At 39.2% G+C, this 112,269-nt stretch overlaps 11 protein-coding genes, 1 long non-coding RNA gene and 1 pseudogene across 32 annotated transcripts; 9 read left to right on the top strand and 4 right to left on the bottom strand.

The window, feature by feature from the left end:
• The first annotated feature begins 239 nt into the window (after positions 1-239).
• On the top strand, positions 240-5,191 carry LOC103990843 (transcription repressor KAN1-like). 2 transcript variants are annotated; one of them, XM_018828545.2, is made up of 6 exons: positions 240-1,935; positions 2,077-2,153; positions 2,671-2,707; positions 2,797-2,962; positions 4,538-4,604; positions 4,739-5,191. In XM_018828545.2, exons 1-6 carry the CDS (start codon positions 1,089-1,091, stop codon positions 4,850-4,852), a joined length of 1,308 nt encoding a protein of 435 aa, XP_018684090.2. In that variant the 5' UTR covers positions 240-1,088; the 3' UTR covers positions 4,853-5,191. The 2 variants fall into 2 exon arrangements, with proteins under 2 accessions (XP_018684090.2, XP_009408398.2); XM_009410123.3 differs by having other exon boundaries at positions 241-1,935; positions 4,535-4,604.
• A 2,781-nt stretch (positions 5,192-7,972) lies between these two features.
• On the top strand, positions 7,973-12,666 carry LOC135678158 (uncharacterized; annotated as a pseudogene). Its single transcript, XR_010514826.1, has 3 exons — positions 7,973-8,292; positions 10,635-10,872; positions 12,256-12,666. The product of XR_010514826.1 is annotated as an uncharacterized LOC135678158 (transcript).
• A 1,949-nt stretch (positions 12,667-14,615) lies between these two features.
• On the top strand, positions 14,616-16,646 carry LOC135679829 (type IV inositol polyphosphate 5-phosphatase 9-like). 2 transcript variants are annotated; one of them, XM_065193815.1, is made up of 7 exons: positions 14,616-14,898; positions 14,965-15,072; positions 15,145-15,454; positions 15,552-15,736; positions 15,867-15,975; positions 16,055-16,206; positions 16,290-16,646. In XM_065193815.1, the coding sequence occupies exons 1-7, from the start codon at positions 14,846-14,848 to the stop codon at positions 16,498-16,500; spliced, it is 1,128 nt and encodes a 375-aa protein (XP_065049887.1). In that variant the 5' UTR covers positions 14,616-14,845; the 3' UTR covers positions 16,501-16,646. The 2 variants fall into 2 exon arrangements, with proteins under 2 accessions (XP_065049887.1, XP_065049888.1); XM_065193816.1 differs by having other exon boundaries at positions 14,877-14,898; positions 15,153-15,454.
• A 3,013-nt stretch (positions 16,647-19,659) lies between these two features.
• On the bottom strand, positions 19,660-21,464 carry LOC135679828 (putative clathrin assembly protein At1g25240). The gene has a single exon (XM_065193814.1). It carries the CDS (start codon positions 20,947-20,949, stop codon positions 19,699-19,701), a length of 1,251 nt encoding a protein of 416 aa, XP_065049886.1. The 5' UTR covers positions 20,950-21,464; the 3' UTR covers positions 19,660-19,698.
• Positions 21,465-21,997: 533 nt separating this feature from the next.
• On the top strand, positions 21,998-29,424 carry LOC103990845 (E3 ubiquitin-protein ligase RDUF2). 2 transcript variants are annotated; one of them, XR_001979197.2, is made up of 3 exons: positions 21,998-23,219; positions 25,167-25,312; positions 29,229-29,424. XR_001979197.2 is itself a non-coding variant. In XM_009410124.3 (2 exons), exon 1 carries the CDS (start codon positions 22,185-22,187, stop codon positions 23,175-23,177), a length of 993 nt encoding a protein of 330 aa, XP_009408399.2. In that variant the 5' UTR covers positions 21,999-22,184; the 3' UTR covers positions 23,178-23,219; positions 29,229-29,424. The 2 variants fall into 2 exon arrangements, 1 of the variants encoding a protein (XP_009408399.2); XM_009410124.3 differs by lacking the exon at positions 25,167-25,312 and having other exon boundaries at positions 21,999-23,219.
• Positions 29,425-37,713: 8,289 nt separating this feature from the next.
• LOC135678157 (homeobox-leucine zipper protein HOX11-like) lies at positions 37,714-40,891 on the top strand. Its single transcript, XM_065190633.1, has 4 exons — positions 37,714-38,060; positions 38,416-38,720; positions 38,858-38,937; positions 39,085-40,891. The coding sequence occupies exons 1-4, from the start codon at positions 37,796-37,798 to the stop codon at positions 39,419-39,421; spliced, it is 987 nt and encodes a 328-aa protein (XP_065046705.1). The 5' UTR covers positions 37,714-37,795; the 3' UTR covers positions 39,422-40,891.
• Positions 39,782-42,022, bottom strand: LOC135585428 (glutamate decarboxylase-like). The gene is made up of 7 exons (XM_065190632.1): positions 41,849-42,022; positions 41,558-41,762; positions 41,090-41,290; positions 40,812-41,026; positions 40,493-40,746; positions 40,370-40,422; positions 39,782-40,267 (listed from the first exon to the last, which is right to left on the bottom strand). Exons 1-7 carry the CDS (start codon positions 41,932-41,934, stop codon positions 39,782-39,784), a joined length of 1,500 nt encoding a protein of 499 aa, XP_065046704.1. The 5' UTR covers positions 41,935-42,022.
• A 3,434-nt stretch (positions 42,023-45,456) lies between these two features.
• LOC135679827 (uncharacterized) lies at positions 45,457-47,048 on the top strand. 4 transcript variants are annotated; one of them, XR_010515344.1, is made up of 5 exons: positions 45,457-45,563; positions 45,661-45,853; positions 45,939-46,017; positions 46,324-46,503; positions 46,580-47,048. XR_010515344.1 is itself a non-coding variant. In XM_065193813.1 (5 exons), exons 1-5 carry the CDS (start codon positions 45,554-45,556, stop codon positions 46,864-46,866), a joined length of 732 nt encoding a protein of 243 aa, XP_065049885.1. In that variant the 5' UTR covers positions 45,463-45,553; the 3' UTR covers positions 46,867-47,048. The 4 variants fall into 4 exon arrangements, 3 of the variants coding, with proteins under 3 accessions (XP_065049885.1, XP_065049884.1, XP_065049882.1); XM_065193813.1 differs by having other exon boundaries at positions 45,463-45,563; positions 45,661-45,836; XM_065193812.1 differs by having other exon boundaries at positions 45,463-45,563; positions 45,661-45,836; positions 46,324-46,506.
• Positions 47,049-56,785: 9,737 nt separating this feature from the next.
• On the top strand, positions 56,786-59,456 carry LOC135678156 (serine/threonine-protein kinase RIPK-like). Its single transcript, XM_065190631.1, has 5 exons — positions 56,786-57,264; positions 57,391-57,526; positions 58,102-58,238; positions 58,578-58,701; positions 58,788-59,456. The coding sequence occupies exons 1-5, from the start codon at positions 56,890-56,892 to the stop codon at positions 59,330-59,332; spliced, it is 1,317 nt and encodes a 438-aa protein (XP_065046703.1). The 5' UTR covers positions 56,786-56,889; the 3' UTR covers positions 59,333-59,456.
• Positions 59,457-66,037: 6,581 nt separating this feature from the next.
• On the top strand, positions 66,038-69,971 carry LOC103990850 (probable GTP diphosphokinase RSH2, chloroplastic). Its single transcript, XM_009410130.3, has 6 exons — positions 66,038-67,044; positions 67,172-67,357; positions 68,162-68,622; positions 68,765-68,923; positions 68,995-69,349; positions 69,427-69,971. Exons 1-6 carry the CDS (start codon positions 66,307-66,309, stop codon positions 69,703-69,705), a joined length of 2,178 nt encoding a protein of 725 aa, XP_009408405.2. The 5' UTR covers positions 66,038-66,306; the 3' UTR covers positions 69,706-69,971.
• A 3,534-nt stretch (positions 69,972-73,505) lies between these two features.
• On the top strand, positions 73,506-78,575 carry LOC135678155 (uncharacterized). Of its 2 annotated transcripts, none has more exons than XR_010514825.1 (3): positions 73,506-74,291; positions 74,991-75,184; positions 78,090-78,575. It is a non-coding gene; the product is annotated as an uncharacterized LOC135678155 (long non-coding RNA). The 2 variants fall into 2 exon arrangements; XR_010514824.1 differs by having other exon boundaries at positions 74,991-76,849.
• LOC135678154 (growth-regulating factor 1-like) lies at positions 78,299-79,820 on the bottom strand. Its single transcript, XM_065190629.1, has 4 exons — positions 79,507-79,820; positions 79,031-79,418; positions 78,569-78,972; positions 78,299-78,445 (listed from the first exon to the last, which is right to left on the bottom strand). Exons 1-4 carry the CDS (start codon positions 79,784-79,786, stop codon positions 78,435-78,437), a joined length of 1,083 nt encoding a protein of 360 aa, XP_065046701.1. The 5' UTR covers positions 79,787-79,820; the 3' UTR covers positions 78,299-78,434.
• Positions 79,821-82,946: 3,126 nt separating this feature from the next.
• LOC135678153 (uncharacterized) lies at positions 82,947-110,247 on the bottom strand. Of its 13 annotated transcripts, XM_065190619.1 has the most exons (20): positions 110,091-110,199; positions 109,923-109,967; positions 104,653-104,952; positions 100,966-101,151; positions 100,634-100,717; positions 99,303-99,362; positions 99,126-99,170; positions 97,882-98,087; positions 95,448-95,894; positions 94,245-94,371; positions 93,933-94,130; positions 93,711-93,800; positions 92,496-92,558; positions 91,912-91,986; positions 91,773-91,823; positions 90,899-90,976; positions 88,405-88,539; positions 85,778-85,885; positions 83,853-83,918; positions 82,947-83,208 (listed from the first exon to the last, which is right to left on the bottom strand). In XM_065190619.1, the coding sequence occupies exons 3-20, from the start codon at positions 104,950-104,952 to the stop codon at positions 83,140-83,142; spliced, it is 2,388 nt and encodes a 795-aa protein (XP_065046691.1). In that variant the 5' UTR covers positions 109,923-109,967; positions 110,091-110,199; the 3' UTR covers positions 82,947-83,139. The 13 variants fall into 13 exon arrangements, 12 of the variants coding, with proteins under 12 accessions (XP_065046691.1, XP_065046688.1, XP_065046692.1 ...); XM_065190616.1 differs by lacking the exon at positions 109,923-109,967 and having other exon boundaries at positions 110,091-110,247; XM_065190620.1 differs by lacking the exon at positions 109,923-109,967 and having other exon boundaries at positions 97,882-98,081; positions 110,091-110,247.
• Between the last annotated feature and the right edge of the window lie 2,022 nt (positions 110,248-112,269).

The following is a 112,269-nucleotide window of genomic DNA, read 5'->3' as shown; positions in this document are numbered from 1 at the left end:
GTAACATTACATTGTATTCGACCAGCAGACAGCCCATATGTGCAATAAAATCCCCCAACTGGGAATAAGACAATATTTCGGCACTGTTCGCTGAAAGCAGCAGACTGGAAGACACATTGCTGTTTAGCAAATACATGGAACATTGGAACCTACCTCATACTAATCCATTTAATATGAGCGAGAGAGAGAGAGAGAGAGAGAGAGAGAGAGAGAGAGAGAGAGAGAGAGAGAGAGGGAGTTGTCTCTCCCCACCACACTGCCCCCCCTCTCTTTTCTCCGTTAAAGATGGGAGTGAGAAAGGTAGAAGTTATTGCAGTCCACAAGCGGAGTCAGTGGGGGAAAGGAATCCCCCGCACGAGCCTTCTCATTCCCCTCTTTACTTTTCTCCTATTTTCTTTTTGCAACCCTTCTTCTTCTTCTTCTTCTTCTTCTTCTTCCGAATGAAACGTAACAGAAGAGAAGTTTGGATCTTTCTCTTCCAGTAGTCCTTTCTCCAGTGTCATTTTCTCATATATACTCCCCTCAAGGTCACCAAAACACTACAATTTCTCTGTCCCCCCATCATCTACTACCGTCTACATTCATCTCTCTCTCTCTCTCTCTCTCCAAAAGCCCTCATCTCTATCCTAGGAGAGAACTAGGACTGAAACAAATTCGTTCTTCTGTTGCTTCGTTTTCTCTCCTTTGTTCTCTCTAAACTAGCTAAACTGGTCCTTCTTCCTAGACCTAGGAGCACTACATGCTCCTTTGTTCTTTAGCACTCCTCATATCTATCAGCTAAGTAGCGAACAGATACAGCACAGGCTCCAAATCCTCACTGTCCCTCTTAGGTCTGCTTCACCCCTAGGAAAACAAGATCCTTTCTGCACTTGGCCTCCATCTATTAGCTCTTCTGTTAAGCAACAGAAGAGAGAGTTTTTTTCCGCCCCCTTCCTTCCCTCTCTTTCACCCTCTCTTCTTATCTCTGAATCACTTTTAATACATTTACTAGGAAGTGACAGCTAGAGTGGATCTAAATGTGCAATTGCAGTCGGCCATCCAGCAGGAAGTAGTAGAAAAGTAAACAGAAAGGAGGAGAGGCAATAGAAATGCCAGTCGAAGAGGTCCTCATGGAAGCTATCTCCACCTCGTCGCCGGATCTCTCCTTGCACATCAGCCCCCCGAACGCTGCTTCCTCCTCCTACGCCGACGCGGCAATCGGCGCTGACCACGACAAGCTTCACCGGGAGATCCGCGCCGTCGAGTGGCACACAGGCGGCGGAAACGAGGCGTACACCGAGCTCTCGCTCTCCTATCCTTCAGCTGTGTCGGAGGCCGAGAGCCCGTGGCGGCAACAGAGGTTATCGGTGCAAAGGTCGCCGCTGCCATTCGACCACTGCCACAGCAACCAGCGGGCGCTCGAGGGCTTGATGGAGGGCTCGAGGCCGATCAAAGGCATCCCGATCTACAACAACAGTCCCTTCCCTTTCCTCCATGTCGATCCCAAGATTGGGATATACAACCAGGTCTCATCCTATTCTCCTCAATTGCCCTCCTCCCTGTGCTTGTCATCGTCACCCTCTCCACCGACCTGCTCCCCGCCAGCCTCATCGTCCAATTTGGGGACGATCGCGTCGTCCTTCTTCAACCCGGTCGGCGGTGTCTCGGGATACCATCGACTGCCCACTCCGCCGACGAGGCTCAACGGGCTCTCATCACCCGACCTATTGATCAAGAACCAGCAACAGCAGCAGCTCTTCCACCCCCAGCAACAGCACTACCACTACAACAACCAGTATGGCATCGGATCGTTCGAGGCCTCGCACAACATGATGAGGTCCAGGTTCATGCCGAAGCTCCCAGCGAAGCGCAACATTCGCGCACCGCGAATGCGGTGGACCAGCACGCTCCATGCGCGCTTTGTCCATGCCGTGGAGCTCCTCGGCGGCCATGAGAGTATGCCACGGATGTCTTTCTCATTCAATACTACTTTGATGTGTTTTCCTTATATATATACACATATGTTCAGATATATGTAAATCGATCGTAAGAAAATTAGTCTGAGAGATTAATCGTGGTTGACATGTATGTTCTCAGGGGCAACCCCCAAGTCAGTGCTGGAGCTCATGGATGTCAAAGACCTCACTCTCGCTCATGTCAAGAGCCATTTGCAGGTATCATCTGCATAATATTGTTGGTTACTTACGGCTAAGACTGCCCTCTGTCCTCTCTCTTCTCCCTCGTTTCTCCTGTCATCGTTTCTTAGTACGGCCGTTTTCTCTGTGAGAAGCAGACACATCTATTCTCTCATTCACTCATTCATTCAGTCATTCATATCTCTGCGTCCATCGGCTACTGTGCCAAATTCACGAGACAGTGGAGAGAGAAAAAAAAGTTGTCATCATTTCACAATGATGCAAACTCTCCAAACTTAAACCTCACACAAAGCATCAACCTCGTGGTTAAAGGGTGGGGAGAACCCATGAAAAGAAGATCCCTGCAAACAAAGAATAGATCCGGTCACTTGGATTGCAGTTAGGTCTAATTCTTGCATATTTCTTTTCCTTTCCTTTATCCTTTTCCCTCTACTGTCTCGTGAACTCACTTCCTCTTTTCCTCTACGGTGCCACTTACATCCTTCTTTCTCTTTCTCGACTGATCTGTGCAATTGCTCTACCCTTGCCTCTGCAGATGTATAGAACTCTGAAGACCACTGACAAGCCCCCAGGTAATTCATATTGCTTGGCCCTTGTGAGCTCTCTTCCGTTTCTTCTGCTCGGACGCCTTAAACGTAAGGATTATCTGCATTGTTCGAAGGTCAATCGGATGGCTCCGGTGAAGAAGATTTCGCTGCAGGGAACCCCGATCTTAACTTCCGACAACTAATGGAGCAAAGAGCGTCGGATGGGACTAAACCAACTCAAGATTTGGACTTCCCTCCCAGCATTACCAACACCACTTCTCGATGGAGTAACTCATCAAGGCAAGCCTACAGTTTCTCGCTTAGTTCTCTTGATCTTTTGCAGTAGGTGTACTATAGCTCCGCATGATATTGGGGTTTCGTTTACCGGGATCCACTGCCAAGGACATATACCTGAAACAAAAGGGGGAGGGGTCTCATGGCAGCTTTTGCTTTTGTCCCCCCCTCTCCAGTGTTTGAGATCTCACTGGGAGAGAATGGTACTCGTGAACTTGGAGGCCATGTTTGCAAAGACAAAGCAAGACAACAACAAGTTTGGACCTCACGATCAAGTTCTAAGATCATATCAAGTAACATTCTACTTTCATCGTGGCCAATCTTCACGCACGTTAGTGACAAGATTATCCTGACAAGAGACCCTACTCAGGCTATCCCAGGAGCTGATGTATGTTGTCAGATAGGAAAAGAAAACCCTATACATCTTGTCTCCAGCATCCTTCTCTCTTCAGCTTTATTGCGTTATCCTACAGTGGCATGTTAATGGTTCTCGAGCTCTGCTTTGACCTTTTCCTTCTTCTCGATGCATGGCTGTGATTCCAGATACGTGCTTTGACCTGACGTGCCCTAATATCTACAAATAGTTTGTATTCTTCAGGTGTAGGCCAAGCAAACACTCATCCTTTTTCTTCTCTCTTTCTTTGCCAATTCCTATCGGTTTTCCTCCAACCAGCCTTGAATTTGTACAAGAGCTTTTCCTTCACTCTACTGAATAAAGTTTGCGTTCATCAACATAGCTACTGTAGAACTTTACATTATATCTCATCGCTCATTATCACTAACTACTATGAGCTCCTTCATTATTCTTCTCCCCAGTTTGGCTCATCTCTCCTGCTTTCAAGTCTCAGCAACCAGTTACTGGCCTTGTTCTCGCTATCTCTTTCCATTTGAAAATGAAGATTTTTGATCCTATTTAAGCCGAGTTATGAAAATATATATGATCTTATTTTTCTCAACACGATCGTGAAAATGCTTTAAGCCACTTTGTTGTGGCTTCATGGTATGAGTTTTAAGGAGAAGAGAGGCCCATGATGTTAGAAAGGTCATTTGTGTCTTACGGATGATTCCTAAGCACATTTCTTGATGAATTAGCTATTGATCAAAGAGGAAAAATTAAAATCTCAGATAGTTTAGTTTCTACTATTTGCATGTTAAGTTTAGTTTCATATATGTGATTTTGGTGAGAGAGGCAGGAAATTTAGTTTATAATTAACAGCTTCATAGATATACATTTGAGACAGCATAAATATGACACTGAAAACTAATGCTTATATATAATATACATGAAAATTTGGTTAGGCCATGATGGAACATTCGACTCGACATTCTCAAGAATACAGTGCCATGAAAAATGAACGATCATAAGTTACTAATTACTGAGAAAATATATAAACGCTCATAGTTTCATTAGTTATAACTTTGTGAATTGTATTTCTTTCAACAACGAGATGATAAATAATACCAAATACGATCCTCAAAATGACAACAAGCATGCCGTCGTCTATGGTAATTAATTGATTCTTCTTTATGGATGCCAAATTAATGTTTTTTGTTTCTGGAATTTATTATTATCTTCAGCAGAAGTGCATGGGAGCAACCGAGTGCAGGTGATGGAATTCGGCCATCAGAGTTCTCCTCTGATATTGAGGTTTCCTCGCTACCTTTTTATTCCATCACTCGATTATGTACCAACGCATGCAAAACCTCTCTCTCTCTCTCTGGAGATGAAAAGTTAAAGAAGATAGATCGAGTGAGGTGACTGTGGATTCGTGGCTTTTGCAGGATGGAGATACTTATCGATCCAATGCTTCACAAGTAGCTCATCTAGAACACAAAAACCCTAGTTTGGAGTTTACATTAGGGAGACCGGACTGGGATGCGACGGAGCACGTTTGATGCTATGCGATAGGGTGAGTTGATATGTTGGTCCACTGTTACTGCTACAGGGAGACGAAGAGGTACGGAGGTTTACATGGATCAGTAAGCGTGAAGATAGACTGAAGCAATGTAACTCCTGCTGTACTACGAATTCTTCTCTTTTCCTTTCTCTTTTTGTGTGAACACTTTAGTCGTGTGCATGGGATGACTAAAGCTGAAGTAGTTGGTGATGGTAGGAAGCTGTCATTTACATGCACGAGGAAAAGTAAAGCTGTTCTTGTGAGGCAAGAGCATCATATTCTTGCTTTCCTCGTTTCCAGAATGTTGTCAATGGTCGAATGTGAAATCTTTGATCTACGTATGTCATACTCTGATGCCATGGAAATGGAATGGAATGGAAATGGAATGGTTGTGTGATTCAAAAATCATACTATTCACGATGGTATCTACCGAGGCATACTATTGCACCGAATGTTTATATCCATATAGCCCCGAACAGTGGATGATGCCTAAGGTTTTTACATGCTGAGGACTTATTATTGCAGGTGTTTGGATATACTGTTTCCTAATGGCTTGAGCTCTTAAAACTTCTTGTCATCTGCTCGAGTCTTTGATATGATATGAGAGCGCCTAATAATGAGTTCCAAGTCTTGGAGTTGGGCTTCGGTCACGCAGCGCTTAAGATAGAATGGTAGATAGGTGAATAATTGGATAGACAGATAAATACGTAATAAATATTTGGATAATTGAGGCATAGAATATATGGTTGTCCCCCTCATGTGCAAGCCAGATTAGGTTTGGGTGTAAGACATTTAGAGAAAAGGATATTATTTAGGATTTTTTCATTTGTAGCCCCTATTTTGCTATTTACAATCTAAGATTAATATTTGTAACTTTTCTTTTACTATTTATAATCTCATTTTAATTTTTTTTAAAAAAATTAAAGTATTTATTTATAAATGGACACAAATATTCTCTTTTTTTTTTCTTCTCATCCTCTTTTTCTTTTTCTTCCTCCTCGAAAGACAATATTGATAGGGGGACGAGTAGGACGACATCAAAGTGACATTAGTGAGGATGAAATAAAGGGCTATGGAGAAGAAGAAAGAAAGATAAAGATAAAATCAATAATACTAGGGCTATAAATAGTAAAATAATATTTTATTATTTTTTAAAAATGTTATTAGTAGTAAGGAGGTTGTCAATAGTAAAGAGGAGTCTACGATTAGTAAGCTTTCTTTATTTTAGTAAGCAAATAGACATAAATAGCCTCATCATCTTCTCATTTGTTTTTCTTATTTCTTATTTTTCTCCTTGTGAGCGATGAGCGACAAACGATATCAGATGGCATTAAATGGACATAAATACCCTCATCATCATCATCATCATCATCTTGTTGTTATTGTTGTTATCGTCGTCTTGGTCTTCTTCTCCATCTTCTCTTCCTTTTATTGCTTTTTCTTCTTCTTCTTCTTCTATCACTTTATCTTTGCTTACCTAGTGGCGAGTGAGCGATGAGTGACATTAACGATGTTGGTAGATGGAGTAATGGGAAGCAACATCAACATAACTAAGGTTATGATGGATAAAATATGGGTTTGTGAAAGTAAAAATATGATTAATAATTGAGAGGTTGTAAAATTGATTATTTTGGCCAAAACATCTCCTCGGATTTAGTTCATCCTATCTAACTTTTTCCATTACGATCATCTCAATCAAAATATCTCTCATACTATATGGATCCACCTCGAACAACAGTATTTGGAGTATCTATTAACTATTTTGATCCGAGTGAAAATATTTAAGACTCTAACATGGACATTATACACTAACCCAAGAGTTCAATTTATAGCACAATGGAAGAAAAAAAAGATATAACTAAATTTTTTTATCTAATTAGGGATTTGACACATAGAGCGAATTAGATCGACAATACATCACCCAAGCTTACCCAATCAACATCGATATAGTTTTAAAAACTAATGACAATATTGAGGATTATGTTAAGGTTCATTTTAACTCATGTAGTTTTGGTTATAAATTTTTTAAGTCATTATGGTTTACTTGTATCTAAAATAATCCATATATTTAAAAAAACGTAGTATATAAGTCCCTCCCATCAAGTCTAAGTTAATAAATATTAGAGTCTACTTACGTGACATGTTGACTCATTGTGTGAGAGGTAACTTATAAGGTTTGGTGGTACTCATTGGAATCGTGATGGGTGACATGGTGGCATGCACCCTGAAGCTGGAAAGTTAGATCTATCAGATGTCACTTACCAGCTCTAAGTAAGTGGATTCTAAAGTCTGTTAACTCAGATTTGACAGAATAAACTTATATACTGTGTTTTTAAAAATATATGAATTATTTTATATATGAGTAAACCATAACGAAGGTTCATGACGAAAACTACAAGAGTTAAAATGAACCACCAAAACCCTTAAAGATTTGGTCATTAGACTTCCACATGAAAGGACAATTTTAAAAGATAATAAAGAAGATGATTCAAATAATATAAGTAATCAAATATATAATAACCAAAATAATTGATTAGACATCTAAAAATAAATTAACCTAATTAATCTAAGATCGATTTATTGGGTATATCACCATTAGAGTAACTGTGTGGATTAAAAATTATGAATAAGGGGAAATAATTACATTACAATATATAGATACGATGTATAGTGACTCTTCTCTAACATTGTTTATAATAACGGTGTTTTCTTTTTATGTAGACAAAAATAGATCACATATGTTATAAAAAAATCTTTAATTTTAATAAATAATTATTATATTTATATTTTAAAAAAAAGTAAAAAAATAATACTAATTATCTTAGAATCATATTACAATAATTTTGTGAAATTTTGAGTTGGCTTAATAAAAGTTGATCAAGTTACACTCGATCACAAAATTAATCCAAAAAATATTTAATATTGATAATTAATTATTATAAAAAATTTCAGGTAAAAATAAATATGAAAGTGCCGTCCGATTAAAAGCCAATAATAAAGTTTTGTCCCATCAAAATTTCCCAATCAAAAGAGGAGGTAGATAGAACGCGTTGACAGGTCGGAGTGAAAGACCGGTAGAATAATTCATTTCGATAATATCTGCACATTGCAACGTCGATAAAAAAAGCTGCATAATCCGCTTTAATCTCTCGCGCGCGCGCTCTCTCTCTTACACACACACACACACGCGCACAGTTGGAGATGGCGGCCTCCGACGAGGGAACGAAGAGATCCGACGGCGGAGGCGAGACGCTCTGGTCCGTCCTTCTTGACTTCGTCGCCAGCTTCGTGTCGCTTCGGCCCGCCATCCTCCGACGTCGCAGGTCCTCCTCCGCCAAGGCCGCCTCCCGCCGCAGGGAAGATTCCAGAAACCCCGTCCGATATCTCCTTCTGTGGACCCGTGGCCGCGGTCCCCTCCCCGCTCTGTTCGGCATCTCGGTTCGTGGATTTCGTAGATCCTTCTTCGTGTTCGATCACTTTGTTTATCTTCAAAATGGTCGGACTAAATAACCTAAGAAACTGCTCTCTGTTAGGTATTTTGGATCCGAAAGTTAACAACATCTTTGATGAGAAACTGTTTGGAACTATCATACGTTTCGCCCCCGGGGACGATATTGGGTGACTAGTGACTTAATTAACTTGGTCAAGCGGTGTCGAAAGGTATCAGGGCGCTGAAAGGGGATTATGTGTCGAAGAGAACTCAGCTTAATTTCATATAATTTTCGGCATGAGAAGCTCATTACTGTCAAATGACTCCTTGGGAGTTTTTAATTTGAGTAGCTGAATTCTTTCTCATCATGGTCTTATGATCCTTTTCTTTTATTTTTTTGTTCTTCCTCGCCCTTTTGATTGGAACCTCTGTAATTATTTGACTGTCATACTTTAAAGGTACTTTATGGGCATGGCCCAGCCATCTTTTCCATCTTTCATCTCGTATGGTCATTATCTCCAACTTACTAGCTTTTTCCTTGCTTTTTGTGTAAAAGGGCACATCTTCTTTGCAAAAGCTTATAGGAAATTGATTCTTATGCTCAATTCTTGAGGACTAATTCTTAGAGCTATAAGTAGGTGGCACAACGCAGCACTAAGATGGATAAGGAAGGTTGAATGATAAAAGATTGTGGCTACTTACTATATTGTTAAAGTGATATGATGACAATTAGATGTGCCAATCCAATCTTTGCTTGAGATTATAATCAATTGATCTTTTAATGCACTTTTCTCTGACTATTGACAATTTACCTGATGGGAGTGTATCACTTTGATCATTAATTTTCAGTCTCTGTATTATCGTGTCCTCATGGTCTATGTCGGACTTAGTAGTGAGAGGAGTTAGTGACAACAGTGTAGCAGGGATTAGGCAAGATGTATGTGAGGTCTCTTGTCGCTGCACAATGCAGTAAGGACAGTAGTGGCAATTGGCTTCTTCAGAAGTTCAGTGCTATCTTATATCATGTTATCTGTGGTCCTAGGAATGAGGGTGGTGGTGGAGTCTGCACATGGAAGAACTTAACACATCCTCAATTGAAGAGAAAGGTTGCTCACAAGGTAAGTATAGGATTAGTGTCGAATTGTAGCGTATGGTGCTGAAAAGCAACGGTATGTATGTTGTGAAATGTGAATCTTGACGAAAGGTATAGCTTTTTTTAAGGAGATATGATAGGAGCCCTTTTATACTGTAAGATATGAATCTTGACGAAAGGTTGCTCAGTGCTCACAATGCAGTATTTGGTCTTTTGAAGGAGAGGCATTAACATCCATTAACGAAAGGATAGGAGCTCTTTTATCCTGTAAGATGCAGTAAGGACAGTCATGTTATTTGGCTTCTCTAAGAGTCGCTGGCATCGTATTTCATGCTTCTGTTTGTCCTATGAATGAGGGTGCTGTTGGAGACTTAGTTGAAGAAGTTAATTCAAATTCAATAGAATGGAACAGTTGGCAACAAAGTAAAAATGTATACGATGCTGATTAGTAGGTCATGTTATTTGAAAAGAAAATATATGGATGCAGAGGACCTTGCGCTATTTGGTATTTTGGAGTGAGGCGTTGGCAGTCGTCGAAGAATGAAAGAAGTTTAGTGTAGGGGTGATTCCATCATGACTAAGAAGCATACATTTATAAGGCAGTTGGAAATATGCAGGGTTAGAAGCCCCGTCTTACAAAGTCACTCTCAAGTGGGCATTGCTGTGTGAACTTTGCAAAGGCAAGAAGGGAATGCAATTTAGTCAGAAGATGAAGCAGAAAAGATAATTTATCCACACCTGCACTAGAAGAACGAGAGGTCAGGCTCAGAAGTTGAAAATCTGTGTATTGTCTGTTGGGATATGATAGAAGATGAGAAACTGTCAAATGGGTTCCCGTTAACACCTGAGCTGATTTCCAAAGTAAAAAGTTTATATCATATGCTCCAAGTTTCAGATCCTAATTATTCCAAACCATAGGCTTTTGATTGTGCCCGAATGCGAGTTGCAGCACACACTTTCAAATCATCAAATATTTTGATGTTTGTTTATTTAACGATTGCATCTTGTGAGGAATTAAGATTCTGGGCCAGAACTAGTGATCAAAATGTTATCTTATTGTCTTTTCACTACTTTTTTTTTAGTAACTTGCATGCACCAGTCAGTTCAACTGTTTTCTCTCACAAACTTTGGACAATGGCCACTTTTGGTCAGCATGATTGAACATTTCAACATTAGATTGGATGTCTGGAATGTCTGACATTTTGCCATAGGATTGTCAAATGAAAAACACTTATAGTTCTCTTTTCTGTATGGCAGGTGGGGACAATCACTCTTTTGGCATTGGCAGGGTTGCTGATTTCTCTGTTTATATTGGTTGCAGCAACATTAAATGTTATCATTGTCTCCTTTCAAGTGTCCTTAATAGCTGTTGGAGGATTTTTATCAATCTTTTTTGCAAGCATAACAGCAATTTTTATCGGAGCAATACTATCTGCAATATTTGTAATCTCCACCACAACCATTTCGGCAATAATTGCTGTTATGTTAGCCACTGGTATGTAATGATTTCTTATTTTTATTCTCATTCTAGTGTCTTACAGTTTAAGGGAGCTGTATAGGTTCAACATGCTTCCTTTTTCACTCCTGCAATTTATGCAGTCTAAGCTAAATAACAAACATGAGGTGCAAACTCTCCTGATCTGATTCTTTTTGCAGCATATTCTTAATATGCTAAAATTGGCAACTGGTAATACTGGCTTCATCGACCTGAGGATTTGTCACTTTCAGATATAAATTCCATAATGACATGCTTGCTTTGTTATGGCACAACAAAGAGAGTCTTGCCCAAGTTTCATACTTCACATGCTTTCATGGCCTGTGCATTTTTAATGATCATCCACCAAGTTAACTTGCATCTTATTTGATAATGGTTCCTTTAATTCTTCCCATGTACATGACTGATTCCCACTTATTTTCTTCTTTTCTTTGATATTTAACTCCCTCCTTTATTGCACAGTTAATAAGACAGTTATTTAGTGAGAGTTTGCTATCTATGAGTTGTCAAAATGTTACCTTAATATTCTTCATTTTTAAACAACTGATATATAGTCCGTTGGTGTCCAACCTCCTACAAGAGGTTCATTTCTTGAACAGGTTTGTTTCATTTAGTCCTTTTAAGTAGTTGTACAAAAGAGAGAAGATCCAAATAAGGAAAATCTTTTTGGTTTGGTGTCTTTTGAGTTTTGTTGCCCATTTGACTCAAACATGCATCTTTCCTTACAACTTTCTAGTACTTCATCCAGACAACAAAGAAAATTTTCTAACATCTCTCTACATATCAGTTTATGTTGAGTTTATTGTCTCTTTAGAGGCTTGATATTTCTAGCTCGAATATTCATTATTTGTATTTTTTGGTGGTAATTTTCCAAAAGGTAGTTCTTACCAATTTAATACTGCAATAGGATGTATGAAGCTTTTCCTATGGTTTGTTCTATTGGTTCATTGCAGACATGGAAAGAGGGACTTATTACATGTTGTTGCCAAATAATCTTATTCCAGGGTCAATTTGGATTGTTTGATATATCAAATGTTGCCAAGCTAAGAATGAATGACAACAAATTCTTAAACTATCAAAATAGACACACACATATTCTAGATGATGTTAGTATCTTCTGTAATCTTTCTGGTTGCAAGTAATTAGTCAATCATGCTAATTTATGTTACAATTGTTGGAGAATGTAGCTAATTCCTATGTGAAATAAAGGGTCAAAGGATAAAGAAGAAAGAAGGTAGGTGCCAAATGGTAGATATGGAGAACTTTTGATTACAGAACACAGAAACAATTATAAATTTTCCATTAGAAAATCTCTTTTTGTTATTGTTTTTTTGAATTTTCTGTAATTTGACCTGGATAAAATGTTGAAACTTTGTGCTGTAGGATCGATTGGGTTCTTCTGGATTGTTATTGTTGCTGTTAGGAAAAGCATGGACCTTACCAGGCACTCTGTGAGCATCACCAGCTCTGCAATATCAGCATATTCAGCTGCTTGGCAAGCAAGATGGATGAATCTTCAAAGTCTGAAGATGCAAGTTTACTGATTTAACCATCATGCCTATCCAGCGAGTCGACTCTTGTGGATCTTGGACATGTATGACTCCATGGAAGAACTCATGGATCTTGGATATGTATGTCTATACTTGTTTCCGTCTTTGGTGTTCAATTATGCATAGTGTTTATTTATCCAGTCTCAAATAGTTGGAACATTACGAATAATATTGATTTTGCACATAAGCCTTGTAAAAAATCATTGTCAATGCTATGATAAATTAGAGGGTCTTACAATATCAATGCCACTCTTCTAGCTTGACTTTGGCTTTTTATTAGTTCCACACCATTGGAGAGCAAATTGAGACAGCTTATTTAATTGTTTTTGGAATCTCAAGAGTAGTAACCATGGAAATTTTGTTTGCTGACTTGCCAGCAAAGCTGGATCTCTTCATATACTGCTTTAGCACTTGAGATACTCCCTTAGTCTTGACTATCCTAAATTCCATAAATTCAGTATGATATGTACATATTTTATATTAGGTCTGGTGATGCAAACCTATTTAAAATAATGTTGGCTAATCTTGACTCTGTTAAATATAGATAGAATAATGGATGCTATGTCACCATCCATACATCATATATGAAATTGTTAGCACTTAGTCATCAAACACAGAGAGAGAGAGAGAGAGAGAGAGAGAGAGTGAGAGAGAAGAATGAAGAAGAAGCAATTAAACATGAATGTTCAACATAGCAAGTCGGAACAAATAGATTATTTTTAGGGTCATAGAGGAGGAGCTTACATGATTAATATGTCTCCAAGAATCCAACAAACATGGGAACACCAAAAATTTGAATTCCTAAATCCTGTATGTATTTATTCTACAAATACATACAGTATTTATAGAATAAACAAATCGTAAATCGTAAATAATTCTATAAATATTTGAATTCCTAATCCTCCATATAATTAGAACACCAAACAAATAATAAACACATCGATGTGCCATCAATTCTACTACAGTCTCGACAAAGATGACCACAACCCCATTCAACAGAATTTATTCGGCCGACAATTACAATTAACCAAGAATGGATTTCGATCGTCAAAGTCGACGGTGACATTTGTCCGAAAGACTGGAGGGTGATTAGCGTGGATGAATTCTATTTCAACGAGCAATTCCTCCATGATGAGTTGCCCACATCAGCCTGTCTCTCTTAGTGCACGATGGGGTTGAAACGACGCCATGTGTTCCTCAATAATGCTATGATCGGCTGCCCACTTCTAGAGAGTACTAATTGGTTGGGACACCCCTTCAATCATGCATACGAAGAGCATGACTTTGTGGGATGTAATTCCATGATCGCACTAAACCTAACTTTCTTTATGTCCATTATTAGTCCCCATTTATCCCACCTTTTGATGATCGCCTAGAATCTTCTCTACACTTTTTTTTTTTTTTTTTCTCTAATGTTGAATTGGAGGATACAAAATCAAGATTTTCTTTCTCTGCAATTTATTTGTATCGGCATCGATAAGTATTTAAAGATTATTCGTCGAGACTGTATCTTATGAAGATAAGAAATTCTTATAAATATAACAGTATATAAGAAGAACATTGGATGGGTGAGAGTAAAAAATTCAAGGGTTTTATGAATAGAAAGTGTTGAATCACGTTGATTTTACATAATATTCCTGATATATCCTATAATTGCTACTTTTGGAATTGGTTCTTCTGTTCCTCCCCCCATTTTGCACCAACAAACGTTGAGTTGTCAATTCATTCGATACTGTTCGAGTGACGAAGAAATAAAGTCAATGGTGTCGAGTTCTTCAGGTATTCATCCGGAAGAGAATCTCTGGACCTTCGATGAAAACGGTGGTCAGGAGGTGTGCATCTCCTGTGGTTTGGTGTCATGTTTTTGACTTTTTTTTTATTGGGTTGACTTCCGGGATGGTCGACTTGGCACCATTTCTTTGACTGTGGAATCATGTTTTACTTCTCTGCCAAATAAACACATGATCGAATTACTTCAATGCAAACATATTGGTGTTCTTCTCTGATTGATTTAATCCTTGCTGTTAATGACTCGGTCCTGTCAAATCTACAGTTTGTCAAGTTCTATCCGCCACAAATTGTGAGACACTGAACAGGAGAAAAGACTGTAGGAACATTCTCCACTTTGCCTTGGACTGTTATCTCGAGAGTTGACAATCAATCAATGGTTCGGAGAGCACCTTATATGTGACACCAATTTGCTCTCTTCCTCCCCCAACTCGCCAAACTACAACTTGGTCGTGCTCGATTTGTCCCACTCTCTTTCTATTTCTGGAGTACCCTCCCATGTCCTGCTCCTTTCTCCGAGAAGCTTGCCAAAAGAACACAACTTGCAGAAGCACGCCGGTTTCTACATCTCGCTTGGCTTAGGTTGGTGACGGATAAGCTCCTTGCCACTCGTACGACAGCTGCTTCAAGCTCGCATGGCTTTGCTCGATGGTGCAACCTACGGTCAAATGGACACGTTCAAATACAAGTGAGTTCGAGAACACGGCTTTGCCTGCCTTGTATTTTTGCTGATCCTGATCGCTTCTTTCTTCAGAGTGTTTGTCAGCACATGGAACGTGGGAGGGATCTCGCCAACTGATGATCTGAACTTGGAGGACTGGTTGGACACCGATAGAAGCTCTTACGACATCTATGTTCTCGGGTATCTCTCGGACACTTGTCTTTCCCCACGATCACCTCATGCAAAAGATAACGTTGCAGGAACCGGTTGTAGGTTCCAAGAGATAGTACCACTTTGCGCCAGGAACGTCCTCGGTCCCGAGAAGAGTAAGATCTCCACGAAGTGGAATTCGCTGATAGGAACAACCCTAAACAAGTCTGAAACAGCTCGCTACCAGGTGTACCACGTCGAAGAAGGCGGCTATCGTGGGGTGAGCAATCGCCGAAAGTTCAGATGCATTATGAGCAAGCAAATGGTTGGTATTTTTGTCACACTATGGGTGAGGGATGATCTTTGTAACTACATTAGCTACCCGAGCGTCTCTTGCATCGGTTGTGGCATCATGGGATGCCTAAGAAACAAGGTAAACTGTTCCTTCTTTTCTTCCATGGAAGCAGCTAGCTAGCAGTAGTTCGTGTGACGGAGAACTGAAACTTTTCAGCTGTGCGCTATGCATGCAGGGTTCCGTGTCCCTTAGATTTTGTTTGCACGAAACCAGCTTCTGTTTTGTATGCTGCCATTTGGCTTCCGGAGGGAAGCAAGGCGATGAGGTGCATCGCAATGCAGATTTCATGGATATACTGTCGAGGACCCGCTTCGGCAGTGATTCTTCTGTTGATTTGCCTACGAAGATTCTTAATCACGAGTGAGTACATCCCCAATCCTTCTCTCTTTTTTTCTTGGTTCTTTTGGTTTAGAACAATTGCTTTGTAGCTTGTGGATCCATCCATTTGGCATATAGCATTCCGTTAAGAGCGATGTCGCAATTCATGCAGCCGTGTAGTGTTGTTTGGAGATCTGAACTATAGGATCTCGATGACAGATGGCAAGACGAGGTCACTGGTGGAACGAAAGGAGTGGAGCGTCCTGTTAGATAGAGACCAGGTAGTACTTTTACCCAACACATCTACAGCTGACATGACCAGTGCTTCTTAACCAGGGACTCTTGTTTGTTCATCTGCAGCTAAGATTTGAGTTATCTGAGGGACGAGCATTCGATGGTTGGAACGAGGGTGCGATCACATTCTCACCTACTTACAAGTATCTTCCGAACTCTGACGAGTATTGCTGGCATGCTCAGGGAAGGAAAGGCGAAAAGAGTCGTGCTCCTGCATGGTGAGATCAGTGAATCATAATTCCCGCGTCAGATCTCGACAACTGAGTGGAACGAAATGTGACGTGCCTGCTGGTTTTTGCAGGTGCGATCGAATACTGTGGCTGGGCGAGGGACTGAAGCAAAACCGATACGAGCGATGCGAGTCGAAGTTATCAGACCACCGAGCGGTGCGAGCAGTCTTCACCGCGGAAGTCGACGTCCTGAAGCTTATGAACCCTTTGGATGGATTCTTTTTGTCGCATAACTTTGATGATATCGTTGATATAACACGTCGAATGGAAGAACAAATTTGATCACCCGTGCATTCTTCTTCGCCTTTAGATGTATTATACCCAACGGGGAGACTGTTTCATCGACTTTGATCGATGCTAAAATGATTCTAATGTGTTTGGAGCAACCTGCACAAAGAAATATGATCTCTTCTAAAGATTGCAGTCAACACATATCCATTCTGATTCTTTTCGAGATAATATCGGAAGCAGCAGAATCAACAAATTTGATTAAAATATCCAATGCATTTATCAAAGACGTCAAAGTCTTCACCCATTGGTTACGTAATACTTCCAAGAAATTTGAATTGTTTTGAATGATTGCTGGAACTATTGAGTTGAAATTGAGTAGATTCCATTGGAATCCTAACACGAAGGCAAATAAACTTCATCAAGAAGTAATTAAGAAGCATAGCTAATCCATCCTGTTAAGGTTTCTTCACGAGACTTCCAAAAGCATGTAACCGATCCTTTGGCATCATGAACAGTGGACCCACTAAGCTTGTCTGCCGCATCCTTCTCGATCTTCGTTGCAAACGTGTCTTGGACTAGCTCGGTCGAACACCAGCACTCTGAAACTGGAACCAGCGACCTGATCCGTCTTCTTCGATCGACCCACGCCAAGGATAGACATCAGACTTTAATGGCGCTGCTCCAGTCGTTGGAAGAATAAAGATTGTGGCTGGGCATCTCCACAGTCCGCAGCTCGTCAACGTCTTCCACCTCCACAAGCTACCAAAAGCATGAAGAAAACAACGGAAGTTGACATGTCGATGCACCTGCGCTTGGCTTGTTGAAGGAGGAGATCATTTCCTTCCACCTCCATGTTCATGGAATCAAATTTGTGGTGGAGGAAAGGGTCTGAGATTTGCATCTACCTACCGACTTTAAGGTGGGGTTCTCATCCCGCTTACATCTCTTTCCCCGAATTTATTTTGTGGCCATGAATCAGTAGTGCTGGCACCTAAACATGAAAACGATCACTGTGCACGAGACATGATTCACACGGTCATCATGCCTTTTGATTTCTAGGAGGCCACTCAAAGTTGTGGCTGAGGTTGGTCTGTGGGTCAGCAAATAGTCTGACTAATAAAACTCAATTATGCCACAACAACTTTACTGTAGTAAATGAAATTAAAGATGTTAGAAGAATATGTAAACTTGGTTCAACACTTGTCGACGATACGGGGACACGACTTGATGATACATCGTATTCGCTTGAGCGTACGTCATACTCATGTGATCGATACATTACCCAAATCACTGTGCTACAAGCTCAATATTACAATGCCAACAGGGATTTTGACTTTGTGCTAACGAGGGAGCCTACATGATCGAGACAACGTCTAGAAATCTAACCTTATAATCATAGTTTTGATGATTCGAAGACATATGCTCTTATGGTTGAATAATGATTAATCGTTTTCGACATTAATCATGATCTATGTTCAACGATTGACCTAGCACACTATAAGGACCACCAAGTGCATATAATTTTCCTATTATATTCTTCAAACCTAATACTAATTTAGGCATCTAAATGACTTTTGTTGGACATGTTCTCCCTATAGTTTTGCAATATTGTCTGCCAAAACCCTTGTCTTCTCAATACTACGTCTCGTGATAAGTGAGAAAATAGTGTTTTCTAAAGAGTTATGATTAACTAAGTTTACATTAGGTGTCAGTTTTGTTCTTTTGTGATTCTAAAAGAAGAAATGAAGTTTTGTAAGAGATGAGAATGAGTTGTGTTGAAGGTTTAATTTTGATAATGTTTTGTTATGATAAACACATATTCCACCACTTTTGAAGATAAATAAATCATTTTAGCACAAGCTGATAAATGACAATTTTGAAGCAATTGACATTATCCACCATTGGATTCCCAAACTCATTGATATACTAATAGATAAACATATACTAACACTCCCAGTGACCTCAAATGGTCTTGTAAATTGAGGTAAGACTGAGCCTCAGATTACTACCTCTTTTAAGGTCCATTTGAGCCCTCAGTTATTTGTGAATCTTGATCAAAGAATTCCAGTGAACAAAGGGGATTCTGGCATGATTGAGATGGAAGCAATCTTATCAAGCAATTGACAGATAGAAAACTGAGATCATAGCAACTCATTCCTCCGGTGAATGGTTATCTTTATTTACATTGTGATCTAATTAGTGTCCATTTAGCTATAATGTGACAGCCATGAGAAGCTATACTTCATGTGCAGTCTGATTAGTCTTCTGAATTCATCTTCTATGACTTCTCTACTTTCTAAGGAATGCATTTATTAAGTATTTACCGTGTGATTTATGCAAGAAAGAGAGAGATTCATTTGGCTTGGTGGATAGCAATCTTGGCTTGCTTTGAATCTCATTCACTTTTTAATATTGTTAATAACAATTTAGCATATCTAATGCTGGAATTTATGTGATTGTAACATAGCTTCATTTGGGACTATACGTTGTCATCGTAGCAATATCATTATATCTAGACTTGCTGGTATTCTCCAAAACATAGTGGAATTAGAAATGCCTTTGTTTTTTGTGCTTTTGTTAGGGTTAAAAGCTTTTCAATGTGTTGAATGGATATTTAGCTTCAAGATGACATTACTTGAGCAAGAATAACAAAAAAAAATTGTGGATTTTGTCCAGCAATACTTGGCATTCCATCTTCTCTTTTCCACAAATCATTAGTGCACAAGCACTACTGATTGGGATCCACTTTAGACAAAGTTCATGTGAGAAAAATAACAGTGAGACATTGGATTTCCAGTTATTTTTTGAGATCAAACTTGAACCCTTTTTGATTCACAGATTCTTCCTTTTTGTTGCTGTTGCCACTGCAATGTGTCAATTGTCTTCTTTTGCATGGATATCTTTATGTTGTTTAGTTAAAATTAAAATTTAGATAAATATGTTCTTTATATTCTATCGAGACTATATAATTGTCTAATTATGGAGCATTTAAGTTTTTTCATTTTGGATTTTAGGAAGATCAAGTTTTATTACTACACTTTTCATCTTCAACTTCCATGGTTGGGATATTTTAATTTGGAATGAGTGGTTTCTAAGTATCATCGTAATATGATGGCATTATGATATTTTGATTTTGTTAACTGCGGCTCTTTATAGAATTGCTGATTTTTTTAGCGTTGATACTATTGTTATGTCATGCAAAAACCCTTAATGCGCGGGGAATGGTGTACATGTAGTTCCGTGGAAAAATCAGGGGTATATCAGTCCGATCAGCTCGATTGAATCGGCCTTCCCCTTCCTTAGGCCGCCACGTCGGGGTTTGACTACCGAAGCCCACACAGATGCCGGCTCCGGAGAACAACAAAGGTCAGGGTTCCAGAAATGCCCCTCCATCTCCTCTTTCGCGGAATGCGCCTCTCCCTCGTCGAAGACAACCCAGCTTCTGGTGATCACGGTTCCGGAATCGCCCCCTGCTTCCTTGTCTTCTCGTTCTCCTGCCTCCGCCTCCTCTTCTGCCTCTGTAACTGGAAAGTCGTCGACGAGCAGCTGCTCTAGTTCGGCCATGTCCTCCTCGGAGATGGACTGCACCGCAGGGGGCTCCGCCGCGTTGAGGACCCCGAGCGAGCGGCAGAGATCGAAGTAGGCCGCGATCTGCGAGTTTTGCGCCGCCGCCCGCCGCAGCACCCTCAGTCCAAGCGTTCCCCTTCGTTTCCTGTCTTCCGATGCTGGACTCCGAGTGGTCTTGGAGGACTTGGAGCCGACGATCCCCGCGAGGAAGTGAGAGATTCGGTCGCAGATGCTGCTGTAGACCTCGAAGATTTCGATCGCTACCCAGTCCATGGCCTCGAGGATGAGCCTCACGCGCATGCCGTCTGCGTATGGACGGATCTGCAACTGGTGGTCGAGGAGGGCCTGGAGGCGCTCGAGCTCCGAGAGGTCGGCGTCGGGCTCCGTCTCCTCCTCGTCACTTGGTCTGGCAGCAGGGATGGTCGTAAAGGTGGGGCCTTTGACGGGCTTTTGGGCGTAGAAATGGGAGCGGTAATCGAGGAAGCGGAAGTAGGCGCAGACGAAGGCGGAGAAGCCGGAGGAGGAAGACGAGCGGTCGCGGAAGTCCGAGAGGTCGAACGGGAGGCGACCGAGGCGAGCTGTGGGCGGCGCGTCGTCGGAGCACCGGAGAAGGCCGTGGGCAAGGAGGAGCGACTTGAGAGCCACTGCCCAGGAGCGGGTGCGTTCGGCGCGGCGGGCGATAATCCACTTCGTCGGGTTTAGGAACGAGGAGGGGGCGGCGTTCGCCCACCCGAAGACGCGCCGCGCGCTCTTGTAATCCACTGAGCGCTCGTCGTGGGTCGTGGCCCGGATCACCTCTGCCTCCACCTCCGCCCTTCGTGGACCACCGGCGAGGTGGTCGCCGCGGGCCTTGGTCATCGTCGTCAAACAGAGGCTCTTTTTATCCTTAGCGGCCGCCGTCACGCGACGCCACCACTCGCCCGGCGACGTCATGGGGAGTGATCGAGGGCGAGAGCCAAAGGAAAGCTTTTTACGAGGAAAGCCGGACTAACCCAGCTAGAACATAGCTGTAGGTCTCCTCTTTTCTCTGCTGAGCATGCTGGAAGGTGGGAGGAAGGAGAAGAATGGAGAACGGAGGGAATGCGGACGGCAGGAAGAATGGGAGGGTAGAGAAGACGATAGAGAGAGAGAGGAGGAGAAGAAGAATTGATCGGCGGAGGAGAGGGGACGGGCTGTGTCACGGTTGTCATTACATCACGTATCGGCTGGAGTTACCTATTTGATGACCGATTGACTGTCGCTTCCCTAAGCAACATTTAACGGCTCTCAATCTGATGGTGAAAGCCTTAAGCTGGGAGGATTAATCGGCGTTCATCAAAACCATCATTTTGATTCTCTCCCAACTCAAATTGCATGAAGAAATGCTTCAGGAATGTGCTCAGATAGATGTCGTCAATGTTCTTATTTAGCTGGAAGATCTAAGTTACGTTTATTTAGCTGTGGATGATTAGTAACAGCTAACATGCATTTGTATCATAAGATCAGTAGTAGCTAAGATGAGAATGCATCGCATGAATTCTCTGATCAAAGAAGATGGTGATCCATGGGACCTTTGTTGCCACGATCAAACTGATGACAGCCCATTGGGCCCCAAGTAGAAACCAAGTTCATTTGGTCTAATAGATTGGATGATAATTCAGTTGATCGGACTAATTAGTTATATTTAACATTATATTAAGATCTTTATACTTAGAAAAGTGAAACATTTAGTTTGTTATAAAATCATATCTTTATAAAATAAATTTATATTCGTAATATTATATTTTTCACGTGTCAAAAAATGAAACTTAAATTATTCGAAGATAATTTTTTAATATATAAAATAAAATTTGAATGAATTGATTTTTTTTTTTCCTTTGGTGTATCCATACATACGTATCACCAACTTCTCGCTTCTTCTTATACTTAGGAGGCGCGTGCGTGCGTGCGTGCGTGCGTACCTTTACCGAGTCTTACACATGTACACATCTGTTGGGTTACCGGTCGTCTTATTCTTTGCGCCTCCTCTTCTTCTTCTTCTTCTTCTTCTTCTGTTGAATAAGCAAAAGTTGCGGCCGACCTGCCCCCACGAGGGCTCCTCTATTGGCACTCCCTCCGCTGTTTTCTTCTCCTCCATCTTTTTCTTTCTCTTCTCGGGGCGGAGACGACTCAGAGAAGGAAAGGGATCTATGTCTTCCGCCGCCACTCCACCTGCCCAAGCCACCGACGACGGCGGCGCAGTTCCACTTCCTCCTCCGCCTCCTGCACCACCGAACTATTGGTGCCACGAGTGCGACATGAGCGTCGCCCTACTTTCTTATACTTCTTCTTCCTCCTCCGCCGCCCTTTTCTGCCCCAACTGCCATGGCGACTTCCTTGAAGTGATGGACCACCACCACAACAGCCACAGCCAAAACCCTTCCCCCCTTCCTTGCCCTCCTCCTCCGCCTGGCCCCCCATCCCTGTCCCTCACCCTCTCTGACACCGATTCAGATGACATCGATGAGGCCGACGCCGACGACCGCCGCCTCGCCTCTGCTGCCTCCGCCCAGTCCTACCTCCGCCGCATAATGGATCACCTTGCCGCGGCCGATGACCCCCCGCCACCGGTCCCAGCCACCCGCCGTGGCCCTTCTCCAGCCCCGGCCGCCTCCATCTACGCCCTCCCCACCGTCCGCATCTCCGAACCCGCCTCCTCCCTCCCAGCGTGCGCCATCTGCAAGGACGAGTTCCCCCTTGATTCCACTGCCCGACGGCTTCCCTGCTCCCACCTCTACCACTCCGACTGCATCGTCCCTTGGCTCTCCCTCCATAACTCCTGCCCTGTCTGCCGCTCCCGTCTTCCCTCTTCATCGTCCTCATCGGACGGGTCCAACGCCCTGAATCGCCCGACCCAGTTCTCAGCCCAGCTCGAACGCTTGTTGGAGGAGGATGATAGCCCGGCTTTGACACTTTTGCGGCAAATTGGGAGACGGTGGCACATGGCGGCTTCAGATCAGCCTTCGGCCTTGGAGACATCGCCGACACAGATGGCGCAGCTGGGGACTGGACCTGCTAACAGTGGGGAGACTGTGTCGTCGGAGTGGCCTGTGGAACTCAGTGAAGCGTCTGTTGGAGGAAGGGTGGATGATGAAGGGGACACGATGATTTCTGCGAGTAGGGAGAACTACTTTTTTGATTGACTCATTGTGGATTGGCTTCTGCTACTAAGTTCGAAAATTGAGGTATGGTTGACTCTCTATGTTTGTTGCTCTTTGTGGAATTTTACTCTTTTTGGAATTAGGGAATTTTATAGATGATAATACTATGGGAGAGCGTGAGACTACATATCTCGTTTAGTTACACAGAGCTTAGGATAGAAATTGATTTTCTTATCGAATGTGATTTATTCTTTCCCTCCAAAATTGGAGCTTGGTAGAGAAAAGTTATATGTGCTATTTTTTCCTATTTATCCAAATAGGAGATGATAAATTGCTGACTCTTCTTAGCTTTTTGTAGGAGAGGAGAAATAGTCTACCCTTCTTAGCTTTCTATATCATTGCTCTTTTTTCCTTCCCTCTTTAAGTATCAAAGGCGTTAAGGTTAAATAATATGATAAAAATATGTTCATTGTATGTGTTAGTTCCTTAGGATCTCCATGTACCACGTTGGAAGTTAAATTGATAGTAATGTTCGGTAGCCATAGATCAATTATCTGTCTACTCAATTTAGAGTTGGAACAAATGATTATAACTTCTAATGTTTGACTACCGGTACTCCGAGCATTATTCTCTGCCGATCCCAATTATTTTTTTGAGGATATTGATAATCCTATGTGTTTGAATATAAATATGTAACAGATGTTCTTTATGATTTATGCAAATTTACTTGCAAATTGTACCAGTGTTTGTAGCTTCTATGTTAAGAACATGAAAATATTTGGAAAATGGCGATGGTAACGGAAACTCATTGCAAGTACTCTTCATACACCTGATATCAACAGTTGGCCTACCATGGTTCCCTTCAAATTAATCATTTCTAGTCTCCTTGTTTGATGTCATTGCTATTGTTTTACTGGTATGACCGTATATTAAATATCATGAGCAACTGACTTAAGAAAAGATGATTGGAAGGAGTCCAAATGGTCATTAGAGTTACTATTTAACACTTAACCAAGATGCATGCAGGTTAATGGTGAGGAGTTCATTTACTTCCGACATGATAAAGATTTGCAACTTGGCAACAGATTGATGAGAGAGAATATTTTTTATATGAAGGAAAAGATTTGCTTTAAAATGAAAAATTGTGAGACATTGAAGAAATTAACGAAGCTGATTATCCTGAAACATAACTTTTTGCAATATTGAACATTTGTATTTTTTCTAGGAATTGATCATGATGCCTTAAATTGTAAAGGATGGTGGAAGGGTTCCTAGAGTGATACAGTTTTGATGTGAACCTATTAGTCTTATCAGTGATTATATAGGCCTTAAACTTGCAGCCAAAAACATTCTTATTCCCATGTGAGATTGGGTAGTTAGAAGTCCTGCTCAGTTGCTCACAACATGAGCTACTAGGATACCTTGAACTTGGAAATGTCAAGGATTAAGGACCTTGAAACTCCAAGTTAGAAAACACACAAGCATGAAACCCCTAAACCAAACTCAAAAAGTGAAATCTATATTGGAACTTGAAAATCCTAGGTTGGAATTTGATCTCTGTTGGAACTTGGATCGATGCTTCAAGATTTTTAATTCTCTTATGGAACATGACCTTTGAAGACTTGCAACCTTACGACCAACTTCCATGAAGTGTTGGAAGAGATTTGGGAGTAAAGATAGTTTCAATTCCCTCAATATTGACTCTGTAGTTGTCTTTTTTAGAGTTTTTTAATTCGTGGTGTTTGGTTTAGGGTTTTGGAGGGTTAAATTGGTGGTTAAGATAATCCTCTCATCTCCCTTTGCAAGTTATAATCCAATTATTTAGCTATTTTTGCAATCAAATAAAGTATGAGGGTTACAGTAGTTAGTCATGTTGATTATCTTAACCTTAAATCGAGCACAGATCAACAATGGAAATAAGTAAATCATTCAACTTTTGCTTGGCAGCCACTCTATTGTATATTGTTATAGAACAATCTATATAGTCTTCCATTTTATAACATATTAAACTATGGATAATAACACTTGCAGGTTGTCCACATTGGTGGTGCTGAGCAGATGAATTCTCCATTATCCTATAAGTAGTGCATTTTTATGGGGTGTCCTTCTTCAACAACTCCGGAGAGTTACCATAAGATCAATATACTGCACTTTTTATGTACATATGAACTGATTAGGTTTGGAGATCAATGTTGCCAAAACTCTTCTTTTACCATTCTCTTGCCAAGGTGTTTGGTAGAGAATGCCAATTATGAATCCTCATTCTTTCTAGGTCAGCACTTTGAGATGCCTAAGTGCCTAACGATGGCATTGGATTAGGTATAATTAAGTCAGAATATAGCATAAGTCCCTCCTATATGTTGGAGCTTTAGGTTTGTTTGGTATGATGGTATCTCACTAATGAAGCTGATGATCTTATGTGTAATAGGACTAATTTGCTAAAAAAATTTTGCTAAGTTCCTCGGCTTGGGTTTTCCATGACATGCTTCATATCTCATGTTAGGTGGGTATTTCATGCTTATGGAGAGGAGGGAAGGCCTTAAAAAAGTTCCATTCTTTTGCCCTTATACGTGAGGAAAGTGGGACCATTGGTTTCATCCTTATGAGTGGTCTAAATTTTTCAAGGAATCAGACTAATATTTTCACAGTTAGAAGTGAGGAAAATGTAGAATGTTTATGAGATGTTCATTTGAATTTCTGGTCAATTGTATGAAGTAGAGTTTTTGATATCCCTCTGACCATAATAAACCTTATGAGGAAAATTAAAGTTTGAGAGCAATTCTGATAAATATATATGAAAGCAAAACAAGAGAGTAAGCCCAATTAGTTCCTCGCAAGAAGAAGAACTAGAAAAACATCCTAACTCTAAAAATCTATTATTACTCCTGTTGGGGGGCCTAACTATAGATTGACACTATTTAGTTAATGGAGAGAGGAAATACTAGACGTCAACGATTTCTTGTTAGGAGGAAACTAGGAAAAAGATAACAACGCAAAAGGTCATTATTCTCTCATTTTCACATCTGCGAAATGTGAATTTGAAGGCTTAGATTTGGTGATATAATAATTGTGTTTCTAGCCAGTGGAACTGTAGAATATTCTACATTATGATGTTCATCTCTTAATTTGAGCTGGAGACAATCAAATAACATTTGGACTCCTGTTGCTGATTTCGTACAATGGTTGAGGCTCCCCATTGCAGTGGCTAAACCATGCACTTGATATGGTGGTGGCCTGGTGGGACCCATCAGGGTTCTGTAAGGCAAAACCTTGATGTATTTAGCCAAGGGAACACCACTCTTTTAAAATTTATTTTGTACTGTAATGAAAGCTTTACTTTTAACTTTTAAGAATGTGGTTTCTCTATGTTCCAGAATCTTATATAGATGATAAGAAGAAAGGAATACAAATCTTATAGAGATTTGGACTAGTTCACATGCATTTTCTCTAAGGATTTTGCACACAATGGATTTATGTCTATTATGACCATATTTTAACATGCACTCTTCATATATTGCACACAATGGAATTCAATGTGGATCACGATTCACACTGACATAGGTAGGTCTTTTGAAAGAATAAGGATAAAATGAAGAAAAAAAATGAGGGAATGGAGGAAAACCAAGCAGATCTGTACATATTTCTAAAATATGTCTGTTTTTGCTTTCATAAAGACCTCTTCTCTTCCAGCTTGGACTGTATGGAACCACTGCTTGGACTGATTCCAGGATTTCGAGTCATTTGAACCCTAAAGGCTTACAAGTGGTTGTTCTCATAAATTGTTGGAACAATTAAATAATTAAAGAAGTTCAATATTTAAGAAAAAGTCAATATGTGTGCCAAAGCTTATGTATTTTATACCTTGTTTGCATAAAATGACATGCCTAGATAGTAAATACTTGTTTGTAAGCCTGGTATAATGCAAATACACTTTGAATTTTCTATAAATTCTTTACTGAGGTAAATGGTATTGTCTAGTTCAAGTATTATTGTGAAGCTAGAAATGATACAACTTTCTATGTTTATGTGGAAAATGATACAAAATTTGGTCATTTACTCATTGGTTTGTTGCTACTAGTTTTGGACTTACCATTACAAACTAAAAGAGGGCATGTTAACTTTTTCTTTTCAATTGGATAGATAGTGGCATGCATTACTGGAATTGCCTATTTAAGCCAGAAATTTATTCTTTGATCATGTGATTTGATTGGATAAGTGATGATTGGAGCATCTAAAACATTTGTCTAACTTATACTGAATAAGTTCCCTTTCTTTGGATCAAAAGTTCTTAAGACTTGTTACATGTGGTTCTTGCATGAACATTTTGTCAAGTATGGTTAAATGTCTCTATGAGGACTTCCAATCTTAAATCTTGGAGTCATAGTCTTTCTCATGGCTTTTCTGACATGATGTTGACAAATATATGCTAAAAAATAGCAGGACTGGCTTCCTAATCTTGGAGAACATTCATAACTTGAATTTTAGGTAAAAATTATACAGTAACTTTTACTAAAAATAACTCAAGTGGTAGCTTGGTCTGAGTTGTCCCTGAAAGTTGTTATAGATTTCGTCATATACTAGACACAAGTTTCTAGTCTATCCTAGGAGTCCTTAGGGACAGCAAGAATTTGTTCAAATGACCACTTTTGTCCTTTTTTTTCATTTTCTTTTTCGGATATGGTTTTTGGATAATGACTCATTTTGTAAATGCAGTAGTTCATCTTTGTGTTACAGATTAAGTGAGACAATGGCCTACATGCTTTTAAAGAGGACAACTAATGGCTAATCTTAGATTATCTTAGATGAATCCAATTGTTTGCTAGTTTACTGAGGTAATAGAAATTGGGGTATCTTCATGTCTACATTTGGTGTAGAAAGAAGAAAAGCCAGCTCAACGTTTCTTTGGTTTTTTCCCCCTGATTACTATCTTTTTTCTCAGTGATACTCTTTGATGCTGATTAACTATAAGTCTATAACTCTCACCTTATATCTTGCTCCTACTCTGTGCACTATTAAAGGTTAGGCTTAATTGTTTATAAGCTTAGTAATGGAAATTTAACATAAGGTCTGATGAACCAGCTTTTGGATCTTCATCAGTTTGTAAGATTTGTAGGAATTACGACTTCTTAATATTTGGAATTGTGATTTCACCTGTCTTGAACTGCATCACATGTATTAACAAGTATGTCAACAGTTTGTCTCTAACTAATCTTACAGAAATATATTCCATTCACATTATGGATGATCCGCTGATATATATGATGCATTTTTGTTGATTCTGTTAATTTTCTACCAAGTGTTATAGAAAGAAGCTCCAGGTTTTGGAGATAGTGATAGATATAGTATGATACAACACAACCTGTGGAGAACTTGGGTAATTGCCTCATTGAGTAGGTTAACTACCATCCTGGTGAGGAACCAGCAGCATGGTCAATTCTTAGAAAGATGGAAAAGCAATGTAGAAATTGTCTTTTTAACTTTTATTTATTGATTTGTCTTGAAATGAGAGCAAAAACAGCTGATTGTTACAGATTTCATTAATCAATTACACATTTTATCTAAGTACCTAAGATCTATGAAGCCAACTTCAAGAACGGCACTGCCTATTTGATATTTGCGACTCTATCATATGTTATGAATGCTGGGACATTGTTTCATGGCCTAATATATTCTTGGCAAATACTAAGCACACAATTGTGTAGTCTATGTTATCACTTTGCATCTTGTGCTATTAGACCAGCAGCATACAGGCAGCAGATGGCAGCTGACTGCCTGGTTCTGATCAGGATTTTATAATTACAACATTTTTTATGTACAATCATTCCTGAGATCCCAAGTTTAATCTATCCTCATCTTAGTGCTAAAATGAGCTGTGAGAGTTGTGTAATTCTTTATTAGGATTTTCCAGTATCTCATCTTTGTTGCTGAGTGCCTGTTTCTTGCATGCCATGTTTGATGCACTAGCACTTAGATTTGCATTCTTGCGCTTGAAAGTATCATTGAAATAACTTTCCCTGTTATAGCTGAATGGTTCTTGCATAATGGCTGTAAGTCCTAACTCTTTTTTTTTATGCTCTCCCCTTGTTTTTGCAGTTGTAGCTGTTAGAAAAGTCAGCATCGACCATCTATATCTTATCGTAATGGTTGTATAATTATGATTGTTCTGCGTGATGTTCCTAGCGCAAACAAAAGACCGATGTCAATGATTGCCCTGATCATTTGTAGTTTTGTACAATTCTTGGACCTAATGTTTTAATCGACAGTGTACAGGTTATGTTTTTCTCCTCTATTGCGGTGATTGTACTCTGCAGTTTCAGGCATAAAATTGATCGTGGCTTCGAATGTTATGACTTCCAGTTGGGAACTGATGAGGCAAAGGTGTTTGCAATGACCGAGGGCAATTAGAATAAGAACCGTCTCAGGTAACTGCTATGCAGCCTTTGGTCTTTGTGATTACATCGTGTGGAGAATTGGAGTGAGATTGTGATAGATAATAAAACTCGATTTATTTGAGAATTATTTTTGAGGTGCAACAGTGATGGATGGAAAACTGAGACACACAAGTCACGGAGGATGAATTGGTCATCTTGACCATATCATTTGTTACACTTCTGGATGAAATAATTTTGGGTTACTCAAAAGATGTTCTGTAGTTGGATTGGATCGTGTTGTTGTTAAATGATGTTTTATGGTCGGGTTTGATTTCATCGTGATTAAGGGATACTTCATAGTCAAATTTGGTTGTCATTATCGAACGGTGTTTCGTGATAAGGCTTGAGATCGTATTGTGATCGTGGAATGCTTCTTAGTTGAATTTGGTCATGTTATCATGAAAAAAAGCTTCGTGGCTTAATTCATAAGTAGATTTGATCAAATCACTATTGAATCATGCTTCACTATTGGGTTTGGTTACATCATGATCGAGGGACATTTCATAATTAGATTCAACTACATCGTCGTTTGTTAGGGGAATTTGTCGTCGATATTTGAGTCAACTCGACGTGGTCCAATTTCAAGGGTGCAGGAGTGTTCAAGATGGTGACTAAGGAAGTTTTAAGGTGGAAGTATTGAGCTCTCGAAGCGTCACCTGCATTAAGATTGATTTCGAGAGAAAATTTTTGACCTAATCCCTTTGACACTTAAGTTAGTGATCCAGGTCTCTTAGTGGGTGTGAGTTTTTCTTGGAAAGAGAGACCTTGGCATGGGGATTAGCTTTTATACCTGACCTTAGAGGGGATAATTTGTAGCTGTCCCAACATCCCTATTTTGACGTTTTGTTCATATGGGTGACAAGGGGGAGACAAGCTCGAACGACCTACTTTAGACTTTTATTCATGCTAATAGATGAGTGGTGGAGGGTGACCTGGACCATTTCCTTCCATGATAGTTTCTACGTGGTGCTTATGTGTCATGTGATAGTTAGTTGTTAACATATTTCCTATCATTTATCCCTCTCTTGTGCTTCAGGGCTCTTATTAGAGGGGTACAGAGTGCAATGTTTAATTTATCCGATATGCCCATTGCCAACCTATCCTTTTGTGGGGTTAAAAGGACACGTTGGTCATGTGAGGGTCGGGTTTTCCTGACTCATATGCCTCAAGCATATTTCGCCCTATGACACATTAACGTATTTCTCTTGGCATGGATTGAGTTTTCCCGACTCACATGCCCCAAGCACATTTCATCTTGTACCGCCACCGTAGTAGATTTTTTTTAGCACGAGTCAAGTTTTCCTAGCTCATACACCTCAGGCACATTTCGCCTTTGTGCTGCCATGAGGGATTTCTCTTGGCTCGGGTCAAGTTTTCCCAACCCACACGCCTGGGGCACATTTTGCTATACGCCTCCATTGTAGCGGATTTATCTTAGCATAGGTCAAGTTTTCCTGACTCATACACTTCGGACACACTTCGCTCTACACCTCCACCGTAGTGAATTTCTCTCAGCATAGGTGGGGTTTTTCCGATTGATACGTCTCAAGCACGTTTAGCTATGTGCTTTTGTTGTAGTGGATTTCTTTTGGCGCAGGTCAGTTTTTTTCGATTTATATGCTTTGGGCACATTTCACCCTATGCCTACACCATTGTAGATTTCTCTTGGCACGGGTTGGGTTTTCCCGACTCATATGCTTCAGGCACGTTTTGCCCTATGCTTCCACCATAGTTGATTTCTTTTAGAGAAAACTAGGTTTTCCCGACTCACATGCCTCAAGTATGTTTTGCCCTGTGCTTTCGTCGTAGCGAATTTCTCTTAGTGTGAGTCAGGTTTTCCCGACTCACACACCTCGAAAACATTTCGCCTTACGCCTCTATTATAGCATATTTCTCTTGGCATGAGTCGAGTTTTCTTGACTTATATGCCTCAAATACGTTTCACCTTATGCTTTCGCCGTAGCCGATTTCTCTTAGCGTAGGTCAGGTTTTCTTGACTTATACACCTCGAGTATATTTTGCTCTGTGCCTCCAATTATAGTAGATTTCTCTTGGCATAGGTCGAGTTTTTCCAACTCACACGTCTCGTGCACATTTCGCCCTGTGCTTCTACCATAGCGGATTTCTCTTGGTGCAAATTGAATTTTTTCGATTTACACGCCTTGGGCATATTTTGCCCTGCACCTCCGCCATGATAGCTTTCTTTTAATATGGGTTGAGTTTTCCTTACTAACACGTCTTATGCACATTTCGCCCGATGCTTCTACCTTAGTAGATTTCTCTTAGCACGGGTCGGGTTTTCCCAACCCACGTGTCTCTAGCACATTTTACCCTATGGCTCCGTTATGATAGATTTCTCTTAGCATGAGTCGGGTTTTCTCGACTCATATGCCTCAAGCATATTTCTCCCTATGTTTCTGCCATAACGAATTTCTCTTGGCGCAAGTCAGGTTTTCCTCACTCACATGCCTCGATCATATTTCACTCTGCGCCTCTATCATGACGGATTTCTCTTGGCATAGATCGAGTTTTCTCGACTCACACGCCTCATGCACATTTCGCCCTATACTTTCGCCATAGCGAATTTTTCTTAGCACAGGTTAGGTTCGCATCTCTTCTAAGCATTAGTCTAGTTGTCGTAGCTGGATTCTTAGGGAGTCATCTACGAATCCACTGATTAGGTCTCAGATTCAGGTAGAGCAAAGCGGTGGTGTAGCGATGCATTTAATTCTACAATTGGAGAGTGGGGCACTCCCTCGATTGCCAGTTCCATAGGCTTTAGATGATCCTAAGATGTTGGCACTATGTTAAGCAAGGGGATCCCAACTAGCACCGGTGCTAATGGCGATTGAGGTATTGATCATGGTTGAGATGGTGGCATTATTTGTTGGGCTAGCTGAAGCAAGAGCAGGGGGATAGCCTACATCATGCCCATTAGCATCCACACCTACTAGGTGAGGTTCAGGAATACCTTGATAGAAGCAAGTAGGTGGCTCGAGGTTATCCTTCGCAGGAGAAAAGCTTGGGTCATTGAATAGACACTAGTATCGCACTTATGTCGAAATGTCTGCATCCACATGAAGGAAGGATGATAGTTGCCCCCCTTAAGTAAAAGTGTTATGCATCCTTGTTGGAGCGTTTGTTGAGAAGCTTGATGGGCGGATGCTTCTGCAATATCAAGCCCTCCTTCTAGTGCCAAAAATATTAGAAGAAATCATCATTAACATTTGACTCAACCCAACATGGTCCAAACCTAAGAGTGTATGAGTTTATGAGGTAGTGATTAAGGTGGCTTTGAGGTGGAAGTGTCGAGCTCCCAAGGCGCCACCTACACTATGACTAATGTCTAGGCAAATTTTCCTAATCTGATCCCTTTGATGCTAAGTTAGTGATCGAGGTCTCTTTGTGGGTGTAAGTTTTTCTTGAAAAGAGAGCCCCCTAGCATATCGTTCGAGATTAGCTTTTATACTTCGCCTTGGAGGGGACAATCTATAACAGCCCCAATGTCCTCCTCTTGACTTTTATCCATATGGGCGATAGAGAGGAGACATTCCCAAATAACTAGCATTTGACTTTTATCCATACAAGCAAAAGGGTGGAGGGTGATATAGATTTTTTTTCTTTCATGATAGCTTCCAAGTGGTACTTATGTATCAATGATATTTGGTTGTTAATATATTTTCTATCGGTATTAAATAATGCTTCATGGCCAAGTTTGATTGCATCGTGGTCGAGGAATACTTCATAGCTAAATTCAATTATATTATAGCCCATGGATGCTTTACGGTTAGATTCAATCATGTTATTGTTGAGAAATATTGAAGGGTAAGATTCCATTATATACATCTTTTCATTGTGTAGGCCATGCATGTGGTTCGGTATTGTTGCTTTATATTCTAGTTTGTATAACAAGAAAGGGGTGGTTCAAGTTCCCCCGTGTGATTTATCGCTATCATTTTTGTTCTTTGTAGTCATAACTATCGTGAGTTGCCTTGATTATGGTGATTGATCCGATTGATTTGATTTCTAACAATTTATGATAATGGTTGAATGACATGTCATCTTTTCAAGGAGACCATGATCATGGTAATAAATCTTTAGTGCCGATTTATGAATGGCATGCTACCTTTTCAATCAAACTCTTAAGCAAAAGAAGGGTCTAGTGGTGGAACATAAGTGCCACTCGACCAAGTTGATAGGTTAGATTTTGATTATATGATATATCGAAACTTATATCCAATCTATTCAAACTCTTAAGCCTATCAAATTATTAGACATGAGAAGATAATAGATTCAATATATGACTATACAAAAGCCTCTAATGTATGCCCGAGAAAAACTTTTTTGATGTTGAAGTTAGTGGAGTGATTCGATTTTTCTTGCAATATAGACTAATAGAATGGGTTGCAAAAATAAATATGGGTACATCGTAAGATATTTTGATTTTAATTTAATAATAATAATAATAATAATAATAATAATAATAATAATAATAAGATAAAGTTCGAATTCGAAAGCACATAATCATTGTCTTACTACAAAATCTTATCCCTAGATTAATCATAATTTTTATTTTAAGATTCGATCGATATTATTTCACTTACTAGTTTGATTGGGGAGTGATTTGACTATTCTCTTATTAGTAAATCAAACAGTAAAATTAAATAGTAAAAATATAAATAAATAAAATAAATAATTTTATTGAATTTTTGTATATTAATTAAAATTTTAAGACTCAATTTATAGAGCCTAGATTTATCTTTGACGTTTACTAGGATATAGTTCAAGACACATGTCCTTTCATTATATAATCACAAAAAAAAATAACTTAAAAAATATTAAATTTTAAATTTAAATCAAACAACTTCTCGTCAAATCAATGATCAAAGAGGTACAAAGAAAAAAAAAAGATATCCTATATCTTTTGTGGGATCCAAAATTATTGCAAGCCGCATGCCCTCCCCATTGTTATTATTAGTTTCGTGGCACTCGTCATTCCCTTGATGTCGCCATGATAGCTTAACTGGTCCTACCACCACTGTGATGTTGCTGGACGTGCTTCTCCAATTAGATCTCCATGGTGGTGGTATCATTTGAGGCATATGATGACTGCATGGAGAAGGAGATGATTTGGTCGAGTGTTGTGTAGACATGGCATGAGACCAGTGCTTGGCTGCTGCTGTCTTCCTCCTGCTTCCTTTGTCTCCGGTTGTCCCCCCAACATGTTCTCCTCCTCTCGTAATGCTCTTTGAGTGGAAGTCGGTGTATTATCGTCGACGGAAAGTGACGCCTTATCCGATTCACATCTCTCCGAAAACCTTTCCGAGACACGTCTCATGTGTAATGATTCGAGGAAATTAACTCTGCATCAAATCGAATTTATATCTTTTACGAGAATGATGTTGGTAGCTGCAAACTTGGAATGGTTAATCATTCTTTCTTTGAAGTCAATTTCGATCTAATTCACATTAACAATCACTCAGATGCAGAAGCATCACTGAGATGGAAGGGTTAAAAGAAAGGATGCACGACAAGAGGCCAAGTGATAGGACTTGAATGCATTTACCGTACAGTTTTAGTTTGATGCCGATGGATAATTTGATGCAGCGAGAATGAGGATGGATGGTTGAAGAAGAGGCCATGTTCAGTTCATCATCATGAAATCTTATCTCCTTTAATCAGTCAATCCATCCATCCTTGCTTGTTTTCTTCCTTTTGGAACACTGCAGATATACATGTAATATTATCTGAAACTTGACCTCCATCAATCAATCCTGTTGGCTCTACCTGGATAGCTGCTGTGGCCTATGAACCACCACCATTGTGGTCTGCGAGGGAGGTGACGACGATGATGGGCTCTGACAGTGATCTTGGAGAGGTCATGTCTGCTCGCAGCGCTGCTTTGGCTCAGCACTTGCCCGTCATCGCTCGGGCCATGTGCCATGATTGACCACACAGGAGAGAGAGACAGCGATGTCCTCGATGCCTCGCTGCTTGCACTCATCACACCGACAAGATGGCGAGCGGGGATGAAGGCATGTTGATACTTGGAGCAGAGAGCAGGTGGAAGCGAGGGGGACAGGGAGGCTTTGGCCGAGCAGGTAATCATTGCAAGGCTCGAAGGGATCTCCTTCTCCTCCTTCGATATCATACTGTACCACCGGATCACTGCATCCGGTCACACCGACAATAACAATAATAATATTATTATTATTATTATATAATATTAAAAATCTTTTATTTTATTTTATTTTTGACAAACTAATCGAACAAATTCTAAATTCGGATATAATTAATTATATGTATTATTATTATCGAATTAATATTGTAAATAATATTTTTTTTCAACATCTAAACACAAACAATTGGATGTATGGATACTCATGAAATGTTCCGTCAACTACGATGTAACAGCAGAATTAACACCACTAACGGAAACGTCGATGAAACATCATTCGGATAGATATTGGCTGTTCTCCAGTGAGTGCAAAGTCCGGCTGATGATGATGATGATGATGCTTAAAATGCATGAGCGATGTTATAATCATGTCGTTTCTTAACTTAATACATTATATACTATCCATTAAATTATTTACTGTACGTGTCGAGCAGCGGCGCCACCCACGCGAGGATCGGACGCTTGGGAGTGGTCGGCCTGATCGGACCGCCCATCACGAAATGCACGGTGACGATGGGTGCCCACGGTCGTCCTTTGACCCATCCTCACGTGACCGTGACGCGCGTGCCGTGGTTCAGACGCAACAGGGACCGCCGGCGGTGGGCCCGTCGCTGACGTCTTCAGAGTACAGCGATGGGCTGGCGCTGCGGGACCCAGCGGCGATCCGGATCATCTCGGGCGTCGGTTTCCCGCGCGGCCTTGTGCGGTCCGGTCACCGTCCCGGAGGGGAGATAACATTCAGTGGACCCGAGCGCTCCATCAAGGGCAAATGGTTTTGAGGTTCGTCGGTCATTGGGCCCACCTAAACGGACGGCCAAGATGACGAAGGGTGAAAAGGGTGTGGGGGCCGAGTCGGCTGCCGTACCAAATGATTGCCATCCTGCGGCTGTCCCCGGCGAGGCGGACAGCTGTCATAGCTTCGCAGCAGGCCCTCGACCTTGTCGTCGGGCGATTCCCTCCCTCGGATGGAACACCATACACGTACCCCCCCGATGCATCAATCAGATGAATCTTGACCCTCTGATCGTTATCAAGTGGTTTAGACATCGTAACCGGTTCATAGCCGATGTAACGAGGGCATATGATACATATATCTTGGGTTCAACAAAAGGTTGATTCTTAATTAGATTGGCTCTACCTATCATCCATTTGGAGTGTCGCGTATCGTTGGCATCCTTATGTTCCTAAGAGAAACCCCCTTATTTAATTCCAGGTAGTGAATTGGAGAAGTCTCGAACACGTTACCATACTATATACCGGACAAGAATCGATAATTAAACAATGGTAGAGAATTTTACGCATGCAAGCCATGCAACGGAGATATCATTGCCAAAGCAGCCATCATCGCCGTCGCCCACACCATATAGCAGTGGCAATCATAAGCTGTCATTGTGTGCAAGTAGAATAGTAAATAGAATATAACTTTGTAATGATTGATTGATTAATTTAATAAATAATATCTGACCAAGTTTAGATTACTGATAATATATATACATCTAATCATATAAATCTACTCAATTATCCTCAGACTTATTTTTAATTGAAGCATCAATATAATTTAAATTTAAATTACTTTATTTTATTTTAAAAAAATTGATTTAATTTTTTTTTTTCTCTGATGTTAAATAAAATTTTCTTTCCCCCTCTCCAAAAGGGCAAAATGAGGATTTGGCTTTCTCATAGAATTTTGGGCTGTACATGATAGAGGGAAAGAAGCATGGAAACAATGATGATCAACATAATTAGTGTTGCCTGCGTCGGTTGCTGCCGTTGTTTTTTCTCTTGTTGCCGCATTCCTGTATGTGTGTGTTTGTGTGTGTCTGTGGTGTGGTTTCCCTTTCGTGGGTCACGTGTGTTTCGTCAACCTTTGGATTTTGTCGGTCAAACTGTAGCTTGCCCTCTGCCTCCTCTTTCCCCCTCCTCTGCGCCTATAAAGCCACTGCAGCAGAGCCTGCGAACGGTCCTTGCTTGCTTCTCTCTACTCTCTGTCTCTCTTTGGTCCAAGCCCGGGTGTGCTGCAGGGGTTGTGTAAGCTCTGGTTCAGGAGTGAGATGGAGCTTGGACTGAGACTAGGGGAGGCGCCGGAGAAGGGGGGAAGGGGACTGGGGTTGATGCTTGGGATGCGACTGGTGGTTGGGCGTGGCGGAAAGGACGAGGATGAGGAGCGAAGAGTGGAAGAAGAGGAAGAAGAAGAGACGGAAGAGGGAAGGGGCTTGGCGGAGGCGCCGCTGCAGCTTAGCCTCCTTCCCCTCTTGCCTGTCCCTCCGCAGCAGCCTTCTTCCCCACAGCTCCGGTTACCATGGACGACGGAGACCAGTAAGAACCCTGATGAAAGTTAGGCTTTTTTGTGTTTGGAAGACGCTATTTGGAGATGAAGTTTTGAAATCGATGAAGATTCCATATGCTGAATCCGCTGGTTTTTGTTTAGCAGAGAAGAAATCTATTTCGATTAGATTCTTTTTTTATCTTCCAAGTTTTTTGAGGAGATTTAAGATATGGAATTTGGGTTTTCTTGTGTTACATTCGAATTCCTCCGATGAAAAATATGCATGCCATCGGGATTAAAGGAAGCGGTAAAAGAGCAATCTTGAACCCACTTGGAAGAGCATTTACAGCAGGGGTTCGTGAAGGATTCCGCTCCAAGTTTGAATCTTTGTATGTGTTTGTGTAGAAAATTTGGATGCCTCGATGCGGGGGTTCGATATGAATCATGCGCCATCGGCAGTGGCGGCGGACGAAGCGGCGTCGTCGTCGTCATCACCGAAGAGTATTCCGTCCTCCTTCCAGATGGACTTCTCTGCCCAAAGAGGCGGCGACGAGCCGGGTGGAGGAGGAGAAGCGACGGCGGTGGAGATTGGGTCGTTGAGGGTGAGCGACGAAGAGGAGAACGGGCTGGGGAGGAAGAAGCTCCGACTCACCAAGGAGCAGTCCGCCTTCCTCGAGGAGAGCTTCAAGGAGCACAACACCCTCAACCCGGTGAGATCATCATCTTCACCCATATGCACAAATCCTAAATAAAAAAAAAGCGTCAAAAATATCTAAAAATCATCTCAAGTCACCATAAAAATCAAGACTTTTGGTGCAATATTTCATCCTCTGTAACATATTTGCAGAAACAGAAGCTTGCTCTGGCCAAGCAGCTCAACCTGCGGCCACGACAGGTGGAAGTCTGGTTTCAGAACAGAAGAGCCAGGTACTCTTCTTCCTTCTTCATGCATTTTCGACATCTTGGCTCCTCTTCCACCGCAAAGATCGAACCTTCGTCTTCCTACACCCCCATGCTGGGTACCTTTACTCCTCTATACAAGTTCATCACAGCTCGACCTAATAACAATAACAGGACAAAGCTGAAGCAGACGGAGGTGGACTGCGAGTACCTGAGGCGCTGCTGCCAGACGCTGACGGAGGAGAACCGCCGCCTCCAGAAGGAGGTAGCGGAGCTGCGGGCCCTCAAGACCTCCCGTCCTTTCTACATGCACGTCCCAGCTACCACCCTCTCCATGTGCCCCGCCTGCGAGCGCGTCGCTTCCACCACCACCATCCCCACCGCTCCGGCTACGCCCAGCGCAGACCACCGGCCAAACTCCTTCGCCGCCCTCTTCTCGAAACCCGTAGCCCTGCAGTCGGGCTCCCGTACTGCTCCTTCGGCGCCTCGCCTGCCGTCGCCGGCCTCCTGAGGGCTGTGGCTGGCCATTGATATTGTCCTTTTGGCAAATCTTTTTGAGCTTGAAGGGATTTTGTGGTTTCTCTTCATTATTTTTTTAGAGGAAGGAAAATTGATCTTAGTGACGAGTGTTGACAGATTCTGCATAATCTTAATTAGATATTGGTACAGTTTAATCAGCTCCAGATTCCTTTGGTAACTTTAGGCTTTAATGTCTATGGTTATCTTATTGTTCTGTCCATCTTTCGTCGGAACACATAAAGACGCTGTCACAGAGAAGTATGGACGATATAGTGAGGAGCAAGAAAGATCTGTTGCAGACATCATCAAACCAAACTCATCTTCGTACTTCTGCTGCTTGCTGATCCTGAACTCAACAAACTCCGCTGGTCTTCTTCTGATCCACACGGCCCCTCCGGTGTCCGTAGATCTCCTGCTGCTGCGTCGTCTCTCCGACGCTCTTCCTGTAGACAACCACGCCCCCAGGTTTATCCTCAGCCTTGACCTCGGCGACTATTGCCGTCCGCGCCCACCGGCCGTCCAAATCCGCCACGGCCTTCCGGATGTCCGACACAAGCCGCTCGGCGAGGCTCCTGCTGAAGTCCTCCCTGATCACCACCCTGAGCACCGCCATATGTTCCGCGTCGGCCGGCATGGTGTACGCCGGGACGATCCATCCGAACCGCCTTAAGCTTTCCGACACGTCGAAGACGGTGTACCTGCTGCTGTCCCTGAGCGAGAATGCAACGAGCGGCACGCCGACGTCGCCGGACACCATCTCGAACCTTCCGGTCGCCTGGATGCCTTCCTTCAATGCCTTTGCATTCTCCATGCAGTTCTCCATGATGCTCCTGTAACCCTGCACGTCACTTGGTACATGAGATGGTCTCCACCTTTCCACCACGCCCATCAGTAACCTTCATGACATAATGGGAAAGAAAGGCGAAGAGGAAGAAGACACCTCAAAGCCGAGGCGTATGAACTGGTAGTACTGTGCTATTATCTGACTTGAACCTGCAAGCAGAGAGAAGATGAAGCAATTACCATAGCCAGAACTCGCTGCACTGGAAATCTCATTCAATACCTTTAGAGAAGTTGAGAGTGAAGGTGGGTTGGTCTGAGCCAAGATAGTTGACATGGAAGATGAGTTCTTCAGGCAGATCCTCTTTGTTCCTCCACACGATCCAACCTACGCCTGCATAAACCAATCCATATTTGTGGCCACTGACATTTATGCTCTTCACCAATGGCAACCTGAAATCCCACTCCAGATCTGGGTAGAGGAAAGGTGCCACGAATCCACCACTCGCAGCATCAACATGAATGGGGGTGCTCCATCTGCATGCCACAACCATGAAGTTTTTTCGTCGCACTTTGTGACCAGTGAGACCGAGTTCACTTACCCGGTTTCCCTGTTCTTCTCTGTCAGGAGGTGATTTAGAAGCTTAATGTCTTCAAACTCTCCGGTGAGAGTTGAACCCAAGATGGCAGCAACACAAATGGTGTTCTCATCAACCATTTCCACTGCCTTAACAGGGTCCATCACATAGAATCCCTCCCTCAACTTCACTTCTTTTAATTCCACTTCAAAGTACTTGGCAAATTTCTCCCAGCAAACCTGAAGACAATAATCATAAACGATGATATAGTTCGTCAAGATGAGATATAAGGAATACTCGACCTGAACATTTGCACCGGTGACGATGTTGGGTTTGTCATGAGGCTTCCCCTCCGCCTTTCTTTCGTTCTGCCATTTCCTCTTGAATGCCAACCCTGCGAGCATTATAGCTTCGGAAGACCCCACAGTTCCAACTCCAACAGCAATTTCGTCTTCCCCAATTGGGGCATTGAAAAGGTGGGCTATCATATTCACGCAGCGATTCTGCAGACGATTCCACGGGTGGCAAATGAAGATTCCAAAGGAGCAGATGCAATCATGCGTCCAACACCCCGATTTAATCTCTTAAAAAAATAGAACGATTAAGATTGATTTATAGAGATTATAGTATTATTATTATTATTTTTAGTTTAAATATCTATCAAATCGGATGATGCCAATTAATATCAGATATCAGAGTCTTAGGTTGATATCTGTAGTTAGTCTCTGTCTAAGACTCAAGAATGAATACTACTCGAATATAATCATCACCTGGAGCTCGGTGGTGACGGGGTACCCATCCATGTCGACGTAGTTCTTGTTGATGGCGGACATGATGAGGCGGTCGCACTCCGGCTCCATCCACGTCGTCACGAACGACGCCAGGTTCAGCCGCGGGTTCCCGTCCAGCATCTGTTCGTCGTTTATGATCTGGTGCGCCGCCTCCTTTGGTATCGACTGCTCCGGCATCTTGAACCTGTTTCTCGACCAGCACCATCCTCACTCGAACTAAAGCACCACGTAAGACAGGAGGAAGGAAGCGAGGAAGGAGCATGACATGACCTGGGGAGCGAGGCACGGACGTATCTGGAGGCGAACGTGGAGTACAGCGGCTCGCCGGTGTCCACTCTGGTGGTGGTCACGACCATATTCCTCTCGCTCTTGTGACCACAACGTCCCTCTGTCTCCCTCCTTCGTTGGTGCTCCGAATCGGGCAGGAAGCGGAAGAGATGTCGCTGTATGCCTCACGGTCGTCTTTATCGAGCGGTGACGAGGGTTGCTACGAGGCTGTCAGTTGGCTTTCGGGGCGGCGAATGGAACCAAACGTGGTATGTCTCGTGGTGCGCATACGTACGACGTCGACGCGTGGATGGGGTCAGGAGCGGCGGCTGTCGAGACGTGGAGGTGAACGGACCGCTTGGATGAGAACAATGTGACATGACAAGGGATAAGATAACTTCTCGAGTTCACGCAAATTAAGTGAGTTCTTTTCCCTTTTTTTTTTTTTTTCCGGTGAATGAAATTAAAAAATAATAATGTGATATTAAATTCATACATGAATCTAATGAACATAATTTTGTTTTGTAAAGACCTGAGTTTCTCTTTTTAAGTAATATTTTTATATTTTTTATTTGATATTTTTATTTTCCTTTAATACCTAAAATACCTATCATCATTGTCCCTCTCGTGTGTGTTGTTTTCGTCTCATCGCTTTCACCTCATCAACCCCATCACTTAGATCCTATCATGGACGTCTCCTTCCCTTTTATAAGATCTTGTCGTTTTAACCCTATCGTTTTTCTCTATCAGTAACAATAAATTTGTCAATCGAGTCATCGAAATAGAAGAAGGAAAAGAAAAAAAAAATATTCATCATCAACAACAACGAAGATAGTGAGAGGTGAAGTAACAATAGAAAGGGTGATGAAAAAGGTGTTGCTATCGTATGTCTTTGGTTGCACTATGGATGGATCATCCTCAATTTGATAATGATCATCTACAATAAATATGTGCATAGCCTCACGGTGAAACAGAGGTGACAGGCCTCATAATAAATAATGAATGAATGAACAATATAAAAAAATTTAAAAATAGAGATACCAAATGAAAAAAACTAAAAAAAAAAATATCACTCGAAAAAAATAAAATAATTAAAAAACCCATATTTTGATAAAGAAGGGAGTAAGTTCAATATCACTATAGTTATTTGTAACTCTTAAGTGTGTCAAATTTAGATATCGATAATATGGTCATAAATAATAATTCATTTGGAAGCTCGAGTCTCACACATAAAGATATGAGTCTGATTTTCTACTCGATTCGTAACTTTTTTTTCAGAAAAAAATATATTAAATTAAAATTCTAATACAGCCTAATATCAATTCATTAGAACTCAAAACAGAAAGCAAGGTAGGAGACTAATAAGACCTCCAGCAATTATTTACATGATTGTATTTGACAAAATTTGTTAATCAATGTACACATCCGATAGCTTCTCTATATGCATATAAAATTTTGTAAATTTATAAAAAAAAATCAGATTGATAAACTAACAATGTGGATCAAATATTTCATCACTATTTGAATTTTATTGAAGTAATGGAAGGTCTAATCCACATGATCAAATCTGTCCATGTCTCATCATAAATCCTTCGCATTCAAATAGTAATGATGATGTAGAATCAATTTGATTTGATTTAGATTTACATGTATAAAAGGTCTGATATAATTGAGTGAGTGGCTCAAGTGTCTAATAAATAACTAATTGTTAGTGTAAATAATTTTGAGCCGTGGCTTTGGGTCGACTCGGTTTGGTTCGGGTCCGGATGATGGAGATCTTCCCGGGACGACTCTTTAGACTGCTGAGGTGGCCTGTCACGATGGTCCGATCGGAACGGGGTTGCTGTCTCCTCCAGGAGTGAACACCTCGCTTGGGCGTTCAATGGGAGGCCTTCGTCTTCGCACCTGCACACAGGTCGGGTCGGGAGGCTCGACCCGACCCCTTTGATGATCAAATTAGTGAGTAGTCGCAGGGGGTTTCTTTTTTCCCTCCTCACTTTCCTCGGAGCGCGAGGGTTTTTATAGTGAGAGTTATCATCGCCTGATATGCCTGCCTACAGGGAACAGGATCGTACCTTTGGTAGCGTCCGACATCGACGTTGGCGTGGAGTGAGGGATTGAGCCTGAGCAGGATGTTAATGTGCCTCAGTCGACGTTCCGGTCCGAGTTGACCAGGTACTGCCAGGTCAACAGAGGCATAAGGTGTCATCTGGGGCAACTGACGTTACCTGAGTCTTATCGTCATTATTAACCTCATCACTAATATACATAAAGATCAAGATTGAATGGTGCGCGAGAAAGTCCTTCTAATGCTTTGGTTAATTTGAGATAGAAAATAATAGTTTTGAGTAAACAGTAATTAATCTATAATAGTGGTTTGATGATCTTTTATGATATACCCGACAGTTTACTCGCCAAGACCACAACCTTGTACATAAACGGAAGATTAAGCCTTTTTAGATAACCTCTAATGAGAGGTTAATGAAAAGATGGAAAGTTAATCTGCAATGCTACCTTTCCAAAAGAAGGAAGGGTTGAGGGCGAGAGAGAGAGAGAGAGAGAGAGAGAGAGAGAGATGAATGGAAAATTGTGGGTTCCAGTAAAAGGTCTCCGGGAGAGTGTTGTAAACATGGCTTCGCCGGCATAAAGGGTGCTGCTGCTTTGAAGCCTCCTCTATCACGCTTAGTCCTCATTTAGGACTTTGCGCAGCTTAAAGTTGCGGAGTGTCCGAAGAACCACCACGAGGCAAAATGGCTTTTAGCCTCTCACACCCCAGTTTGGATCCTTCGGCCGAATCATTTGATCCTTCAGACGGGCATGTTGCAATCCTTCGTCCTCAGACACACCTCCGACACACCACCGGTACGTACGATCGAACACCTCAAACAGACGTCGAATAGAATGAGGTCACACGCATCACGATGCATGGAGAACACTATCACTGGCGGGTCGCATGTCCTCTTTTCTCGACCGTGCGATCACGTTCCTACGGTGGACAGCGGCCAGGGCATGCAGGTACGCATTGAGAACGGAGAAAGGGAAAGCACGATGAAGTCGTGATGTAGTATGCATTATTTAGTGGCAATTCGATGCTACTTTATGAACATTTCTAAGGCAAAATAAGCAACCAACTTGATATCACTTTTGACACCTTAATCCTGCGTTCATTCCCAAATGCATTATATAAACATTCCACGACACATTCATTGAGGAGTAACATGCCTAGCTAGCAAGAAAAATGATAATAATAATAATAATAATAATAATAAGCCTAGCTAGATTTATTTCTTTCCAATTTAGATTTTGTCCTAATCTTAAGAGGGAGAGATAGTTTGGCTATCATTCTTTCACAACATTGGAGAAAAGCAAAAGAAGAGAGAGAGATAGATATCAACAAAACGAATCACGAGAAAGAGCCGCAATGCACATCTTTTCCTTTGGATGGTCGCTGTTTGAATACAGTGTCTTTCTTTTCCTTTTTACCTTCTCTCTTCCGGCCGCTGATTGAGTCCTTCTTTCTTCCAAAAGCCTCTTATATTTAACTCCTTCGGAGACAGCATTCGCAGGGTGAAACTGTGAGGAGAGCAGCAGCAGCAGACTCGGTCTCGAGACATGATGGCCCTGGAAAACTATTTTCTATTCCCCTACCACTTCTCCTTGGATTGGGATCCACACACCTTTGCGGTTGGAGATCTCCATGAGCAACTCATGCCTTCGGGTAGCTGCAGCCGCGTCGCTCCTGCGCCTCTATTCTTTCTTCTTTGGGTTGTGCATGCAAACGTTGGCCTGAACCCTGCTATGTCTTTTGGTGATAGCTGTGGAGTCGCCGGTGTCATCGCAGGCCTCGACCGGTTACTTGCAGGACGCGGTGGCAAAGTGGAAGGATCCGAGCAAACAGAGACGCCTGGCTTTCCTGCCTGTTCATGATCCGTCACCGACGACGATGACGACGACGAACAAGGCAAAAGAGCTCCAAGATCTTCTTCAACTAGTACTACTCGAATTCTGGTGCTTACTGTAGAAATGTCACCGCCTACTAATTACTGATGTTGTTGATTACTTAGTCTTTGTCTGGCTATCTTTTTCCTCGTAGGGTTTTCGGGATACAGATTGTCATGGACATCCCTTGCGTGATTTGAACTGCATGCTGCAAGATAATGCAGTAAATCCAGGTAAGATTTTCCATTGCTTTTGTGAGTCTCTCATCCCACCGACTCTCTCTCTCTCTCCTGCATCACAAATCTGAAGCTGTCTCACAAACCCACTCAACACACCAACGACATTCTGAAGATATGTAGCTTAAAGAAGGTTTGGTCACTGTGTCCATTTCATGCGCATGGCCATTCGGGGTCCACTGTCTTTTTTTGCATGCCTCGCTTTGCCCCCACAGTGATAAAAGAGTGAGGGCAGACGTGCTTTTGTTTGGTTGTACATTATTTGGATTTGCTCGTTCATAAGCAAATCATCTTCTTTATCAGTTCGATCCCCTTCGAACGCGCTGCTGAAGCCCAAAACTCAGGTCGCTGCGCTGCAACTACTCCCAGTACAAGAGCCACTCGCCTCTTCCTCGTCCTATGAAGAGCCACAGCACATCAGAGAAGGAAACGGAAAGAAGCCTTGCCTCGTTGCCTCCAAAGTAAAAGAACGTGCTTTCCAAGGTAGTTCGTACGACGGCCAGCCACAATGCACTTTCCCTTTGTATTCGCAGAATCCTGATACTTGGGCTCATGGTAGATTGCGAGAGGAGGCGATTCAAGAAGAGCAAGGGCAAGACCGACGTCGTGTACCCCTTCGCCGTGGTGAAGCCCGGGGGCGAAGAGGGAGACGTGACGCTGGACGACATCAACGCAAGGATTCTGATGCGCCCGAGGCGACCGGTCCGCCACCCGGTGGGGGAGTACGCCGACGGCGCCTGTGTTACGCCGGTCGGGCGGGGCCTCTCAGGCAAGGCGGTGGTAAGCCTCACGAGGATCCAAACACAAGGGAGGGGCACAATAACGATCGTAAGGACAAGAGGATGAAGTCACTGCGGCCACTTGTGTCGTGTACATGAAGGTTAACTGGTCTCGAACATGTAGTACAAGCACTGCTGCCCTAATTTAAGGCTCGCATCTTCACGTCTCATGCTCTGTTTCCTGGCTTAACATATCCTGTATCTATTGTATGGTTAGTAGATATAACATGTCAAGAGACCCAAAGTCGAGAGATAGAGCCAGTGGCTGCAGGGAAACTGATACTGTTCAGATACATCTCGCCACAGGATGTGCATCCTATTCATGAAGGACAGTGAGCTTGCTGTGGCTCTTGCCCTTCCTTGTTTGTGACTATGTTTCGTGCATGTGATACAAGTGGTGACAAAATGCAGGGAAGTAGTAGATCTACAGAACATTGTCATCTAGCAACAGCTCCTGAAGTGAACTCTGTTGGATAATTTCCCTTTAGTTCTCCACAAGCAGAAAATAAGAAAAAAACCAGACTGAATACACAGGCCCCGAACAGAGAGAACAAAAGCAGAAAAGCAATTCCAGGAACAAATTGTTTCTGAGTTACTACTCATTTAGAAGAAAGAGATACTTCATCTTAGCTCTTCAAAATCTTCCAGACTTAGTTCACTAATTGGCACAAGTGGGAGTAGACATCAAAAGCTGGATCTCGTCTTCCTCCCAGATGTTGCCAGAGACAAAGATCGACGGGGCGGTAAACGATGTGGACATATCCTCCATCATTTGATGCGCGAAAGGTGTTGGGGAAGGAATGATTAAAGCCTCCCCCACGCTGCATGTGAGCACATGCATGGCCGAGACCACAGCTATGGTGTTCGTAGAGCTGCTGGTGGAGCAGGTGATGATCGCTCTGTAACTGATTTGATGGGCGGAGAGAGGTCCTAGAGCTGCTGGTGGAGCAGGTGATGGTCGCTTGTTGCTGATTCGATGGACGGAGAGTAATATAAGTTGTCTTGTCCAAGTGAAGTGACTCCTCTAAAGATGAATATGTGATCTGTGTGAGTTTCCTGTTGCCTCTCTGATTTGCATATAATTCCTATATTCTTATATAAATTCACAAATCATGATAAGAAAAGGATAGAAGAAATCTTTCTCAAATAACTCCCTTTACACTTCTATAAAATAAAATTTTCATATCTTATTTTATCATAGTATCAAAGCCTCTTACGTAAGATTTTTTCATCTTTATTATCTAATGACAACAATCCAAAGTTCACGTCATGAACATGAAAATCATAAAATCGAAATTCTCAAATAGCACATTAGCGATCCCTTAGCCTTGGGATCTCAGTAGTCACACAAGCACAAGTCAGCTCGACAAGTTCCTTGTTGGCTCTTGTCACCGATATGCATGTTGATCTACTATCATCATTACAGTAATAATAGTCTCGAAGATTTCTTCTTCCTTGTTCTCTAACAACAACAATCCAAAGTTTCTGTCAAGAACATTAAAATCACAAAGTCGAAGTTCTCAAATAGCATATTAGCGACCCCTTAGCCTTGGGATCTCGGTAGTCACGTAACCACAAGTCAGCTCGACAAGTTCCTTGCTGGCTCTTGTCGTCGATATGCATGCTGATCTGCTATCATCATTGCAGTAACAACAGTCCCGAAGATTTCTTCTTCCTTGTTCTCTAGCAACAACAATCCAAAGTTTCTGTCAAGAACATGAAAACTATAATTTTTCGATAAAATCAAAGTTCTCGAAGAGTACATTAGTGACCCCTTAGTCTTGGGATACCGATAATTACGCAACCACAAGTCGGCTCGATAAGTTCCCTACTGGCTCTCGTCGTTGATTTGCATGTTGATCTGCTGTCGTCGTTGCAGCAACAACAGCCATGAAGTGCTCTCTATCGGCAAAGTAAGACCTCCTCACCAATGAAGTCCTCCCTTCCATCTTAACCAGCAATTAAGGACCTAGTCCTGCCATTGCGAGTTCCTCTTAGCGAGGCGTAGTGTCTGAGGAGCCTCCCTACCTAGCGCTTCAGCGGTGCTCCTCCTCTACTGTGATCGGTCTCCCCACTATGGTGCCTCTAGCATTGTGCTCACCGATGAATTACTCCCCCTACTTCCTCACCGATCGCTCTTTACCTCGATCTCCTTATTCTTACTCAATGACTCACTTCAATGACAACCAAATCGCTCTAGAAACAAACTTCCTTCCACCTCTTCCTTCACCGGCAAAACTGCTCCTCCAGGCTGCACCTTCAACCCACCGAGATCTGCTCACCCAAGCACCTCCGTCAACACAGATCCCGGATTTGAGGACCTGAGACCTCTTATAGTCAAGGCCAGAGTGTTCTTCGAGAGAATCCGATTAGAGCGAGACTCGAGTAGAAACCATATTGGCCTAATAGTTCCATGCCTGGTATACAATCTCTAGGATATTGGATGGATGAGGAACTATAGATACATAGTAATTGAGGACAAACATGTCTAATGGATTAGATTCTCCTGTATCGTCTGAGGACTATGGTGTAATGACCTAGTACATCCGCAATCAATGAGTCGAGTAAATTATTACAGAGATAATAATTCACTGAGCCAAAAGAAGTTTTGACATGTATGACTCACGGCCAACTCGATATTGAGCCTAGAGAGTCAACACATATGATAGGTGTTGCGATGAGTAAATGTTCGGATATGAGATATCCACTAGAGCCCATATCTTATTAGATATTCAATAAGCCATTGAATTATTCGATCTTATGGATAAGATCTAATAAGAGCCAATAAGATATTATTGGGTAGAGATCCACTAATCTAAGAGGGTTGGATAGTTGGATGGAGATCTAATACCCAATAGGATATGATCCACTAGGGTTAAGTTGATAAGGAGCCTCTATAAATAAGAAGAAACTAAAGGGTCATGGGTTAGACCCTTTTGGTTGTCACCTCTTATTCTCCTCTCCTCTTCAGCTAGCAACCCCTATTTGGGTATGTGGATCACCGCTAGAGAGGAGGACATTTGATCTCTTTTATCATCTCTCGTAGATCTACATGTTTTCATTGATATACAATTTCCCTATCATGTGGATCACCGCTATGAGAGGAGGACATTTGACCTCTTTTATCATCTCTCGTAGATCTACATGTTTTCATTTATATACAATTTCCCTTGGTAACACACATCCCTTAACACACGTGGTTTCTCGGTTTTGCGGGATTTTACGCACCAAACTTTGCACGATGATGAAACCTTATTTTCTATAAAAAAAATTTAGGATTTTATTTTTTGTTCTTCCACTGCATATGTGATGTCACCCTAGATTTCCATGTAGTACTATTTTATCATATACAAAATATCATTAAGGGTAAGTGGATCTTTCGAATTAAGCAAAACCCAGATGGATCAGTTGCTAGATATAAAATACACATAGTGGCAAAGGGTTTCATTAACAACCAACTATTGACTTCATAGAAATGTTCAGTCTATTTGTTAACCAATAATAATCTGACTTATCTTGAGTTTGACTATTACAAAAGACTAGTATATACGATGATTCGATGTTAATAATACTTTTTTACATGGAACCTAACTGAATATATCTTTATGCAGCAACCTCTTGGTTTCATCTATCCTCAATATCCAAGATATGTTTATAAATTATAAAAAATTATTTATAGACTTCGTAAGCTCTAAGAGCTTAGGACACCAAACTTGGTTTTTTTATGGCATCAAGTGGCTTCATCAACTCTAAGTCTGATGCCTCCTTATTTTTATGATAATAAAATGAAAGTACATTATATCTACTGACATTTGTTGATGACATCATCATCACATGCAATAATCCTATAGAGATCAATGAATTCCTCATGTAGTTGGTCGATTCTCCATTAAGGATCTAAGAACCTTCAGCTACTTTCTGAGAGTGAAAGTAACATACACATCTTCAGGACTCTTTCTATCTCAAAGGAAGTACATTCAAGATTTACTATCGAAGACAAACATATAAAATGCTAAAAAGGTTGTCACTCTACTCTCTGCTATTGAATCACTCAAATTATATAATGACAGCCCTACTACGGATCTCACATAATACCGACAAGTACTTGTGTCCTTATAATACTTATCTCTCAAACATCCAAACATCTCATTTGTATTCAACAAATTATTACAATTCATGCATCGACCCTCTACTCTGTTTTAGTCTACAGTAAAACGAGTTATGTGATATCTCAAAGGGATTTTCAATTATGGACTTCTTATTTGTAAATACTCATCACTTCATTTTCATGCTTTTATCGATACTGATTAGGTAGGGAATATTGACGATAGAACATCTATGTCAAGTTATATTGCCTTCCTTGGAGTAAATCCAATCAGTTAGAGTTTTAATAAATAGAAGATAATCGCAAGATCTATAATTGAAGCTGAATACCGAGCCATAGCCATCACTATTGCAGAACTCAACTAGGTGACCAATTTGCTATATAAACTTAACATAAACTCCACATTCACTCCTATAATATATTATGACAATGTTGATGTCACGACTTATGCACCAATCAAGTGTTCCATTCATATAAGCAATATATTGCTATTGATTTTTACTTAGTTAGAGATCAACTACATATTTTTCAACTATATGTTTCTCACGTATATATTGCTGATCAACTAGTAGACTCTCTCACAAAGCCCCTCACCCACAAAATATTGATATCCTAGATAGAAACTTAATTACGATGGCATGATAGAAGATCGGGATTATGGTAAATTTAGAAAAACTGTCTAATCATGATAAGATAAGAATAGAGGCAATCTCTCTTATAACTCCCTCTAAACCTATATAATTATTGCTCACTTCAATAAGATATACAACTTCTTCACATCTTATTTTATCACCGTGTAAGTAAAACATGCGCAATGTCTATTTTGTGTTTTTCTCTCTTTCAACGTAGTGTGTTTCCCTCAATCCTGAACTTCGATTCTAAAAGAGAAATTGAGATTTTTTTTTTTACAAAGAATAAATAAGTTTTCAGTTCTTTCATAAATAATGAACTCCAGGTACTTTTATACACCATGAATCGGTGTACTGGGGATCAATATACAAAGATGTAAGAGGAGCCATATGTCCATAATATTCTAAACTGGATCAATGTACTAAGAACTAAGGACTGGGATCAGGAATTCTAAGTTCCAAGTCCCATCTGTTGTCATCACAGTGGAATAACCTAATTTTAGCTCTCAGCAGATGCCGAGAGCTGATATATCAACAGAAACACACTCTAGTGAAAACGTTCAAACAACATTTAAGTTCTTCATGATGGTAAATGTTCTTTTTTGCCTTCTTTGATATCTTTCTCAGCTAATTAGAGGTAGGTTAAGAGATCAGATAGAGATTTTTCTTTCACTCATTAACTTCACCCTCTCTTTCCAAGAGAAAATTTAACAGGTTCTCTTTCCATCTCAATCTCCCGCATTGCTGAAAACTAAGACTATTATATGAATGATAAGCATCTCTAGTGCTTGTAATTGATGACTGATTCGGACGAATCAACTGCAACTTTTGTTTGAGACTATCAAATCAAATCAATCGATTCGAAGAAGAAGCAGAGCTGTCAGCTGCCTGGCAGGAGCTATCAAATGCCCATGGCAAGGCATGGGAGTCATTCTGCTTCCACTTCTTTGTCTGGGGGTGGCCATGCAAGAGCATGAGATGGCGGAATGATCAGCTTCTCGCCACTGCCTGTGGTGGCAAATGTTTCCTGGTACGACGTGGAGCTGATGCGGCCACAGGTGTCAGGAAAGCTTCCTGCGGAGGTCTCTTCCTCCCCCCCCCCCGTCAGCTTTATTGGGTCAGAAGAATAAAAGAAGGGCCTCAAGCACGCCTCGCTTTAGCTGCCGCTAAGGCTGAAGGTTTCCATCCGTGTCCTTGACCAGGGAGGCGTGGAGGTCCATTACGACATGAGGTTGACTATACGTGGAATTACAAGAGTTAAGAAATCCTTATTTCGATCAGATACACCGAATCCAGTCAATATAGATATATGTGGAAAGAATTTTTTTGGTGTTGCTATTGGATTACAATCTCAATCCCCCACACTGAGAAGGAGATATTTGACATCATGCAAATGTTATCAATTATAATAATTCTCAAATTATTTAACATTTTAATATTTTTAATAATTAATTTCATCAAGAAATTCCTTGATTTAATATGAGACTGCACAGTTGTGGTCGCCTACTTTGACTACGGCCACACACAGCCCAATACATATGGCGACTTCTCTTGCATAGAACAATTTGCCTACTCTATTAACGTCTAATAATATAGATAATTGTAATGTATTTGAAAGATAGGATAGCTGAGCATCTGCATGCATGATATTAAAATATGAGCATCAGTGAGGTACCGTTGAATAAAGTTTGTTGACCGTTGGATTGGTATTTAGCAGCCATCGCCGGCGCTTAGGTCAACCAATCACAGTCGAGCCTCGCCTTCGGTCGGCCACTGATTAGTTTAGTTAAGGTTGGACTTGAACACACGCGGACGGCTGCAAACACGTCAGACTGTTCCTCGAGGGCTGTTTTACTGTTGAATACATGCAATAAAAATCCATCTTCAAGCAGGAAGAGTACATCTTTCCATTAGCAGATGTCTCCCAAGATCTGCTATCTGGATAAATTGGACTTCTGACGCATTCAGAGTCTAAATACCCAGCTGGAGATGGTGGGGGGGAGTCAACAGAGGAGGTTTTATCGTCTTCCTCATGATATGAAACAATTCTGTGGCGCAAAGCAAGTGATTCAGGAGCTTTTAAGAATTCTTCATCTGCTTTACGACATGCACTCCTGAAACTACTGGATGCTTCTGCTGTATAAAGAAGAACCATACCCAACCACCAGCTTCTGCTTTGACCATTATTTCTCTTACCCAGGTTTTGGTTTCATCACTGCATCCGTAACCTTGGATGACATTGAAGTCAGTCTCGTGCTTCCGATTTGTCCTTCGTTGTACAACTTCAGTTAATGACACTAAGCTGTCTTCTAGATGATGCGTGGATACAGAAGAGAAGCTTTAGGGCAAAAAGACATGTCAAATTGGTGGTCAATTCACATCCACATTTACTCGTATCAAATGCCATGACTAACTACGGCTGACAGCAAAAACTCAGATGATTCTGCAAGTAGAGGGTGGTAGTTAAGGCCGTAACTTATTCCACACGCAATTTGTTCTCGAAGGAGTGTGGAAATCCAAATGGCTGTTGGCTTCTATAGCATTTCATAGCAGTCGTGATCTGAAATGGTCATGTTCCCACGGTAGCAAAGCGGTTTATGCTAGCATCCGGTGACGGTCGTGATTTGCTGCTGTTTCCCTATGAAACAGGTGAGTTTCTTTCAAGGGAAAAGGACGAGGAGATGATTACCTACTGCGACTGTCATGCTGCTGCGATAATACTCCTACAACCTGAAAAAAGACCATAGCAAACAAACACCCAGTTCTGTGAGCAATTTGGTTTTGCTACTTGCTCCAAAACCTCTTTGTCTACACTCACAAGCCTTAATTCGGTACATATTCCTATGAAGCATGTCCTTTTTGGTACATGTCATTGCTGCAAGACAAGAAGGAAGGCCACCGCAAGAGACCCAATTGTTTATCTCCTTTTCAATGTCCGCATCGGATGGATAAAAACAAAAGACGAAAAAATAGCGTGGAGAGTTCAGCTGTCCCACCGGAGAGACAAGGAACAGGTAATCCACACCACTCCTGTCATGCCAAACAGTGGGATTGAGCTCCATGGAACGGGGGAGATGTGAGGAGAACCGTGTTCCTTGTCTCGCCAGACGCAGGAGGAACTGCATGCGCCTCGATGAACACATGCTTGCATAGTATATTATATTCTATGTCCGTGTCAGATGGCGTCCTTTGTCCATGTGTCAAAACTTAAATGCAGAAACTTAACAGCAGCAGCTGACAGCTTGAGATGACACTCGAGCGAATTCCCAATTCGCCGTTGCAATGTAAGTTGCAATCTCTATCTCCCATCCTCACAGATTTGCGTGGCAGCAGCGGCAGCAAGAGGCGAAAGGACAAGCGAGAGCAATAGATCCGCACGAATCCGACGACTGGGATTTGACGTCTTGTACCAGTGTCTCGTGAAGCACCAAACGAGAACCACTGGAACACACGGCACATCCATTTAACCACGTGTGCAAAAATGAATGGCTGCGGGCGGCATTTCTTATCCCTTGCCCAAGAAAGAAGTACGGGCAACTTCCATGAGCTACACGTTGTCTGGTGCACCATCACACGACAAGTGTAGGAATTGGAGGACGTAATATTTGTGTTTCAAAATCGACGTATCCTCATCGATCATTTTGGCGTCCAGTTATGATTGATAGTGAATAAGATACGCTGGGCCAAACACATGTACTCAATAAAATTCAACCGATTGTTATATCTGATTGATCTCGGTTATCATTAAAAAAATATTTATCAACGAGTATCAGCATAGCTCGATCTTATCCTAAAAAGCATAATATCGTCAGGATGACTCTCCTGATAATTAGGGTGAGAAATTCAATACCGATGATGAGTTATTCAAAGTGGTTCCAATGTACTCTTTGAATGTTTGAGGTCGAATATTTGAGGTCGTTTTGAGGCTAAGCTAGGGTAGGTTTCGGTCTCATTGAAATCCTGCACTAAAGGTTGAAGTCGGGGGATATTCTGATTCGATCCCTTCTACGATCAAATTAATTTTGTGAAGTAATAGAAATAGTGAGGATTTGTGGGTCTAGGGTCTAGTTTCTCTTCAAGTATCGAGGACTAATTTTCATACTTAGGAAGTAGAGGGGAGATCATGGTTGATGGGCAACTGATCCATATATCCTTCATTCTATGGCTCCCTTTATGTGGACGATTCATTCGTATGACCTCTTGTGGTATGTTGTTCGCAAAGGATGATAGAAGGGACATCATCTGCCATCTATGATAGTTGACCAGGTTAAATCGAATGGCTCTTTGTAAGCTCTCCCCTGCAGGAGCAGACCAAGGGGCGATATCGATCAATCCAATCGCCCGAGGACCACTGCCCTTGGCTGTTGGCTCGTATCACTTTCCACGGGTTACGATCCATGATGGTCAATAGGTTGTTGCCCTACTATTGATCGTGAGAGATGACTTGGATCTCATGTCATCTACATCAGCTCCTCGATGGTGATCTATTGACGAGTTGTGACTAGCATCAAAATATTCTCCTATCACTAATGTAAATAGGCACAAAACAAATACAAAGTTTTCAATTCTTCCCTTTCTAAATGACAAGAAATCGGTCATATTAGATTTCCTCCTCGATTATGATGACGATGAACGTAATCTAAATCCAAAATTTTTGGCCTCAGCCAAAAGGTGACGAGGACAAAGCCTTAGAATCTCATCATTCTTACGTCCTCGCTGCCGTATGAACAACCAGATAAGGCGACCGGAGGAGGTAAGATTGAGACGGCGACGACTACTGCGTCGGGACGATTCAAATTAAGCATCGCCGAGCGATCACCTCGGATCACATCTTGTAACATTTGTCAAGATGTCATAAGGTCAGACAGTATCTGTAGAAACCGGGCACCTTGAGAAAGTTGAAGCTACATGGTTTTCTTGCTTGCCATCTCAGACATCAGCTTCCCTTTTACTTATAGTATGTTGCCAATCCGAAGTCATGTCAGCATGATTGCTTTACCGGGGGCGATCGACCACCCAAAACCAGAAGCAGAGAGGAAGCCCTGCAAGTACAGGTTCAAACGTGCGCCAATATAAAAAAAAAGGGTAGAGGAAGAGGGCGAGCCCCCCAAAGCATACCATTCCAACCGCTTTCGGAGGTTTCCCTAAGACTTTCCAGACCATTGACCAAATCAAGGGACAGTTTTGTCATTTCACATCATCGATAATGGCCAGAACTGCTCTTTATAATGATACCAAGAGATCCAATGGGGGGGCGGATAGGACTGAACTTTCTCTTCTTCTGCTTCTTCCTTCTTCCCTCTCCGCGTCACTTTCATCTCCTTCATCACGATCCAGCTGAAATCCCTTCTCCAAGATGCCCGAGAACTCGTGGATGTCTTTCTTCTCAAGCTGCTGCGGGAAGGGCAGCGACAGCTCCGCAACGCTGCCCGGGAAGGCACAGTGCAGTTCAGGTTCCCCGGGGGGGTTGTCGTCCTCCGACACAAGCAACTCGTTCTCGCAGGAGGACCTGTCGTTGACGCTCGCGGGGTCGAACCTGCACGCCTTCACCATCGCGGAGCTGAGAGCCGTCACCAGGAACTTCTCCATGACCAACTTCATCGGATCGGGCGGGTTCGGCCCAGTCTACAAGGGATTCATTGACGACAAGCTGCGGCCGGGGCTCAAGGCGCAGCAGGTGGCGGTGAAGTCCCTGGACTTGGACGGCCAGCAGGGCCACAGGGAGTGGCTGGTGAGAGAACAAGCGCCATGGCTTTTGGCCCTCTTTAGTTACACAATTTAGTTCAAGGGTCGATTGGGGTTTTCCGAGGTTCCTCTGTTCCTGACCCTCTTCTTCCCGCTGCTGTTGCGATTGCAGGCGGAGGTGATCTTTCTTGGGCAACTACGCCACCCTCATCTCGTTAAACTGATCGGGTACTGCTGCGAAGACGAACACAGGATGCTCGTTTACGAGTTTGTGCCTCGAGGAAGCTTGGAAAACCATCTCTTCAAGAGTAAGTCCAATTTGCTATTAGCGCGAAGATTAGATGTTTCTTTCCCTTTCTTTCGTGTTTTTAATTGCTAGATTAGTCAACTAATAAGTAGTCATCGGAGGGCAGTACGTGTGAGTTTGGCTTTTGAGATGAGTTGCAGGTAGATTGTCGCTCTAACCAAAGCTTATCCGTATCTCATGCAAATAATGGCTCCCCTAATCCCCTCATATTATATATAATACGTCACAAGCACTACGGCTTCTTCCTTTATTGCCACCTTATTAAATACTTCACTGATCTGATGCCACATCAGTCATGACCGAAGTACTTCGGGACGCATAGTGACTCATAAATCTAACCATACAAATGCTTTCTTGCTACGGTGGTCTCGTAGACAAATGCAAATTTTGCAAGCAATATGAAATTAGTTTCTTAGGTTGAGCATCGACTCTGTCACCGTTTTCGTGCTTGACACTCTTCGCTTGGAGCCATCTGGAATGGTTCCATCGACTTGCAACGCTTTTGACTTTTCTAAACCCAGTTTAGATGATGAAGCGAATGAAAGATTAAGCTGTGTCTGGTCTGCATATGGGCAGGGTTGGTTTCTTCGTTGCCGTGGTCAACACGGTTAAAGATAGCAGTCGGAGCCGCCAAGGGGTTGGCCTTCCTCCATGAAGCGGAGAAGCCGGTCATCTACCGCGATTTCAAAGCGTCAAACATACTCATCGACACGGTAAGTTTCTTCTCCCATCTACGTCACATCATTATGCATTTGAGTCAGTCCGTTGACCACACTCACACGCAGCACAGTCAACTTACCAGCAAAGGTACTTTGACTCTGTACATGCGACCGGCAACCTCTCTAAGTCTGGTCACACTTGATGTTGGAAGTAGAACTACGCTTTGCTTGTGTGAAGCGAATGAGCATGATGAATTCACCACTGCTTGTATCACCGTTGACTACGGCCTTCCCCCTCTGATCTCTTGTCCTTCCTCGTTTGCATTGTCACTTGCAAGCTTGCTTCGTTTGGTTGTTCATGAGCTTGATGGAAGCGTTTACTTCGACCCACAGGATCACACGGCGAAGCTGGCGGATTTTGGGCTCGCAAAGGATGGTCCCCAAGGGGACAACACTCACGTGACCACACGTGTCATGGGTACCCATGGGTACGCGGCGCCCGAGTACGTGTTGACCGGTAAGACTTCCTCCATTTCCAATTCGGTGTCTTAAGGTCGAATGGCACGATGGCAGCTGACTCACCGGCGATTCCATCCAACGCAGGTCATCTCACGGCGAAGAGCGACGTGTACAGCTTCGGGGTGGTGTTGCTGGAACTGCTTGCAGGGAGACGATGCGTCGACAAGAACCGACCCAACAGGCAGAAGAACCTCGTCGACTGGGCTCGGCCTTACCTCACCAACGCCGACAAGCTCCGGCGAGTCATGGACCCCGGCCTCGACGGACTCTACTCCACCAAAGGAGCCCAGAAGGCCGCGGCGATTGCCTACAAATGCTTGAGCCACAACCCCAAGTCGAGGCCGGAGATGAGAACCGTCGTGGAGATGTTGGAGCCGCTTCTCAACCTCAACGACGTCCCCGTCGGTGCCTTCGTGTACGTCGCTCCAAAGGAGGAGGAGGAGGAGAAGGAGAAGGAGAAGGTGGAGATCCAAGAGAAGAATCACAACAATCACGACGAGAGACACAAGCAACGATTCCCCAACTCAGTGATCCATTCCGAGGTCTCCCTGCACAAGGATGGCAAGAGTTTGTACAGGAACTCCCACTTCCGGAAATCGCAGAGGCAGAACCAGGAACGTGGAGCATGATCTGACACATACAACGTTAGTGCAATCATACTGTACATAGTCTACAGTGAACAGATACCGATTTGTGTTTGTTTGTGGAATTATTTCTTCAAATAATGTGAAATTTGAAGGAGGTTTTGATATAGATTCTTCTTTTTCTTTTTCTTTTGTGATGATTATTATTCAGTACGTATACTCGAGAACTAATCATCCATCAGCTTGCAAATTGAATGGCTCCACATTGAACAACTCATGTTGAGCATTTTGTCTCTTTTGCTCAGAAGAACAACAAAAAAACAAGTTTGAGAAGACAGTATAAATCATTAGAACCCTAAGGCAGCAGGAGCGCAGATAAATGCTTGTGGTTTTATTTCCTTGTTCTACAGTCGGTTCACGTTGTTGGATTATGGGATTTACGATTACCAGATCAAAATCTTTATCATGTGTTTGTCACTCTTTATTTTTATCTTATCTTTAATTAAAGGTATTTATGTAACAGTTCTTCTTCTTTCGTACTTACGTCATACACTAAGATTTTTCGTTCAAATGTCAAATCTAAGTCGATCTAGGAATCAATTGGTCACGAGAAAAGTGAGAGGAGGAAGACAGTGGTAGGTGGAGATACTAGCGTTTGCTGTCTCTGCCCACGTTTCCATCGATACATGTACACATATAGAGACTTGCCAAAACTCCTGCACCGGGGAGCATGCGTCAAATTCCAACCTCAGGAACGAGGACCTGTGGTCGATATCTTAGGTGGAGGAAGGATGAAGAAGAAGAAGAAGAAGAAGAAGAAGAAGAAGAAGAAGAAGAAGAAGAAGAAGAAGAAGAAGAAGAAGAAGAAGGTAAGAGAGCAATGCTGTTCCCATGGCAGATTTGAACCTCTGCAAACCAGAATTAGACTTGAGAAAGGTACGTCAGCGTCACGCATGGCCTGCCCCACATATATTTACTGCATCACGTCCGTCGTGGAGAAATGCCTTCGATTAGTGGTCAGTCTAGAGGAATATGATTTGTAGTTGTCACCCATTCAATGGTTTTCTGCCTTATTAGGTAGTACGATTACGTCAAATGAAAGCTCACGTTTCTCTTACCGAATGGTGAGCGAGAGAGAGAGAGAGAGAGAGAGAGAGAGAGAGAGTGAGTTGTAGACCTCCAAGATATCTCATCCTACTTATCCTTTTCCCTCGATGATTTCCAAGGCATGAAAAAGGAGTTTCATATAATTCTTATTATCTTATCCTTTTCCTTAGATGATTTCCGAGGCATGAAAAGGAAGTTTCATATAATTCTTATTATCTTAAGTCCATGCACAATAAGGTTTGATTAGATATCTAACTGCTCTTGTTTTTTCAGCGTGGACTTTGTACCCTAGAGAGACATCTTGTTATTGAGTTGTCTTGATGATTATTCAATTTATCATATATTTGTTGTTGATTTTGTTTATTATTAAGCCCATATGTGTAATCATTCGATTTCTCCTAACTTTAAAAATATTATTCAAAATAATTTTCAAATCTGGTAAGAGATCAAGTCTAAAATCAAAGTGGATGACAAACTTAATTTTTAATGATAAGATGAAGTATTTTTATTATTGTATAAAAAATTAGATGTCAAACTGGAGAATTGATAGATATGTTAAAGAATGGACTTCACACTAAGGGTTTAAATATTACGTCGAAGATTTGAATATCATGAAAAAATTGACATGCTAAAAAATTGGGTGATATAACGAAAGATATGGTGATATATCGAAGGATCAAATGAAATACTAGAAGATCAGATGACATATCGAAAAATTAACAACATGCCAAAAGCTTCGAAGATGTGCCAGATGAGTTATTGATTTTTAAAGTCATGATCGAGGTGATCCATGGACCGACTTAAAGCAAGCTTACAATAGCCTTTGGGCTTAGGTCTAAACTAGAATTAGACCCATTAGAAGGCAAAGCAAGTGGCCTAATAATGACTTGGGTAGTGGCACACTAAGCCCAAGCAATGATATTGCTTGAGTCAGCCGATACCATTATTTCATGTTGTCAATAATGATGATGGCGATATCACCTATGTCGGTGGTAGTATCACTCAAAATTCAAAAATTACGATGCGGGTGAAGATTATCTTTTATGAAATTAGTTTCTTTTATAAAAAGTGAATGTGAAGATTATCTCCTAAAAAAGGAAAAGGTTATAATAATAATAGTAGATATTCACTCATTGGAAAAAAGATTGATTGTGAAAGCTGGTGGCCTTAAGGTAAGATGAATCAAGAGTAGACATAGATCGAAAAATCGAATCACAATAAATCAGTTTGCATTCTTTTTATTGTTTGTGATTGTTTATTTATTAACAACCACTTTACTCGCAACTCTTATTGGCACTCAATATTTGGTATATTATGTTTCCGATATATGCTTTGCTAGAACATAAATTCAAACCCTCCTCTTGGTATCAATAAGATTATAATATAATTCAATCACATGCACATCAACTCAATATAAAAGGTTATAATATGGGAATGCTTTGCCCATATTATAGAATATTCTTCAGGATGAAACCCATAAAGTTACAGTAATCAATGTTAGTTATTGTTTATTCGAAACTATTAATTTTCATCCTAGGATTAACTAAAGTATAAGAGGGATCTCGTCAAAAATCTCATTCGAAATCTTCATATAAATTATTCATCAAGCGAACACTCGATCCTCTCATTCAACCACATCGAATTTTTATGCAAACGAATTCAAATAGAGTTGGAGTAATATGAACTTCATGAGTATCCATCTAATCAGAATTAATTCATTTCTTATATATGCAAAAAAAAATCCAATTACATAAAAAAAATTCTTCAAGGAGAAATTAAAGAAAGATCTTTAGGTGAATTATGATTCTTAAAAGTGGATTTGGAGTTAGAACCATCTTAAGAAGAAATGACAAACTTAATCTTCATGGATGGATCGAGAAGTTACTACTTTAACGAAAAATGATAAAACTAATTATATTATTGTTTTTAATTGAAAGCTACGAATTATTAAATTATATATGTATTAGTTTATAAGACAGACAATGTATTTTTTTCTTAGGAAAAGCAAATTACCACATTGTTTATAAAATGCAAAACCGATAACATGATGCGATTTTATGGCACGAGTTCTCCATCCAAGTGGTGGAGCTCAAATGTTTTCTTTTTCTTAAGCTCCAAGGCAAATAAATTCAATCATAGCATCTCCATCAACCAAACAAAGTATTACAAAACGTCAAATCAATAAGTTAGGAATAGAAAATTAGAAGTCAATTAGAATAACCATTAGCATATTAAGAGGCAACAGCAAGTGGCTTCTGACTCATACGAGAAGGCCATCACCAGAAGCTAAGAAATATTAAGGAATGATCAAAAGTTGTCCTTATCATACTATTAAACTATATATGACGTTTAAGCATGCTTGGGAGCTAAGTATCAATGGAACCTATCTATAAGATAACACACGATGTACTTACAACATATTGTTAGATACCTTGAAGCTACCACATCAGTAAGGACTACAGCGTCCTCTGTGGATATTTTGACCTAGTAATATATATCGATGTTGACTCTGTTGGATATAACGTAGATCGCAAAACCTCAAATGAAATATGCTAATTAATTTCTTATCTTTTCGGTCATCCAACAATCAAAGATGTTTGCTGACTTGTGACACGAACTCTGAAAGGACGCCATGGCGTTGAGGCTTAAGAGGGATATGGCGGGAGGAAGGAGTAAGAAGGACAACATGTCGTGGAGAGGACGACATGAGACATATATTAGAATAAAAAAATCGAATATTAAAAGATGTATCGAATGAGTCATTGATTTTTGAAAATCATGATCGACGTGATTCATGGGCTAATTTACATCATTGTTAAGCTAAATTAGAGCCCAAGCTTATAGTAATCATCAGACATAGGTTTAGGTTACAATTGAGTCCATACCAAGCATGTGGCGTAACGATGTCTTAGGTAGTGGTATCATCAGGTCCAAGCAATGGTATCGTCTAAGTTAATCGATAATACTATTTTGTGTTACTAATAATGACGATAGTAATATCATCTAGAGTGGTGGTAGTATCATCTAAAATTTAAAAATTACGATGTTGGTACCACTAGTGCATAGAATAGTAGCATCAAAAGTTACGATAATAGTATCGTCTAATACTAACAATAGTATCATTCGTATTATAAAATTTTTGAATCAATTTTTGAAGATTTTAGGATATATAAGCTCGTGAGTGAGTTATTGTGAGTGTCATTTTTCATTTTTCATCTTGGAAACTATTATTTTTCATCTTGGGAGGGATTAATGTGAGTGTTAAAGGAATCTCATCGAAAACCCTATCCGACCTAATCTTCATGCAAGTCATTCATCAGCGAACAATTGATCCTCCCATTCGGTCACATCAAACTTTCTATGTAGATAAACTCCAACTAGTTGGAGCAATATGAATTTCATCAATATCCATCTAACCAAAATTAATTCGTAGACAAATACAAAAAAATCCTATTACAAAAAATATGAGTGTTTTGAAGAAATTACGGAGAAATTAAAGGAAAATCTTTAAGTGAATTATGATTCTTAAAGTCAATTTGGAGTTAGAATAATCTATAGTGTAATCCTTAGAAAATGATAAAACTAGTGATATTATTGTTTTCAATTGACAACTACGAATTATTGAATTATATATATATATATATATATATATATATATATATATATATATATATATATATATATAAGCTTATGACAAATGTATTTTTTTTCTTACGACAAGTTAAATACCACATTGTTTATAAAATGCAAAAACGACAACATGATGCGAAGTTCTCCAAGTGGGGGAGTTGAAATGTTTTCTTCTTAGCTCCAAGGCAAATAAATTCAATAATAGCATCTCCTAGAATAACCATTAGCATATTAAGAGGCAACAACAAATGGCTTCTGACTCATGAGAAGGCCATCAAGGAATGATCAAAAGCTTTCCTTATCATACTATTAAACGAGATATGACGTTTAGAGCATGCTTGGGAGCTAAATATCTATCGAATCTATCTATACGATAGCACATGATGTACTTACAACATATTGTTTGATAGCTACCACATCAGTCAGGACTGTAGCGTCTTCTGTGCATATTTTGACCTATAATATATATCAATGTTGACTCTGTTGGATATAACGAAGACCACAAAACCTCAAGCGAAATATGCTAATTAATTTCTTCGTCGTATCTCTTATCTTTTCCATCATCTAATAAGCAAAGATGTGTGTCGACTATGACTCGAACTTATGTATTGTGTCGAGTGCTGATGTGTGCTAAAAGGATGATGCCATGGTCGAGGTTTGAGAGTGAGGTATAGCAAAAGGTGAAAGACGGAGGAAGGAGTAAAAAAGAAGCTTAACTCTATGGCGATGTTTGATGGCGATTCAAAAAGCTAATGAGTTATATTCAAATTCAATTTAGAGAGCATCCGAGTTCTTTTTCATTAATTAATTTTAATTTAAAATCATAATTATTTTAACATATTAGCAATGACTAATATCGAAATTTGTCTAAAGCACCCATGTCGAGTATATATTAATTGATATTGAAGATCCAATTTTTAGAATCCAAAGTTGATTTAAGTACTCTGCGACACATGTCAATAGCAAAATTTGACACTAATAATAATTAATCTAGTTATTTTAGATGTATAATTTTTATTTTTAATAATATATGCGATATAAAAAAAAGTAACTTAACTTACAATATTAATATAATTTTTAAAAATTAATATTTATTCGAGTGGTTTTTTTTATTTTTGAAACAATTAAAATGGGAAAAAAATGTCACCAACCGACGATGTCCGAGGGGGTTTGACCACGAGCGCCGGGGCGGGCGGCACGTGCCGGCCGAGGTGGTCGGCATGGAAGACGGAGCACGTAACTGTGGCTACACGACAGGCTCCACGTGTGCGGACTCCCGTTGCTTGCTTCCGACGCGTGCTCGCTTCTCATGGCTCGTGGGAAACGCCGTCGCCCCGTGCCACCATCCGTCCCCGTTACCCGTTAACCGTTCCGTCTTTGCCGTCCCTTTGACCGATATACCCTTCCTTACATCAACAACGTCCTTCTAATAAACCACCGTCATCGCACGCGCTTATCCAACCATGCTGTCGATATGATCGATCGTGTTAGGCAAATGCCAGCTTTTGTAGATATCCAATCATGTTTCCTAAATTTTTATTCCAAGAAATAGTCAACATCGGGACCCACATAGTTGACAAACTGTCACATCTGACTCCTTTATTTTCTTCCACGAGAAAAATATTATGATATGATTTATTTTCAACAAATATTAAGAAAACAGTCGAATAGATCCCACCGTTGACCCTTACAGAAAGAGGAAAATTGGCTAAAACACTCTATTTATTTAGTTATGATAAATGAGCGAACCACCTTAATTGATCTGTTAACGTGTTTACCGGTTAAACTAATTAATATATATATATATATATATATATATATATATATATATATTCGTGCTGTACTAATTCCTAATTTAGGCGAAGAAGAGGTAACGACGCAACCTTATTATTGCGTTTGAAGGGTAAGTCGGTCATTTTACCGTTCGATGACCAGTGGCGTTTGAACAGTGCTTATCACGGATACCCGCGCGTGACAGATTCTTCTTCTCAGGCACAAGAAATCGACCAATCATCCCCGTCTCTTTTGACTCCTCGGTTATTTCTTTCCTCCTTTCTGCGTCCCTCCGCCTGCAAACCAGGGTATCTTTGATCTCTCTATATTTAGGTCTCCCATTTCGCCCATCTCCCGATCCCAACCCCGCTGCCTCCTTCCCCACCGAAACCCTTATTTCTCCGCCCAATTCTCGCCGGAATTTGGCTTCCCGATCTCCAATTCGAGGCATAGAAAGGCGGAAAGGCAGGGTTTTGGAAAACAGGTATCTTTTTTTATCCAAAGGCTCCATGTCCGTGCCGACTATCGCCCTCTACGCGAGCCCTCCTACCGGCGTCTGCTCGACCGCCCACCACTCCTGCCAGATCGCCGTCTCCCATGGCTCCACCGATTTCGACCTCAACCCCCGGGCGTCCGCCTCCTCCGCCTCCGCTCCCTCTTCCTCCTCCTCCGCTGTCTCCCAGAAGTCGATCGTCGGTGGCCTGTCCCTCATCTTCTCGTCCCCCGCCGCTGCCGCTGCCGCGCGCCACGTCTCATCTTCGTGCTTCGCTGGCGGTGACGAGATTGGATCTTTCCGGCATGATAGGTCGGACGAGCTCGGAAGCTCGTATTCCTATTCGTCATCGCCCTTCAAGTGCCGAGAACACAGCCCCGTCTCGGTGTTCCAGGGCCCGGTGTCGTGCAGCGGGAGCGGCTCTTCCAAAAGCCCGCCTTCGGTGAGAACTTCACGGGAGTGGAGGGGAGGTGATTGGAGGACGGGAAAAGATCGGCTCTTTAAGGGGTTCATTCGGAACGCGCTCAATCCATGCCTGGATTATAATCCCGCGAGCTTACCTATGCCGAGCGGCAGCACATTCTGTGACGAAGTGTTTCCTTTTGGTTTGGATGAGCGTTTGATCGACATGGCGCCTGCCTGTCAGCCGCACTCCAAAGAATTGCTCGTCGGGGCTCAGTCAAGGCACAAAATTTTTTATGAGGACATCGTTGTCAAGGCTTTTCATGAAGCCGAAAAGGCTCACAGGGGGCAGGTGACTATATATTTTCTAGCTTCAGTGAATTGAATTGTCACAACAATAATCCTGATATGTGAGTTTTCTGAGTATAAATTTGAAATAAGTTTTCGGTTGATCTGAATCTTCTTGTTCTTTATGATAGATGAGGGCAAGTGGAGATCCTTATCTTCAGCACTGTGTCGAGACGGCAGTATTGTTGGCGAAGGTCGGAGCCAATGCTACTGTAGTTGCTGCAGGGCTCCTACACGATACATTAGATGATTCTTTCTTTGATTATGATCATATTTTTCATATATTTGGAGCTGGAGTTGCTGATCTAGTTGAAGGGGTATGTTCTTTCTTCTACATTTAGATGACGCTTACCATCTATAATATTTGTTTGCTTATGAAGCTATTTTTAGTTGTAGGTGTATTCTTTTATGTGCCAAATCATCATTATACGAGTCAGGTTGAATTGTTCTTATACATATACTTATTTGTGATGGTGATATCTTTGTTTAATCTGTCATTCAATATCTTCATTAGTCAAATGCTAGTAGAAGTTTATATAAAAAACTTTGCTATGTCAATCTGCTGGCCTTGCATTCCTTCCTGCTTAACTCTATGATGCAGTGTTGATATGTTTGGAATAAGAATTTTCAACGGTATCTTGATTATTAGTCTAGTTATTTGATAGTTAGTCAGTAAAGTTTATTAATCCAACATAAGCATTGCAATTAACCTAGCTCTCAATTTTTTTGTTATTGCAAATATAAGTTTGGTTGAAGCTTGTATGATCTTGTATTGCATTCTATATGAATGTGGTGAGATATTGAAAAAAATTCGACTCCAATCAGAGAGTCAAAATTGTTCATATACATACTGTTGTTGTAGATGAAAAGGATGGCTCAAGTATTAAAAGAGAGGTGAAATTAATACCATATACTGATTATCCATGTATATAGATGTAAAGTGATAAATTGGGGGAAACAAAATGATATGCTGCGGTCATGTTTGTATATTCATAGAACACTGCCTCAATATTTTTTTCATCGAAATATGTTAGCTTGTTGATGACAAACTGAATCATGAGATGGCTTGTACAAGTTGCAACAGAAGGCTAGATAACAAGTGACCTCTTCTATTCTTGCAGGTCTCTAAATTAAGCCACTTGAGCAAGCTTGCTCGTGATAGTAACACTGCTAGCAGAACTGTTGAGGCAGATCGTTTGCACACGATGTTTCTTGCAATGGCAGATGCTAGGGCAGTGCTTGTAAAGCTAGCAGACAGACTTCATAACATGATGACTTTGGAGGCATTACCCATGGTCAAACAACAGAGATTTGCAAAGGAGACCCTGGAGATCTTTTCTCCCCTAGCTAGTAGATTAGGAATCTCAACTTGGAAGGAACAGTTAGAGAACTTGTGCTTCAAACATCTTTATCCAGAACAGCACAAAGATTTGTCTTTGCAGCTTCTAAATTCCTTTGATGAAGCACTGGTTGCTTCTGCCATACAGAAATTAGGAAAAGCTCTGACAGATGAAGGTGTTTCCTATCATTTCCTGTCTGGGAGGCATAAAAGCTTGTACAGCATTTACTCCAAAATGCTAAAGTATGCCATTCAAATCTCTACTTATCATTCTTTTACAAGTAGATTTAGGTATCTACAAAAATTTTGTTGATGTACCAATAGTTTTATGCAACCTCTATATTTAAACATGGATCAAATCTAACTTAGTATTGCATATTTCCAGGAAGAAGTTAAACATGGATCAAATCCACGACATCCATGGTTTACGTTTAATAGTTGAGAACGAGGAAGATTGTTACAGAGCCCTGGACATTGTTCATCGAGTATGGCCCGAAGTTATTGGAAGATTTAAGGACTACATTACTCATCCCAAATTTAATGGGTGAGTTACCGATGATAATAAACTAGTTAGTAATCTTGGTATCTTAACTTGATGCTATGCGTTACTTCCAGGTATCAGTCAATGCACACTGTTGTACTGAGTGAAGGGATGCTTCCTCTGGAGGTCCAAATTCGAACAAAAGAAATGCATTTGCAGGCCGAATATGGTTTTGCTGCCCATTGGAGGTATAAAGAAGGAAACAGTAGGCACTCCTCATTTGTACTTCAAATGGTGGAATGGGCGAGATGGGTTTTGACTTGGCAATGCGAGACAATGAATAATGAACAGTGCAGAACGTCTAGGGACACAAACTTGATCAGGCCACCATGCCCGTTTCCTTCTCATGCCAATGACTGCCCTTATTCCTACACTCAGCAGTGTGGCCATGATGGACCCATTTATGTCATAATGCTGGAAAACGATAAGGTGAGTTTCTCTTTTGGTTCCATCTCCCAAACCAACAGCTTGTTGATAACTAACCCGGTGTTTATGCTTGATTCCAGATGTCCGTGCAGGAGTTCCCCGCGGAGTCCACCGTTTTCGACTTGATGGAAAGTGTCAAAGAAGGTAGCTCAAATGTATCCCCTTTCAGATTCCCTGTAAAGTTAGATTTAAGGCCGAGACTGAACCATGAGCCGGTGAGCGACCCGACTCAAAAGCTCAAGATGGGGGATGTGGTGGAGCTGATGCCGGCCCTCCCGGGCAAGTCACTGACGGAGTATAGGGAAGAAATACAACGGATGTATGAACGAGGACTGACACTCTCTAGCCGGCATGGCTAAGGAAAAAGATCATCCTGAAGCTTAAGGATTCGTTATTACTGCAACCTGTTGTATGATTTGATTTATTTGTTGTAAATATGAACTAATTGAATACAAAGCTTAAGGCCATTGGGGTTGTGGACATGTGGGTCAATGGGGATTGCGTGTGGAGACGCTTACTTGCAAGGGAAGCGATTAGTCGCTTGTGCTCAACATGTAATGCGTTGTGGGTGTTGTTGCGGACCTTTGGCATCACGCAAGTAATTGCATTATAGTATCTTCCTTCACATCCTTTTCATACATGTGGTGTTTTGACTTGTTGGTTTGCTTTAGCAAGTGGTCCTTTGCAAACTTGTGGTGTTTGTATCGTGACGACTTCATTGGAATTTTTGGTGTCTGGAATCTATTTTGTGGTCTGTGTGTCAATGATCGACTCGGTAGTGAATGAGATGTTGATTTGTGCTTCACTACAATCAGCTGAGCTGGACGAGAAAATTGAAGGAAATAAACGTTCCCGTTGATTTTAGATGCTGGATTACAGTGTACCTGTTCTTGGATTGACACAGTCGCAGGGTATGTGGTTTGGTGTCTCGTCTTTGACAAGTGGACGCATCGTTTCCGTGTGTTCAAAGGCATACTAATAGAATATTTGACAGCCGCTTCATTGTCAAAGAACATCTTTAATGGGCATTTGATCGTCAACATTTCGTATCCAAATTGTCTGTGAAGTAGTCACATAACAGGCCATTCCGAATTGTTTACCCTTATCTATCTGTAAAGGTGGTTGTTTTTGCTTTGCGTGTCTTTCCATCTTGATTTGATACATTTTGTGGGTGACTATTAAACTTCCTTTTTTTACTTAGAGGAAAGAAGGTATAGTAAGAGGGATTAGACAAAGAAATTAGAGAGAGAGAGAGAGAGAGAGAGAGAGGACTTTGATATACTGTAACTTTCAAAGATTTAAAAGGAGGATTTGCAGATTTTAGGGTGAAAATAGTACATCAAGTTTTAGTATTGTAATGCATTATACAAAGATTGTACAAGTTATTTCGTTCATTCATTATATAAATTATTTTTCTTTCTTATTCTAGACCAACTTCTTGAACCATATAGTGATTGGTTTTCCCTGAAAAATGCTATGGCCTCTTTTTTTTTTTTTCTGAAATTACTCATATTTTACAAAAGATATTCTTCTTTTGTTTTTTCTTAATTAAAAAAATCTATAACATTCCTCAAAAAAAAATTTTGTCAATTTTTTTTCACCTATGTTTTTACCCTTTTTCACTTATTACAATGTTTCTATATGGTTTGTGTGTAGTGTTTTATTCCGGTACTAGAAACTTTTATTGTTGACGTCATTGAACAATACTATAAGCCATGTCATATTATATATGTTTGGTTGTCATTGCTTGTAGGTCAATATTATATTATATTTTTAGTTAATTTATTTGAGGTTATGAATCTATTTAAATTATTTAAAAGATAATATTTTTGAGTAGGTCTTATAGTATCTTTATTATAATAGTAGATCAAACACATTATAATTGGTCAAAACACTATAGTAGATCAAACACATTATAATAGGTCAAAACATTATAACATGCTGAAAAATATTACGATGACGCTCCTCAAAACTTTACACCTACTAAGATGAGAGGGAGAGGAGAATGGGAGAAGAAGCAAAAGCTCTAGCCTATAAACTATTGAAGCTCTCCTATTTATAGAGGTCCCTTGTCAACTTAACCGTGATGGATCATCCTCTATTGGGTATTGGATCTCTATCTAACTACTCAAGCCTCTTAGATTAGTGGATCTCTATCCAATAATCTCTCATAGGCTCTTATTGGATCTCATCCATAGGATCCAATAATTCATGAGCTTATTGGATATCTAATAAGACAAGGGCTCCGGTTGATATATCATATATGAACCTCTACTTATCGCAATGCCTACCATATGTGTGTGACCCTCTAGGCCCAATATCGAGCTGGCCGTGAGTCATACCTGTCATAACTCATTCTGGCTCAGTGAATTATTATCTCTATAATAATTCACTCGACTCATTGATTGCGAACGTACTAGGTCACTACGTCGTAGTTCCCAAACGATACAGGGAAATCCAATCCATTGGACCTATCTGTCCTCAGTTATTGTGTACCTATAGTCTTTCATCCATCTAATATTTTAAAGACCGTAAACCGTGCTATCAGACCCATATGGTTTTTACTCGAGTCTCGCTCTAATCAGATTCTCCCGGAGAACTCCTTCTCTCTCAATCCGAATGACCTGGCCGGGGATTTGTTTGAGCAAGAACACATGAGACATTCCTCTCATGACACCGAGAGTGCATGATCCTCTATCGACACTCAATAGTCCTCTTAAGGTTGACTACCACAACCGATGACCGGTTGTGCTAGATCTGGGACATCGAAACCTATAAGTCTAATATCAAAAAGTGGATCACTCATACAGGACATCCTTGGTATTTCAAGTATGAGGACCAGATACACCACTAGGACTACGGAATCGATGTTTGACAATAAGGCATAATCAACTATTCAGCATTCCGTAAGCGGATCAATCAGTGAACTCATTCCCCAATGATCACTTGTATTTTATCCCTAGTGTTCTCATACGAGCAGCTATAAGACCAATTGCATCTATCATATGGACGGGTACAACACACCAGTCTATCCGGTTATCTCGATGTCCCTCTCGAGTAACCTATGATCGGTATTATTTAGGATCTGTGTTTAAAGACGAATCGATCTCATTATCGTGATCTCATCATGATCTGATTCTCATTACATAGATATAAGGACATCACTGTATATATATATATATATATATATATATATATATATATATATATATATATATATATATATATAAAGTGATAAATGCTAAATTATAATAAACAAAAGACTGCATGTCAAGTCACACGTGACATCACTCACGTGATTGACTAGCAATTGGTTCTTCCAGCGTGTTCTCTCCTTCGACGTATTGCCCAATTAGCTTGTTGTCTTCTCGTAACATCTTATCTCCTTGGTGTAATGTCCGAACTTCTTGGCATGATGCCCGAATTTAGGGACCGAAGCCTTCTGCCAACACGTCGACCGATCCTCCGGTCCGACGTCCAATCTTCTAACTTTCGGCCCAATGTTTGATTCCTCCTACTTTCAACAATCCAATCGTTGTCTTCTTACGCAGGTGATAAAATGGACTAGATAAAAAAGTAGATTGATAATATAGATAGATTGTTTAAGCATTGTAAATCAAAATAGAATAACATTTTTTCAACTGAATTATGCTAATAAATAAATCTAAAATATTTAATTTAAAATATAACTCCATGTAAGCATAAAATATTTATCAAAGTTAAAACCTTAATGTTAAAAGTTGAAAACAAATAACGATGTATCAAAGTACCTTTGATGATATTCAGAAAATATTTATCACCATCATCTAATTTAAAAATCATAACGATATCAATCTATTAGGAAAATTAAATTCTTTTTTTTCTCTTTTTAATTTTTTAATAATTATAAATTTTTAATAACATCATGGAGAGATAAAAAAATATATGTAATCTCTCAATAATATCACATCACATCATGTATTATATTATATTATATTTATTTATTTATATACCAATGCAAAAAGGTATAAAATAATTAATTAAAAAAGTTTCTCCTATCAAAATTATTTATTAATTTTTTTTATCATAATTAAAAAAATATTAAACAATAACCATAATTAAAATTTAATTCTATATATTATATACTTAGCCACGGAATCTAACAATACTTCCCAGTCACATCTCTGATTCTCTTTAGTTTCTCCGATTGCTCCCATCCCTCTTCATGTGAGTGACACAGAGAGACAGATCGGGGAGCTACTATTCACCTTTGACCGGCGGCGACCTCCACCGATGACCACAAATCTTGACGCTGGCCGGAAACTTCCTATGGAGCTTCGATCTCTGGCCATGGCCCTGCTCCTTGCGTTCCTCCTCCTCTCCCAAGTCGCCTCCGTGGCCGTGTCCTTCACTTCTCCGTCCCCCTCTCCGTCGCCGGCTCCTGCCTCGCACCGTACGCTGCCTAAGCAGTTGGACCGGGACCTCGACGGCGTGCCGCGCCGGCCCCCGGGGATTCCCTCCCTGCGCGCGCCGCCTGATCTGATGAAGCACGGACACCACCAAGGCAGAAACCCGGTGCCGGCGAGCACTGGGAAGCCGAAGCTTAATTATGGGGAAAAGATCGGGCTGGCGTTTGCTGGCGTCGCCGCCGGGTTGCAGGTGGCGCTGGGGGGTGTCCTCGTTCTCAAAAGATGGCAGTTGAAGAAAGTGGAGCGCGATGATCGAGGAACGGCGGTCTCTTCCTCCAACCCTCCTCCTTGATTCGCCTACCTCTTCAAAATGATGATCTTTTCCCTCCCCAAATGAAAAAGGTTAAATCGAAGCTTTTCCCGTTTAATGTGCAATGGACGAAATCTGGATTGTTAAGTGGGTACAAGGCAGAATGCGGATGTTGCTTACTCGAAGATGACTGAGCATTCCATGATCCGTGGATGGATCCGATCAAACCTCATCCTGTACAAATAGGGTAAATTCGATTTACGATTTCCCTGCTTTTTGTTGCTATAGTTATTTTTTCCCCTGTAATGTTGGCTGTACCAAAACCAGCGTGTGAAGTTTCTTTCTTTCTTCCCTTTGTTGATAACATCTTCTTCTAATTCCATTAATCCGCATATTGTGGTAATTATTCCTGTCTTTTTATAAACTCAGTCTCTTGTATTAATTGGAGTAGAATTATTTTTCATTCTTTTTTCGTGTTTCAGTTCAGCACTTTCTTTTACCATTCCAGTAGTTGTATAAGAGTTGTGAGTTTGAGGTTTATTTATTTGACATTCATTGTGATAGTTATTCTGATCATAGTCTTGCAAACACTGCAAGAATATAAGATTGAGATCCAATATTATCAATATTGTGATACTGTTAATAGCCATTACATGATAATATGCAGATATACTAGGTGAACTTAACATTAAATGTGAAATTCTTATCCGACTTGGTGTCCTATATAAAATATGAGACTCTACTGCTAAGAAGACTTACGTACAGATATAATTTGCAATTTCTTGGTGAACTTAGTATTTAATATGAAATGATTCACAGAATTTAAATGTAATGTAAAACAGCAGCTTGTCCAGACCTGCATTTATAGGGCACAAAAATCACTCGCCGGTAGTGATGTTTGTCTATGAATGGCTACTTAAAAGTCTATTATTATGCAAATGTCCAGCAAGCAAACAGGGCCTTTGACTCCAACATGCAAGGAAGAAGAACCGCCTTTCCGGGAAAGGGAAAGGGGTTGACGAGGCTGACCAAGCATAGGTTCTGGGCAGTCGAATATAATTGCTGGGCAACTCAAGGCAAAAATTGGGGCTTCGATGGGCTTGTGACCAAGGATCAGCAGCCAATATGCACCAATTGCAGGTTGATATCTTTGTGAATGCTTATTGTAGTTTGTATAGAATTTGATCAAGACTTTTGAGTACAAATTTTGTGATATGTTGGGTCCAGTAAGGCCTTCATTGGCAAGTCATTTTCCTGTTAGTTCAAACTCAGTTTAGGCTCCATCCTATGAAAAAGTCAGGGCAGTTATATTTTTCAGTTATGATTGTTTGTTGAACAATAAGGCATTTGTCAGAATTTTAATTTGAAAATGAAGTTGGCTAGTAGTGATAGGAAGCTACATGACGAATTGATATTTTGCTTGTTTAGAAGTTTGAATTCTAGTGTGATTTGGAAGTTGGTACAAGGTTCTATTTGTTAGGTATGTCTTCGAAATAAGATATATGTTATCTTTCAAAATTATTTGTGTTTCTAATCTTTGTTTTCCTGCTGCTTCTGTCTCTCTTTCTCTCTTTTATTTTCTTCTTCCTTTGCTGTAATAGCAAAGCTGCTGGTTTACCTCTCTCGGTAGTGATTTTGTTTTTATCCGCTAGAGCTGTTGCTATCTTTTAATTTGTAGCTTGAGAACAGCCAGATCTGATCCGGATAATTTTATATCTGTCACCTCTAGCATATTTGTTTACACTGTACTCATATGGACATATGTAAAATGTGCTCCATCAATGCAGCATCACTCTCTTTCCCTGTATTTCTTTCCTGTTAAAACTTTCGTAGGTGCAAAAGTATCAGGAGTCTTCAAAACATTTTTGTATGAATTGACAGTTGATATCAAGGTGGTTAGTGCTTTATAACATGATTACATTTGGAATAAATACTTCTTAAGGCAACTAAGTACTGTGCTTCTTGGAGCATGATGTTGGACAACAAATATTTGAGCACTTGGTTCAGCAAATAGAAGGGTGTCTCCATGGGGATTTCTTGGTCTTTTGAAGTGACTAAAGTATCATGATATCACTATAGATATGGCAACTTCTAAAGGTTTCCTAATTTTACATGCTTAAGGTAGACTGAATATAGAGATTATCCTTTGAGTTAAAGAGGATGATAAATAAAAATTAAAAGGGCACTTCAGGAAGTCTATTTAGAAGCTGAGTGCTGGATGCTACTAAGGAATTTTGGTGAACCATGCTCAATACTGTGCAGTAATGAAGATCTGTGTTTATGATTCACTTGGCAGATTCATGATTGTTTAGATATTTTCATTTGTTCCATCTTTTTTGCTTTACTGTCTTATTGCTAATTATTGTGTATAAGATGCATTTTAAGCCATTAGGTGTGGTTTAAGAGGTCATGGAGCTAACTGTTGGAGATACTATTGCTTTACTCCATTAGCTTGAATTTCCAGTGATGAAAAGGAAATTGAACAACCAAGTTCATATGCGGTGAGTCACACAGATACACATCTCCATGAAGGGTTCCAATGGCTTGGATCTGCCACCAGTAATCAGGACACGCATATGAACTGTGGTCCAAATTGCAGTCCAAGTGCAGTAAGAATCATGTCAGAGCTATAGCAGCAGTCTTTACAAATCTGTGTTCTTGTTGGGACCGCTGTAATGGTAAAAGGGACCAAGCCTGAGCTGGACATTGGAAGCATCCAAATGTTGCTGAGTGTCCACTGGGTGCAGTTTTAGCTGCTAGTGAAGAACATTAGGTGTATCCATCTCTGGGTTACATTTTCCCCTGGTACTCTCTGTTTTGATCAGTTCCAGCTTGTCTTTATTTATTTGAGGTGGAACTACAGAAGTAATATGTAGGATCATTTACACAACTGAGCTTAAACCCAAGAAAATAATAACATATATTATGAAAACTACTTACAAACCAACAGTGATCATTGACAGCTTTAGATATATATGAATAGATGCTTAAGTTAATACCTACTCAGGTCTGCCAATTCAATATCTGGGATGAAAGGAGTGGGAGAAGGGATTCTTTGAGGCTTTAGATCTCATTTTCCTTTTAAGCTTTTGGTTACAAGACAAAGCAATTGTTGGATATGAAAGAAAGACTATGAATATGCCCTTCTCCAGACTTACATTGGCCAAAATTATATGTTATGGTGATCAATGTTAATTTTTAAGATTTTGTTTCATTATGATTCATTGATTCTTTGTATCTTTTATGATTTACTAGCATTTAGACCACAGGATTGATCTGTCATATTAAGATTGTGGAATCACATGGTTTAACAACCTTTGTATCTGTTGTTACCTCGAAATAGCAATATCACTGTGTTATTACTTGGTAATAGTAACAATTAGTCTAAAACATGGGTAACAAATATTGTTATGTAATTACAAATATTCTGCTATGAATGACTAACAAATACTGTCAAGTGATTGCAGCTGCTATAGGTCTAGTACATAAAGGTCTAGACACTGGTGACGAAGCTGGGATCAGTCAGTCTACACCGTCTAGAATTTAAATGCTGAAACCAGAAACATCTGTAGTGTTGTAACTTTTATGGTAGTTGTCCAGTATAAAGTTCTCAAAAATATTCCACTCTGGATGCCATATTGAGCAAGACAACACCATATACAATGAACTTTTGCATGTCACATCAGCACACCAGTCATCTTCTACTTTTCCAATTATTACTGACTGATGTGTATTTTATCAGCCTAAGTGCTTAGTCTTGGCATGGTGTAATAGATCTTGCTCACCAAGAATTACTTGTAAAGCTGCTTGTGGAAAAAAAATAAATTGTGCAAATTCTACATGATCCTGTGGATTATACTCTTTAGTGATTTTTACTAGAGCATGTTATGCCTTATTCAAATAACTTCATTTGGATTGGAATATTTGTCGAATGTACTATATAATAGTGCAGTAATCATAGTTTATCTTTGTCTATTTTTTGTTAGATGTATGCTGACTTCATTTTGACCCATAAGCAACTCACAGATTTGGCTTCTTTCTCCAGCAAAATAGATCCCATCCCATGTTGGTAGCCTATTCAGAAATGGATGGACAGCAGGGTTTATTGACTCCAAAATGAGTACCTGCGAATTAGTTCCAACCGGAGTTCATAGTGATCACAGTTTATGCAAGCTTGAAAGTGACAGATGAAGTTCTATAGCGTTCTCAGTCGGCTGCCTCTTTGGTTCTTCATATAGTTGAAGAAGCTGTTCTAAGGATACATTGTAGACAAACCAAAGACGCCGTAGTAATTAATATTTATGGATCAAACACGAAACAGTGATCGAACACAAGAAAGATGGTGCTTTGATGAGCTCTTGAGATACCCAACTTGCAGGACGAGGGGCTATCAGGTCCATTCTGCAACACAGTGAATTTAAAAAGAGTGATGATGATGATGATGATGGTAAGAGAGGCAAATGACTCGAAGAACAATGATACGACGGATAGAAGAACAGTTTAAGCAGTGGCAAGTGCGTGCACCTCTGTTGAATCCAGATTTGAAGGCCGGGAAGTCATGATAGGCCACTGGGATGGAGATGGAAAGCTGGGTCTTGGAATGATCTGCCTTGGAATCCAAGCACAAGGTGTTGCTCGTCGTAGGCCGCTCATCCAAGAAATGGAGAAGGGGCTTCTGTTTGGCCTCCACTGTCGCAGGTTTCTCCAGCTTGAGGTCAGTACCCAAAACGAAGCAATGTTGTGGTTTTTCTTCCCTTGGAAGATCTATTCTGGAGTGGGAGGAAGTGCTTTGCTGAGGAACGAAGGCCATATGTCCTTTTCCAACCAAAGAATTCATTCCCAGCGGCCTAAATCGCGAAGAATTCTTCCTTTCACCTCCTGCAGCTTCTGAGAAGTGTTCATCAACGCTCTTCATTCCGTGCTGGTACCTGTTGTTGCAGTCGTTAGAGACATACTGAGTAAAGAGAGAGAGAAGCGAGTGCAAACCTGTAGGCATTGTCAGCTGAGTTGTAGGTTGGTGTGTTATGCTGAGATTTTGAAGAGGGACACGTCAGGAAACTGAAAACTTCTGGTGCTGGGACAGGGAGATGATAAGGGTGGTGATGACAGGGGGTATTGGAGGTGGAGGATTTGGTGGTGGTGGAGGAGAAGGAGGAAGGCGGCTGGGCAGTGGTGGAGAGGTTGTTGGCCAAAGACATCTCGACAGGCTTTCTTGAACGGTTCTTGCCTCTGTGCATGTGCTTCTCACAGTACTTGGAGCCTGGGAAGGCCTCCTTAGAGCACCTCCACTTCTTCCCATCTGTTCTTCTGCACCTCCCTGGTTCTGTATCCTCTCCTTCCCTGCCAACGCCCAGTCGAACTCTGCCCCAACACACTGCCACAGATACACACAGATCCCTTCCATTTTCTACATGAATATAAGCATGAAAACCAAAAAGGAAAGCGAAGCATAAGAAGCTCACAGTGAAGGTGGGGAGGGTAGGCTACTGTTGGTGAGATCATGGTGGTGGGTTCCAACAAGAAGCTCCTCCTGATCCGAAGGCTGAGATCCCAAGGGTTGGGGATGCCCGAGACCATGTATCTGTAGAAGAGTCTCTGCTGCTCCAGCTCCTGCCATTGAGATGGAGTGAAGGGGTAACTACTGCTTATGCCACTCATGATCACAGGAAACCTAACAGAAGCTTCAAGAGATGGTTCCCGCAGGCCGAGTCTTTCATATTGGGGTTGCAACGGCGGATGCATGACGCATGCGGAGGAGACATGAGCTGCATTGCATTCCCATGCATGTCATCTGGGCGCAGAGCGCCATAAGTTGGATGCAGGTGGTGTCAGAGACCTGTGTGTGTGTCACTGCCATTTGTCGATGGTGATGTTGTCAGAAGGATGCATGTGAGATGCTGGCACGCAACCTGGGGACAGAGGTCTCTTCCCTTTCTTACTAGTAAGACTGCTGCAGGTGCAGGTGTGGCCTGAGAGCAGAGCTCTTCTGTGTCTCTATCACTGGAGCAAGCTGCTGTCCTCTGCACGCTCTTTAGCTGCTGTCTCTACCAGCTTCGTCAAAAATTCACAAACAAATTGGCTGTAGTGAGATTGAAACGTGGAGGATCAAATGCAACAGTGCGAGGATGACTGAGAGAGAACAAGGGGAGTTTGGGAAAACAAGCCTTAAAAAGATCACTCCCGTTGCCTACTGCTGTGGTTTTCGGTTATCTTCTTGTCATTGTCATGCCCAGGCAAAATAGAGAAGAGACAGGAAGACAGATGAAAGACGGGATAAGATAGAAGAGAGATGGATTCGATCGTGTTGGTAGCCCACCATGATCGGCATGAGAGAGAAGTCATTGGCGTGGCTATGGTGCAGGGATGAGTTTAAATATCGGGTTAAATCCACAGCCTTTTCCTCTACTCGATAATGACTGTGGTCAACTTTGATCGGTGAATTAATTAACCAAATTAGTTCGTTGTTTGTGATGGGGTATCATATGATCGATCCTTCATCTATTCATGTATGCCTCGTACGTTTCTTCGCGTTTCGAACGGAAAATTAATAGAACCTCTTCCTCCTCTTCCAAGAAAATTTCGTCATTGTCTTTTACGGTGGATGATTTAGATCGTCAATCATTTTTTGAGATTTATGTTGAGAGTTATAATTTTATAAAAAAATTATATCGAGAACATATCCAACAAAATCTCTCGATGCTCAAGTTAGTAAATATATCTAAATGATTCAATCGAATATTTCTTATTATGAGATGATAGGGCTTTTTACAATACGCTGAACAACAATGAGACTCAGAGATGTAGTCAGATATCGAGGGTGGTTACATGTATCATTCGGTCATTAATTCATTGAATTTAAGAGTCACGAGGCTATGGTTATATTTGTCCCCCGTTATACTTTAACATGCGAAATAGGATCGAGATACAATGCAGCTCTTTTGAGTCGTCGATCCTGTTTAAATTTAAAAAATGATTCGTGTTTGATTCAACTATGTCTTGATTGTTAGAATGACGTTTTGGGTCAACTCGATTGTATTGTTTTAGACGATTATGTTTCGCTGACATCAAAAATAATACTTTGGATCCATTCGATGATCACACTAGTATCGAAGATAACGTTTTGGGTTGATTCAGCTACGCTTGTGTCCAAGATAGCGCTTTGAATCAATTTGATCATGTTCATATTGAAAATAGTGTTTTGGATCGATTCAATCGTTTTGTCATAAAAAAAAAAAAAGTGTTGTTTTAGATTGATTCGATTGTATTGGTGTCGAAGATAATGCTCGGACCCATTCCACCATATTAGCGTTGAAAAATAAAGTTTTTAGACCGATTTGACTGTACCGTATGAAGGTTGGTTCCTCTCCCTCGAAGGATCAGTCATCTTTGTGGGTTCTCATGCCGCACAACCACAAGCATGTCATATCAATGGCTGCATCAGATCAGATGAGATATGATACCTACCATGTCATAACAATTACTTGTATGTGGCATTATCTCAATCGAGGAGCTGAACCATCTTTGGGATTGTGAATCATCTTTAGCCTATGAGATATTATCTCACTTTGTTAATTCAAATAAATTATTTGAATTTAGATTCTACTACATAGAATCATCCCTTCAATCATTCTCCCCCCGCCTTGTGATGGTTTTGCAGCATTTAGATTTATTGAGCATTTAGATTTATTCTCCCCCCCCCCCCCCCCCGCCTTCAATCAACTCAGAGGCCAACTTAGTGAACCATTCATTCTCTAGATGAGAACATCGGTAGTTCCGTAGAGTGCGTGCCATTTGGGTCCGGTGATGAAGGTCATAATAATATATTATGATAGATCAGAGTCTCCAGCATGAATTCCTTTCGGATGCTTTGGATGAGAGGAGACTGATCGCCTACAACATTATTTGTTCTTCCCTCTATCAACAAGTAAAAAGTGCTCCCCAAGAACAAAGTTAACCCATTTATATGGTACTTTTTCTTACAACAGAGTCTTAATATTAATCGACTTATTTTATTTATATCATCTTAAATAACATTTTAATTATTTTATCATTTATAAAAGCTACGCTTAATTGTTCTCAAATAAAAATTTTAAACATCCATGTTTGTTCTCTCGCTAATTCTTTTACATGTTTTCGAACATCTATACAATAATAATCTCAAATTTTCTACTTTAGTATAAAGAAGATGTGACGACAAGGATAACATAAATAAAACCATTAACCCTTCAATCACATCATCTTTTACTCTCAAGACTAATATCTTCGTTAATTTTTCATTTCACCTCGAATAATAGATGGAAAAAAAAATACTTTGAACCAAGATCCGCAATACCGTACCGTATCGGAGTTTCGACCTGGGCTCGGTATCGGTACGGTACGGTATACCGAATGGTACACCCAGATGAAATGAAAAATTAACGAAGATATTAGTGCTACAGTGCTACTACAGTGTCGGAACGGTAACATATGGTCCACGTACCGAAAGTCTATCGGACTGATATGTACCGCCCGTATCGGGCGGTACGATCCGGTACTGTAGACCATGCTTTGAACTTTGTTTACACAACACTTGTTGTTTGTCCATCTTTTACTCTATGACTTCCATCTTTTTTGTTAGTTAATATCACTCGATTACATTTTATATAATCAATCTTTGTTGAACTTAATATATAAAAAAAACCTTTAATTACTACATTTTGTCTCCATAACTCGAATTTAGAATTTTTATCTTAACTGGATTTTCATCGATTAAAATAATATCACAAATATCATATATCATGAGGTCTTCCACATTTACATCCACACACATCCATCTTCCTATCTAAAGCAACAACAATCTGAATGATGTAGCTATCTAATAAAAATTCCTGAGTGTATCTCAATCAGATCAACTAAACTAGTGTTATACTGCAAAGTACTTTTAAAAATAGAAACAGCATTTTATGCCCAAAATCAACAGTTACTTTACAACAGAAAGAGCAAGATAAATAAATTTTGATAATGACCTTCTTGGGAACAAGATTACATATGTGAAACGGGAAAATTACATGAATTCTTTCGCCATATTTCCTTCTTCACTTCAGCCAACAAAATCTCTAATCCTTCTGGTAAAAGGAGAGAACAAAGTCCGTATGTACAGAGAAGAGTTGGGTATCCACAAAAAGCTGATCCAACAAGTCGAAGGAAAAAAAAAAAAAATACAATGATCAAAAACAATTTGACCAATTCAATACACCATGATGGAGTTAAAAGAGTCTAGCTTTATACATTTTATCCTAAATTCTTAAGCATGTCCGTAATGATCAGATTCAAATACCAACAAAAATTATAACAGGAACACATTGAAGCAAATGACCAATTCAATACTCCATGATGTAGTTAAATGTCTAGCTTCATACATTATTTCCTAAATTTTAAGCATGTACGTAATGATCAGATTCAAATACATAATAAAGTATTGATTTGGTCTAGCTTAATACATTATATCCTAAATTCTTAAGCATGTCCGTAATGATCAGATTCAAACACATCAAGCAAACTGAGTATATCAACAAAACCATGTAAAATTAACAGTTGGAAATTTAAAGACAAACTTGACTACATTTGTTCTAGTGGTTTAGATGAAACAATTTCTCTCATGCAAATGTGCAAAGAAACCAATTTTAATGCAAATGATCAATGATAGATGATGATAGATTAGAAGCCATAGAATGCAAAATAATATTTTTAAATTAACCACAGAGGAACTTATTATATTAGCAAAACCAAACACTCTCCAGTGCAAAGGAATAAGATGTCCAATGTGTACCTTCATAAAAGACCTGTCCCTATATGGAAAAGAATCAATATAACTGTCTTTCAGCAGCACCGAAACCTAGATATTTAGCACAAAACAAAAGTAGGTTAGGACTTGTGCCACTTATGAAACAACAATTTGAGTACAACATGAAGAACCTTTTAACTAATTTAAAACAACAAAATAAGTAGTAAAAGGTTCCGAGTTGCCCTTAATTTTTCAGACTGCGACCAGAAATCTACTTCTTATCTTATTTGCAATGGATTTGGTTTGGAAATATGGCCAAGAGGCAAGGCAGGGGCCTGCAATAATCGGTGTTAGGATCAACAAAAGATTTGACATTCTTCTGCTCATTTAACTCAACATATTCTGTTCCAAGCCAACGCATCATAATAGTAACAGCTCCACCACATAAATTAGTGGAACAGTATATATATATATATATATATATATATATATATATATATATATATATATATATACCGAATGGTATAACGAGCGGTATACTGCTCGGTATACAGTACCGTATCATACCAAGAGAGTGTTGAAACTTCGGTACGATACGATATTTCAATCCTTGGTACTAAGTACTAACCAACAATTGAAATATCATATCGTACCGGAGTTTCAACATTCGTTCGGTACGGTACGATACTACATATACCGCTCGGTGTGTGTGTGTGTATATATATATATATTTATAAAAGGCGACGTCGCTGAGGCAACGCGACGTCACCTCGCATATATATATATATATACATATATATATATATACATATACATATATATATATATACATATATAAATATATATTCCGTCATGTTCGGTAACGGGCGATCCGTGTACTAGTCAGCTGACGGACCGGTACATACCACTCGATACGGGCGGTATTATTTGAAACTGTATACCTTGGTACTAACTACTAAACAAGTGTAGCATTGGCACACTGGCATAACAGGTCCGCTATATAGATCAGTATGTCCAGCACTGGAATCCTTGTTGACAATGGTTTATCAGTAAATCCACAAGAATAAGAACATAAGTAAATCTGAAAAACATGTTTTGTACAGTTCAGCTAGTTCTACGATGAATTCTTAGAACTATAACAAAAGAAAATAACAGACGTATACTTCATGTGACCATGCCACTTATGAGTTGGTAATATTATCACTTCAAAAACCTTATCACACTAGCAGAAATAAACAAAGTCATGACTCATGAAGAGGGTTTAAGTTCCAACTCAATGAGATAAACACCATAGCAAAGTTGACCCAGCTAACAGTCCTTTGTTTGAGACACTACTTGGTAGGCCTAAAACAGATCAAATCAAAAGCAACAGGCTGAGTGAGATATTTGACTGAGATTAACAAGTTCATATAACTAAACAATGTCTACAAAGAGCATAGGACACAAAACAATGTAAAGGTCTGAAATTATCTTTGGGCCTGATATGGTGAAGAAACTGAAAAGATATTCCTGCAACTATCTGCATGCAGGTCCTATTCTTAATATATGGGTTAAGCCTCATTTGAAAGAAAAAATGAACTACTAAAGAACTAAATGTGAAGAGAATTTTATTTATCAATTATCAAACATTGCTTTACACCCTGTGACTCCCATGTTTAATGCATGAGAGTCTACCAAATAATCTGTGTCACATGGGAAGAGAGGTTATGCTTTGGCTGGTTTTCCACACTTGGTGGGAAGAAGCCATTATAGAAAGTTCATATAACCCTTGACTCTGGATGGTGGTCATGCATCTGAAAGGCATCTTAGATATAGTTGTTTCAACATAGCAGTTGCTTTTGAACTTTCCAACAAATTCAGGTTATCATAAAAGGTCCCAACATCATAATAAGGATCTTGGAAACTGAAAAGAAAGAACATCATAATCTATCTTTTAGCAGAAAAGCCAAATGTCAGACTCAAAAACAAACCTTGTCATTGTTGCATTGCACATTTGTGATCGTATGGGATCGCAGATTGGAGCAAAAAGAGTCTAGATACGATCTGAGAATTGCCAAGAAACCTTTAGCGGCTTCAATCTGTAAACACAAGAAAAAAAATTAATACGCATTTCAAAAAATTCTTAGTACTATAAAAAGATTTATATGTGAAGAAAAAATTAACCTTCCGAGTGTCAATAAGAATTATGCATATTTTACAAGAAAAACATGATAAGAATGCAAAACAGTGCCATGATTAAGTAACTTCAAAACAGTGTTTGCAGTTCTGGGTACCAGTACTAAACTGGTCAGGCATTGGAACAGTATGGGTTCATACCGATTTACCAAGTGTTGGTACACTGGTGAATTCTGGATTTTGAGAAATACATTAAACTATTACCAGAAATCTAGGAATAACCACGTTTATCCTTATTTTCTCCCCTTTTTTAGTTATATACAATCAAATTAGACAGCTATAAATTGATTTAGATCTATAAAATTATAAATAAGATGTAAAACAAATAACAGGCTACCAAAAAACACGCTGCCATGACTAAATTATGTGTTAATGGAATAATAATAAACACTTAATTAGTCATTATTAATCTAGCAACAAAAAACACACTGCAACGAGGACTAAATTACCACTAACTAACCCTTAATTATAGGTTAATGGAATAATCAAATTAGCCATTCATTTCTTAATCTACCAACATTAAACATACTAGAGCAAGCCCATAATTACCTCTAGTTAACCCTTAATTATATGTAAATGGAAAAATAAACCCTTGATTCATGGATAATTTCCTAATTAAGCAAGAATAAACATGCTACAATTAGCCCTTAATTAGGTGTACATTGAAGAATAATATCTTAAGTATGAATATACATGCTCCAATGACCCCTTAATTACCTCTAATTAGCCTTCATTAAGTGTATATGAAAGAATAAGACCTTCATTATCCCTTAATTGCCTAATCACACAAGAATAAACATTTATGAAACCTAATTACATGAAATATCAGGGATCAAATTTCAGATTAACTTGATCTCAAGACAAGTAGGATCATATCATGAGATTTAAGCCTCTTTGAATGCAAACCAACCTTCCCTAATTGTTTTTTTAAGGCAATCAGAGAAGATCTAAACCTTTCGCCCAAGAAAACAAGAGATTGAGGTTGAGAATGAGATTGCGAAAGAGAGTGAGGGTGAAATAGGAGAGGAGGGTGAAAGGGGTGTATTTAAACAAATAAAGAGGGGCTCCAGCGGTCGGATGGATTTAAATGACACAAATTTGGCTGTTACCATCAGCTACAGGTCAGTACTAATCAAATTTTGACTGGGTATTGCTGGTAAAGCATATGTATTACCCAGTACACCTCAAATACCGACTGGTATGTTTGTACCAGCCTTGAACCGACTAATATGTCACTGGTCTGAGAACTGATCAGTGGTCAGATCGGTGAATACGGAACCTACCACACTGAACTGGTCGAACTTACGAACCTTGCTTCAAAATAATCTTCATCATAGTGAAACTCCCATGTCAAGATTGGATTATTTGCTATGCCATTCAAGCATGCTGCGAAATTAGATTGCACAATACCAGGTTAAAGACCTTGACAATTATGAAAATAAAATTTCTCAAAGCAAAACCAAGTTCAGTACAGACTGTTGAGCAGACTATATCTAGTTTACACTCAAGAAAATTATTGTTCTACCTGAATTAGAATGAAAAATCTTGATTTCAAGTTAAAGTTATTGAGTTATAGATATAAAAGTATAAAACTATAAAAATTTCTTACTTTGTCCTCATGAAACAAACATAAGCTAATTTTTTTTGGTTCCAATAATAAGTTCATAGAACTAATTCAGCAAATTCTGACCTCCCTTTAGTGATGATGGATAAATTGTGTAGGACCGGAATCTCGCTTGACATAGAACACAAGGCAGATGTGGAGAACTGTTTTGTAAGTCCTAAATAAAGACAAGGTAAATGTAGAAAACTGCAAATGAAATTCTCTTTAATGGAGTAAGGTATGACATGAGGATGCAAGATTCAGTCAAGAACTGACTTAACATCAAATCCCCAAGAATTGTTGTTAATCACTGTTTAAAGCTTCTCCAAAATGGAGAAGATTTAGTGCTTGGACTGGTATTTGTGCAAATATTCTAAATGGAATCACATCTCATCTGTCACAGAAGTTAGCATATCCTGGATTTCCTAAGCTTTTCTTTTTTTAGTTACCATTTTTGAAAAATATCAAAAAATCACAACAAAAAAATTGAGTTGCATAAATTAGAAGTACTGTGGGAATAGAAATATTATGAAATAAATTTGATCATCGTAACTCCATTGAAAGATAGCAGTGGTTTTGCTACTACCCTTCGGATAACAAATTTCAATCACGTTAACTTATTTTTTAAGAAAATTAGCAAAAATCAAAATTTCAGTATAAACTACACTTAAGAATGCAAACTATGGCACAGCTCAACATAATAGAATTTTTTTTTTATAAATAATGTATCTACTTGGTTCATTAGCTTCCATAGCGAAACACTTGCACAAAGTCAAGAAAGAAGGAATAAAGGATACATGAGGTAGGATTAGAGCTTGCCTGTACATCAGTGCACTCATAAACCGGCCTTCTTCTAGCTAGGTAGCTTTCACCAACAAGTTTTGCATAGTATGGGCTTAGAAATGAGAATAATTCTTTATGTTGTGGCAATTGTGGCATTGAGGGCGATTTAACCTACATGGTCCAATTTGATGATGATTATGAGAAATAAAAAGTAGACAAAGAACATTAGAAATTCAACTTCAACAAAACAACTAAACAAGAACAGAAACCAAAATCCAATATATTTCAGAAAGAAATTACAACTAGCAAATATTTGAGAGATCATCTGTAATTATAAAGTAACAAGAAAAATATCTTGTACAAAATTGCCATATGCAAAAACCCTCATGTTTATTATGTGATGTCAATAGTCATTATACATATCCAAGTCATGTATGTACTATATATTAACTCTAATATTAAGCAACAGAGGAACATATTAACCACAAGTTAAATCATGACCACAATTATGAGTTTGTCAGGGATCATCAAACTAGTTCAGATTTGTTAGCAAATCTCAAAACTGTTCATTTATTCATTATCTCAAAAACTACAAACATCTCAGCTGTGTACAAACTACAAACCAAGATAACTAAAACTGCTTCTCCAAAGGCATTATTAGGCAACACAAATGTACGCCTATATAGCATGAACATAGCAGTCTATCATGTCATACCGGACAAATGATACAGATACAAGTTGGACTCAGTTTGCAAAATTGTTCTTAGGATCTACTTGGGATGTTACAACCAATCTTGGTGGCATGGATAAGATAGAATTGACAAAATAGAATCGCCAAAACAATATTTCAACAAAATAGTAAAAGATATCAAAACTGGAGAAAATGTAATATTCTAAAGAATTTAATTACCTTCATGTTTTACAAAATTTCTTACTTCCCAAAAGGGCATCAAATCAAAATTGTAAATTATAAAAAAATCAGGGCATAATTATCATATCATACAATGATATCAATGTAGTAAATAACTTATAAATATGTCATACAAAAGATTCAAACTTATTCACATAACCTATAAATATATTGAATGGACCCCATTATAGCCCCAACTGTTTCAAATTACCATGAAAGTGAAAGTGTCAGGTAATTGCAAATAAAAAAAATGTGTCAGTTAGTGCAAACAAAAGTAACCTTCATGCAACCATATTGCCACGTACTTTAAAAATAATCTCATGACATTTTTATTTTTCATTATCTATCACAGAATACGTATTTCCTTAACAGGTGTAGGCTACATATCGTCCTCTCTTCTTTCATGATATTCTTTCTTCTTCACTTTATCAATGATGGGTGAACAATGCAATCATGCTTTAAAATGTACTGACATACTGGTCTAACCGAGAAACAATACCAGCCCAAACCTCGGTGTAGCTCTCAGTATACCTTTCATTCTTTTCAGTGATACCGGATGGTGTATGCCACTTTACTGCTCAATATCTCGACGCTATATCAGTCTGATAAGTTGTCAAACGTGATTCTTGGAATTTAAAACCTTAAGTATAATATTAGTTGTGGCAATATCTACTATGGCAACAATCCGGTTGCTTTAAATAATAAACAAAATAGCAGCAGTGACTGTCCCAAACTCCCAATCATAGTTATAGGTTTCTTTTTGCCCTTTCTTCCTCTATTTCCCTCTTCTTATCCTTCCTTCCCATGCACTCTTCTTTAACTCTTTTAGGTTCTCAAATTGTTTGACCAAAATTGGCCAACTCCAGTCAAGATCAATTAACTCTTAACGGATCTGAAATTTTTTTAAGGCCAAAAAATTAGTCAAAATTGGATAGGTTTTAGGTAATGCCAATATGAATGGGGCATATTGTATCGGAACAGACTTGTCAATACATAATACCAATCAAGATTTTAATACCAATCCACAACCGGTATCAGGCGTGCACAGTATTAATATACCAAGTGTTATTTAGCTGACCAGTACTGACTTATATAGTCTGGCACCATTTTTAGTTGGACTGACTGATTCGTACACATCGGTATGTATCAGTTCAACCGGCTCAACTGATATTTAGAGTTTTGAACTAATATCACTGGAAAATGGATTAAGTCACCTTAGGCTACCAAATTATTGGAGTGTCTAGCAATGAATTTTGTCAATTTGATAAATTAAAGATTTAATAAAGATTACTATCCAAAGACTGTACAACCATTTCTCAAGAAGTTGGGAATGAAATTCTACATGGCAGAAAGAAATAACTTTAATACATAAAAAGAATGACAGATAACAGCCAACAGTGTAAGATGGGATGTTGCCTGATTTATCAGACAACTTCAACTATAAAATTCTGCAAATAAACTAATAAAAAGTCAAGACACAATGATCAGCAATATTATTTGCCGTAAGCATTCGAGTTGTAGAGGAAGAAGATGAAGGCAAAGAAACACTAATGTATTGATGCTAAGCTGATGACCAACACATGCATAATAACAATAGACATTCGAAGTTGCCTTGCCTACCTGGTTCTTGTCAGCATCAACAAGTATGACATTAGCCAACTTTGATTGTATGTCAGCTGTTTTGTTCTTTATTCCCACCTGCAAATGCACAAAATTTCCAAGAGAAATAAAAGTAAGCTTTAAAAAAACTACAAATGACAAAAGGAACTAGGAGATGGATCAAAGATGCAAATGAAGTCTTTCAACTTGGTTGATGGTCTTTTTTTTGTTGGGTTACATCATTCAACTTTGTGACTGATCTGTAATGTATTAGATCTCCTTCATTTTCCTTGTCCCATAATAGACAGAATTTTGTATTTGTTTATCTTAATAATGGATTATCTTAAGCATCCATCTCACAAAGATACACAGGTTGGTTTCATAGACCTACGCTGATGAAGAATATTAATCCAGAATAACTTAAGACCAACAGGTTATTGTAAATTCCTCCTGAGATTTGCCAGCAAGGAGTTATATCAAAGATTCCAAATTCTCATCCAAACAATCTATAAACAAATCAAGCCAATTTTTGCATAGATAAACAATAGTTACTTGAGTGATTTTGAATGAGTATTTTTGATAAAACAATGATGGTGTTGAAACAGAAAACCTTGACTACGGCTTTTAAACAATTTCAAGCTACATGTTTGTCAATACAATGCATCTCAGTAGTCTTCTTCTGAAATTCATTAAGCTAGATGTCAGAGCAGACCACACAGACACAAAGGGAACCAAACTAAATCATATGAATCTTCAAGAAGACTGAAGATTTGGTTAACTACAAAAATGACAGTTCTAAGGACTCCTGCAATTGACAGTCTTTTATGTCACTGCATGAAGATAAAATCAGATATTACAAGTTCAATAAATGGAGTTGTGGTATATAGAAACTTACAATGTATGGTACTGGTGCATCCACAAAGTCCAGCATATCATTTGGCAAAACCTAATTTTCCAGATATAAGCACACCGAATGTACAATTGCATGTAAAACCCTTTTATTGCAGTAGGTTAAAATTATTGAGGTTACATACTGGCATTAGTAGGCTATGCCACTGATAGGGGCGTATCAGCGGAACTACTGATAAAACTGAAGCTGATAAAACACCCTGCACATCAAATGTTGATTTAATAAATTGTAGAAATATCAGCCTTCACACTTGGAAGAGAATGCAAAGATTACTAACCAACAATTATCATTTATTTCATCGAACTTATGGCAAAAGCATGCCTATAGGCAATTCATGATCAATCTTGAGAAGATAAGGAACAATGTAGTCCCCAGATTCATTCGCTAGAATTACAAAAGATCACTAGCATGAACTTGGACATCCTCCAGCATATATGGATGCCTCCAACGATGCCACAATCATGATAAGATTATAAGGGATTCTTTATTTTAGAATTATTTAGTGTAAACAAACAATTATGTTAGCTGCTTTACATATCAATGCTGCAATAATATGTAATCATGATGAGATCAAGAATTCTGAATACAGGATAATAACACTAGACTAAATAAGGGGAAGTTAGGGACACTAAATTTACATTATTTAGAACGACATCTTGCACAAAAACAAGAATCGTAAAATAAAAGAAGAAAGGAAATGCACCTTACCAAGTTTGAGCAAATGACAACGATTTGTTTCTCTAAAAGTGCACCAGCAAGCATCACCAGTATCTGACAAGTGGAAAACAAAACAAGGACGTAGATGCAATGATCCAGTGTTACGTGTAGAGAATTCTCAAAAGGCACGAATATGATAACAACACATCCATATATCTGGGTTTTGGTCTCTATGGAGACAGCTAGATCAAGTGCATTGTTTGTGGAGTCAAGAGGTCAGGGCTTCGAGTCTCACAGCTAGCAAAATATACATCTATAGACTTTTACCATTAGCAGATGAGCAGTACACTTAAAGCCTAGGCACCAATTCGCATATGATTATCTGCAGCTATAATTTCTGCAATTCATCACAGAACTAATGCACTACGAATACTCGCACACATGCATCAAGTGCCCACCTTACGGCACCTCCCTCCATCTCTTATTCTCCCCTCTTCTATCTGTCTCTCTCTCCCCTTCCCTCCTGCTCCACCTACTCCCCCCTCCTCCTCCCCTCTTCTCTCACTATCTTACTCTCTTACTCTCTCCCTCTCTGATCCAAGTGATACTGACTGGTACCAAAGCTATAATGAGGTAAGAAACGTCAGACCATACAGGTACCATACTGATTCAACAACAGACTGGTTTTAGTACTGTATCAAGACATTAATCTATGCTAAGATAAGGCATAGGGAAAGGCTACCATTTATTAACCATCAAGATTTTTAACCATTTTCAGTATTGCATCAAGATTTTAACCATCATTTATATTTAGGGTTTTAGGTAAAGGCTACCATTTTTGAGAAACTTTTGGGGTCATATTCTTAGTGAAAGCTCCTCACCAACATTGTCTGTTGATGAAGGCCCATAGGCCAAACTATGTAAAGTTGTAAACATTGTGTATTGTCATGTGATTGTCACTCTCTTCTCGTATCTTCTTCCTCCCTATTCTGTGCTATCTTCCCTATAAAGGCCTCTTGGCAACAACACTAAGTAATTACAAAATCATGCCCATTGTGATTTTACATCAAAATGTAGCTGTCTACAGAATCACCATAAACAATCGAATAAGTTCATCTATGCATGGTACAATGTCAAAATAAGAAACTTTTTATTCTTTAACATTTTAGGGACCTTTGGGGAAGACAGGAGATTAAAATATTAACAAAAGGTTTGACATCTGAAAGGAGCTTCTGCATGTCAGTTTATAATAATGATAACACTTACATGTTCAAGCCTCAAGCATCCACAAATGGTTGCAACTGTCCATACAGACAGAGCAGTTGCCTCCTCTTCTGCCAAGAGAGAAGTACGTACCTATAATAAGGGCAGCACATAAACAAATATAAAACCTTTGTCAAGCTTGTTCATTCAAGCAGTCTAAAGCTATCATGGATATAGCAACCAGATAGCAAACTGAAGCTGAAACTAGGATTAGCAGAAATGTACCTCAGCCATCTCTAAGTTTGTGCCATTAGATCTTAGATCAATAGTGGAGCCAGCAATATGAAGAACTGTCTCACCAGGTCTATGAAACTCCAAAGGATGCAAGTGCTCCAAAGGCTGAAAAGTGAGTGTTGAACCTCTAGCAGGGCACTGTAATTCATAGTACTCACAAATGATCTGTAAGGATCCCTTGCAGTTTGCCTGAAATTAAATGGGAGCAGTAGATGAACTATTAGGGAGTTCATGAAATGTGGAAATTTCAGAATCCAGGATTTATTATACTTGTACCAAACTCCAGTAAAACTACTTTCAAACCTTGGCCCAATCAAGAATTTTATTTTGACGACCCAAATCTTCTTGACCTGATGAAGATGGCTCTTCCAGTTCTGCATTATCGATATTACTCCTAAGGTCTCTGTCTTCACATGGAGAACCCTGTAAACTGAACAGGCAGGGTAAAGATTTCCTTTACTAACTCAGTCATCACAGTTGCTACATTTTATCTTCATTTTATGCAATTAATTTAACTCTATGCATAAAAATGTTAAACCAGCCTAGAGATTATCATAGACCATTCTCTTCATAGAACACTCAGATGTAGTCATCAATCACTTGTACCATTTTGGAGTTGTGACATTAATTAAATCACTTCTGAAGGTGAAGATAATCTAAAATCATAATTTTATATGTAAAAATATCCCCTTAGGCCCATTTATGAGGTGACAACCATCTTTAAACAAAGTTTTGATTTAATAGAAAATTAATATTGAAAACCAAACATTAATCTAATCAATCAAATTACACATATGATACAGTTTTGCACACTTGCCAAAAAACATGATCTGAAGATGGTAACAACTGTCACTGACATGATCGCATCGCTGCTATGCACCTAAAAAGCTTGATGCCAAGTGCAACAGAAGAATTTGATGCAGATTTTACAAGTAATAAGAACATAGATATGTTTACTATCAAAGTGAAAACATGTTCGTTGGATATAGTATAATTATTTGAGAAATATATTCAACAATCAAATTTACAGTTCGACCTATTTCACAATGATCCCTGTTCAAAGTCTTTTGAGGATGTAATCATGACAAGAAGAATGACAAGTAATCTTGTCTACACTTGACTAAACACTAACATGAACAAATCATAAAATTCATGTGCAACAAAAAAAAATGTGTAAAGAAAAGAAAATTGCAATTCAATCACTAGGAAATTTTCAATGAACAAAAAACAAAGTTCAGAAAATAGTCTGATTATGGCTCATGTCTAATTGCAAAATTGATGCCACAAAATTAGGACTAACTTGTAAAAATTATTCCAAGCATACAGATGGCAATTATAGAATTGTTTGAAACATAGCAGATGAGAAACGACTAAAGGTTGTCTCAGTCAGACTGAGGTTTGCTTCAGGACAAGCATGTTCATAAGAGAAAAACAGATTAAATATGCTGCAACAATGGCATAATTTTCCGATATCATACTGGCATGATCATGGAAGATGATTTCTACCTGCCAGAAGATTCTGAGCTTTCATATACTTGACACCCTAAAAGTGGCAAAACAGCATCCATAACATGCCTCTCATGTTGCTTCTTTCCATTGATATTATTAATAGAATGATCAAGATTTCCTTCACTACAGACTCCATTTTCTTTTCCAGTTTGAGGGTCTCTTGCTCCTTGATTAACTTCCAAATTTACATTATTTTGGATGAAAATTTTAGGCTCTAAGACACTGATGGGATCCCTATCGCAAGAAACTTCCTCAGGAGTAGTTTCTGAAGTTAAATCAGAACCTCTTGCTGGGCTTAATCCTTCCTCCACAGCATATTCTACCCTCAAATTACTGTCAACGTTATTGTGCACTCGGTCTTCCTCAGCTGTTTCTTCTGGCGATAGCAAATTTAGCATGTCAGTGCCTTTTGTAAGCTGCTCCAATCTTTCTTCAATAAGGATACTACAGCAAAGAGAAGCATGTAAAAATTGTGACACCAACATAAACTAACACACACAAATGCAATGATTAAAGGAGAAAAAGCCTTCATAAATTAAAGAATCATCAACAATGCAAAAGTAAAAATTTACTTATTGATAAAATTAAGCACGTAAAATAAAGGGCCAGGAGAGAATAGCAAAACACAAAATAATGGATAATTGATTTACATTGTATAAAACACAAAATTATAATTGCAAATTAATTATATTAGAGATATGGCTTTGATGATTCTTCAAGATACATCAGAAAAAAATTTTCTAGTTCTCAAAACAATAACAGGTAGAAAATAGTAATCTTCTTCAACTAAGGGCCAAGAGAGAAACGGTGATGGCAGTTTATAGGTATACATAACACAAATGAAGAAAGCCACACTACTGAGCATCGTAAAATCATAGGAAAATTAAGTATATAGAATACAAATGAAGAAAACCACACTAATAAGTGTCATGATATCATAGGAAACTAAGCTAACCAACAAAGTCCAACACTGAACCACAAGCAAGCATGTCTTATCGTGGAAGAGAAGATGCCGTTCTATAGAAGTCCTATAACGTGTAGAGCATTAACAATCATGTTTTCACTGCTCAAGCATTGACCTTGGACCGGTTATTTTGGCTCAGTTTATTTTTGCTGTTAACGATAATTGAAGTAAAATATCCTTATATAGAGCTGACTTAGATGAGGAAATTCTAAAGACATTCCTTGAAAGGTTTAGTTTGAATCCAAGACTGCGTTTTTGAATGTTCAAAAATATCTTCAGTCAAAGGAAGATTTTAGCTTCCTTAAAGGGGTTAGAAATATAACCGAGTCAGGCCAATCAAGTACATTTTGTCAGAAAAAGTACTGATTAAACACAAGACTCAGAGGATTGATTGGAAAAATTAGTAGTCTTGAACCAGTGTTGGAGGATCAGCAGATCAGTAGGATCACATTTGCAAATTAGGTCAGGCCAATTACAAAATGTTCAACTCAAGAAAAATTAAATAATTGAATAAAAGTGAAAAAACTAATATAAGCTTAAAATGTTTTAATTTACTTCATTATTTAAAAAAATAAAAAATCTGAACCAAAGAATTCCAGCGCTCATTCACCTAACTACATAGCCCAACCCTCCCCTTATTTACTGCTTTCCGTCTTCTCCCCCGTATCTCACCCTCCCACCTTCCACACAACCAACACCCTTTTTTCAGTGTCACTTGGGTGGCAAAGTGGTGGTTTGGCAACAAGCCCAGGCAGCTTATACAGCGTGTGATGAAAGACAATGAGAGATGTGGGTGCAGTATGTGGTGGCAAGAAATGGAAGGGGGAGGTCACTAGGGAGGAAGTAATCAAGGGCCTGAGGAAGAGGATGGCAGCATGCAGCATAAGGATTAAGTAGTAATCTTCATGCTAAGCATTGGAAAGATCTAAACATTCTTAAAACTTAAAAGAAATAAAAGGATAGATAGAACTCAAGATACTTGAATCAGATAAGGAAAAGGTTTAAGTTTGGTGGTTGTGCTCAAAGAAAGTCAGAACTGGTGAAATCTTTTTTCTACAAACACCACCTTCCTCATCTCAAGATAAATAACATCAGTAGCACTTCTCTCACTTCAACAATCTTAGGCGTACCCTCTTAGGAAACTAAGAGACTACAGAAGGTGCAAATGCAAGATGAAACCAGATTGACAAAAATAAGAAAAATTCTCTTTAAAGGGACATCAAACATATCGATAGGATTTTCTTTAGAAAAAACAGCCATAAAGTGGATGGATCCATAATCAGGTATTAGTAAGTAACAAATTGTATGATAAATGAAACTGTTAAAAGTCAAACATCATATTGTAATCATTATTTCTAAATTGAGTACACTGCTAAGCTTTTGCAGTGATGTTTTCAGCGAGCAAAATACAAAACTAAAAGGCAATAAGAAGGTTGAAAACATTATCAACTTATATAGATGTATTACCTTTTCAGTATGCCAAAATGCATATCAAAAAATGGAAGCCTTGATAGAATGCAGTAACAACGTGATGTAGTTAATATATGACGGCTTAAGCGTGATGAGCATTGTTTCTCTCCTATAGGCAATGAAACCAAGTTTGAAGGTTTTTGCACGGGTTCTTCGACCAAGACACAGCATCCATACAAGGTTGAATCATCAGCAGCCTGTGACTTTGAAAATATTAAGAAATACTAAATTTATTGCAACAACAAGTCATATACTTAACTGACAGCACTAATAGGAAAAAGAAACAATGTCCTATCTTATAGATCAACATGGTTATATACCATATTAATTGGCTGAATAAGAAGCACCGGTTTATTAAAATCCAGATCTCATAATTATCTGGTACTCTGTCAAAGCTAGAATCGTTACATCACAGTATCACATTCTCAGCACTTAAATCAGTTATGGTTCTGAAGAAGTGGTAAATTTAATAACAAAGCCATAAACATAAACTATTTGGTGGTTCTTCTGAAAGACTGTTACAGAGGAGATAGTGGAATTCCACAAAGAAAGCACAAGTACCATTTCACAATAAGAAGCCAAAGATTCCCACATTTTGAAGTTGGCTCTGTGGATCTTGTCTAACATCGAACCCCTACCAAAGGCAATACCACAAATCAAAAACCCTTTATTTTACCCAAAAGTCTTCCACCAGGCCTAGTTGCTCAATAAGAAAAAGTGTTGGATTTCTTTTATTTTTGCTCTACCTAATTTCATAAGAGCTCTCAAGTCTCAACCATCAGTGTGAGAGAGACTATATTCAATAAGAACATTTAAGAATCACTATAACAGAGTATATAGTACATAGATTCTCAAGTATTATATTTTTTTAGAATGAGGACAATAAAGATCAATTTAAGGCTTTGCTACCGCATAGATAATGAAAAAGATGTGACATTCAATGATAAGTAGGAAATGATTCTAATATTTATATGATACAAATGTAAAATTACAAACCTCTCGAAACAATAAGACATCTGTATATCATAGACAGTGGTACTTGGGAGTGGGGATTGTAATATATTCTTCAAGTTTTTCAAATTTTCACTCTATATTAATTCTGTTGCTCAAGATTAGCTAAAATTTCACATAAATCCTATTTTGCTGGCATTGCCTGGAACAAAATTTCTGTTTGATGCAAATCAACAGCTAAAACTAATAACACAGGAAATTAACAAAAAATATTAGACAGGTTTTATTACCTTTAAACGAAAAACAAATGACTGATTGCTTTGCTTAAGCTGTTCCTGCAAAACATAGCAGCTTGTAGTGACAGGAAAACAGACACCAATCTCGACAAAGCAGGTGAATAAACCAATGGAATTTTTAATGTCCAGGAGAGCATTTCAAAGCAGATAACTTAGTTTATGAAGACTCACCTGCCCTAGTATTATTTCATTCAGCTCACTCAATGAAGGAGTTCTTTCAACAGCATGAACCTAGAATGAAAAATCCAAGTGTTGAAATCACAAAGACGTAACCGTGCCAATCCAACCTATGAATGCTGAAGGGAACAGAACAGGTGTAGAGAACGGAACTCATATAAAGGTAACAACTGTCTAAATAAAAGCATACATATAGTATTTAAAATTTACAACAGTTTAGATAATTAGTCTAAAAGTGGAGTCTATTACAATGCAAAATAGTATGAAGCAGTCTAAATAGATCAAAGCCTTATGTCAAGAAAATGATATCTCCCTCCCTCCTCCTCCTCTCATCTGGCAGTGCAAGGCCCCCTTCTACAGCTCCCAATTCTCTCTGCCACCTCCCCCTTCTCTCCTAGCAGTGCAAGCGCTCCCCCCTTCCCCACACTCGGGTCTCTATCTCAGCCATGTGAGGGCACCCATCCCCTACCTCTTCGCATGTATTATCTAATTAGTAATGATATTTTGAATATAAATGATATGAAACTCATGTATTATCTAATTTTGTTTAATGATTGTCTTTATCCTTAATTATATATTTTTATAATTTTTATATTGGTGAGTGTCTCGCTTCACTTAGGCGAGCGCCTAGAGTAAACATTTTGGAACCTCAGAGTCCTTTAGCGCCTCGAGCCTTTGCCAGTATTAACAAAGATGAAAATGGGAGAGACAAGCAAATAACATGGTTTTGTAGATGAAAATGGGAGAGACAAGCAAATAACATGGTTTTGTTAGGCCACGTATATTATACCAAGAATGCAAGAGAGAGACAGAGAGAAGAGAATTAGCAATCTAGAGGAAAAGGATGTTGAAGCATTAGCTCTGAAGATCCTGGTTTCATATTAAAAAATATCCAGTATGTTGTAGATTATTTCTGAGGTCAAGAGCATTTTGGCTACCAAAATTCTCTTGATAAATGCAACAGGGAAGTTGAACAAACACGGGAAGTCGAGTGAAGAACAAGTACAACTCAAAAATATCTAAACCCAACAAAAGAGAAGAATCCAGCATTTGCTTTTGGATCTCTATGCAGATAATTGAAGTGGCCTAGCAGAAGTCTAACTAGCACATTCCTTTTCTATATATTACATGACTAGCAATCGATCTAATAGAAATGGTGATGAGTGAAATACACTAAATGTAAAGATTTTAATTTATGAAGTATCAACTACATTCACCAGAAGGTATGTATCCACTCTAATACACATTTAAGTCTTCAGAAAACATATGGAAAAAAGATAACATTAGAGAAACCCAAGAAATAACATGGTTTAAAAGTACTAAACCTCCAAGCCTCCAGGAAAGCAAAATGAGAGAAGATCCTTATACTTGAGGGGTAGCTGTTTCTCAGGCGGATAGACAAACAGAACCTAACAGAAGGAAGAGTTTAAGAGTTCAGCCTGCATGTAAAGCAGCTAATCTGATGTTGTAAATGGTAGGAAAAGACCAGAAACTAGGAGGCATAAAGTTGCAAAGCAAGATGCAGCAGACCTTTTAGAGTTTAGAATAAGAATACTAATAAAAACATATCTCCAAACATGCATGAAAGTCTATCCATAAACAACATTAGACATATAATTATAACATTTATAATAATGCATGCAGATAGGATAAGAACCTGTGGTTCAAGATTTGATTCAGCATTAACTTGATAATTGTAATTCAGTAAGTTTCTTCTCTTTGAGTAATCATTGTTATGATCCAAAACCAGCTTATGAAGTGCTTGGACATCAACACTAGGATGAAGTCCAACAACCACCATGCTCTCAAAAAATTTTGTTGGCTCCTTCACAGATCGCTGATCCTGCTTGGAAAAATTTGAAGGCATATGCTACAACTTAAAATGCATGATATAAGTTGGGAAATAAATTCGAAACACGACAGACATGTCAGATTATCAAGGCAAGCAAAAAGAGACTGAAATTACAAACTCATGATACCTTTTTTCAGTAAGTGTTCAGAATTAAAAGCATATGATTCATATGACACAATATATGCTTTAAAGTTTAAACAGTCCATGATGTTCCTCCAATTTACAAAACAAAGATAAATTGACAAATTGTTTCATCCACAGTTCTCCAATTAACCTGAAGAATTTAGAAGTCATATAATACCAGAGAAAAAGGAATTCAGAATACACAATATGTTGCTGCTCCAGAAAAACAAGACTGGACAAACCCAACAGACCACTGGCTCAGTTCCCTAAGCAAACAGAACATACGACACAATTTATATATAATATACATATAAGATAAGCCAATGCAGCTGCACAAGAAATTCTCAAATGCATTGTGGGTGTCTGATTTGCTTTTTATGGCAAATGTCCTTAAAATGTTGAATTATGCAAAGAATAAAGTGTCATTTAACTCTTCTCAGATATCAATCACATGATAGACTGTACTCAAATATCTTAAAAGCCTTCAAAGTAGTTAATTAAGTGTTTAAAATGTAAGCTTTTAGGTGGCTGTTTGAGACTATTACTAATCTTAGATGATGTATGGTCAATCATGCGGACTGCACTTAAACCAGCATAGCCAAACAAGCATCAGGGGAATACAGAATCAAGTGTCCATAGGCTGTGCTGGTGCACAGGGTCAACATTTATACAAGTGTTTTCTCTGGCTGCCTGTAAGTTCTTGTAGTATTGTTTCATCATTTATTTCAAAACAAGAAAATGAAGGCTTCTTCCATCTTCCAAGGTTCACGATGACTTCTCCTTTTTTTTCCCCTTTCCTCGTCTCTTGGAATATCTACTTCTCTTCTCTTCTTACTGTTTTCTCTAGCTTTCCTATGTTTGCAGAAATTAAAAATAGCTATTGTTGCAATTCAAAAATAATAATTTTTTCTTTAAGTAAAAGCTTTAGATATCATATATCAATTACTCAATAAAATAGAGAGATCGACGAGGATATAATTCATAGAGTAAAAACATGATGGCTAAATTGACGAAAGGCGTCAGGAGTCTTGTGTGATCATCAAATACCTTTGAGATTAAAAAGAAAATTTTATAAGATTATTGTGACTTGTAAGACCAACAATGCTTTATGAATCTAAGTATTGGACAGTTGAAAAATAATATATACAAAAAGTTTGTGTTGTCCAGATAAGATTATTGAGATGAATGTGTGGAGTTACTAGGAAAGATAGGAAAAGATATATTTATTCATAGACAACCAGATATCACTTCGATAGATAATACGATGAAAAAAAATCGTTTAAGATGGCATGAACAAATGCTTAAGAGACTTCTAGACGCAGTAGTCAAAAGAGATGAAATGAATAATATTAATGATATGAGAAGAGGTAGAGGAAAATCTAAAAAAACTTTAATAAAAACTATAAATAAAGATTTAAGCACTCTGAACTTAACTAAACATATGGCCTTTTATAAATCTCAATAGCGATAAAAGATCCATGTAACCGACACTAAATAGTTGGGACTTACGGCTTTGTTGTTGTTCTTGTTGTTGTATTATATGTTCTGTAAGCAATAAACAACAATTTCAATTGTTTCTGGAAGTTCATAACCTCATACTTCTTATTGAATATGTTATGAACCATATTACTAGCTCAACATGACATAATGTAGAAGTTATATTTCCTTTGAAAGAAACAATATGTGCACCAAATTGACTACTTGTGTGCATATGATACTCTTACACAATATTCTGATCAGAATAACCAAGCATTTTTAGAAAATGAAGACCGGTTATACATGACTATGCAAACAAATACCAAACATCTTATAGGCATGAGGTCATAAATTTTTGAAAATCCAAACGGGGTTCAGGATAAGCCATTCACAAAATTTGGGATTGAAATCAATCAGATTAGGGATTATAGCTGACAGATTAGGTCTTGGTCATCACATAATTAAACATTACTTCAGAACTAGAAAGTACAATACATCCAAAAAAACTTAAATCTACTAATTAATTTTTTTTAAGATTTTAAAATTTGTCCTTTAGTAAATTATTTGAAAATTTTAGAAAAATTCCTGAAAAAGCCTGGGATCATCTTTTTCATTTTATCCCCAGCCAAGACCAGCTTTAAAGGGAATGGACACAATGTTCTTCCTTAAATAAACAACTACCAATAGCTTTCCTTTATAATGTGATATTTTCTCTGTGTCCTCTCTCCCTCTCATTTTCTCTCTTATCAACAAAAATCAGTAGTTATTTTTTCCTCTTCATCTTCCACCATCACACCATAGTCACAGCCTCCCCCTCTCTCTCCTTAACCAAAAAAAGTAACTAAACTTATGTTTTCCTTTTTCATTTTTCTCCTCCTCTTCTTCCACCTCTTCGGCTAACAAACCACTGCTAATGTTATTTATGTACCAGCCTCCTCTCTCCCTTCTCCCTTCTCAACAAAAAAAAAAAGAGAGACAGAAACTATTCACTTCTTCATCTTACACACCAGACGTTGCAACAATGATTTCAGTCTCCTTCATTCTCTTCCTCAGCACAACAAAAAAATGTGTAATGTTATTTCTGCACCAGCCTTCTCTCTCCCTTCTCCCTTCTCAACCAACAAAAAAAGAGAGAGAAACTCTTCTTCATTTCTTCATCTTACACACCAGACATTGCAACAATGATTTCAGTCTCCTTCTTCATTCTCTTCCTCAGCACAACAAAAAAATGTGTACTTCTTTAATAACCATTGTCGTTGTTATGGCAATTGCCTCAACCCTTCCATCATTTAGTGTCCGTTATATATAATATAAAAACTTCACGCTTATAAGGCCGATGCAAATTGGGTGTTCTCTTCCACAAACATGCTACCACCTTTTGAACAGTATGGACATGAGCAGTTACTTGTATATATTGTATGGCATTGACAAAATTCACCACATCAGCCTTACTATAAAGTATAAACTACTAATATCTTTCCATAATAGTAAACAAGACATCACATTGGCAAATCTAATGCCCAAAGACTAACTCAAACAAAAATTTGTGGAGGAACTACTCTGACTATTCAACTATAGAAAAGGGACCATTTATGATATTAACCCTATGTGAAACTAATGGAAAATCACCTAAATTGATTGATCAAAGACAAGTTTTTGAAGGCAAAGGTCAAACCCCAAGAATGTTTGTTTAGTTTAATTATATGAATTGATCATTGTTGATGTAGAAAAGAAAGAATATATACTTATCAGTAATCTATTATGTCAGACACGATTATCCAAAATAAGATTCAGAAATATTTCCCCACTAAAATGACACGAGAAGAATACCTAAATGAAAAAAACATGCCTTAACCCCTTCAAAAGAACAAGAAAAAGAAAACAAATTGTTACCAATGATTGCACCTGAAACCTAGCCCACTGGCGCTTTTGACTTGTAAGGATTTCTGGATTGTAAGATCCCTTCACTTCTGGTGTAGCTGATAAACCCTTCAACATTCTTGAAACATGACGTCGAAATTTTTGAATTTGGCTATCACCATTATCATCCGTGGATGAGAATACAACAGATGGGTGTGGTGATCGAACAGTTGCAGCTGAAGTAGCAGCAAGGAAAGCCCTGGCAACATCTTCCGTTTGCATGAATAATGAAGCACCCCATCCTGGGCTACCAGAGTCTTCATTCTTATCCATCTGACTTAAATGAAAAATATCAGGTCACATTCAAATGATGTGGCATATATATCTCAACAGAAACACTAGTGTTTTTTCTGAGGAAAGATTGAAGAAAAAGTGTCTTTCAAATGAAATTACAAACAAAGAAATAATCAATAGTTATAATCATGAAATTTAGTGACAACCGAAATTATAATAAATAGCACTTTCTATCATTTTCTAATCAAAAAATAAAAAATAAAAAACATGCAGTTAACGTAGAACAGGTCTGTGTCACGGAAGCATGGACAGCAAATATTCGCCCTCCTACCAGCTGAAAGGTTCGCGGGCCAGGTGTAATACAGTACACCCACTACTAGAGCCATCAAATTTAGAAACTTCGAGAAAGCATTACACTAGGAACTAACACTAACAAAGCAGAATTAATGAAAAAGAACACTGTAGGGTAGCTTGAAGATGCAACCAAACTCCTTATCATTCCAACGTACTAATGTTGGTTACTAACAGTCAGTAGGATAAGCATCCAACAAATTGCATACTTATCTGATTATGGTTCAAATATCAAACAAAAAATTTGGAGATGTACAAAGTACTAGATACAAACTTTAGAGAAATACATAGTACTAGATACAAACTTTAGTGTATAAGAGTGTGATAGTTATTCTTGTAAATGAGGACTTTAAGTAATATGTTACTGACTTATAAAGAATTTGTATTATGATTTAGTATAAAAATTTATGTTGAAGACGCAATCATAACGGATCATAGACCACAATACATCTTGGTATATTGCCTCCTTTATTTATTTGTTATTTTATTCGATTATACTGGGCAATATAATGTTGGTATACCGCTTGGCATCTTGGAACTATGCAGTCAGATACATTAGTGTCAAATCAGTATTTGAAACATTACAACAACAACAACAATAACAAAACCATAAGTCCCAACAGTAATTGAAACATAGTTAATGATATATATGTATGAAAATAATTAACAAAAGATAAAGAGCAAAGGGAGTGTTATAAGGATGAGTAAAAGACTTACAAGGAGGAAAAAGACCGTGGTAAGGAAAATGTGTCACATCCCGGATTTTTGTTTTTTTTTTTCAGGATCACATCTTTCCACACATTTAGAGCCAAGTAGATGAACATCACTTTATTAATAATTTATAAACATTTATTATAATTTATTTATTCATCAAATCACAAGTGGAAAAATAAACATAGTGATGTTAACTCGATAAATCATCCAAGTGACTAGGTTACCTAGCGGTAACGGAAGGTCCGCTCTCCACTAGAATTTGATTTAGTAGTAGTGGGACTGTGGGAGATTCATTTGAAATTCAAAACAAAGAAAATTCAACAACGCTGAGTAGGAACCCCAAAAGTTACTTCAAAATAAATACATGATAAAAAATCAATCATCTCATTAGCGTATATCAAATACCCGAAAGAACACTCCCCCAACAATGGATGGAAAGGCTTTATCCTACGAGATGAGTTTGTGTTCTCCCAACAGCGGATGAAGGCAAACTCATATCGCACTCCCAACAGTAAATAGAGTAGCGTCCCTCACCCATCAAAGTGGGGACACATTCCTCCCAACAGTGGATGGAGGAACCGTCCAGACGCCACATCTAACGACCCACTAATCCCTGAAGGGAATCGTCCTACCTAGTCTCGACAAGGTAATAACAATATCTCATACTAATCATGTCTATGTTGAGATAAAATAACACATCAAAAACATCTCTTTTAAACGTCATTCATGTTAAATATTACTAATTAGCCCTCAATTAACTTAAACCCTAGTTTAATCGTTTACATTAAACTTGATTTAACAAGAACCTAGTTGAACCGATTTCTAATCCTCATTTAACTAGCCTGGAACCACCCTAAACTAGTATAATTTGGACTAGATTAGATTTAAATTAGGTAAAACTGACTTGAATAAGTCAATAAATTCGGAATCACCCTGAATCGATCTAAGACTAATCAAGCCCAGTTTAGTTCAATCAATGTTTGGGCTCAAATCTAACAATAATATTGGGTTAGGTTAGGCCAGCCCACATACTAGTTATGTGCACTACACATGACTAGGCATGCATCACACTAGGTTAGCCCAGCCCTGGCTCATAGACTGCTCATGTGCATCCCATGTGATCGCCCATGATGGCTGGGCTGGGTTAGCCTACGGGCTAGGGCTTGACTCGCGATTGGGCTTGGCCTATGGGCTAGGCCTGGTCCGCTGAATAGCCCTGGCCAGTGGGCTGTGACCTGACCTATGGGTTGGGCTTAGCCTGCAGACGATTTCAACCCAATTCCTATCCAATTTCATACAAAAACATATATTCAGTGACAATTATATATATATATATATATATATATAACATTAAAAGATAAGATTGGGAAATAAGCTTTAATACAAGAAAATAACCTTCTAAATTCAACAAGAATTAGAAATCATACTTTCAACACATGCATAAGTTTAACATAATTTAGTCAAATAAATTTTAAACCATTCAAAATAACACATTTTAAATTTCAGATCAAAGAATATCAAAAATTTTAGATAACATATTTAATCTAATAAGAAAATTTTAATCCAGATAAGATTAAAGGTAAACTATAATATCATGAAATATCATATATTTATTACATAAAACATGTAAATTTTTAGCATGTTTAAATAAAAACCTTAAGCAGCGATCCAAGTAAATATAAAAAAAATCAATTGATAGATTTTAATTACAACAATAAAAATTTTGACATTTAAAGGATTGATAAATATTTTCGAACTATAAAACTTTCAACATTTAAAGAATCAAAATAAAAACTTTTATTTTTCAAGAAAAGTAGGGAAACCTACATCTCCTCGGTAGGATATAACTCCTCGTTCCTCCGGTTGTTGGGCTCGGCTAGGTGAGGAACGAATGAGAGAAATCCCTCCCCTTAAATAGGAGGAGGTGAGCCTCCATTAAAGGAATTTTTTCTTAATTTTCGTATTTATTTAATATAAATTATTTTTATTTAATATATTAACAAATATGATATCACCCTATTTGAAATGCTTAATAGTCATTTTCTAATTCCCAATGACAAACAAGGAAATAAGATTAATATTTCTTAAATTATAATGGCAAGTAAGGAAATAAAAATTGATTCCTAAATTAAATATTTGATTTGATTACAAGACGAGGGTTAGATGGATGAATCTAATAAGAGATAGCAAAGAAGGAAAATCAAGGCTATGAAGACAGAAAGAAACTCACAGTTCCATTAAGAAAACATCATAACTCAATACATCATCAAAGACTCCCGACTAAACTCCAAGTTATAATGACACGTTAACAAAAGGAATTTCTCTGGAAAAGTAAAAAATGAAAACAAAGATTAGATCAACTGATTCCACTTTCTTGTTTCTCCCTTCCTTTTTACTTGATCAGAATCTTCAATATTATATGGGATTATAATTTTGATGTGGAACTGTTGTCATGTTTCTCCGGCTAAGTACGGTGATCTGTTTCTATATAACAATCAAATGATCATATACCACATTTCTAATCCTGACAGCTTACCAAATATTAAGATAACATTAGACTCCTAACCATAACTAATATAGACCCAAATCTGATAAAAAAAATATTTACTCTGTTGAAAATCACATGCTAATGTACAAATAGAGACCTAGAAAGTAGAGAAAAAAAATCCTATAACTCAAACTACTCCTAGGAAGTTACCATACAAATAAATAAATAAAGTACATAGAACATTAGAAATGTATGCTAACACTTCCCAGACTCAATCAAAACCTAATTAGACAAAATGTTAGCTTTAAGCTCACACTGATCTTCATCATTCTGCACAACATCACACTTTTCATAATGAAGTGTTGTAGATGTGAGGACTTATAGGAATAAGACTTGAATATATAAGTAATTATACTAAGACCAAAATCAAATATATAGTGAGTAACTTTAGAAATGTTAAGAAAAAACTTAAAGAGTATAGTTAAGATGAGAGGAAAAGGAGTTCTTGCAATTAAATATTTTATATATCTTTTATGAATCATTCAGCAGGAAGAAGAAGAAAAACAGAGCAATCAGTCAACACAGGATGATTAAAATTGAAAGTGGTTTCATTAGCTCAATGTAGTTGTTGTATGTTCCCGTGGTTAAAAGGTAAATTTACAAGATTGTAAAGTCTGCAATGTCTTACAATCTGGAATGTTGGGCATTAGAAAACAAGAAAAAAAAGGTAATATCAGTAAGACGAGGACATAGAGTTGGATATGTGAGGTTACCAAAAAAGAGAGACTGAAAATTGTTTACCTTCAAAAACAACTAGATATAGCTCTGACAGATAAAGGAAAACAACATTTAAGATGGCATCGATATGTCAAAAACATATTATGAAGTGAATTGTTTAAGGATGTTAGTACAACGAAAAGTAGAAAACTTCATCAGAAACAATAAAAAGAGATTTTAATCCACGCAGTTGGCCCAAATTAGCTGGAAAATGACAGTTTGCTGCTCTTGTTGACACGTCAACTAATCATCCAATTCACTCACCTTTCCTAAATCTGAAAAAGTTGTATGGGCCTTCTTTCACATCCCAAAATAAGAAAGGAAGGCTTGGCAACCTTCAGAAACCAAATTAATCGCCACCAAAATAAACTGCACTCGTGCAGCTTCACCGGAGAGAATTTTTTTTTTTAAAAAAAAAGCATTTCCGCCGCTACCATAGAGCAGATGTACCCATTTGACCGCAAGAACCACATCGCATCTTAAACGACCGTTCGATTGATAATGAACACTTCATAAAACTATTCAAATTCAGCATGATTTCAACAAAAACTCAAAAAAATATTACTTTTCAACGGATTTGACAACCACACTCCAGAAAAAACTCAGACAAACAAAAAGTTGCACCTTATAAGAATTTTTTTATTACGAAAAGATGAGACCATCAACAAAGATCACTTACCGCAGAAGATCCTTTTCTCAGAAGCTGCTCCTGATTCGGAAGGAACTAAGATTGCTCACGTATTATTTTGGCGATACACAAGGGAATCGAACGAGCAATTAAAGGAAAAGGGGAAGAACCGGAGAATCTGAGAGGAGGAAACAGGATAAAAGGATCGAAATCGACTACCTAGGAAGATCCGATGGATTGAAGTGCAAGTGCGCCGGCCGCCGAGGGCTCCCTCGCTCCTTTCCTTTTCCGAATATATCGTGAGAGAAGAAACCAAGACACTGCAATTTGGCTTGGACTAAAGAAGTTATAAATGCACCGAACACCAAACCGAAACCTCTACCGTGCAAAGATGGCACGACGCGTCAGCCAATTAAGTGGAGCGCTCCTAAAAGTGTTCCAAACTCTCTACGTGGCAGCTCGTGGAGCCCATTCTAACTTGATGTTTTCGAGTTCCTTTGTGCACCTGTCGTTCCCTCGGCTCGGTGCAAAATAATGAATTATTGTCCAAAACTGTAGCGAATCTGGTCACAGCCGGTACGGTTACCGTCCGGCTGCTCTTCTCCTCTTCTCTCTCTCTCTCTCTCTCCCCCGCTTTATTAACGTGGCGTCCTTTTCAGACACGTAAGCAAGTCACGATGAACGCCACATCATACCCGAGTCGATGCATCTCGAACAAGGATAGCTCATGAACAGCGTACGAGTACACGCATCAAATACACACACAGTAACTTTGCACACATAAAGTTCCTTTTGTGCATAGTTTTTGGGGAATCGAGTGGAGTAATTATGTCTCTATTTCTTTTTATTATTTTATAGAAAATATGGTTTACAGATTACACATTGGCAAACCTCACCAACGTGAAGGGTCTTATCTTTGCTTGGATTGGTAGCCTTAGTGGTGGTTGTAGCTAAGCCGATCGATCCCTCGTAAAGAAGAGTCAGGGAGAACGACAAATCCAAGAGGAGGTCAGAGAAGATGTCTTTGTCAATAGAAAGATAATTGAATTGTCAATTATTCTAGATAGGTTCCCCAATGTTTTATGCCATGTAAGGTGGCATGAAACCTCCATAAAGATTCCCTTTCGTTAAATGTATTCTATTATGCGATGATATTGACTTATGTTTGATTCGATCCGTATTGGTCCTATGTCTAGTTTTAACTATAAAAGAGAAAGTTTGATTAAATTGGATTTCGACCGTATCCAAATCATAAGAGAGAGATTGATGTTTCGTGTCATTAACTCGAGTCATTTACTTTTAAAAATTATCGGGTGTTCAAAATTGAATTTATGAATAATACTATTATCTCAAAATAAATTGTATATGAATTTTACATGACTAAAGATTCAATATAAGGGTTGAAAATAGAGTTCCACAGTTGACATCAATCTTATATATATTTTTTTATTTTTATAAATTCACTCTATGATAATTTTATAAAAAGAATATAGGCATACTCTTAAATAAGCAAATTGAGAATGATGAAGTCTACTATTCACCTCGTAGTAGAATTTATTGATCGAACTTTCAAAAATCATATCGTAAGTTTAAATAAATATTTCTTATTTCGTATTCGAAAGAAATTTAGTAAGAAATATAAAATAGCTTATATGGAATAAATACTAGCTATAGTTTTTAATAAAATTTATTTTTATTTATTAAGCAATCAAATAAATCTTAATTTTAGCTTTTTTTTGTAAAAGAATTTATCGAGAGGGCTATTCCTCTCTGTAAAAAAGAAGATAAAGATGATTGAAATCAATAAAACATGTATTATAATTAATAAAAATAACTATTCACGATAATAACTTACAATTTTCAGAGCTCTGGATCACTCAGTATCTTTTGGTTCTATCTATCTCATTTATCCTTTTTCCTTCCTTTTTTTTTCATTTTCAGATTGCGTTAACTAATCAAAGCATTACAGAAGGATTGGAAAACCGAGTAAGAAAGCCAAATGACAGTAACTTAATAAGCTTTACAAGATCATGGCAACTTAGATTTTATTGGTACGTAACTCCGATCTAGAAAGGCAAATTACAATGATCGGAGAGATTAGCAGCTCTGATTCGTACGAAACCCTCCGTGCTTTTCTTCGACAAACAGGAAAATACTATGGCGCGACACCAAAGACAATAAGAAACACGTGATGAGGACCGACTTCCCCGCCAAAGTTGACCGCCGCACTGATAGGAAAGAGACGCACACCGATCCCACGACGGTGGTTTCCCTGTCTCGTACGAGCCACCGAACACGTGAATAAGAGCTCCGGTTGGTGGCAGTTGCGGGCCCCACGTGAAGTCTCCGTTGTGGAAGTTGGATGGTATCAAGCACGAGGACGGGAAAAAGGTACCCA

Source organism: Musa acuminata, chromosome BXJ1-7 (assembly GCF_036884655.1).
Source record: "Musa acuminata AAA Group cultivar baxijiao chromosome BXJ1-7, Cavendish_Baxijiao_AAA, whole genome shotgun sequence".
NCBI classification, from domain to species: domain Eukaryota; kingdom Viridiplantae; phylum Streptophyta; class Magnoliopsida; order Zingiberales; family Musaceae; genus Musa; species Musa acuminata.
This window is presented reverse-complemented; position numbering and strand designations above follow the sequence as displayed.

What these genes read in the sequence shown, in the direction of transcription:
- LOC103990843 (XM_009410123.3), top strand. Translation starts at nt 1,089, where the DNA reads ATGCCAGTCGAAGAGGTCCTCATGGAAGCTATCTCCACCTCGTCGCCG. An exon ending in GACCACTGACAAGCCCCCAG is followed by an intron (nt 2,708 to 2,796) that starts GTAATTCATATT and finishes CATTGTTCGAAG; the next exon opens with GTCAATCGGATGGCTCCGGT. An exon ending in AGTTCTCCTCTGATATTGAG is followed by an intron (nt 4,605 to 4,738) that starts GTTTCCTCGCTA and finishes TGGCTTTTGCAG; the next exon opens with GATGGAGATACTTATCGATC.
- LOC135679829 (XM_065193815.1), top strand. Translation starts at nt 14,846, where the DNA reads ATGGCTTTGCTCGATGGTGCAACCTACGGTCAAATGGACACGTTCAAA. An exon ending in TCCTGTTAGATAGAGACCAG is followed by an intron (nt 15,976 to 16,054) that starts GTAGTACTTTTA and finishes GTTCATCTGCAG; the next exon opens with CTAAGATTTGAGTTATCTGA. An exon ending in AAGAGTCGTGCTCCTGCATG is followed by an intron (nt 16,207 to 16,289) that starts GTGAGATCAGTG and finishes TGGTTTTTGCAG; the next exon opens with GTGCGATCGAATACTGTGGC.
- LOC135679828 (XM_065193814.1), bottom strand. Translation starts at nt 20,949, where the DNA reads ATGACGTCGCCGGGCGAGTGGTGGCGTCGCGTGACGGCGGCCGCTAAG.
- LOC103990845 (XM_009410124.3), top strand. Translation starts at nt 22,185, where the DNA reads ATGTCTTCCGCCGCCACTCCACCTGCCCAAGCCACCGACGACGGCGGC.
- LOC135678157 (XM_065190633.1), top strand. Translation starts at nt 37,796, where the DNA reads ATGGAGCTTGGACTGAGACTAGGGGAGGCGCCGGAGAAGGGGGGAAGG. An exon ending in ACCATGGACGACGGAGACCA is followed by an intron (nt 38,061 to 38,415) that starts GTAAGAACCCTG and finishes GTGTTTGTGTAG; the next exon opens with AAAATTTGGATGCCTCGATG. An exon ending in AGCACAACACCCTCAACCCG is followed by an intron (nt 38,721 to 38,857) that starts GTGAGATCATCA and finishes ACATATTTGCAG; the next exon opens with AAACAGAAGCTTGCTCTGGC.
- LOC135585428 (XM_065190632.1), bottom strand. Translation starts at nt 41,934, where the DNA reads ATGGTCGTGACCACCACCAGAGTGGACACCGGCGAGCCGCTGTACTCC. An exon ending in GTCCGTGCCTCGCTCCCCAG is followed by an intron (nt 41,763 to 41,848) that starts GTCATGTCATGC and finishes GTCGAGAAACAG; the next exon opens with GTTCAAGATGCCGGAGCAGT. An exon ending in CACTCTCAACTTCTCTAAAG is followed by an intron (nt 40,423 to 40,492) that starts GTATTGAATGAG and finishes CTCTGCTTGCAG; the next exon opens with GTTCAAGTCAGATAATAGCA.
- LOC135679827 (XM_065193810.1), top strand. An exon ending in TCCAAGATCTTCTTCAACTA is followed by an intron (nt 45,837 to 45,938) that starts GTACTACTCGAA and finishes TTTTCCTCGTAG; the next exon opens with GGTTTTCGGGATACAGATTG. An exon ending in AGATAATGCAGTAAATCCAG is followed by an intron (nt 46,018 to 46,323) that starts GTAAGATTTTCC and finishes CTTCTTTATCAG; the next exon opens with TTCGATCCCCTTCGAACGCG.
- LOC135678156 (XM_065190631.1), top strand. Translation starts at nt 56,890, where the DNA reads ATGCCCGAGAACTCGTGGATGTCTTTCTTCTCAAGCTGCTGCGGGAAG. An exon ending in AGGGCCACAGGGAGTGGCTG is followed by an intron (nt 57,265 to 57,390) that starts GTGAGAGAACAA and finishes TTGCGATTGCAG; the next exon opens with GCGGAGGTGATCTTTCTTGG. An exon ending in GGAAAACCATCTCTTCAAGA is followed by an intron (nt 57,527 to 58,101) that starts GTAAGTCCAATT and finishes GCATATGGGCAG; the next exon opens with GGTTGGTTTCTTCGTTGCCG.
- LOC103990850 (XM_009410130.3), top strand. Translation starts at nt 66,307, where the DNA reads ATGTCCGTGCCGACTATCGCCCTCTACGCGAGCCCTCCTACCGGCGTC. An exon ending in TTGCTGATCTAGTTGAAGGG is followed by an intron (nt 67,358 to 68,161) that starts GTATGTTCTTTC and finishes CTATTCTTGCAG; the next exon opens with GTCTCTAAATTAAGCCACTT. An exon ending in ATTTACTCCAAAATGCTAAA is followed by an intron (nt 68,623 to 68,764) that starts GTATGCCATTCA and finishes GCATATTTCCAG; the next exon opens with GAAGAAGTTAAACATGGATC.
- LOC135678154 (XM_065190629.1), bottom strand. Translation starts at nt 79,786, where the DNA reads ATGCATCCGCCGTTGCAACCCCAATATGAAAGACTCGGCCTGCGGGAA. An exon ending in CTACCCTCCCCACCTTCACT is followed by an intron (nt 79,419 to 79,506) that starts GTGAGCTTCTTA and finishes TATCTGTGGCAG; the next exon opens with TGTGTTGGGGCAGAGTTCGA. An exon ending in TCAGCTGACAATGCCTACAG is followed by an intron (nt 78,973 to 79,030) that starts GTTTGCACTCGC and finishes CTGCAACAACAG; the next exon opens with GTACCAGCACGGAATGAAGA.
- LOC135678153 (XM_065190616.1), bottom strand. Translation starts at nt 104,952, where the DNA reads ATGGATAAGAATGAAGACTCTGGTAGCCCAGGATGGGGTGCTTCATTA. An exon ending in ATGAAATAATACTAGGGCAG is followed by an intron (nt 99,171 to 99,302) that starts GTGAGTCTTCAT and finishes TATGTTTTGCAG; the next exon opens with GAACAGCTTAAGCAAAGCAA. An exon ending in CATTTGTTTTTCGTTTAAAG is followed by an intron (nt 98,088 to 99,125) that starts GTAATAAAACCT and finishes ATATTTTCAAAG; the next exon opens with TCACAGGCTGCTGATGATTC.